Raw genomic sequence first — 144,179 nt, 5'->3', positions numbered from 1 at the left:
TATATATAGAAAAGGGTGGGGAGACCCTTGAAATTCCCCTTTGACTCTTAGACTACCCTCATGAATCTTCAACTCCAATACATATAACTCTTTACATTACATGTGATTATTTGTATTCCACTAATGACACTTGGAATTCAATTTACATTACATTTTAATACAATAGATACAACTCATAGTAATGAATTGGTCGAGACAACTCATCACAAACTCAAGATGACACTGCTGACATGAACTGGTTGACTGTGGTGTCCATGTCAAGTTGCTTCATTGTTGAGTGATACATCTATTCTTAGACGTGTTTTTTCTTCACCTACGCATATCTTGGAGTTGCGGGGTATCCAATGGCCTTGTTCTTTGCAAGATGGTTCCATCCATGTACTCCTTTCACTTACTACTCGATGTGCTTTATGCATCTATCGAGCTACAAGAAAGTCTTATAGCATGCACTCCTTCTTCATCTCGTTCGTCATCTCACCATGTTACATCAATGTACATGTTCCTGCAATTCGCTCATGACAGAATGACATCAAATATGAAAATCTCCTATTCTAGCATGATGCATTGTTTTTCGTGTTCGGGTCCAGGTGACTAGGAGGGAGGATAGGACAATGAAACTGCGCAGAGCACAACTCAAGCCGCGATGAGGAATTCTGGAGTTTGGTCTGCACTGTCAGGAGAAACTACATAGTGATCACTTAGAGGCAAAATAAGGTAGTCAGAGTCACCAGTGTCAGCTGCAAGACGGGACCTTGAAAGGGACAACCTTTACCAATTTCCAAAGGGAGGATAGAGTGGGGATGCAGAGGGACCCTTGGGCAGTTCTGCGCAGTTTCCAAGGAGAGGATAGAGAAAGGTTGTTGGTAATTTCTACACAATTTCTGAAGGGAAAAAAAATAGGCCTGCAGAGGGACTATTGGTCAATTCTGCGCAGTTCCTGGGAGGAAGACATGACAGAGTGCATGGGAACTATTGTGTAGTTTTCAAGAGGAAGATAAGATAGGCAACACAGAGACCAAGTGGGAATTCTATGCAGTTTCCTGAGACAGTGCAGAGAAATCCAGCAGAGGACCTAACGGACAAGACTGCACAATTTTTGGAGATAGTGTAGAGTAAAGAAGTTGAGGCCTTGCTAATCATTTCTGTGTAGTTTCTGAAGGAAGTGTGGGGTGGGCAGCAGGGGAATTAGTTGGGCATGTCTGCGCATTCTTGGAGAGTAGTGCAACCCTAGTGCCAGTGGAGTGCAGGTTTCCAATAGTCTAGAGAGAGGCCTAACAATTGATCTTGCAGGAAGCACAATTTGGATCATGCTTGGAGGCAACTTTTGCGAAGTTCTGGGAGGTAGACATGCTGCTCAATTCCAGGATTGCATAGTAAAGTTGATTGGGAGGAAAACCTCATGCACTACGCAGTTCTAGGTTGCAAAGCAAGATCACTGAGCATTGAGATTACGCATTGCAGCTAAGTCGAGGTCTGGCTAAAGGAGGTTGTCTCATCGAGCAAATTTTCAGGAAAATCGTTAAATGTCGAAAGCAAGTGGATTTTTGTAGAATGAAAATGTGATCATATGCTTAGCATATTTTCATGACAAGACAACACAGACTAATACGAAAAAACAGGTGCTCAGTGAGACTGTCTTAAAGCTAAGAGCTACAAGTGCGACACTTGAGATAGACCTTTAAATGACCACGACGACACTTGCGCGATTGTGATTGCAACTTTGTGTGTGAGTGCAATCGTTGTTTTCATAGTGAAGATAACTGATGGAAATAAACACAAACCTTCAAAATCACCATAATAATATCGCAAGTGTGACAAAATAATCAATATGCTAAAAGATGACTGTTGGACCAACAAGCAACAAGGGGCAAGACACACAGAGGAAACACATGAAATGACTTTGATGCATGCAATTGAAGACATAATGATATAATTACTTCAAACTACACTAAGAGATGTATTTCAAAATATGAGCTTTCCTTACCATACTTACCCTCTAGAGGGTTATGAATTCAGCGGAGTTTTCATTGGGTCCCGATCTTCTATCATAACCTGGGTTTCTTGGTCCCTCTCCTCAACTCCTTCAAAGTCATCTAGCATGTCATCCTTCCCTGTGATCATTAATAGATACATCTGTGCAATTTTAGGGGGCAATGACTGTTGTTGGGATGATATCCTGGTAGGACACCTCTGTACAGTTTCCAGATGCAAGGCAGACTAGGCAGCTGAGGAACAATATTATGTAGTTTCTGGATACAGTGGGTTCTGGCTAAGGGAAGGACACTAGAGGAAACCACTGCGTGGTTTTGGATGCCAAGGGAGGTTGGGGTTTGTGTGCATTGCACAGTTCTAATAGGAGAAGGGAAAATGCTCGAAGGTTGCAGAAGCGAAATGTGCAATTTCGGAAAGCTGGATGAGGCTAGGTTGGCAGGGAAACTCTAGAATTTGGTTATGTGTTACATCAGTGGAACTGATGTGAACAGTGATATAACTCTAGTTATGATCACACAGTTGAGCACTTAGTCATATAACATAGACCATACATAACAAATAAAACATACTTTTCTTGATGCAACAACCTTCGTGACAAGAGTGCGTGAAGTGAGTGTGAAACATGTCTATGTAATGAGAATAAATTATACACACAAAAATTATCCCTTGAAGTAGAACAACTTCCATTTGCATGAAAAATAATAATCCCCATGCCTAAAGATGACACCTACTACATAAGGATCAGAATGTGAACAACTCTTAAGATCAAGGAAGGGGCTTGAGATCATCAGCTTACTAATAAGTGACCAATAAACGATCAATCACAGGATCCATGGTAGGCTTCAAAATTTGCATGCGAGAAAAAATATTGGAGGTTGGTTGTAGCTGCTACAACAAATCTCCACACACTCCTAAATGTAGAATCTATGCACAAAGCACATGGTTTAAATATCATGGTGGTCACCAAGGTGGTCAACCATTTCTTATACTCCCACGTTTCTCAAGGTTCCCACCCCCATCGGAGCTTCTTTTTCTAACAGTAAAATTCCTTCCATATGCTCCTACTAACTAAATATGGATGGTAAGGGTGACATTGAAGAGAAGTCCAACAATGGTTCTCCACTACCACAATTTTGCAAGAGATCTACATCCTTATTACTTGTGTGTGGTGAATGCAAGGTGATAATAACTAGTATTAATAAAATAAACATCTGAATGCGAGACACTAGGAGATATAAGAACCAACTATTGATCACTTTCGTCACGAAGGTTGCATATAGAATTCTTCTTTCCACGACAACTATAATCAAAGAGTCACCATCTATTTGAATTTTTTTCTATAATGTCTAAGTAGCTCTCCTTTGTAGTCCCTAAATATTTCCCCAAATCTTGTTGGACTTGGGTTTCCTTTGGAGGCCCCATCGAAGTTCAATTTGATAAATCCATTAGGTGGAAGGGTAAAGCCATGAGTAGATGATTTGTAGTTTTGTTGTCGAGGAACTTTGGATGTCACAAACATTTCCTCGGATATCTCCAACTCTTTTAAATACAAATATATACTTTATTAGTCTCCCAATCTTCTACACTCAATAGTTCTACAATGATGGTTTCCTTTGTATTCCTCCTCATGAGAGTCTAAACAAAATCCGTAGAAGTCCTCTGGTCCCTAAAGATGCTTCTATTGTGTTCTTTCCATATGTTTCAAAGAAGGAGTCCCAACATTAGATTCCATGCCTTGTTTACCACTAGGTTCTTAAATAGAGTAGTTTGCCAAACCACCAAGATCTCTCCCAAAATGTTTGGCAAACAATCCAATTGGCAAAAAATCGTTAGGACCTTGCCCCACAAGGAAATAGTAAACACATAAAATTTGAGGACATGCTCAATGAATTCTTCTTGATCATTAGAGAGTGGGTATAGGGAGGTTTGGTACAATCCTTTCCTTCTTGTGTGATCCCATGTTAAGATATTTTCATGTCCTATCAACCATAGAAAATGAGCCATGTTTGACCATAACTTACTTGTCCATATTTTCTACCATAGATGATTTAGTTCTATATCTGAATGCCTCACGTAGATATGGTAAGCCTCTTTAAGCATAAAAATTATTCTTAGTCGATAGCCCCACCTTAGTTTATCCTAGTCATGGTCTATTTGGATCCTTCTCTCCCTTAGATCTACCTCGAATATTTCCAAGGATGACAATTATGGATCATTTGAGCAATGATCACTTGATTTCCATCTGCAACATCTAGAACCTATGCTTAGATCTTCCCAAAAGTACGCTACAATGTAAGCCCCTTGCAACAAGCTAAAATATTCGAGGGAAAAGATCATATTTGTTGTCTAATTTGGGAGATTGTTGCCACATTTTCTCCAAAACTATATAGTCCAACCATTTTGGATTTCCTAGAACATGTGATTCTAGACAAGATATTTATTCTCCTATGAAAAAATCCAAATGCATGATCTAGAAGGAAAGGTCTGTCATCTAAGCTTCTTAGGTTGTGAACCTTTGAACCTACCCGGATCCACCTCTACCAAAGATTTTCTCCTAGAGGTATGTTAAGGGTTTTTGGATCTCTCAAACCTAGCCCTCCTCATATCTTTGGAAGAAAAAGGTTTTCCCATGCCACCAATGCCCATTTCTTCTCACTTTTTGTCCCTTGCCAGAAAAAGTGCCTAAAGCTAGCAACAATATCCTTGAACACCACTTATGATGCAAGAATAACCAAAGGTGGAAACATCAAAAGGGTTTGAAGGACAAACTTAAATAGAGTGACTCTACCTATCAGGTTCAATGAGCAGAAAGCCCAATTATTGAGTAATTTATTAATTTGATCCAAAATCTTTATCAAGTTAGTTGATTTGAAAGATCTCAAAATTAGAGGAATGCCTGAGTATCTGGTTGGAAGGTTGCATCTTGAAATCCAAGCAATCAAGCCAGTTGAAGTTGCACATGGTGCCAAGTATTAAAGAAGAAAATATTATATTTGTCCCCATTGATTTAGGTGCATGATGCCTCCTAAAATTCCCAGAAAAATATCAAGGAATCTTATTTCCTGAAGCATCAGTTCACCAAAAACATAATATCATCAATAAATTGTTGATGTGATATTGACCAATCTTACCAAAAATGCTTTGATGCCTTTCAACACCCTTTGATAAAGTACTGATAACATTTTAGTTTTTTGTCATTTTGATGTTGATAACAATATTAGTTTAAATAATATGAAAGTTATAATAAATTTTAGTCGAATTTGAAGGTGTTATTAATTTAATTTTAATTTATTTAGAATTTAGTTATTTAACGAAAAAAACATTTAGAGAAATTATTTTTTTAAATAAGGTTTTTATTAACATAATTTTTATCATAATATAATATTTTATGATTTAAAATATTATTTTATAGATTTATATATATCTTTTTAAATATAGCTATCATATTTATGATAAAATTGAATGAATATAATTTGTTCACACAAATTTTATTGAAATGATAAATTTGATTAATAATATAATTAGTGTATTCGAATTTCGCTTTTTTAAAGTATGTGTAATTAATGGCATTCAATTAATTTTTTTAAATGTTCGTTAATTTAATGAATATATTTAAAGTTGGTGTAGTTTGATTTAAGAAATGGTCTTTTTAGGATTTTTTTGGTTGATTTTAATCAAAATAAGATAAAGATTTTAAAAAACTTGAGTTTAAAAAAATTCAGCGTTCTAGGGTTTTTAGTGTGTTGAATCTATTTAAACATTCAAAAATATATTTTAAACAACAAAATTTCACAATCTTGCTTGAAATTGTATCACCAAAAGCAAGTAGAAAAAAACTATTTCTTCTATATATAAATATAAATAATACTTACTGCACTTTTAATAATTAATAATTAGTTTTTATAATAAGTAATAATAAAATATTTGATTTTTCTATAACTAATTATATATTCAAATTTTATGGAAAATTATAAATCCTATATAACTATTCAATATAAGTGTAATCCATTTCTGTCATGCCCCTACACCTGCGGTAGTCTTCCAACCGCTTATAGCGAGGTGCGGCACTACCGAACACTTTCTTTTCACCAATACTAATGTTCATGAACTACGCCTAATTCACTTTTCCTTACTTAGTTTTTGTTTCGCAACCAAGTAATATTATGATAGCCTTTATACTAATGAACACCCATACTCATTCATTATCCACAAGAATTATAAAAGAAAACAACAATTGCACAGTATAAAGGGAGGGGCAACTCCCTGAACAATGAGTCTGCCCAACAATATATATTAATCAATCTTTCTTCAATAATACAAGTATACTTGGCAAGATCCAAGTCTATACTTAGTCACTTTTACAACATAGGCAACAGCCTTTTACAATATACGTGCACACCTTGCACAATGGGTGGGTGCTCACCCGAGCCACCAAGACACCCTTGTCAAGTCCCGGCACAATGACACAACCAAACATCCAACCCGGGCACGTCTTGCCCAACACCTTCACCTCTCACCGTGAGCGATTCCAACAAGTGCGTATCACCAAGGAGAGCGCATGAGCTATGCGCTCAACTCTCCTCTAAAACTGCGCACTTAAACCTCTCTTCAAGAGCGAAGATCGAATTGTGTTGTTCGAATTGATTTGATGCTCCAACGTATGTCATAATATATACACTTTGTAAGTGTGGGTGGGGCTGCCCAGCCGACCGCCCACACACCCCTCCATCGCATCGTTTGGGCGCTCATTAAGTCGGCCACACCCCCTCGTCGTAGGTCGGCCACCCATCACCGCAAACGCTCCAAGGATGGTATAAACCAATCGCACTTGCTTTTCATCGCAAGTTTCGTCGCATATGTTATGTCGCATTTCTGTTGTGCTGCGTGCCCGCCCATGCACCGTGTGCCCGTCGTTCACCGTGTGCCCGTCGTTCACCGTTCGAATGTAGCCATATAAATTAAATAATGAAGAAATATTTATAAGAATATCTATAATAGACATCAAAACACTTATTTTATAATAAAAAATCCATAAAAATTAAGTAAATTAAAATTTATATATATATAACAAAAATTTTAATTGAAAAGATTCACCGTATTTTATTATAAAGATTTTTAATTTATAAATAAAATTAGTTACAATATTATATGAATGATTAATTTCACATCTAAAAAAATTATTAATCATTTTATATGTTTTCTTTAAATAATTAATTTAGAGAGATCAAATCACAAAGATCTAGTAAGCATTGAGACATCTCAACCCTTTTTACAATGCAAAACTTAAAAAATTGCACCTTTAAAGATTTATGCCCTTTGGAGACGCATAAATCATGGCTAAGATGACACTCTCTCTGTATATAATGTATTCAACTTCTTAAAAATCGCTTGGATATTTAGATTGTGTAGACAACACAATTCCAACAAATATTTGGTAGATTCAAAATCAATGCTTAAAAAAAGGCTAAAATGCAAAATAATGATACTTGAAATACTATAACAATAAAAATTTATGTTTTTAACTGCTTTATATTATTACTATTATTATTTCAAACCATATATTATATGTAAATTGTTGACATTGAAATAACTTAATTAACATGGAATATTTTATTTATGAATTACATTGTAAAGAAATTTTCTTTATTACTATAATATATTTTTAAATGCATCTCAATATTACTTAATTTTACATTAGTTTATTTATGGTGCACATTGAAATTTTCAATTACCACTAATATTTTTTAAATGTTACATGTTAATTATATAGTAAAAATGGAATGAATTACACATCTCCCTCTTATTAATATTATTACAAAGGTGTTTAATCCTTTTATTTTCAATCACTTCTTGACTTTGCACATCAAAACATTTATTGTTGTTAGCATGTACACTCACATACAAATATTTTTTGCAAGAGGGAAAACAAATCATAGTGGGGACAACCATCATTAACTATTTATCTCAAATGCAAGCTTACTCATCCCTATTATTCAAAGAAAACCACTCACCTATAATTAGTTGTACAATTTTATGGCGTACCCAAACCTAATTTTATATATATGCTTTAAAATTTATAATAAAATAAAATACTTATCTTGGATATTCAAATAGTTTAGTTATGTATTTCATTTAAATATAAAAATATAAATAATATCCATATTTTTGTTTTAATTAATTTACTTTTTTTTTAAAAAGTTAAACAAAATTATCTTATTTCATATAAATATAGAAATATTTTATAAATAACAGTAAGAATGAAAAATTTTTGCTATACCTCTTTGTTGTAATGTCAATCATTAGTAACTATATTTTATAATACTTTAAAGTAAATCAATATTTTTCCATCCATATATATATAAACGAAATGAGGACAAAAGTAAAACTAAAATAAATACTTTTAAGATAAAATTTAATTTACATTTGAAATTTTAAAATATTATAAAATTAAATCTATAAATTCTTATTATAAAATATTCAATAAAAGTTAAATCTATATGGCCACTAATCATCATTATTGATCATTAAATTATATTTACAGTTCCTAATAATTGTTATAGAACATTAAATTATAATACGCCTAATAATTAAATAGAACGAACACGAGAAGCAAGTTTATTAAGCTATCACAATCACCGTCGCCACCAGGTATCTACCCTTTACCCACCTTCCGACGAAGAGCTTTACTTCGTTTCACTTCTTTCTGCTTTCCGATTGTGCACCGCGTGCCAGGTTCCAGTTAAATGAATAATTGTTATTGAACATTAAATTATAATACACCTAATAATTAAATAGAACGAACATAGAAGCAAGTTTATTAAGTAATTTCGTATTGAAATCGTTTATTATATAAGTAATTTCATATTGAAATCTTCCCATAGTGTAAAAGTCATGCCCTAGTTAGACGTAAACGTCAAGACTACTTCAAGACTTTGCCTGTTATAATCGATGGCGGCTGTTCAACTCTTGGGCTGCGACAAATTGATGAAGAAAAATGTGCAGAAACGACCGATGACATTTCATTTCACGACGAATAAATTGCCCCCACCTCTCCTTATTGTACAACTGTGGATATAATGTCACGTACCGGAACAAAATATCAGTGCAAACGAGACAGACCTAGTCCGATACGCCACGGTATCGTTCTTGGCCTATCGATTTTGAATTTTCAATCCATGCGCAGGCCAATCGAGCTCTTTATAAATACAACGCCCTCGCATGCTATTTATCAATCCTCTCATTTCCTGTCATAAAAATGGCAGCCTTTAAAGACCAATCTAGGATCTTCCTGATTGGATGTGTGGCCATCTTCTGTTATCCAGTCCTCGTAGGTAAAGTAGCATGATATTGCATTCTTTTCCTCCCTACTTTGATACATGCTTCATACAATAGGATTGTTATTCAAAGATTTAAGTTCAACGTTGTCGCTCTATTAAACTGATTTAATTGAATTCGGTGTGCAGATGGTGATAAAATAGGAGTGGACTATGGCATGGACGCAGACAAACTTCCATCTGCAGACGAGGTGGTAACTTTGATGAAGTCCAACAACATTGGGAAAACGAGAATTTACCAGGAAAACAAAGTTGTACTGCAGGCTTGCGCGAATTCTGGTATCGATGTAATAGTGGGTGTCGCTAACGACGAACTGGAGAACATATCTTCCAGAACAAACGGTTGGGTTAACGAGAACATTGTGCCCTTCTAGCCCGCCACCAATGTCAAATACATTGCAGTGGGAAACGAAGTTTTGATAACCCCGAACAACGCTCAGTACGTACCTATCTTGTTCCGGCCATGAACAACATTCAAACTGCGATCCAGAACGCTAATCTGCAGAATAGCATCAAGGTCTCTACCACCCACAGGATGGATGTTAGCAGCGGCTACCCGCCGTCTAAACAACGCTCAGTACGTACCTATCTTGTTCCGGCCATGAACAACATTCAAACTGCGATCCAGAACGCTAATCTGCAGAATAGCATCAAGGTCTCTACCACCCACAGGATGGATGTTAGCAGCGGCTACCCGCCGTCTAACGGAATCTTCGTAGATGCTGTGAAGGACACGATGAGCCAAATACTCAATTTTCTGTGACAGAACGGCGGTCCCTTCATGGCGGATGTCTATCCATATTTCAGCTACATCTGCGACCCAAGCAACATTCATCTGGACTACGCTCTCTTTCAGCCCACGGCTACGCCGGTGACAGACAAAGATCACAGCTACAGCAACCTGTTCGATGCCATGGTTGATACTCTTTTGTTGGCCATGGAAGCCTCAGGGTATCCCAACATCCCGATCGTAATTGCCGAAAGTGGATGGCCTTCTGCTGGCGCGGATGCGCCCACCATTGAGAATGCTCAGACCTATAACAATAATCTTATTAAACATGTATTATCGAATGCGAGAACACCAAAGAGGCCAGGAATGAGCATCGACACATATATTTTCGCGCTTTTAAACGAGGATTTGAAGCAAGGCGACGCGACGAGACAGAGAAACACTTTGGACGATTCAACCTGATGGAAATTTCTGGTAATTTCAAACAATCACTGAACAGAAAATGCTCTGTTTTTGCCATAGGATCTTTTACACAGAGAAGCTAAATTGTTTCATGATAACAAAGATTTTTCACACCCATAAAAAATTTATATATTCATTAATAAATATTGTCTGTTACATATTTATTTTATTCCTGTCTTTCATAAGGAAGCTAAATTGTTTTATGAGAACAAAGATTTTTCACACCCATAATAACTTTATATATTCATTAATAAATATTGTCTGTTACATATTTATTTTATTCCTCTGTCTCAGAGGGATTCACCAAGAACTTCCACAAAACAAAGAACTGTCTTTCAGCTCCAAAAATTTATTTTTACACTACTGTGTGTAAAAATAAAATTTACATTTAATGCTGTAAAAATCTTTTTCTAAATTTTTTTATTTCAATCTCCAAAATGCATGTTACATTTCATACATTGAAATTACAAAAAAAAACATTACATTTACTGCAGCATTTCCGCACCTCACATTAACACGGCTGTGCATTTCACTTTGCATTACCTATGCAATGAACAACCCTCGCCCTTTTCACTGCTGTGTGAATCCCCTGTATCTCCTTAAACAACAACTACAAAAAAAACACTAGAGCTTTTCTATATTTTTACATATTACATTGCTTATATTTTTTAACAAAAATGACCATACCTTTCTTTTAATTTGCCATACTTCTGCATATAAAAAAAATAATAAAATTAAACTATTATCTATGTTCTACCAACCATCATAAATTTCATTAATTACATTACTACGGGTCAAAAATGAAACTTTTATGTGAAGTCATGTATTAAATTGCTCCTAGTGTATGCTTGTGCGCGACCATCGATTTAATCGAACGGCTGTCATCAATTCCCCGGAGGCCCCATTTGCACGAGCTTTATGTTCCGGGGGATGGGTGGTTTTGGAGTCGTACACTGGACGCATGACAGCAAGTCGGGGTGATCGGAGCCCTCCTGACAAATACCACTCAGTTTAAAAGGTGATGCGGGGAAATCCATCGTGGTTTACGGAATTAAATGCCACGGGACTATTCAGCTGTTACGGCAGTTGAAATTACGATTTCAACACTCCCCTTTAATTTCAACTGCTAAGTTATCAGTGATACCCAAACATTTCCTCAAAAACTCAAAACTTTTCTGGTCCAATGGCTTGGTCAGAATGTCTGCGATCTGTTCCTGAGTCCTGCAATGTTGTAAAACAATTTCTCCATTTCTTACCAATTCCTTGATGTAATGAAACCTTGTGTCAATGTGTTTCGTTCTCTTATGAAACGCGGAATTCTTGGATAATGCAATAGCTGAGCTATTGTCGCAAAAAATCATTGTTCCTTTTTCTGCTCTTGGCCTAAACTCCTTAACATTCTTCTCATCCAAACTGCTTGACATGCTGTTGCTATAGCGGCCACATATTCTGTCTCTGCTGTAGACAATGCTACAATAGGTTGTTTCTTAGAATCCCATGAAATGGCTCCTGAACCCATGTGAAAGACATAACCGGATGTGCTTTTCCGATCATCTACACTTCCATCCCAATCACTATTAGTGTATCCAACTAAATCTGAACATTCTGAGACAGTATATAAAATGCCAAACTTTTTAATACCTTTAACATACCTTAGAATCCTTTTTGCTGCCTGCTAATGTGCTTCTTTTGGCCTCTCCATGAATCTGGAAATTAAACTAACAGCAAACATTATATCTGGCCTAGTTGCAGTTAAATACATGAGGCTGCCAACTATGCTCTTGTACAAACTAGGATCAAAATCCTTGCTGTTATCCTCTTTTCTGAGTTTTAATCCCATTACTGTGGGAGTGATTGCTGCCTTGCACTCTTGCATATTAAATCTGCCCAACACTTCATTTACATATTTTTCTTATGAAATAAAAATTCCATTTTCATTTTGATCTACTTCTATTCCTAATAAGTATCTCAGCAAACCATGTCAGTCATTTCAAATTCTTCTTTCATCACTGTTTTGAAATTTTCAATGAGATAATCATCCTTACCTGTGAAAATAACATCATCAACATATAACACAACAATTAAAATTTTACCATCCTTTTCTTTGATGTAGACGGTGGGTTCTCCCTCACACTTCTCAAATCCATTTTCTAGTAGATAGAAATCAATCCTACTGTACCATGCTATTAGCGCTTGCTTTAGCCCATAAAGAGCTTTCTTCAATCTGCACACTTTGTGCTCTTGGCCTTTCTTCTCATAGCCTAGAGGTTGCTCAATGTAAACCTCTTCCATTAACATTCCATTTAGGAATGCTAACTTCACGTCCATTTGGTAAATTTTCCACTTATTTTGTGTTGCTATGGACAACACTGCTTTCACGGTTTCCATTCTTGCAACTGGTGCGCAAGTTTCCTCATAGTCTCTCCCATACTGCTGCTTATATCCTTTGACAACCAGCCTTGCCTTGTGTCTTTCTATTTTTCCTTCAGCATTACTCTTGGTCTTGTAAACCCATTTAACTCCAATGACTTCTTTACCTTTTGGTAGCTCAACCAAATCCCATGTCTTGTTTCTTTCTATGGCATTAATTTCCTCATCCATAGCTTCTATCCATTTCTTATCCTTAATTGCCTCTTCGAAATGAATAGGGTCATCAACATGACAATATAAAGCAAAAGGGAATTCATACCTTCATCATAAATGTCACTTAAGTTTCTGAATTTCTTACCTCTTTCATTTGGTGTGCAAGTGCTTGAAGAAGCATTTGAATTTCCTGCTTGTGGTGTGCTTCGAGAAGCACTTTCATTTCTCCTCAAGGGTGTTTCTTGTTGTCCTTGTGTTGGCGCTGCTGTTTGGGGATGTATTTCAGCCATCTCCTCATCATCTTCATCATGAGACAAACAATTTTTAACATTCACTGTTTTCTCTATGCTTCCATCCCAAACTTCCTCCTCAATGAATTGAACATCTCTGCTCACAAAAAGCTTCTTGGTAGATGGGATATACAACTTGTAAGCTTTGGATTCCTCATTGTATCCAATGAAAATAAATTTCTCCCCTTTGCTATCCAACTTCCTCCTTAGCTGATCTAGAATGTGTGCATAAGCCACACATCCAAAAAATTTCATGTGGGTGACTCCTTGCTTTCTCCCACTCCATGCTTCTTCCGGCACTTTGTTCATCACTGCTTTTGTAGGGAACCTATTCAAAATATATATTGCATTGTCTACAGCTTCAGCCCAATAATCATTTGGCAAATTCTTTGCCTTCAACATACTCCTCGCCATATCCATGATTGTCCTATTCTTTCTTTCAGCTACTCCATTTTGCTGCGGAGTGTACCTTGTGGTAAGCTATTTGTGTATTCCATTTCTCTACAAAACCGTAGGAATTCCTTGGAGATATAATCACCTCCTCTGTCAGTTCTTAAAACTTTGATATGCATCCCACTTTGATTTTCTATAAGTGCTTTGAAATTTCGAAATTTTTCAAACACTTCACTTTTGTTCTTTAGGAAATAAACCAAAGTTTTTCTGGTAAAATCATCAATGAATGTTAGAAAATATTGGCTGCTTGCTAATGATGGATTTTGCATTGGTCCACATAAGTCTGAGTGGACAATCTTTAAGGGTGTTTTTGCCCTTATGCTTTTCCCTGATGGAAAACTTTCTCTGTGTTGTTTCCCCAAGATACAACCTTCACAAAGGTTGTCCGGTTTCTCTATCAATGGCAATCCTCTTACCATTCCTTTTATACTCAACAAGTTAAGACCTCCAAAGTTGAGATGTTCAAATCTCAAGTGCCACAACCAATTTTCATCCTTTAGTAGGCTTTGGAAAGCCTCTTGTGTAACTACTGCAATTACTTATTTTTTTTTCAAATCTGCCCTTATTCTGAGAGGGAACATCCTGTTCCTCGTCATCTTCACTTCAGAAATACATCGTTTGCTGGGTGCTCTATCCATGATGGTGCATACATCATTCACAAAGAAAACATTGTAACCCTTTTGAACAAGATGTCCAATACTTAAGAGGTTACATTTCATTCCAGGAACATAATAGACATCTGCTATAGTTTTCTTTTCACCTTTCTTTGTAAATATTTTTACTTCTCCTTTTCCCATAACAGAAATTTTACTATCAGTCCCAAGTGTGACTTATGATTTCACATTTTGATCTAAAGCAGAAAACAGGTCTATGTTTCCTGTCATATGGTTGCTGCAATCGGAGTCTAGAAACCATGTATCTTCACTGTTTGTTTCAGCCATATTACAAGCTAACAATACATTATCTTGGCTGATATTTTCTCTAGTGATATTTGCACTAGATCTATTATTCATATCATATTGTTTCTTCCTACATTCATTTGCATAATGCCCATATTTTTTACAATAATAACATTGGACATTGGATTTTTCATACCTTTGTCCTTGAGCATGATGTTGTCCACTTTGTTTGCTGTTGCTTTGGCCTTGGTTCTGATTTGGATTGCTGCCTCTTCCTTGAGAATTCACTGGATTGTTCCTTCCACCTCTGTTTTGGCTTCTGCCTCTTCCTCTCTTGTTTCCTTTGCCTTGACTTCTTCCTCTTCCAAAGGACATCTGGGTCTTGAAGGCTTGCTCTAGAGATGAGTTTTCATTTCTACTCAACCTCTGCTCATGTGTTATCAGTGATGCATGAAATTCATCAACTGAAAAGTTTGAGAGATCCTTTGTCTTTTCTATGGTGGTGACAATCACATCAAACTTTGAAGGTAGGACCCTCGATAGTTTCTCCACAATCCTCCTTTCTTCAAGAACCTCTCCATGAGACCTCATCTCTGTGACCAGACCAATCACATGTGTGAAGAATGAGTCAATATTGTCTAACTCCTTCATGCACAGATTCTCAAAATCTTTCCTCATCAACTGTAGTTTTGTTGTCTTCACTTTCTCCATGCCTTGATAAGCTGTTTTAAGAGTTTTCCATGCTTCTTTGGATGTCTTGGCTGCTGCTATCCTTGGAAACACACTCTCATGCACTGCTTGATACAAAAATACAAGGGCTTTTGAATCCTTCTTCCTATTTCTCTTCAACAGATCTTTCTCTGCCCGTGTCAAACTGTTAAACTCATTTTCATCTCCTGGTTCTTCAAACCCATATTCAACAAGTTCCCATAAATCTTGTGAGGCAAACAGGGCTCTCATGGTTATTGCCCAATAGTCATAGCTTTTCCCATTAAACTGTGGGAGCTGAGAATTAAAAATACCCATGCTAGTGCTGGTACTAGAGCGAGCCATTCCTTGCAATACTTGATTGTGTATTTAAAAAACACTGACTGTCTTCAACAACTACACAAAAAAAAAACTTTGAGAAATACCTGAATCCTTTCTTGATTGTGTCTTCACTCTGATGGAGAAGTTGCTGCAGAAAAAGAACCTTCCTTCAGCTTCTTTGACACCTTCAAAGAGCCTGGACAAGCTCTGATACCATGATGGAAATTTCTGGTAATTTTAAACAATTACTGAACAGAGAAAATGCTCTGTTTTTACCACAGGATCTTTTACACAGGGAAGCTAAATTGTTTTCTGAGAACAGGGATTTTTCACACCCATAAAAACTTTATATTCATTAATAAATACTGCCTGTTACATATTTCTTCCTCTCTCTCAGAGGGATTCACCAAGAACTTCCACAAAACAAAGAACTCTGTTTCAACTCCAAAAATTTATTTTTACACTACTGTGTGTAAAAACAAAATTTACATTTACTACTGTAAAAATGTTTTTCTACTCATTTCCTTCACGGCCAATTTTTTTATTTCAATCTCCAAAAAAAAAACTTCTTCTTGCGCTGTTGCGCATATTACATTTCATACATTGAAATTACAAAAAAAACATTACATTTACTGCAGCATTTCCGCACCTCACATTAGCATTGTTGTGCATTTCACTTTGCATTACCTATGCAATGAACAACCCTCGCCCTTTTCACTGCTATGTGAATCCCCTGTATCTCCTTAAACAACAATTACAAAAAATAACACTAGAACTTTTCTATATTTTTACATATTACATTGCGTATATTTTTTAACAAAAATGACCATACCTTTCTTTTAATTTTCCATACTTCCATGCATATAAAAAAAATAATAAAATTAAACTATTGTTGAATTGAGGCTTCTGTGATCCATATTATTTATAAGTAGAACTTCGGCGTAAATCACATAAAGAGAGATATTTGTCGACGCGTTTCGAACCAACCAGTGTGGCTTATCGTCAGGACAAGTTGAAAAAACAGATCCAGCTATGCATACTAAATAGTCTTAGCAGGGCCTCCAACGGCTATCTTAACCAACGGCTAATTTTGACTTAGGGACAGCAGTCAAAAAGTCAAAATGATAACTAAGGGGAGTTATTTATATTGAATAAAAGAAATAATTATATATATTGATTATGTTCTAGTTTAATAAGAATAATTACTTATATGAGAATTAGTTAGAATTAAGGACCTGACTTTGATATACATATATATATATAGTAGTTAGTTATAATAACTATATATATATATATATATATATATATATATATATATATATAAATAATAAAAGTTAGTTGAAAAGTAAAATTAAGGGGGAAAGGTCAAAATTAAACTATTATCTATGTTCTACCAACCATCGTAAATTTCATTAATTACATTATTGCCGGTTAAAAATGAAACTTTTACGTCAAGTCATGTATTAAATTGCTCCTGGTGTAGGCCTGTACGCGACCATTGATTTAATCGAACGGCTGCCATCAATTCCCCGGAGGCCCCATTTGCACGAACTTTACGTTCTGGGGGATGGGCGGTTTTGGAAAAGTACACTGGACGCGTGGTAGCAAGTCGGGGTGATCGGAGCCCTCCTGACAAATACCACTCAGCTTGAAAGGTGGTGCAGGGAAATCCATCGTGGTTTTCGGAATTAAATGCCGTGGGACTATTCAGCTGTTACGGCAATTGAAATTACGATTTCAACACAACCCTAATACTAAACGACCTATATACTCTGTCAACTTCTCACCATGAGTTGTGTTGGAATCCGCATCACATGTGACCCGAGTCGATGCAGACAAGCCCTTATCTTCATGCAGTGCTATATGTAATCTGCAAGTGTATGGTTATTTCTAAAATAATTTGTGAATAATAAAATGGCAAAGAAGTTGAGCTTAATATCGTTTTGGAAACTGAAAGTCTTTACATTTGTTTTCAAAAGTGACGTTGAGCGTTGAGAAACAACCCGTGTAGTTCGCCAATTATTGTTGCGCTCTCCGTTAATGGCAGTGTTGATCCAACGCTCCCGTGTGTTTCGTGGCATGTGGTTAATGGCAGTGTTGATCGAACGCTCCCATGTGTTTCGTGGCATATGCTTAACACTATCGATGTGTCTGTACACATGCGGATTTTGGTGTAAGGGCAATCGTGACTCTAACAAGTGGTATGAGAGCCAAAGCACACTCTTGGCTGTCGTTGAAGGGGGGATTGTTGCGCTCCTCATTAATGGCGGTGTTGATCCAATGCTCCCGTGTGTTTCGTGGCATGTGCTTAACACTAGCGATGTATCTGTTTACTAACACATGAGGGTTTTGGTGTAATGGCAATCGTGACTCCAACATTCATAACCATGCAAGCAAACTTCCCTGAGCTTTAACCAAAACAAACAACTATATAGAATTTTCTTTGAAGCTACCCTGGCAACCTAAAAATCACAAAATCATTTAAAAAAAGAGTTCATAAAAATTTTTGCATTAAAGGAAAAAAAAATTGTAGTAAAATAAAAATCTGATATAATTTTGATTTCTATAGTTTAAATTTGTTTTTTTAATATTTAAATTTAACATTCTAAAAAATTGTAAACATTTTGATTATCAAAAATTTACTCAAACTTATAATTTCCATTAATGAAAAAAAAAAAAAAAACACAAACATGGTTTCGAAATTTAGACTAACTGCGTTTATTAGTATCCATTCTACGCCTATGTAGGTGTCCAAACCATATGCCTCTGCAAGTTCTTTGAATTTACAAAGTTCTATATTTAAAATGAATGGACGATGCATGCGCTTGCCTGTACAGTTGGATAGTTTTTTCGCATTCAAAGCATTATTGATGACTAAAAAATTGTGCGACTACGGGTTTCTAAGTCTAGTGTAGACATGTGCATTTATTAGTGTAGAAATTGGTGTTCAATAGAGACCCGCTAATGTTGTTGTTTTCATGAATAAAAAATAATATTTGTAAGTAATTTATTTTGATAATATTTGATAAATATTTTTTTGGAATTTAGTAAAAGAAAATTATAACTAATTTTTAATTTGTTTTATTTAAATTAGTTTTTTAATTATATATATAATTTAACACACTCAAAAATTTAAAATATTTTGATATAAAAAAATCATGATTTCAATGAATTTTCTTAAACATGTGCATTTATTCGCGCGATCGCATTTCGCTAATCCTTCAGGTCAGACCCTTTCACTTCAAAGCGTCGATCTTTTCAAAAGGCTTATGCCGCCGCGACTTGATCCTGGCCATTGATCTAAATGATCCAACGGCTGCTAAGTGTCACCACTTCACTTCTTATTCTTTCTGTTACTTGGGTTCTACGCTGTTTTCAACGTTGTTTCTATGGGTTTCGCTTGGTCGCTTGGGTTTTTTTTAACTGCGCACTATCCCTCCTGAGCTTTGGGTTGATCATTCTAATGGATTTAACAATTCATTAGGATCCTCCTCGTCATGTTCTTCTCTGTGTATTTGTCGAATTCTGCTCCTCTGCGTTCACGCACTCTGCCTGCATATATATATATATATATATATATATATATATATATATATGCAATCCTCTGATGCATTCAACAATCATTCGACACTCAATCACACATTATACAGTCCTACTCAATTACTGTATATATAAATACAAATGAATAATTACATAATGGAATCCTTGTTCCTCAGGCCCGATCTTCAATATTTGTGGCCTCAATTCATTATCTGCCCATAGGCTAAAGACACTCCAACCTACTATCTACTTTTCTCTTAACCTCTCCAACCTCTGTTCATGCCTTTTAGGCTTACATTTATACAATGGGCTTCTAAAACCACTTTCTAGTTTAGATCTTTGAATCCCTCAACAAAATCCTAAAATCTCCTTCTTCTTCCTAAAACTCCTCTCTAATCCCTAGATTCATGAACTGACTCCTAAATTAAGATTTACAATCAATTTTCAATCCCTCAATCTCTCAACTATCCTAAATCTCTCATATTCTCCTACATTCGAGAACATTTACAATAAAGCCTCACAATATTCAGTTAATTCCTGTTCTCATTAAAATTACTCAAAACATTAATAATTACATAAATGCAATACTTAGGAAACCAACATCCTTAAAATACAAGACCCCCTATTTCTACTAAAATACAATGATAATATTGAACTGAATGCTCCTGCATTAAATATATAAGAATATAGTTGCTATTACTTGTATAGTTATTAACTATTATAAATAATTGATCTTTCTTGTTATTATTATAATAATATATTATAATAATATTGATTATATTATTATTATAATAATAATTATATTTGTATATTATTATAATAATATAATATTATAATATTATTATTATTATTATACAATATAATTGTTATTATTATTATTTTTATAATTTTATACTATTAGATTATTTCAATAATATAATGATAATCTAATATTATTATGAGCTATTTTTATTATTAATTAATATATATTAGGAGTTTATATAATTATTATAATATTTATACAGTAATATATATAAATAATCTGGTTCTTATTTATATAGTTATTAATAATCCTATATAGTTATTTATATGGTAATTAATAATCCTAAATACGGATAATAATTAACCTTATTTATACTAACCCTAAAATAAATATTAAAAATAGTAAAGCCTAAAAATAATAATAATAATATTAATAATAATAAAGGCTAAAAATAATAATAATAATATAAACTCCTAATAATATTGATTATATTATTATTATTATTATTATTATAATAATTATATTTGATATTATTATAATAATATAATAATAACATAATATTATAATAAAAAATAATAATAATAATAAGAGTTTATATTATAATAATAATAATAATATAATAATTATAAATATATAATTATATAAGAATATAGTTGCTATTATTTGTATAATTATTAATTATAATAAAAAATAAATAATTGATCTTTATTGTTCTTATAATAATAATATATTATAATCAAATACTATTAATACTATACAAATATTAACAACCAAATTATTTCTATATATTATTATATAAATACTATAATAATAATATAAACTCCTAATAATTTTATAATAATATTGATTATATTATTATTATAATAATAATATAATATTATTATGAGCTATTTTTATTATTAATTAATATAGAATAAGAATTTATATAATTATTATAATATTTATACAGTAATATATATAAATAATGTGGTTGTTAATATTTATATAGTTATTAATAATTTTATATAATTATTAATAATTCTAAATAATTATTAATATGATTGATATAAGTCTTATTCGAATATATTAAGCACATTAGAATATATGGTTATATATATACTTCATATACCTCATAAAAATATACGTTTCTTATACCTTATAGAGATATATCAACTATATTAATAAATATAGTTATGCTAGTAATTAAATAAAACAAACATGAGAAGCAAGATTATTAAGCTATCACAATCACCACGGCCACCACCTATCTACCCTTTACCCACCTTCCGCGTCCCAGGTTCCAGTTAAATGAATAATTGTTATTGAACATTAAATTATAATACACCTAATAATTAAATAGAACGAACATAGAAGTAAGTTCATTAAGTAATTTCGTATTGAAATCTTCCCATGGTGTAAAATTCATGCCCTAGTTAGACGTCAACGTCCTGAGTACTTCGAGACTTCGGCTGTTATAATCGATGGCGGCTGTTCAACTCTTGGGCTGCGACAAATTGATGAAGAAAAATGTGCAGAAACGACCGATGACATTTCATTTCAAGAGGAAAAAATGTGCCCCCTGCTCTCCTTATTGTACAACTGTGGATATAACGTGACGTACGGGAACAAAATTATCAGTGCAAACTGTTGAAATATAATTTCAACGCAGACCACCAGAAACCGTGAACCAAGCCAGAAACCGTTCACCGGATTTTCTCGGAGCGATTTGCCGACGAAGGAATAATCCGGGAAGGAGCTCCGATACAATTTGGAGCTGACGCGTGGTTGACCCCTGACGTAACGCAACGTAAGAATCTCGGGGTTAATGTTCAGCACTTGTTGGCCTTCCGATATCATTATCTGTCGTTCGATCTGCTCCACTCCTTTTAGCCGTTGATTGATTAAACCTGCACACGGGCCTGCATCAAATTAAATGTTGCGTGGAGTGAAAGAGTTTTTGGTTGACCGCCGTGGAAGAATAGTCCTGAAATTTAATGCTGCTACATAGTTTTAGGTGGATATCATAAATATGGTTATGGGCACATTTTAACATATATTTTTTATATACTTTTTATACGGCATGTATTAAAACCAAAAAAAATCGTATGTAATAAGTAAGTTTTTTCTGTGTTGACTTTTTTTTATTATGGGGCACACGGGAGGAAAAGAACTTGTGTTCACAGCAGCGTAAAAATATGATGGAGCAGTAAAAGAAAAACACACAGCAGTGTGTAAAAAGATAGAACCAGGTGATGTAATTTTTGGAATAGCAAAAACCATGTGTGGTTTTGCACAGCAGTGCAGAAAGGAAATGGTGGAGCGATTTTTGTAACTCTGTGTAAATTTCTTTTCACAGCAGTAAACTTATGTAAATCTTTTTATTACAGCAGTAAGTTGTTTTTCACACCAGTGAATATAAAAAGGATTTTACAGTGGTAAATCTTTGCATCAGGTTTTAATGAATAGAATGTTCTTATGGTGGTGAAATACTCTGTCTCTCAGTGAATTTTTTTTTAAGTCTTCTTCTGCACAAAAGATCCTGAAAGGGTAGAAACAGAGCTTGCCTCTGTGTGTTTGTTTATTTGGTTTTTGGTATTTTCCCCATGTAAAAATATCCAACAGTGGTATCAGAGCTGGCTTAGGCTCTTTGAAGGAGACAAAGAAGCTGAAGGGAGAAGGTTGTTGCTGCAGCAAAACTTCTCAGGCAGACAGAAGACTCAGACATCAAAGGATTCAGGTATTTCAAAAGTTTTTTTTTGTGTTATTGAAGAGACAGTCAGTGTTTTAAATACACAGTCAAGGAATGGCCAGCACAAGCACTGGTATGGGTTTGTTTAACACCCAGCTCCCACAGTTTAATGGGAAAAACTATGACTACTGGGCAATAACCATGACAGCCCTGTTTGCCTCTCAAGACTTATGGGAAATAGTTGAGGAAGGTTTTGAAGAACCAGCAGATGAAACTGAGTTCAATGCACTAACTCAGGGAGAGAAAGATCAGCTGAAGAGCAATAGGAAGAAGGATTCGAAAGCCCGTATGTTGTATCTAGCAGTAGACCAGAGTGTGTTTCCAAGGTTAGCAACAGCTAAGACAGCAAATGAAGCATGGCAAACCCTCAAGACAGCCTATCAAGGCATGGAGAGAGTGAAGACAGCAAAGCTACAATTGCTGAGAAAGGATTTTGAGAACTTGAACATGAAGGAGTCAGATAACATTGACTCATTCTTCACTCATGTGATTGGTGTAATCACACAAATGAGAACTCATGGAGAAACCATTGAAGACAGAAGGATTGTGGAGAAAATATTGAGGGTCTTACCCTCAAAGTTTGATGCAATAGTCACCACCATTGAAGAGACAAAGGATCTCTCAAACTATTCAGTTGATGAGCTACATGCATCACTGATAACACATGAGCAGAGGTTGAGTAGGAATGAAAACTCATCTCTTGAGCAAGCCTTCAAGACCCAGATGTCCTTTGGAAGAGGCAGAGGTCAAGGCAGAGGAAACAAAAGAGGAAGAGGCAGAAGCCAGAATAGAGGTGGAAGGAACAACTCATCAAATGCACAAGGAAGAGGCAACAATCCAAATCAGAACCAAGGCCAAGGCAGCAGCCAACAAAGAGAACAGTTTCATGCTCAAAGACAAAGGTATGATAAATCTAATGTTCAATGCTATTATTGCAAAAAGTATGGACATTATGCAAGTGATTGTAGAAAGAAACAACATGATATGAACAGCAGACAAAATGCAAATGTTACAAGAGAAAACAGCAGTCAAAATAATGTTCTGCTAGCTTGTAACATGGCTGAAACACATAGTGAAGACATTTGGTTTTTAGACTCAGGTTGCAGCAACCATATGACAGGAAACATTGCCCTCTTCTCAGCCTTAAATCAGAATTTGAAATCAGAGGTCACACTAGGAACTGATTGTAAAGTGTCTGTTATGGGAAAAGGGGAGATAAAAATATTTACAAAGCAAGGAGAAAAGAAAACCATAGCAGATGTATACTATGTCCCCGGAATGAGATGTAACCTATTGAGTGTTGGACAGCTTATCCAAAAGGGTTACAATGTTTACTTTGAAAATGATGTGTGCACCATCATGGACATACCACCCAGCAAAAGATGCATTGCTGAAGTGAAGATGACAAGGAACAGGATGTTCCCTCTCCGGATCAGGGCAGACATGAAGAACAAAAGGGAAATGGCAGCAGTCACCCAAGAGGCCTTCCAAAGCGTGCCAAAGGATGAGAACTGGTTATGGCACTTGAGATTCGGGCATCTAAATTTTGGAGGTCTAAACTTATTGAGCAGAAAAGGAATGGTAAAGGGATTACCATTGATAGAGAAACCGGACAGCCTATGTGAAGGCTGCATTTTGGGAAAACAACATAGAGAGAGTTTTCCATCAGGGAAAAGCATAAGGGCAAAGACACCCTTAGAGATTATCCACTCAGATTTGTGTGGACCAATGCAAGCTCCATCATTAGCTGGCAGCCTATATTTCTTGACATTCATTGATGACTGTACAAGAAAGACTTGGATATATTTCCTTAAAAACAAAAGTGAAGTGTTTGAGAAATTCCAAAATTTCAAAGCACTTGTGGAGAACCAAAGCGGGCTGCACATAAAAGTATTGAGAACTGATAGAGGAGGTGAGTATATCTCCAAGGAATTCCTAAGATTTTGTAGAGAAAATGGAATTCATAAACAGTTTACAACTCGGTACACCCCACAACAAAATGGAGTTGCTGAAAGGAAGAACAGGACCATCATGGATATGGCAAGGAGCATGTTGAAGGCAAAGCATTTGCCAAATGAGTATTGGGCTGAAGCTGTACATTGTGCAGTTTATATATTGAACAGGTGTCCTACAAAAGCAGTCATGAACAAAGTGCCAGAAGAGGCATGGAGTGGGAGAAAGCAAGGAGTCACCCACATGAGAGTTTTTGGATGTGTGGCCTATGCACACATACCAGATCAGCTAAGGAGGAAGTTGGACAGCAAAGGGGAGAAATGCATCTTCATTGGATACAGTGAGGAATCCAAAGCCTACAGGCTGTACATTCCATCTACCAAGAAGTTCTTTGTGAGCAGAGATGTTCAATTCATTGAAGAGGAAGCTTGGGATGGAAGCATAGAGAAGACAGTTAATGTTAAACACTGTTTGTCTCATGATGAAGATGAAGAGGAGGTGGCTGAAATGCATCCCCAAACAGCAGCGCCAACACAAGGACAGCAAGGGACACCATTGAGGATCAATGAGAGTGCTTCTCCAAGCACACCACAAGGAGGAAATTCAAGTGCATCTTCAAGCACTTGCACACCAAGTGAACGAGGTAAGAAGTTTAGAAATCTAAGTGAAATTTATGAAGAAGGAATGAATTCCTTATTTGCCTTGTATTGTCATGTTGATGATCCTATTCATTTTGAAGAAGCTATTAAAGATAAGAAATGGATAGAAGCTATGGATGAGGAGATGAATGCCATAGAGAGAAACAAAACATGGGATTTGGTTGAGTTACCAAAAGGCAAAGAAGTCATTGGTGTAAAATGGGTCTATAAGACCAAGAGCAATGCTGAAGGCAAGATAGAAAGGCACAAGGCAAGGCTGGTTGTCAAAGGGTACAAGCAGCAGTATGGGAGAGATTATGAGGAGACTTTCGCCCCGGTTGCAAGAATGGAAACCGTGAGAGCAGTGCTGTCCATAGCAGCACAAAACAAATGGAAAGTCTACCAAATGGACGTGAAGTCAGCATTCCTAAATGGAGTGTTAATGGAAGAGGTTTATGTGGAACAGCCTCTCGGATATGAGAAGAAAGGTGAAGAGCACAAAGTGTGCAAATTGAAGAAAGCTCTTTATGGGCTGAAGCAAGCGCCAAGAGCATGGTACAGCAGGATAGATTCATATCTATTGGATAATGAATTTGACAAATGTGAAGGAGAACCCACAGTCTACATCAAAGAAAAGGATGGTAAGATTTTAATTGTTGTCTTATATGTTGATGATGTTATTTTCACAGGTAATGATGATCAGCTCATTAAGAATTTTAAATCAGTCATGAAGGATGAATTTGAAATGACTGATATGGGTTTCTTGAGATACTTCTTAGGCATAGAAGTAGATCAAAATGAAAAAGGAATTTTTATATCTCAAGCAAGATATGTAAATCAAATTTTGAGCAGATTTAAGATGGAAGAATGCAAGGCAGCCATCACTCCCACAGTAATGGGATTAAAGCTCAGCAGAGAGGACAACAGCAAGGATTTTGATCCTAGTTTGTACAAGAGTATTGTAGGCAGCCTCATGTACTTAACAGCTACTAGGCCTGATTTAATGTATGCTGTTAGTTTAATTTCCAGGTTCATGGAGAGGCCAAAGGAGGCACATTGGCAGGCAGCAAAGAGAATTTTGAGGTATGTCAAAGGCACCAAAATGGTTGGAATTTTATATCATGCCTTAGAACATTCAGATTTGGTTGGGTACACAGATAGCGATTGGGCTGGAAGTGTAGATGATCGGAAGAGCACTTCCGGTTATGTTTTTAATATGGGTTCAGGAGCCATTTCATGGGCTTCTAAGAAGCAGTCCATTGTAGCATTGTCTACAGCAGAGGCTGAATATGTGGCAGCTACAGCAGCAGCATGTCAGGCAGTGTGGATGAGAAGAATGTTGAGAAGCTTAGGCCAAGAGCAGGCAAAAGCGACAGTGATCTTTTGTGACAATAGCTCAGCTATTGCATTGTCAAAGAATTCAGTGTTTCATAAGAGAACGAAACACATTGATACAAGGTTTCACTACATCAGAGAATTAGTGAACAATGGAGAAATTGTCCTAGAACATTGCAGGACTCAAGAACAGGTAGCAGACATCTTGACAAAGCCACTTGATCAGAAGAGCTTTGAATTTTTGAGAAAGTGTCTGGGTATGACTGAATGCCCAGCTGTTGAAATTAAAGGGGAGTGTTGAAATATAATTTCAACGCAGACCACCAGAAACCGTGAACCAAGCCAGAAACCGTTCACCGGATTTTCTCGGAGCGATTTGCCGACGAAGGAATAATCCGGGAAGGAGCTCCGATACAATTTGGAGCTGACGCGTGGTTGACCCCTGACGTAACGCAACGTAAGAATCTCGGGGGTTAATGTTCAGCACTTGTTGGCCTTCCGATATCATTATCTGCCGTTCGATCTGCTCCACTCCTTTTAGCCGTTGATTGATTAAACCTGCACACGGGCCTGCATCAAATTAAATGTTGCGTGGAGTGAAAGAGTTTTTGGTTGACCGCCGTGGAAGAATAGTCCTGAAATTTAATGCTGCTACATAGTTTTAGGTGGATATCATAAATATGGTTATGGGCACATTTTAACATATATTTTTTATATACTTTTTATACGGCATGTATTAAAACCAAAAATCGTATGTAATAAGTTAGTTTTTTTTGTGTTGACTTTTTTTTATTATGGGGCACACGGGAGGAAAAGAACTTGTGTTCACAGCAGCGTAAAAATATGATGGCGCAGTAAAAGAAAAACACACAGCAGTGTGTAAAAAGATAAAGAACCAGGTGATGTAATTTTTGGAATAGCGAAAAACCATGTGTGGTTTTGCACAGCAGTGCATAAAGGAAATGGTGGAGCGATTTTTGTAACTCTGTGTAAATTTCTTTTCACAGCAGTAAACTTATGTAAATCTTTTTATTACAGCAGCAAGTTGTTTTTCACACCAGTGAATATAAAAAGGATTTTACAGTGGTAAATCTTTGCATCAGGTTTTAATGAATAGAATGTTCTTATGGTGGTGAAATACTCTGTCTCTCAGTGAATTTTTTTTTAAGTCTTCTTCTGCACAAAAGATCCTGAAAGTGTAGAAACAGAGCTTGCCTCTGTGTGTTTGTTTATTTGGTTTTTGGTATTTTCCCCATGTAAAAATATCCAACAGACGACACAGAGCTAGTCCGATACGGCACGGCATCGTTCTTGCCCTATCGATTTTGAATTTTCAATCCATTCGCAGACCAATCGAGCTCCTTATAAATACAACGCCTTCGCATGCTATTTATCAATCCTCTCATTTCCTGTGATAAAAATGGCAGCCTTTAAAGACCAATCTAGGATCTTCCTAATTGGATGTGTGGCCATCTTCTGTTGTTTAATTCTCGCAGGTAAATTAACATGATATTGCATTCTTTTCCTTCCTACTTTGATACATGCTTCATACAATAGGATTGTTATTCAAATATTTAAGTTCAATGTTGTCGCTCTATTAAACTGATTTAATTGAATTCGGTGTGCAGATGGTGATAAAATAGGAGTGGACTATGGCATGGACGCAGACAAACTTCCATCTGCAGACGAGGTGGTAACTTTAATGAAGTCCAACAACATTGGGAAAACGAGAATTTACCAGGAAAACAAAGTTGTACTGCAAGCTTTCGCGAATTCTGGTATCGATGTAATAGTGGGTGTCGCTAACGACGAACTGGAGAACATAGGTTCCAGCCAAGAGTCTGCAAACGGTTGGGTTAACGAGAACATTGTGCCCTTCTATCCCGCCACCAATGTCAAATACATTGCAGTGGGAAACGAAGTTTTGATAACCCCGAACAACGCTCGGTACGTACCCTATCTTGTTCCGGCCATGAACAACATTCAAACTGCGATCCAGAACGCTAATCTGCAGAATAGCATCAAGGTCTCTACCACCCACAGGATGGATGTTAGCAGCGGCTACCCGCCGTCTAACGGAGTCTTCGTAGATGCTGTGAAGGACACGATGAGCCAAATACTGAATTTTCTGTCACAGAACGGCGGTCCCTTCATGGCGGATGTCTATCCATATTTCAGCTACGTCGGCGACCCAAGCAACATCCATCTGGACTACGCTCTCTTTCAGCCCACGGCTACGCCGGTGACAGACAAAGATCACAGCTACAGCAACCTGTTCGATGCCATGGTTGATACTCTTTTGTGGGCCATGGAAGCCTCGGGGTATCCCAACATCCCGATCGTCATTGCCGAAAGTGGATGGCCTTCTGCTGGTGCGGATGTGGCCACCATTGAGAATGCTCAGACCTATAACAATAATCTTATTAAACATGTATTATCGAATGCAGGAACACCAAAGAGGCCAGGAATGAGCATCGACACATATGTTTTCGCGCTTTTCAACGAGGATTTGAAGCAAGGCGACGAGACAGAGAAACACTTTGGACTATTCGACCCTACTACTAAACAGCCTGTATACTCTGTCAACTTCTCACCATGAGTTGTGTTGGAATCCACATCACATGTGACCCGAGTCGATGCACACAAGCCCTTATCTTCATGCAGTGCTATATGTAATCTGCAAGTGTATGGTCATTACTTCTAAAATAATTTGTGAACAATAAAATGTCAAAGAAGTTGAGTTTAATATCGTTTTGGAAACTGAAAGTCTTTACATTTGTTTTCAAAAGTGACGTTGAGAGTTGAGAAACAACCCGTGTAGTTCGCCAATTATAAGCATGCAGTCAGACTTCCCTGAATTTTAACCAAAACAAATAGCTATATCGAATTTTCTTTGAAGCTACCGTGGCAACCTAAAAATCACAAAATCATGTAAAAGAAGAGTTCATGAGAATTTTTGCAGTAAGGGAAAAAAAAATTTGTGGTAAAATAAAATTGTGATAAAATTTTGATTTATATGGTTTAAATGTCTTTTTAATATATAAATTTAGCATTCTAAAAAATTTTAAACATTTAGATTATCAAAAATTTAATCATCAAACTTATAATTTCAATTAATGCAAAACAAAACATGGTTTCGAAATTTAGAGTAACTGCGTTTATTAGTATCCATTCTACGCCTATGTAGGTGTCCAAACCATATGCCTCTGCAAGTTCTTTGAATTTACAGAGTTCTATATTTAAAATGAATGGACACGTTGGATGCGTGCGCTCGTCTGTACAGTTGGGTAGTGTTTTCGCATTCAAAGCATTATTGATGACTAATAAATTGTGTGCCTTCGGATTTTTAGGTCTATTGTAGACCTGTGCATTTATTAGTGTAGAAATTGGTGTTCAATGGAGACCCGCTAATGTTGTTTTCATGAATAAAATAATATTTTTAAGTAAATCATTTTGAGAATATTTGATAAAATAATTATAATTAAATTTTGATTGGTTTTATTTAAATTAATTTTTTAATTGTTTATATAATTTAATATTTAATATTTTTTAAATACTGTCAAATTTATGATTTGAATAAATATCTTTAATTAAGCAAATTATAAAAAATAAAATAAAATAGAAAACCAAAAACAAAAACTTCCCAAATTCCAGTAGGAAAAAGATTGCGCCTAGCTGTATTTGACATAGCTACAATGCGCCAATCAATCTGTTTATGCCTAACGGCTGCTTCTTGCCCCATACGGCAAGGCGTCCTACCCGGCATATCGGTTCTTCATGTGATAGAAATGGGATCCTCTAAACGCCAAAGCCTAGATCATCTTGATCGGGTGTATTGTCATCTTCTGCCGTTGAAATCAAGCCTTTCATTATCCGACCCTTTTCTTCTTAATTGCGATAGAAATTTATTTAAATTGTTTATATTAGGAGGGCTTTGACATCCTCGTATCTTTTTAATACATAGAGTTTTAAAATTATTAATACTTCGAAAAAGCAAATCTAATTATTAACATTTTTCTTTGTTTCTAGAATAATTAGTAATTAGTTTTCCCCGAGAAAAAACAAGGGAATTTTATTTAATCAAAAGCTGTTACATATTTTATCATTCTACAACAATCTAGTTCGAGTGCCACAAACAAAGGAGTCTTGTTAGAAGACTTTTGAACTAATAATATTTTAAAATAGTACCTTTACATTTTATTGGTCTTTACTTTGTAAGAGACTATAGTTTTGGGAAAATGCTTAATATTTCTATTTTTTTATTAATTTAAAAATATTTTCAAATTTTGGGTAAATATTATTTCTAATTTTTTATTGGTTGAGGAAGCTTTGATGATACCTAATTCCACTAATGTATGATGTTTTATTTTTCGTTTTTTATAATGCTTGAAATTCATTTAAACTTAAAATAAAAGTAATTTTGTTGAGAGTTGTTTCCGTAACAATCACATTAGAAACAATTTGTCGTCACGTTTCAAACCATCTAGGGTGGTTCATCTTCATCTTGTACAAGATGAACCACACTAGATCATTTGAAAAAGGTCGTTAAGTTGTTTCTAATGAGATTTTTACCGAAAGAACTCTCAACAAAAGTAATTTTGTGAGTGGCCATTGCGTTGGTGTGTGCCTTGACACTATCACTCTTATGTTAACGCTCTTCTCAATGATGCGAGAATTGATGTGGTTGCAAGTTGTTTTCATAGGCCTCTAAGGGAAGAAGGGGGCCAAGGTGGGCCAAACAAATGTTGAAATAATATTATTATGTTTCCTCGTGCAGAGGATTGACAATCTGTGGGAAAGTTGAGGTCCTTTCCATATTGAGTGCTATGATTTGACAAACGATTTGGTAATTGGTATTGTTTAGTTGTGTGGAAAGTTCACTGTGTAGAGGATAGAGTATGCGTGGGAGATTTAGGGTCTTTTGCGTAAACAGGAGTGGTAAATAAAATATGTTTTCAATTTGTTTGAAGAAAGGGTGATGTGCGGTAAAATGAATATGCAAAAGGCTTTGCCTCTCTTAGTTATGATTTAGGAATTTTTTTTGCTACTACGTAAGTAGTTTTACGAGGGTGGTTGTGCAAATATAGTCGTTGATGTAGTTGCAGGACACTATTATGTTAATGCTCTATTCAGTAAGACGAGAATTCATGTGGTTGCAGGTTGTCTGCATAGTGGTGGAGGGCTACCCCGCATATACCCACAGTATGCAAGAATCTGCATAAATGCAACTGTCCCAGGTAATTGACTCTGCAATGGAGTCAAATCTTCATAAAATCAATGGTTTGGCCCTCTTATACAGTTCCTTTGTATCAGAACCAATCACCCACCTAAGACTCTCTATCCGGTCTTTTAAACAAGACTCAAGCCTTTGTTTATGACTTTGTTAAAGTCTTCCTTTAGAATCCTTCTATCGGAATTAAAAACCCTTCAGCAATGCACCTTTACATATCCCTTAAACCGCATACACATAACCACCTCTTATAACCTTGGTTATATATATTAACACACATTATTACATATCGGTGCTAAATCCCTTTATAACCAATTTACAAAGGAACTTATACACATAACATACCTTTCTCCGCTTTTATATGGATTCTGCACAATCCCCGAGGTTAAACCTCATCGCAATCGGCCATCGCATTCTCACCAACCTTACTATATATGTGGTTCATCACCCCTTTGACTCTGATATGTGACTATCGGAGTCGTTAAATCTATGTTCTAGCCTTAAAAGGCTCGGCACAACAACTTATTCCAAACACACGGAATACGGGAATACAAAGGAAATCCCACACCGGGCCATATATAGCGGAACTCAAATCTATTACAACTGTGACTATAAATATCATCGGGTCTGGTTCATCACTATCTCTCTGCACTGTCGCTCCGAACTCTGCCTTCTCCAATTACCAATACTTGTTAACTCTGATCATCGGCTAATGGCGCTTCTCTTCATCGCATGAAGTTCCGATGCGATTATATTCTCAGACCTGATAGGGATTTAAATCCGCTATTATGGAGCTTCGGGTCTGGTTATATCGTCCTATCAGAGCTTGGCAGTTCCATAGGCTGGTTCCTCTTCCACTGAACTAGTGTGATGCGATATTCTAGTTCTGATTTGATCTCAGCTGTTGATCTTCCCAGGTCTAATAGTTCCTAAGCATCAATCTTCGCCCTTCCACTTGTTCCTTTTACTTAGAATTTTTCCACCATTTTCAATGTTTCCTGTGGTTTTTGGGTTTTCACAAGGTTCCAGCTTTCTGTTCTTCTACTACTCAATTCATTCTCGTTTGAACTTAACTCTGTGTACTCCTTCAATCACTGTCCTTTTGGACTTTAATTGCTCCTTTGAATGGATTCAAAGATCCATTATAACTCTCTATCTTGTTCTTCTGCTCTGTGCAGTTCTTCAGAACGCTGTTGTCTACTTCCGCCACTCAACTTTCTCAAAGCTTGCTTTTATGCAAAATATACCTTCATTATTTCTCTTTAGAGTTTTACTCTGCTTCTTCAAATGGATTCAATGTTCCATTGTGATTCCTATTAATCACTTTGTTCCTATGCGTCCTTCAGAATTCTTCCTGCAAATTATTGCAGAGCCTATGAATTCACAGTAATTCATTCATGAAATAATCCCCATTACACTGACACAATCAAGAACAAACTCTGTATATATTAATGTAAAAGAAAATATTACATTCGAGACTCCTCGGTCTCACACAAGCCTGATTTTCAACTATCAGTGGCCCTCTTTTTCTGACTCTGCCCATAGGCTTACTTATATGCCAGGAGTTCTGTTGGACTATCCTCGTTCCACTCCTATATCCACTGAATTGACTCGTAAATCCTCTGTCCACTATGTTCACTTCAATTAATTCCTAAAAGCTCTCTCCCGTCCTCGAATCATGCAACTGTTTCAGAGTTATAGTTGGCTTTGGATTCTTTTGGCATTACTGCAACTCATCTCCTCATTTACTCTAGAGAACTTACAATTTCCTCTCACATATCTACTTAAATTACTTAAAGGCCTAGATATTACATTAACTTGAGACTTAGGAAAACTATTTCCTAAAAATACATGACCCCCTATGGCTATTATTTACAATGATTTTCCCTTAGGTGAATGCTCCTGCATCAGACTCCCAAAGTAGAAAATATTCATGATCTCCTGATCATGTGTCTTCTGGTCTTCGTCTTCCTGGATCCCACACTTTGTTTTGTAACTGTCCACATGCTTTGTTCCCTTGTTGCTGCTGTACTTTTGCTATCTTTTGCTCCATCTTCTTCTTCTTGTCAATCAGGTTCAATTTTTGATTGATCTTTCTTCCTGTTGCTATCATTTTTCTCCATTTGAATTTCTTCATGATCAGTTGCCACATTTATTCAATCTCTGTTTCTAGTACATCTTTGGATTGGTTCATATTCTGCTTCATATTTCTATCTCCTTCTCTTTGCTTCAGGTTGTTGTTGCTGTCTTCTATGCTGACTCTTGCTTTACTTGCTTTGTTGATTTCTACCTTGCTTGCTCAAACTTTTGCTTTGCTTCCTCCAAATTTTGTTGTGACTCCTATGCTGACTACCTCCCTATCATTCTTACCCTCTTTCATGACTAAATCATGACTATTCAACACTCTTTCCAGTGATTTAACATATTCATTCCATTGATTGGATTCTTGCATATAATCTCCTTCTCTCATCTTTAAGTGGCTTAGTTGTGCCAAATCTCCTTCATCATCTGCAACTAAACCTCCACTCATAAAGAGTTTGTTAAAATTAAAAAACACAAGGCTGTTGTGTCTTATTTTCCTATGGCAACAATTCAGTTTGTTGTTTTGTTCCTTTCTCCTCCGTCAGCACATAAGTATGCTGATTAGAACTCTCAAAAGAATTCGTGAGATTGTCCATTAGCCTCTCTTCCACACCAACTGTCCTAATGATTCCTTCCTTCTCTTGCCCACCATAGTGAACTCCTTCTCTTGGAGTGTCAATCTGCTAAACTCTCATATCCATCTCCTTTTCCTTATGACTATCATTCATGACAATTCTTTGGTCTTCTGTTTTCAACAATCTATCCTGAACATCTATTCCTTGTTTTCCAACTCCCTTCTTTGAAAATCTAATTTTCTATATAACTCAATAACTTCAATTGGAGTAGATTTTGGAAATTTCACACAGTTTTCCATACCTTCCTTTGTTATGGATAGATCATCAGATGTCCTTTCTCCCTTTGCTAAGTTTTTTGCATAGACTTATTCTTCCTTAACAGCTTTCAGTAGATGTCCTTCTTCTTCAGTACATTTTACCTTGTTGTCCCTTTGTAGCTCTTTTCCCATAGTTATCCTGATCTCCTCATATTCATTAACATTCTCCTCCATGAAAGCTTCTATAGACTCATCCATAGACTTTTCCTTCTGTATGCAGTCAAATTCCTCCTCTTCTGAAAAGTTTTCTTTGTCACCTTTTATTTCCGGATCTTCATCTCCTCTGAAGATATCTTCCAAAGGTTGCTTTTCTCCTGCAATACTTGCCATCATATACAAACTATCGCTTTTAAAAACATAAGACCCTATGGTCTCACTTGATGCTTCAGCCATCATATCTCCTTACTGTTCCAAGTTCACTTTATGACTCAGAAATTCTTCAATGGTCCTTTCTTCAATCTCCTCAAGCCCTTCACCTAGTTGCTTGATATCTTTCCCCAATTGTATATGAGATCTATCTATCTCATCTTCTTCCAGAACATAATTTAGATTATGCTTGTCTTCTTCCTTCTTCATGACAATATCAGAAAATTGTCCTTCTTTACGTGGTTCACCTGCAAACATACACAAATTGTCAGATTTAAAATCATCAGACCTTTTGGTCTCACTTGAAGTTTCAGTCTTCAAGTCTTCATCTTCAATCAGCATCTTCTCATACTGTTTTAAACTATCCCAATAGTCCATGAGATCTTCACTTGATCTCCATTCTTTATCTTCACTGTAGTCTTCACTTTCTCCCAGAATTTCTCCCTACTTTGGTTCACAAATGGACTCTTCCATTTCCAACTCAACTTCCTTGAGTTTTTCCCTCAGCCACTTCACTTGAATTTGTTACATAGCCATCTCTGCATCTCGTGCCACTCCACTGGCTTCTTCCTCAAGACCCAACCTAGTCTTTGGCTTTCCTCAAGCATTCTCCTTAATGTGTTGAGTTGTTCTTTTAATTCAATAACCTCTTTGTCCATTTCCTCTTGACTCATCCTCTTGCCATTTGTTTTGGCATCCTTCTTCTCATATCCTCTGCTGTGGCTTCTCTCTAAACATCTGCTATGACTATCCGTAGTCATCTTCTTCTCTTCTTTCTTCATGAACCTCTCACTCATCTACAACAAGCCTCTGCAATAGCTAATCCTCCTCGTTGCAATCTTACCTCACTAAGCTCTCGTTACTCACTCTTTTGGTAAGCACAGATCCTATATCTGGAACCTCCTTTTGAGCAACACTTTTTCTCCCTCTAGGCTTCTGCAATTTGTCACTTCCTCTAGACAACACTTCAGTTGTCCTCTTTGTCCAATCTCTTGTTGGATTCTTCAGGTTCACTGCCACTTCTCCTTCAGAGTGTTTGTTTTTCTTACTCTGCCTTCAAGAACACATATGGTTCTCCTCTCACAGCTTCTCTTGCTGTCACCTGTGCATTAGTATATAAACACACTTTCTCAATTTAAAATAGAACATAACATATTACCTCTCCTTCAAGATCCCAGCATGATCTCGTTTCACCATTCCACCTATGCCTTAGATGGATTGTCCTCTGTTTTGTATCCAAGTTCTCTTCCCTTGAATTTCTCCATGATAAATTGCCACAGTTCTTCAATCTCTGTTTCCATTACATCTTTGGATTGGTTCATATTCTGCTTCATATTTCTATCTCCTTCTCTTTGCTTCAGGTTGTTGTTGCTGTCTTCTATGCTGACTCTTGCTTTACTTGCTTTGTTGATTTCTACCTTGCTTGCTCAAACTTTTGCTTTGCTTCCTCCAAATTTTGTTGTGACTCCTATGCTGACTACCTCCCTATCATTCTTACCCTCTTTCATGACAAAATCATGACCGTTCAGCACTCTTTCCAGCAATTTAACATCTTCATTCCATTGATTGGATTCTTGTATATAATCTCCTTCTCTCATCTTTAAGTGGCTTAGCTGTGCCAAATCTCCTTCATCATCTCCAACTAAACCTCCACTCATAAATAGTTTGTTAAAATTAAAAACACAAGGCTGTTGTGCCTTATTTTCATTTGGCAACAATTCAGTTTGTTGTTTTGTTCCTTTCTCCTCCATCAACACATAAGTATGCTGATTAGAACTCTCAAAAGAATTCGTGAGACTGTCCATTAGCCTCTCTTCCACACTAACTGTCCTAATGATTCCTTCCTTCTCTTGCCCACCATAGTGAACTCCTTCTCTTGCAGTGTCAATCTGCTAAACTCTCATATCCATCTCCTTTTCCTTATGACTATCATTCATGACAATTCTTTGGTGTTCTGTTTTCAACAATCTATCCTGAACATCTATTCTTTGTTTTTCCAACTCCCTTCTTTGAAAATCTAATTTTCTATATAACTCAATAACCTCAATTGGAGTAGATTTTGGAAATTTCACATAGTTTTCCATACCTTCCTTTGTTATGGATAGATCATCAGATGTCCTTTCTCCCTTTGCTAAGTTTTTTGCATAGACTTATTCTTCCTTAACAGCTTTCAGTAGATGTCCTACTTCTTCAGTACATTTTACCTTGTTGTCCCTTTGTAGCTCTTCTCCCAGAGTTATCCTGATCTCCTCATATTCATTAACATTCTCCTCCATGAAAGCTTCTATAGACTCATCCATAGACTTTTCCTTGTGTATGCAATCAAATTCATCCTCTTCTGAAAAGTTTTCTTTGTCACCTTTTATTTCTGGATCTTCATCTCCTCTGAAGATATCTTCCAAAGGTTACTTTTCTCCTGCAATACTTGCCATCATATACAAACTATCACTTTTAAAAACATAAGGCCCTATGGTCTCACTTGATGCTTCAGCCATCATATCTCCTTACTATTCCAAGTTCACTTTATGACTCAGAAATTCTTCAATGGTTTCCTCTTCAATCTACTCAAGCCCTTCACCTGGTTGCTTGATATCTATTAAACACACATGGACAGCAAAGAATAGGAAAGATAAATCAGTGAGTTCATTTTTTTATTAACATCAGATATACATTTATAGTACAACATATGACTCTTGGGTTTCAGATCCCAAGGTCTCTTGGACTGCTTAGTCTTTTCGGCTTCCACACTAACCCATTTAGGATTAGGTGTCCAACATTCCCCCCCTTAATCCGAAGGGTTATGTATGAGTCCAAGAAGAGAGTTGTAATACAAAATGTGCAAGAAATGCATCGCAGCACTAGGCTGAATGTGCTCTATGAAATGTTGGTATAAAGGGCGGTGGTTTAAGGATGACCACCAACACTGGAACGCTTAGTGCAGTTCCCGGAACTCTTCCAAAACTGGCAAGAAACTGAAGTTTTCTGCTAGAGGAAGTGATCCTATTGTTTTAAAGAGGGAAACCTTCAACCATAAAAGGGAGGTCTCACCCCACATAAAAGGTAAAACTTCAACCTGAAAAGGGAAGTCTCAACCTGTGATGGTTTAAGGATAACCAACAACTCTGGAATGCTTAATGCAATTCCTAGAACTCTTCCAAAACTGGCAAGAAGCTGGAGTCTTCTGCTAGAGGAAGTGTCCCAGATTGCCAACTGAAGGCATGTTCAGGCATCTTTGTCTCTGGCTACAACTCTGAAACTGGTGTGGCAGGTTGTGGCTCAGGCTCGCTTGATGTGACTTTGAAGCTTGTAGATGACCATCATTTCCCCCCCTGTCAGATACAAGGTGAGAAGATGGAGAAAACTCAACTGCAAGACTGTTTAATACTCTGGAACAAGTTCTGACATGTGTTTGGAATATCTTCTTGGCTTTTGATGCCCATTGCCAAGAAGCGATCCATCCAAGATGAATCTTTGTTCTTGCAGGGTGTTTGTTTCTGAAGCATCTGTTCGAAGAATGGCTAGTTTTATGACAGTGCTCACATGGATGAAGATCAAAACAGTGATCTTTCAGATGGCCAACTCGGTCACAGTGTTGGCATTTTATGATCTGTTGTTGTTGTTGTTGCTGTGGAAGAGGGGCAGAATCTGGAACAGCTGAAGCTGAACTGTCATGAAGAGTAGATGAACTGTCATGAATGTATCCAGCGCTGTGAAACTGAATGGGCTTTGCATAGTCTGGAATATGAAAGGACAAGTCCTTGTCATATCCAAGACCAGTTCTGTGCTTGTTGTGGACAAGCTGTTCCCAAGGTTTGATGATGGGCTTGGGAAGTGCAGACTAAGTTTCTGCATCTGCATATACAGCTGCTGCTTTATTTGAATGAACTGTACCATTATTAACATGCTGCTGATGGGTGGTTGTCTCAATGTTCTGAACAGAAACAGGTTCAGAATGGTGTCTATTTTGATGTAGCTCTTCTTGCTGTAGCTGTGATTCAAGCTGCAAAAAATCGATCTTTTCCTGTGCATTTTGTAAACATGTCTGAATTTCTGAGAGAGATCCTTTGCTGATTTGTAATGTGTCATCAACAGTAGATAATATCAGAGTTTTAAGGAACTGTAATACTTCACTGGTTCTGGCCATTTTTCTTTTAATGTCAAAATCTTTATGCAGCAGTGGAATCAAGAGTTTTAAATACAATGCCACAATTTGGGCAGCAGCAACTGCAAACTTGTTTGGATCCTTCAAGTACTCCTTCAGAAATGATGGTTATCAAAACTTCAATAATTATAACACCATGTCATGGGCATTCTTTGAACTGTAATTTACAGCGGTCAACCTCAGCAAAGCATTAAACATATGAATGGCACCAGCAATCAAATCGGGTCCAACTATAGGAACAGAAGCACTGAATCTCTGTTGCAAATGGAATTTGAACTATTTAAAGTGTATTTGAAACCAATCACCATACCATTGGATTTTATACCATTCAGGCCTCATACAAACTTATTTAAAACAACATCTTCAACGTATTTCAGGCAACATCATAACGTATTCAGGCAGCTTAAATCATAGTTTTCGTTGCATTCAATACAGCTCCAGGTCAGCACACAAATAAATCAATGAGCGATATACAAAACTGATTTCTTTCTCTGCAATAGAGACTTAGTGCACATATTAAGAGCAATAATCTTCACAAAAAGAAACGACCTTTCCAACGAATGCTCGGGGCATTGAATAAATTTTCAGTAGACAAATATACACCAGCCTCTATATAAATATATAGCCGAGAATACCCATAAAAATGGTATTATTCTTTGTTGAGCAGATTACGGATGAAGCCACATTTCTGGTTGATTTCTTTCATGCATAAACAACACTCCTTTGCAAGAAAAAATGAATGTCTTCCACAATCTGCAGTTGAAGTACAAACAGTTCGAGCACGCTAGAATGAGTTCAGCTCACTTACATAATGCACAAGCAGCGGTCTTAAATGGCTCTGTCAACTTCTCCTGAGAAGAGCTTTATCAAAAGCATCACTCTTTCAAGTCTTCTAGTATGGATCTTATTTCAGGTTCGTAACATCTACAAGTGTCGTTAACTGATGCCAATAATAGATGATGTCAAAGCCCATATGATCAAGATCCAAAGTTTCAGATATGTTGCTTTATTTCTGCAATGGTGTGTTGACAAATTGAGATGTGCCGCAGAGGGTAGACAATACGAATGCCTCAAGTATATGCTGGACTAAATTCTTGGATTGCACAGATCATTTAAGGTCGGCTCTCTTTTCTAGGCCGCAATTACACAAGATCTCCGCCTTATATCAATCCGGAAATAGACTAATGATCTACCCTTACATATATAGTGATAATGCCCTTCATGTAGGTTCTTTCTTATACCTTAAAAATTCGCAGAAATAAAGACCGTGAGGATGTAAGACAAAATTTGGTTCTTTGATGCTTGAGCCCAGACTTTAGGCCACAAAAAGTTTCAACGTGGATTCTGTCACTGAAGTATGATGACACAAGTCTAAAATAGGTTCGAATTATTCACACGACCGCAGAGATTAAAGGGCTGCAAGACTCGGTGATATATGCTTAGAGGGGCCGCAAACAATTTCAAATAGATGCTCCACAGAGATAACCCTTTTTGGTCTTGTTGGCACTACTCCAGCAATTGCAAATAACCAGAGAATAACAACCGACACAATAAATATACTAGAATTTCCAGTATGAGTCGACAAAAAAAAGAAATGCCTAGAATCCTTCAATGAACGTAGCTTTCAAAATACACATGAACCCAGAGGAACCATTCAACACCACTTACGTATCTTGCTTCTGAAATGGACCACTGAAACCGAGAAAATGGATCTTGTGAATAAGACAGAGAGCCATTTCTAGACTCTAAATCATTTAGAGAGACCTTCAATCAACCTTGCAGCAACTGTAAAATATCAATGCGAAAATCCCCAACCCTCGCTTTACGCTCAAGACTCTACTTCCCTCTGCAATCAAATATTTTCCTTCCCGGCGGACAGAAGCGTTCGGAAGAAAGGAGGCGATTGATCCTGCAGTTAACGTTTCCTGCTCTCAGACATGGCAACTGAAAGGTTATTTAAAGACGATGCCAGGGACAAGAAGGGTGAACGGGCCAGGATGGCTTCGTTTGTTGGTGGCATGGCAATAGCTGACCTTGTAAAGACGACTCTAGGACCTAAAGGAATGGACAAAATTTTGCAATCCACAGGCAGGGGACATAGTGTCACCATTACAAATGATGGCGCTACTATATTGAGATCGCTTCACATAGATAATCCCGCTGCCAAAGTAATGGTTGACATCTCGAAAGTCCCAGATGATGAGGTAGGAGATGGAACCGCTTCAGTAGTTGTTTTGGCTGGCGAGCTCTAGCGAGAGGCAGAAAAACTAGTAGCAATGAAGATTCACCATATGACAATTATCTCTGGTTATAGAATGGCTGCTGAGTGTGCTCGCAATGCTTTAGAACAGCGAGTTTAGGACAATAAGGCAAATTCAGAATCCTTCCGGTCCGACCTGATGAATATTGCAATGACAACACTCAGTTTCAAAATCCTTGCACAAGACAAACATCATTGGCTGTTGATGCAGTGATGCGGCAGAGGTAGCGCTGGAAAAAGCAGCACGTTATGGTCAGAGGTGAGCAGCGACTGTGGAGGGTCAGGTCGAATAGCTCAGAGCAGGTAAGGGGCATTACAAATGCTCAATGCACCAGGATTATATAGCAGGCCCACCAAATTCAATTGTCAGGACAGCGCTTTTCAAAAACGTTTATAAACAGTAAAGAGCGCAGGCATAATTTAAAGGACAGAGGGCGCAAGTAACGCAGAAGAGAGAGAGCGCATGTATGATTTCAAGGGTCAGACAGAGAGGCTTAAAATAGCCAGAGTCAGCAGATTTCTGGCAAACAATGAATTAATGGAGCTTTATAGGTAATGGGCAGAACTGGAAGGTCTGCACAAATGACATATACATAGAGACCACAAAACAAGTGGCTCAAATATGAGCAGGGCCAAAATTCGCCTGCTCTGATACCATGTTAAACACACATGGACAACAAAGAATAGGAAAGATAAATCAGTGAGTTCATTTTTTTATTAACATCAGATATACATTTATAGTACAACATATGACTCTTGGGTTTCAGATCCCAAGGTCTCTTGGACTGCTTAGTCTTTTCGGCTTCCACACTAACCCATTTAGGATTAGGTGTCCAATAATATCTTTCTCCAATTGTATATGAGATCTATCTATCTCATCTTCTTCCAGAACATAATTTAGATTCTGCTTGTCTTCTTCCTTCTTCATGACAATATCAGCAAATTGTCCTTCTTTACATGTTTCACCTGCAAACATACACAAATTGTCAGATTTAAAATCATCAGACCTTTTGGTCTCACTTGAAGTTTCAGTCTTCAAGTCTTCATCTTCAATCAGCATCTTCTCATATTATTTAGAACTATCCCAATAGTCCATGAGATCTTCACTTGATCTCCATTCTTTATCTTCAGTGTAGTCTTAACTTTCTCCCAGAATTTCTCCCTGCTTTGGTTCACAAATGGACTCTTCCATTTCCAACTCAACTTCCTTGAGTTTTTCCCTCAGCCACTTCACTTGCATTTGTTACATAGCCATCTCTGCATCTCGTGCCACTCCACTAGTCTCTTCCTCAAGACCCAACCTAGTCTTTGGCTTTCCTCAAGCATTCTCCTTAATGTGTTGAGTTGTTCTTTTAATTTAGTAACCTCTTTGTCCATTTCCTCTTGACTCATCCTCTTGCCATTTGCTTTGGCATCCTTCTTCTCATATCCTCTATTGTGGCTTCTCTCTAAACCTCTGCTATGACATCTTCTTCTCTTATTTCTTCATGAACCTCTCACTCATCTACAACAAGCCTCTGCAACAGCTAATCCTCCTCATTGCAATCTTACCTCACTAAGCTCTCGTCACTCACTCTTTTGGTAAGCACAAGTCCTCTATCTAGAACCTCCTTTTGAGCAACACTTTTGCTCCCTCTAGGCTTCTGCAATTTCTCACTTCCTCTTGAGAACACTTCAGCTCTCCTCTTTGTCCAATATCTTGTTGGATTCTTCAAGTTCACTGCCACTTCTCCTTCAGAGTGTTTGTTTTTCTTACTCTTCCTTCAAGAACACATCTAGTTCTCCTCTCACAGCTTCTCTTGCTATCACCTATGCATTAGTATATAAACACACATTCTCAGTTTAAAATAGAACATAACATATTACCTCTCCTTCAAGATCCCAGCATGATCTCGTTTCACCATTCCACCTGTGCCTTGGATGGATTGTCCTCTGTTTTGTATCCTAGTTCTCTTCCCTTCAAAACTTGCATTAAGAAATCTTTCTTCCTCTTTCCTCCAAGAAATCCTCTATTCCTATTTAGTCCAAGCCTCTGCTATAATTTCTACAGTCTTCCAGAACTTTAAAGTTCTCCTTACAGTCTTCTGTTATAATCTATGCACATTACCTTCTTCTGTGTGCAACCTCCTTTCCATAGGAAATCTTTCTCCACTCCGATTACAAACCTACTATGATACCACTAATGTTGAGGGCTACCACCGCATATCCCCGTAATATGCAAGAATCTTCGTAAATGCAACTGTCCCAGGTAATTGACTTTGCAATGGAGTCAAATCTTCATAAAATCAATGGTTTCACCCTCTTATATGGTTCCTTTGTATCCGAACCAATCACTCGCCTAAGACTGTCTATCTGGTCTTTTAAATAAGACTCAAGCCTTTGTTTATGACTTTGTTAAAGTCTTCCTTTAGAATCCTTCTGTTAGAATTAAAAACCCTTCAGCAATGCACCTTTACATATCCCTTAAACCGCATACACATAAAATCCTCTGATAACCTTGGTTATATATATATATATATATATATATATATATATATATATATATATATATATATATATATATATATATATATATATATATATATATATATATATATATATATATATATATATATATATATATATATATATATATATATATATAGATATATATATATATATATATATATATATATATATATATACATATATATATATATACATATATACATATATATATATATATATATATATATATATATATATATATATATATATATATATATATATATTAACACACATTATTACATATCGGCGCTAAATCCTTTTATAACCAATTTACAAACCTTCAAAATCACCATAATAATATCGCAAGTGTGACAAACTAATCAATATGCTAAAAGATGACTGTTGGACCAACAAGTAATAGGGGGAAAGACACACAGAGGATACACATGGAATGACTTTGATGCATGCAATTGAAGACATAATGATATAATTACTTCAAACTACACTAAGAGATGTATTTCAAAATATGAGCTTTCCTTACCATACTTACCCTCTAGAGGGTTATGAATTGGACGGAGTTTTCATTGGGTCCTGATCTTCTATCATAACCTGGGTTTCTTGGTCCCTCTCCTCAACTCCTTCAGAGTCGTCTAGCATGTCATCCTTCCCTGTGATCACTGATAGATACATCTGTGCAATTTGAGGGGGAAATTACTTCTGTCGAAATGATATCTTGGTAGGATACCTCTGTGCAGTTTCTGGATGCAAGGCAGACTGGGCAGCTGAGGAACAATACTATGTAGTTTCTGGATACAGTGGATTCTAGCTGAGGGAAGGACATTAGAGGAAACCACTGCGTGGTTTTGGATTCCAAGGGAGGTTGGGGTCTGTGTGCATTGCACAGTTCTAACAGGAAGAGGGAAAATGCTCGAGGGTTGCAGAAGCGAAATGTGCAATTTCGGAAAGCTGGATGAGGCTAGGTTGGCAGGGAAACTCTAGAATCTGGTTATGTGTTAGATCAGTGGAACTAATGTGAACAGTGATATAACTTTAGTTATGATCACACACTTGAGCACTTAGTCATATAACATAGACCATACATAACAAATAAAACATACTTTGCTTGATGCAACAACTTTCGTGACAAGAGTGCGTGGAGTGTGAAACATGTCTATGTAATGAGAATAACTTATACGCACAAATATTTTCCCTTGAAGTAGACCAACTTCCATTTGCATGAAAAATAATAATCCCCATGCCTAAAGATGACACCTGCTACATAAGGATCAGAATGTGAACAACTCTTAAGATCAAGGAACGGGCTTGAGATCATTAGCTTACTAATAAGTGACCAATGAACGATCAATCATAGGATCCATGGTAGACTTCAAAATTTGCATGCGAGCAAAAATATTAGAGGTTGGTTGTAGTCGCTACAACAAATCTCCACACACTCCTAAATGTAGAATTTATGCCACAAAGCACATGATTTAAATGTCATGGTGGTCACTAGGGTGGTCAACCATTTCTTATACTCCCACGTTTCTCGAGGTTCCCACCCCCATTGGAGCTTCTTTTTCTGATAGTAAAATTCCTTCCATATGCTCCTACTAACTAAATATGGATGGTAAGGGTGACATTGAAGAGAAGTCCAACAATGGTTCTCCACTACCACAATTTTGCAAGAGATTTACATCCTTATTACTTGTGTGTGGTGAATGCAAGGTGATAATAACTAGTATTAATAAAATAAACATCTGAATGCGAGACACTAGGAGATATAAGCACCAACTATTGATCACTTTCGTCACCAAGGTTGCATATAGAATTCTCCTTTCCACCATAACTATAATCAAAGAGTCACCATCTATTTGAATTTTTTTATACCCTACCTCTTGGGAAATAATCAATCTATGTTCCAAAGTTGTAAATTCCGCTATGTTGTTAGTGTAGGTACCACAAAACCCTCTATAATGTCTAAGTAGCTCTCCTTTGTAGTCCCTAAATATTTCCCCAAATCTTGTTGGACCTGGGTTTCCTTTGGAGGCCCCATCGAAGCTCAATTTGGTAAATCCATTAGGTGGAAGCGTAAAGCCATGAGTAGATGATTTGAAGTTTTGTTGTCGAGGAACTTTGGATGTCACAACCATTTCCTCAGATATCTCCAACTCTTTTAAATACAAATATATACTTGATTAATCTCCCAATCTTCTGCACTCCATAGTTCTACAATGATGGTTTACTTTGTATTCCTCCTCATGAGAGTCTAAACAAAATCCGTAGAAGTCCTATGGTCCCTAAAGATGTTTCTATTGTGTTCTTTCCATATGTTCCAAAGAAGGAGTCCCAACATTAGATTCCATGCTTTTTTTACCACTAGGTTCTTAAATAGAGTAGTTTTCCAAACCACCAAGATCTCTCCCAAAATGTTTGGCAAACAATTCAATTGGCAAAAAATTGTTAGGACCTTGCCCCACAAGGAAATAATAAACACATAAAATTTGAGGACATGCTCAATGAATTCTTCTTGATCCTTAGAGAGTGGTTATAGGTAGGTTTGGTACAATCCTTTCCTTCTTGTGTGATCCCATGTTAGGATATTTTCATGTCCTATCAACCATAGAAAATGAGCCATGTTTGACCATAACTTACTTGTCCATATTTTCTACCATAGATGATTTAGTTATATATCTAAATGCCTCACGTAGATATGGTAAGCCTCTTTAAGCATAAAAATTCTTCTTAGTCGATAGCCCCACCTTAGTTTATCCTAGTCATGGTCTATTTGGATCCTTTTCTCCCTTAGATCTACCTCCAATATTGCCGAGGATGAAAATTATGGATCATTTGACCAATGATCACTTGATTTCCATCTGCAACATCTAGAACCTATGCTTAGATCTTCCCAAAATTACGCTACAGTGTAAGCCCCTTGCAACACGCTAAAATATTCAAGGGCAAAGATCATATTTGTTGTCTAATTAGGGAGATTGTTGCCACTTTTGCTCCAAAACTATATAGTCCAACCATTTTGGATTTCCTAGAACATGTGATTCTAGACAAGATATTTATTCTCCTATGAAAAATTCCAAATGCATGATCTAGAAGGAAAGGTCCGTCGTCTAAGCTTCTTAGGTTTTGAACCTTTGAACCTACCTGGATCCACCTCTACCAAAGATTTTCTCCTAGAGGTATGTTAAGGGTTTTTGGATCTCTCAAACCTAGCCCTCCTCATATCTTTGGAAGAAAAAGGTTTTCCCATGCCACTAATGCCCATTTCTTCTCACTTTTTGTCCCTTGCCAAAAAAAGTGTCTAAAGCTGGTAAAAATATCCTTGAACACCACTTATGATGCAAGAATAACCAAAAGTGGAAACATCAAAAGGGTTTGAAGGACAAACTTAAATAGAGTGACTCTAGCTGTCAGGTTCAATAAGCAGAAAGCCCAATTGTTGAGTCATTTATTAATTTGATCCAAAATCTTTATCAAGTTGGTTGATTTGAAACATCTCAAAATTAGAGGAATGCCTAAGTGTCTGGTCGGAAGGTTGCATCCTGAAATCCAAGCAATCAAGCCAGTTGAAGTTGCACATGGTGCCAAGTATTAAAGAAGAAAATATTACATTTGTCCCCATTGATTTAGGTGCATGATGCCTCCTAAAATTCTCATAAAAATATCAAGGAATCTTATTTATTGAAGCATGAGTTCACCAAAAACATAATATCATCAATAAATTGTTGATGTGATATTGACCAATCTTACCAAAAATGTTTTGATGCCTTTCAACACCCTTTGATAAAGTACTGATAATATTTTAGTTTTTTGTCATTTTGATGTTGATAACAATAATAGTTTAAATAATATGAAAGTTATAATAAATTTTAGTTGAATTTGAAGGTGTTATTAATTTAATTTTAATTTATTTAGAATTTAGTTATTTAACCAGAAAAAACATTTAAAGAAATTATTTTTTTAAATAAGGTCTTTATTAACATAATTTTTGTCGTAATATAATATTTTATGATTTAAAATATTATTTTATAGATTTATATATATCTTTTTATTAAATATAGCTATCATATTTATGATAAAATTGAATGAATATAATTTGTTCACACAAATTTTATTGAAATGATAAATTTGATTAATAATATAATTACTGTATTCGCATTTTAGTTTTTTAAAGTATGTGTAATTAATGACATTCAATTAATTTTTTTAAATGTTCGTTAATTTAATGAATATATTTAAAGTTGGTGTAGTTTGATTTAAGAAATGGTCTTTTTAGGATTTTTTTTTGGTTAATTTTAATCAAAATAAGATAAAGATTTTAAAAAACTTGAGTTTACAAAAATTCAGTGTTTTAGGGTTTTTAGTGTGTTGAATCCATTTAAGCATTCAAAAATATATTTTAAACAACAAAATTTCACAATCTTGCTTGAAACTATTTCTTCTATATATAAATATAAATAATACTTACTCCACTTTTAATAATTAATAATTAGTTTTTATAATAAATAATAATAAAAAGATTAATTTTTCTATAACTAATTATACATTCAAATTTTATGGAAAATTATAAATCCTATATAATTGGGCAATTTAAGTGTAATCCATTTCTATATATTAATATAAACAAGACACATCTGATTAAACTCTTTGCATATACATTTAAAAGCTTCATTATTGTAAATAAATTAAACACAAATCTCATTCATTTTGCAAATTTCTTAACATAACTTTCTTCGTATAATAGAAACAATTTCTTAACATAACTTTCTTCGTATAATAGAAACCCAAGAAAAATGGATGCTTAGCCGTATAAATAGTCTTATATATATGCTATGTTATAACTACGGTTATTTTCTTACTCTCTTTTACCATTTTTATCATTGTAATAATTAATATATCAAAAATTGAATTAAATAGAAATAATGAATATTATATAATTTGAAATTACAATTTATAATAATAAAGTTTAGTCACTTTAATTAATTGTATTTATCCTACTCTTTCGAAAGCGAAGGGCCATTATAAAATTCCTAAATGCTCAAAGTCTATTTAACAAAATTCTTCAATTATAAAAGATCAAATATTAACCAAAAATACAGTTGAAGAAGTGTGTATCTAGTGAAATTTTAAGAATAGCTAGAGAGGTGCGACATAGGAATCGGTAAAAACAAATCTCTGGAAGGCATTCTCTCATTTTTGTGGCTATTGGATATCTACTAATTTACGGTGATTGATTGAACTACATATAGTAAGGTTTGATGTTATTTTTGAATTAATATATTTTCTATGCAATTCATAATCGTTTAATGAAAATTTAGTTGATTTGTAATTAATAGATGTGACAAAAATTGTTTGGTGAGCTTTCTAAAAGACAATGAGAAAAATAAACAGAAGTACCTAATATATTATTGAAATGACGGGAAAAGATAAATATTGAAGGTTACAAAAGATAAATATGGAAAAATATTAAATGCACAAAGAAAAAGTTTAAAGAGAAACTCAACCAAAAAAAATCTACTTGACTGGCAAAAATGTCAATCATATTTATACTTTCGAGTGTAGTCATATAAATTAAATAATGAAGAAATACTTATAAGAATATCTATAATAGACATCAAAACACTTATTTTATAAAAAAAACCATAAAAATTAAGTAAATTAAAATTTATATAAGTAAATTAAAATTTATATATATATATAAAACAAAAATTTTAATTGAAAAGATTCACCGTATTTTATTATAAAGATTTTTAATTTATAAATAAAATTAGTTACAATATTATATGAATGATTAATTTCACATCTAAAAAAATTATAAATCATTTTATATGTTTTTTTTAAATAATTAACTTAGAGAGATCAAATCACAAAGATCTAGTAAGCATTGAGACATCTCAACCTTTTTACAATGCAAAACTTAAAAATTTGCACATTTAAAGATTTATGCCCTCTCCAGACGCATAAATCATGGTTAAGATGACACTCTCTCTATATATAATGTATTCAACTTCTTAAAAAACGCTTGGATATTTAGATTGTGTAGACAACACAATTCCAACAAATATTTGGTAGATTCAAAATCAATGCTTAAAAAAAGGCTAAAATGAAAAATAATGATACTTGAAATACTATAACAATAAAAATTTATGTTTTTAACTGCTTTATATTATTACTATTATTATTTCACACCATATATTATATGTAAATTGTTGACATTGAAATAACTTAATTAACATGGGATATTTTATTTATGAATTACATTGTAAAGAAATTTTCTTTATTACTATAATATATTTTAAATGCATCTCAATATTACTTAATTTTACATTAGTTTATTTATGGTGCACATTGAAATTTTCAATTACTACTAATATTTTTTAAATGTTACATGTTAATTATATAGTAAAAATGGAATGAATTACACATCTCCCTCTTATTAATATTATTACAAAGGTGTTTAATCCTTTTATTTTCAATTACTTCTTGACTTTGCACATCAAAACATTTATTGTTGTTAGCATGTACACTCACATACACATATTTTTTTGCAAGAGGGAAAACAAAGCATAGTGGGGACAACCATCATTAACTATTAATCTCAAATGCAACCTTACTCATCACTATTATTCAAAGAAAACCACTCACCTATAATTAGGTGTACAATTTTATGGCGTACCCAAACCTAATTCTATATATATAAATATATATACTCTAAAATTGATAATAAAATAAAATACTTATCATGGATATTCAAATAGTTTGGTTATGTTTTCCATTTAAATATAAAAATATAAATAATATCCATATTTTTATTTTAATTAATTTAAAAGAATTTTAAAAGGTTAAACAAAATTATCTTATTTCATATGAATATAGAAATATTTTATTAATAAAAATAAGAATGAAATATTTTTACTATACTTCCTTGTTGTAATGTCAATCATTAATAACTATATTTTGTAATACTTTTAAGTAAATCAATATTTTTTCATATATATATTAAAAGAGAAACGAAATGAGGACAAAAATAAAACTAAAATAAGTAATTTTAAAATAAAATTTAATTTACATTTAAATTTTAAAATATTATAAAATAAAATCTATAATTTCTTATTATAAAATATTCAATAAAAGTTAATTCTATACGGCCACTAATCATTATTATTGATCATTAAATTATATTTACATTTCCTAATAATTGTTATCGAACATTAAATTATAATACGCCTAATAATTAAATAGAACGAACACGAGAAGCAAGTTGATTAAGCTATCACAATCACCGTCGCCACCAGGTATCTACCCTTTACCCACCTTCCCACGAACAGCTTTACTTCGTTTCACTTCTGTCTGCTTTCCGATTGTGCACCGCGTGTCAGGTTCCAGTTAAATGAATAATTGTTATTGAACATTAAATTATAATACACCTAATAATTAAATAGAACGAACATAGAAGCAAGTTTATTAAGTAATTTCGTATTGAAATCGTTTATTAAGTAATTTCGTATTGAAATCGTTTATTAAGTCATAGTGTAAAAGTCATGCCCTAGTTAGACGTAAACGTCAAGACTACTTCAAGACTTTGCCTGTTATAATCGATGGCGGCTGTTCAACTCTTGGGCTGCGACAAATTGATGAAGAAAAATGTGCAGAAACGACCCATGACATTTCATTTCACGACGAATAAATTGCCGGCACCTCTCCTTATTGTACAACTGTGGATATAACGTCACGTACCGGAACAAAATATCAGTGCAAACGAGACAGACCTAGTCCGATACGCCACGGTATCGTTCTTGGCCTATCGATTTTGAATTTTCAATCCATGCGCAGGCCAATCGAGCTCCTTATAAATACAACGCCCTCGCATGCTATTTATCAATCCTCTCATTTCCTGTCATAAAAATGGCAGCCTTTAAAGACCAATCTAGGATCTTCCTGATTGGATGTGTGGCCATCTTCTGTTATCCAGTCCTCGCTGGTAAAGTAGCATGATATTGCATTCTTTTCCTCCCTACTTTGATACATGCTTCATACAATAGGATTGTTATTCAAAGATTTAAGTTCAACGTTGTTGCTCTATTAAACTGATTTAATTGAATTCTGTGTGCAGATGGTGATAAAATAGGAGTGGACTGTGGCATGGACGCAGACAAACTTCCATCTGCAGACGAGGTGGTAACTTTGATGAAGTCCAACGACATTGGGAAAATGAGAATTTACCAGGAAAACAAAGTTGTACTGCAGGCTTGCGCGAATTCTGGTATCGATGTAATAGTGGGTGTCGCTAACGACGAACTGGAGAACATATCTTCCAGCCAAGAGTCGGCAAACGGTTGGGTTAACGAGAACATTGTGCCCTTCTATCCCGCCACCAATGTCAAATACATTGCAGTGGGAAACGAAGTTTTGATAACCCCGAACAACGCTCAGTACGTACCCTATCTTGTTCCGGCCATGAACAACATTCAAACTGCGATCCAGAACGCTAATCTGCAGAATAGCACCAAGGTCTCTACCACCCACAGGATGGATGTTAGCAGTGGCTACCCGCCGTCTAACAGAATCTTCGTAGATGCTGTGAAGGACAAGATGAGCCTAATACTCAATTTTCTGTCACAGAACGTGTTGGAAGAATCACCGCACCTCTATACCACACCTCTATAGAATCTGTAATTTCTACCCTGGGGATCCTAGTTACTGGCTTGTAACGTTTACCAAAATCTGTAATTTCTACCCTGGGGATCCTAGTTACTCGCTTGTAACGTTTACCAACACCTGCGGATTTTGGTGTAACGGCAAACCTCCACATGGTATACCCAGGTTTTATTCCCCCAAATTGCGTTTGAGGGGGGTCTTGGAAGAATCACCGCACCTCTATAGAATCCGTAATTTCCACCCTCAGGATCCTAGTTACTGGCTTGTAATGTTTACCAACACCTAGGGGTTTTGGTGTAATGGCAAACCTCCACAAAATGGCGGTCCCTTCATGGCAGAGGTCTATCCATATTTCAGCTACATCTGCGACCCAAGCAACATTCATCTGGACTACGCTCTCTTTCAGCCCACGGCTATGTCGGTGACAGACAAAGATCACAGCTACAACAACCTGTTCGATGCCATGGTTGATACTCTTTTGTTGGCCATGGAAGCCTCGGGGTATCCCAACATCCCGATCGTAATTGTCGAAAGTGGATGGCCTTCTGCTGGCGCGGATGCAGCCACCATTGAGAATGGTCAGACCTATAACAATAATCTTATTAAACATGTATTATCGAATGCAGGAACACCAAAGAGGCTAGGAATGAGCATCGACACATATATTTTCGCGCTTTTCAACGAGGATTTGAAGCAAGGCGATGAGACATAGAAACACTTTGGACTATTCAACCTGATGGAAATTTATGGTAATTTCAAACAATCACTGAACATAGAAAATGCTCTGTTTTTGCCAGAAGCTAAATTGTTTTCTGAAAATAGAGATTTTTCACACCCATAAAAACTTTCATGTTACATATTTATCCATTTCTCTCACAGGGATTCACCAAGAACCTCCACAAAAAAAAGAACTCTGTTTCAGCTCCAAAAATTTATTTTTACACTACGGCCAATTTTTTTATTCCAATCTCTAAAAAAAACCTCTTCTTGCGCTTCTGCGCATATTACATTTCATACATTGAAATTACAAAAAAAAAACATTACATTTATTGCAGCATTTCCGCACCTCACATTAGCACTGCTGTGCATTTCACTTTGCATTACCTATGCAATGAACAACCTTCGCCCTTTTCACTGCTGTGTGAATCCCCTATATCTCCTTAAACAACAACTATAAAAAAAATAACACTAGAGCTTTTCTATATTTTTACATATTACATTGTGTATATTTTTTAACAAAAATGACTATACCTTTCTTTTAATTTTCCATACTTCCATGCATATAAAAAAAATAATAAAATTAAACTATTATCTATGTTCTACCAACCATCGTAAATTTCATTAATTACATTACTGCCGGTCAAAAATGAAACTTTTACGTCAAGTCATGTATTAAATTGCTCCTAGTGTATGCCTGTACGCGACCATCGATTTAATCAAACGGCTGTCATCAATTCCCCGGAGGCCCCATTTGCATGAGCTTTATGTTTCGGGGGATGGGTGGTTTTGGAGTCGTACACTGGACGCGTGGCAGCAAGTCGGGGTGATCGGAGCCCTCCTGACAAATACCACTCAGCTTGAAAGGTGGTTCAGGGAAATCCATCGTGGTTTTCAGAATTAAATGCCGCGGGACTGTTTAGCTGTTATGGCAGTTGAAATTACGATTTCAACACTCCCCTTTAATTTCAACTACTGGGTTATCAGTCATACCCAAACATTTCCTCAAAAACTCAAAACTTTTCGGGTCCAATGGCTTGGTCAGAATGTCTGCAACCTGTTCCTGGGTCCTACAATGTTGTAAAACAATTTCTCCATTGCTTACCAATTCCCTGATGTAGTGAAACCTTGTGTCAATGTGTTTCGTTTTCTTATGAAACACAGAATTTTTGGATAATGCAATAGCTGAGCTATTGTCACAAAAAATCATCGTTCCTTTTTCCTACTCTTGGCCTAAGCTCCTTAACATTCTTCTCATCCAAATTGCTTGAGATGTTGCTGCTATAGCTGCCACATATTCTGCCTCTGCTGTAGACAATGCTACAATAGGTTGTTTCTTAGAATCCCATGAAATGGCTCCTGAACCCATGTGAAAGACATAACCGGGTGTGCTTTTCCGATCATCTACACTTCTAGCCCAATCACTATCAGTGTATCCAACTAAATCTGAACATTCTGAGACAGTATATAAAATGCCAAACCTTTTAGTACCTTTAACATACCTCAGAATCCTTTTTGCTGCCTGCCAATGTGCTTCTTTTGGCCTCTCCATGAATCTGGAAATTAAACTAACAACAAACATTATATCTGGCCTAGTTGCAGTTAAATACATGAGGCTGGCAACTATGCTCTTGTACAAACTAGGATCAAAATCCTTACTGCTGTCCTCTTTTCTGAGTTTTAATCCCATTACTGTGGGAGTGATTGCTGCCTTGCACTCTTGCATATTAAATCTGCCCAACACTTCATTTACATATTTTGCTTTTGAAATAAAAATTCCATTTTCATTTTGATCTACTTCTATTTCTAAGAAGTATCTCAGCAAACCCATGTCAGTCATTTCAAATTCTTCTTTCATTACTGTTTTGAAATTTTCAATGAGATAATCATCATTACCTGTGAAAATAACATCATCAACATATAATACAACAATTAAAATTTTACCATTCTTTTCTTTGATGTAGACGGTGGGTTCTCCCTCACACTTCTCAAATCAATTTTCCAGTAGACAGGAATCAATCCTACTGTACCATGCTCTTGGCGCTTGCTTCAGCCCATAAAGAGCTTTTTTCAATCTGCACACTTTGTGCTCTTGGCCTTTCTTCTCATAGCCTAGAGGTTGCTCAATGTAAACCTCTTCCATTAACATTCCATTTAGGAATGCTAACTTCACGTCCATTTGGTAAACTTTCCACTTGTTTTCTGCTGCTATGGACAGCACTGCTCTCACAGTTTTCATTCTTGCAACCGGTGCGTAAGTTTCATCATAGTCTCTCCCATACTACTGCTTATATCCTTTGACAACCAGCCTTGCCTTGTGTCTTTCTATTTTGCCTTCAACATTACTCTTGGTCTTGTAAACCCATTTAACTCCAATGAATTCTTTACCTTTTGGTAGCTCAACCAAATCCCATGTCTTGTTTCTTTCTATGGCATTAATTTCGTCATCCATAGCTTCTATCCATTTCTTATCCTTAATTGCCTCTTCGAAATGAATAGGGTCATCAACATGACAATATAAAGCAAACAGGGAATTCATACCTTCATCATAAATTTCACTTAAGTTTATGAATTTCTTACCTCTTTCATTTGGTGTGCAAGTGCTTGAAGAAGCACTTGAATTTCCTCCTTGTGGTGTGCTTGGAGAAGCACCTTCATTTCTCCTCAAGGGTGTTTCTTGCTGTCCTTGTGTTGGCGCTGCTGTTTGGGGATATATTTCAGCCATCTCCTCATCATCTTCATCATGAGACAAACAATTTTTAACATTCACTATTTTCTCTATGCTTCCATCCCAAGCTTCCTCTTTAATGAATTGAACATCTCTAATCACAGAAAACTTCTTGGTAAATGGGATATACAACCTATAAGCTTTGGATTCCTCACTGTATCCAATGAAAATACATTTCTCCCTTTTGCTGTCCAACTTCCTCCTTAGCTGATCTAGAATGTGTGCATAAGCCACATATCCAAAAAATTTCATGTGGGTGACTCCTTGCTTTCTCCCACTCCATGCTTCTTCCGACACTTTATTCATCACTGCTTTTGTAGGGCACCTATTCAAAATATATATAGCATAGTGTATAGCTTCAGCCCAATAATCATTTGGCAAATGCTTTGCCTTCAACATACTCCTCGTCATATCCATGATTGTCCTATTCTTTCTTTCAGCTACTCTATTTTGCTGCGGAGTGTACCTTGTGGTAAATTGTTTGTGTATTCCATTTTCTCTACAAAACCGTAGGAATTCCTTGGAGATATACTCACCTCCTCTGTCAGTTCTTAAAATTTTGATATGCATCCCACTTTAATTTTCTACAAGTGCTTTGAAATTTCGAAAATTTTCAAACACTTCACTTTTGTTCTTTAGGAAATAAACCCAAGTTTTTCTGGTAAAATCATCAATGAATATTAGAAAATATTGGCTGCCTGCTAATGATGGATTTTGCATTGGTCCACATAAGTCTGAGTGGACAATTTCTAAGGGTGCTTTTGACCTTATGCTTTTCCCTGATGGAAAACTTTCTTTGTGTTGTTTCCCCAAGATACAACCTTCACAAAGGCTGTCCGGTTTCTCTATCAATGGAAATCCTCTTACCATTCCTTTTCTACTCAACAATTTAAGACCTCCAAAGTTGAGATGTCCAAATCTCAAGTGCCACAACCAATTTTCATCCTTTGGTAGGCTTTGGAAAGCCTCTTGTGTAACTACTGCAATTACTTATTTGTTTTCAAATCTGCCCTTATTCTGAGAGGGAACATCCTGTTCCTCGTCATCTTCACTTCAGCAATACATCGTTTGATGGGTTCTCTATCCATGATGGTGCATACATCATTCACAAAGAAAACATTGTAACCCTTTTGAACAAGATGTCCAATACTCAAGAAGTTACATTTCACTCCAGGAACATAATAGACATCTGCTATAGTTTTCTTTTCACCTTTCTTTGTAAATATTTTTACTTGTCCTTTTCCCATAACATAAATTTTACTATCAGTCCAAAGTGTGACTTGTGATTTCACATTTTGATCTAAAGTAGAAAACATGGCTATGTTTCCTGTCATATGGTTGCTGCAACCGGAGTCTAGAAACCATATATCTTCACTGTTTGTTTCAGCCATATTACAAACTGACAGTACATTATCTTGGTTGATATTTTCTCTAGTGATATTTGCACTAGATCTATTACTCATATCATGTTGTTTATTCCTACATTAATTTTCATAATGCCCATATTTTTTACAATAATAACATTGGACATTGGATTTTTCATACCTTTGTCCTTGAGCATGATGTTGTCCACTTTGTTTGTTGTTGCTTTGGCCTTGGTTCTGATTTGGATTGCTGCCTCTTCCTTGAGCATTTGCTGGACTGTTCCTTCCACCTCTGTTTTGGCTTCTGCCTCTTCCTCTCTTGTTTTCTCTGCCTTGACCTCTCTTCCAAAGGACATCTGGGTCTTGAAGGCTTGCTCTAGAGATGAGTTTTCATTTCTACTCAACCTCTGCTCATGTGTTATCAGTGATGCATGAAGTTCATCAACTGAAAAGTTTGAGAGATCCTTTGTCTCTTCTATGGTGGTGACAATCACTTCAAACTTTGAAGGTAGGACCCTCAATAGTTTCTCCACAATCCTCCTTTCTTCAAGAACCTCTCCATGAGACCTCATCTTTGTGACCAGACCAAGCACATGTGTGAAGAATGAGTCAATATTGTCTGACTCCTTCATACACAGATTCTCAAAATCTCTCCTCAGCAACTGTAGTTTTGCTGTCTTCACTTTCTCCATGCCTTGATAGGCTGTCTTAAGAGTTTGCCATGCTTCTTTGGATGTCTTGGCTACTACTATCCTTAGAAACACACTCTCATGCACTGCTTGATACAAAAATACAAGGGCTTTTGAATCCTTCTTCCTATTGCTCTTCAACAGATCTTTCTCTGCCTGTGTCAAACTGTTAAACTCATCTTCATCTCCTAGTTCTTCAAACCCATATTCAACAAGTTCTCATAAATCTTGTGAGGCAAACAGGGCTCTCATGGTTATTGCCCAATAGTGATAGCTTTTCCCATTAAACTGTGGGAGCTGAGTATTAAAAATACCCATGCTAGTGCTGGTGTTGGAGCCAGCCATTCCTTGCAATACTTGACTGTGTATTTAAAAAACACTGACTGTGTTCAACAACTACACAAAAAAAACTGTGAGAAATACCTGAATCCTTTCTTGACTGTGTCTTCACTCTGCTGGAGAAGTTGCTGCAGAAAAAGAACCTTCCTTCAGCGTCTTTGACACCTTCAAAGAGCCTGGACAAGCTCTGATACCATGATGTAAATTTCTGGTAATTACAAACAATTACTGAACAGAGAAAATGCTTTGTTTTTGCCACATGATCTTTTACACAGGGAAGCTAAATTGTTTTCTGAGAACAGAGATTTTTAACACCCATAAAAACTTTATATTCATTAATAAATACTGCCTGTTACATATTTCTTCCTCTCTCTCTCAGGGATTCACCAAGAACTTCCACAAAACAAAGAACTTTGTTTCAGCTCCAAAAATTTATTTTTACACTACTGTGTGTAAAAACAGAATTTACATTTACTGCTGTAAAAATATTTTTCTACTCATTTCATTCACGGCCAATTTTTTTATTTCAATCTCCAAAAAAAAACTTCTTCTTGCGGTGTTGCGCATATTAAATTTCATACATTGAAATTACAAAAAAAAACATTACATTTACTGCAGCATTTCTGCACCTCACATTAGCACTGTTTTGCATTTCACTTTGCATTACCTATGCAATGAACAACGCTCACCCTTTTCACTGCTATGTGAATTCCCTGTATCTCCTTAAACAATAACTACAAAAAAAATAACACTAGAGCTTCTCTATATTTTTACATATTACATTGCGTATATTTTTTAACAAAAATGACCATACCTTTCTTTTAATTTGCCATACTTCCGTGCATATAAAAAAAATAATAAAATTAAACTATTGTTGAATTGAGGCTTCTGTGATCCATATTATTTCTAAGTAGAACTTCGGCATAAATCACATAAAGAGAGACATTTGTCGACGCGTTTCGAACCAACCAGTGTGGCTCATCGTCAGGACAAGTTGAAGAAACAGATCTAGCTATGCATGCTAAATAGTCTGAGCAGAGCCTCCAACGACTATCTTAACCAACGACTAATTTTGACATAGGGACAACAGTCAAAAAGTCAAAATGATAACTAAGGGGAGTTATTTAGATTAAATAAAAGAAATAATTATATATATTGATTCTGTTATTAGTTTAATAAGAATAGTGACTTATATGGGAATTAGTTAGAATTAAGGACCTGACTTTGATATATATATATATATATATATATATATATATATATGTGGTAGTTAGTTATAATAACTATATATAAATATATATATAAATAAAAATACTAAAAGTTAGTTGAAAAGTAAAATTAAGGGGGAAAGGTCAAAATTAAACTATTATCTATGTTCTACCAACCATCGTAAATTTCATTAATTACATTACTGTCGGTCAAAAATGAAACTTTTACATCAAGTCATGTATTAAATTGCTCCTGGTGTAGGCGTGTACGCGGCCATCGATTTAATCGAACGACTGTCATCAATTCCCCGGAGGCCCATTTGCACGAGCTTTACATTCCGGGAGATGGGTGGTTTTGGAGTCGTACACTGCACGCGTGGTAGCAAGTTGGGGTGATCGAAGCCCTCCTGACAGATACCACTCAGCTTGAAAGGTGGTGCAGGGAAATCCATCGTGGTTTTCGGAATTAAATGTCGCGGGACTATTCAGCTTTTACGGCAGTTGAAATTACGATTCCAACACAACCCTAATACTAAACGGCCTGTATACTCTGTCAACTTCTCACCATGAGTTGTGTTGGAATCCACATCACATGTGACCCGAGTCGATGCAGACAAGCCCTTATCTTCATGCAGTGCTATATGTAATCTGCAGGTGTATGGTTATTTCTAAAATAATTTGTGAACAATAAAATGGCAAAGAAGTTGAGCTTAATACCGTTTTGGAAACTAAAAGTCTTTACATTTGTTTTCAAAAGTGACGTTGAGCGTTGAGAAACAACCCTTGTAGTTCACCAATTATTGTTGCGCTCTCTGTTAATGGCAGTGTTGATCCAACGCTCCCATGTGTTTCGTGGCATGTGGTTAATGGTAGTGTTGATCCAATGCTCCCATGTGTTTCATGGCATGTGCTTAACACTATCGATGTGTCTGTACACATGCGGGTTTTGGTGTAAGGGCAATCGTGACTCCAACAAGTGGTATGAGAGCCAAAGCACACACTTGGCTCCCGTTGAAGGGGAGATTGTTGTGCTCCTCATTAATGGCGATGTTGATCCAATGCTCCCATGTGTTTCGTGGCATGTGCTTAACACTAACGATGTATCTGTTTACTAACACCTGAGGGTTTTGGTGTAATGGAAATCGTGACTCCAACATTTATAACCATGCAAGCAAACTTCCCTGAGTTTCAACCAAAACAAACAGCTATATAGAATTTTCTTTGAAGCTACCCTAGCAACCTAAAAATCACAAAATCATTTAAAAAAAGAGTTCATGAAAAATTTTGCAGTAAGGGAAAATAATTTGTAGTAAAATAAAATTGTGATAAAATTTTGATTTGTATGGTTTAAATTTGTTTTTTTAATGTTTAAATTTAACATTCTAAAAAGTTTTAAACATTTTGATTATCAAAAATTTACTCATCAAACTTATGATTTCCATTAATGCAAAAAAAAAAAAAAAACATGGTTTTGAAATTTAGACTAACTGCGTTTATTAGTATCCATTCTACGCCTATGTAGGTGTCCAAACCATATGCCTCTACAAGTTCTTTGAATTTACAGAGTTCTATATTTAAAATGAATGGACGACGCATGCGCTTGTCTATACAGTTGGATAGTTTTTTCGCATTCAAAGCATTATTGATGACTAAAAAATTGTGCGACTTCAGGTTTCTAGGTCTACTGTAGACATGTGCATTTATTAGTGTAGAAATTGGTGTTCAATAGAGACCCGCTAATGTTGTTGTTTTCATGAATAAAATATAATATTTTTGAGTAATTTATTTTGATAATATTTGATAAATATTTTTTTGGAATTTAGTAAAAGAAAATTATAACTAAATTTTGATTTGTTTTATTTAAATTAGTTTTTTAATTATATATATAATTTAATACACTCAAAAATTTAAAATATTTTGATATAAAAAAAATTTAAAATTTTTTGATATAAAAAAATCATGATTTCAATGAATTTTCTTAAACATGTGCATTTATTCGCGCGATCGCATTTCACTAATCCTTCAAGTTAGATCCTTTCACTTTAAAGTGTCGTTATTTTCAAAAGGCTTATGCCGCTGCGACTTGATCTTGGCCATTGATCTAAATGATCCAACGGCTGCTGAGTGTCACCACTTCACTTTTCGTTCTTTCTGTTACTTGGGTTCTATGTTGTTTTCAGCGTTGTTTCTATGGGTTTCGCTTGGTCGCTTGGGTTTTTTTTTAATTGCGCACTATCCCTCCTGAGCTTTGGGTTGATCATTCTAATGGATTTAACAATTCATTAGGATCCTCCTTGTCATGTTCTTCTCTGTGTATTTGTCGAATTCCGCTCCTCTGCGTTCACGCACTCCGCCTATATATATATATATATAATCCTATAATACATTCAAGAATCGTTTGACACTCAATCACACATTATATAGTCCTACTCAATTACTGTATATATAAATACAAATGAATAATTACAGAATGGAATCCCTATTCCTCAGGCCCGATCTTCAATATCTGTGGCCTCAATTCATTATCTGCCCATAGGCTAAAGACACTCCAACCTACTATCTACTTTTCTCTTAACCTCTCCAACCTCTGTTCATGCCTTTTAGGCTTACATTTATACAATGGGGTTCTAAAACCACTTTTTAGTTTAGATCTTTGAATCCCTCAACAAAATCCTAAAATCTCCTTCTTGTTCCTAAAACTCCTCTCTAATCCCTAGATTCATGAACTGACTCCTAAACTAAGATTTACAATCAATTCTCAATCCCTCAATCTCTCAACTATCCTAAATCTCTCATGTTCTCCTACATTCGAGAACATTTACAATAAAGCCTCACAATATTCAATTAATTCCTACTCTCATTAAAATCACTCAAAACATTAAATAATTACATAAATGCAATACTTAGGAAACCAACATCCTTAAAATACAAGACCCCCTATTTCTACTAAAATACAATGATAATATTGAGCTGAATGCTCCTGCATTAAATATATAAGAATATAGTTGCTATTACTTGTATAGTTATTAACTATTATAAATAAATGATCTTTCTTGTTATTATTATAATAATATTGATTATACTATTATTATAATAATAATTATATTTGTATATTATTATAATAATATAATATTATTATATTATTATTATTATTATTATACAATATAATTGTTATTATTATTATTTTTATAATTTTATACTATTATATTATTTCTTTTTTTTTTTAACAGTAACGGATATCTTTTATTAGAAAAATCTGGTTTGACCAAGGTCTAAACGCCCCAGTTTTACATAGCATTCCTTTCTGTTTTCCCGCCTTAGGGGGTTCTGCAAGCTTGTAGACTGACACCTCTCCTCTGCGCATTTTCCGGCTTGGGGACAAGGATTTTCGTGGCTTTGTCTGGAACCGCAAGCCTGAGAAACGACACCTCTCAGGACTCTGCACATTTCCGTCATAGGAACAAGGATTGCCGAGGATTTATTCTTGGCACGTATTGGTTTGCTGTCCACTGTAGGCTGGAACCCTCCAAACGAGCCCAATGGCGTCGGCAGAGCCCTGTCCAGCAATATTCGTTTGTATAGTCCTCCAACCGTTCCTTTTCTGAGTGCAGTAACATGACAAAGACCAACTGATTATTTAGGTGAGATGCATATGCCTTGGAATTTTCTACGACCGGTAACTGCAATTTGACAAAGACTTCACATCTTTGTGCAGCCTGCAGATATTTATCTCATTGATGAACCAATTGCGTACTTAGATTCTGTACAACGTATTGTGGCAGCGAAGGTCATACAGCAATTTATTCTTCATGCCGAGAAGACAGCTTTTGTTGTTGAGCATGATTATATAATGGCAACATACTTGGCAGACAGGGTTATAGTATATGATGGGAAACCCTCTCGGGGGTGTACTGCCCATGCTCCGCAGAGTCTACAAACAGGAATGAACCTCTTTCTATCAGTAAAGTTCTATCATTTGCATTAACCATGATCCGGCTATTGATAGATCTGATTTTATGTAGAAAATTCCAAGCCTCCATCTTTTTCCAGCTGCTACTTCCCTGTGAGAATATATTTGCTAAGGAGTAAGTTCCCCAAATTTTACCTGTACACCTCTTGCTAAGCCCTGTATCAGATGATGTGCCGAAGATATCAGTCTTGTTCCTCTCATGCTTGTTCAGTGTGGTATGATCCTTGCTTTCTGCTTCTTATTCTGAACTGCCCTTTAGCTAAGTTATGCTATGTGACTTAGCGTTGTTACCATTGTAGTTTAGAGTTCCCGGTTCTAATAGGCAACCTTTGTTTGCCATTTCATCTGCCTCCTTATTCAGACTTCTGAGGATGTGATAAATTTTGTAGGAGGTGAAGTCTTGCAGGATTAGCTTCAGCCTATTCAGAGACTTATTGAGGATTGCATTGCTGAACTGGTCATCTGAATTGATCTTCCTAATGAGGATTTCAGAGTCTCCGAATGCTTGCCAGTCTTTGATGCCTTTATCCCGCACTATTTGGCAGGCTTTTGTGAGGGCGAGAAGCTTTGCCTGATTGTTTGTGGAAATGCCAAGCCCCCAGCAGAAATGGACCTTACTGAGATTGTCTGCAAAGTATATGACTCCACCAGCTCCCGCAGCCCCCGGATTTCCTTTGGAGGCTCCGTCAAAGAATATTGAAGTTGTGTTTTGCTTCTTCCACCAGTTCTGGAAAGCTGCTTCAGATTCTCTGATTTTCCATGAAGGAGAGGGGAGGGGAGGGGGAAGGGAGAGGGCTTTGCAAGAGGGGTGAGGGCTGTGGAGGTTCAGCCAAAGCCTTTTCAGAGGGGAGAAGGGAGGAGTCAGAGAAATGGGAGTGCTGGAGGACTGATTCTATGAGGAGGGCTTTAGCAATTGAGGCGGATTTAGCAGGAGAGCGAGGGGAATTATTGAAAATTAAATCATTCCGGGCCAGCCAAATTTCCCAGCTTACAAATTTAGGAATGGAAAGCCATATGTGAATCCACAAGGATTTATTTGGAATGGGATGAGGATAGTGATGAATCCATTCAGAAAAGAGAACAGCAATGGAGCTGTGATGGGGCGGGGGGACGGGCAGACCAAGAAGGGTTAATGTCCATACTTCTTTGGCAAAAACACAGTCAATGAACAGGTGGGAGGTTGTTTCTCCTGAGTTCCTGCACAATGCACATCTATGTGGCCCAACAAAGTTTCGTTTTGCCAAGTTGTCCCCAGTGAGCTGTTTATTCTGAATGAGGGTCCAAAAGAAGAAATTGACTTTGGGAAGTCCCTTGGCACTCCATACCTGTTTCTAGAACGATGGCGTTCTCAGCCTGTCTTTTTTGATCTGCAGGGCAGAGTAACCCAAGGATGGCGTATAAAACCCAGTTTCACCCCACCCCCATCTGTCAGCGATATTGCGGTGTATCGGCGCTGCATTTAAGAGCAGTGATTTGAGAATTTCAGTTTGGTGTTGAAACTGCGCTGGCACTGGAGGGATCGCCCATTCGATCCAATTTCCTTTGCTGTCCCACTCAGAGATATCATTCAACTTTCTTATTCCTGCATCGTGAAGCCAGTTTCTGATGTCCCGGATTTCTGCATGGGAGTTGAGAGGAGGGCTGTTCATGATGCGGTCTTTCCAGAGAAGGGTCTTCTCCCCATTGCCCGGGATGCGGTATAGATGTTTACTGAAACTGCTTATGCTTTTCCTGCAGAGATTCCAGGTGAGAGTGCCTGCTGAAGTATTATTTGCTGACAGATGCCTGAGGGAGATCCCCTGCGCATATTTTGAGATGAACATTTCACTGACCTGATGTGAAGGATCTGAGTATATTTTCCACAGAAGCTTGCATCCAAGTAGCAGATTAGAGAGAGCAGGATCTCTGATCTGGAGCCCACCATCGAGAGTTGGCCGCTTGACTAGTTCCCAGTTTGCCAGATGAATTTTATTGTGATTGCCTCTGCCTCCTTTCCAGAGAAAGTCTCGTAGAAGACAGGAGATCTGATCCGTAATGTGTTTCGGGGCCAGAAGAAAGGAGGCTTGATAAATGGGAAGAGCAGATAAGACGGATTTAAGAAGGATAATTTTTCCTCCCTTGGTTAGCCAATAACCTCCCAGGACGTGATCTTGTCTTTAATTTTGCTTATGATGCCATGCCACAAAGATCTGTTATTGACTCCGGTTGTAAGGGGTAAGCCGAGATATTTGATGCTGTCCCATTGTGCGAAGCACTCAAATCCAAGGATCTGGGCTATATTATTGAGATTATGTTGGCTCACATTCCATTCGAAGATCGAGCTCTTTCTGTTATTTATAACGGCTCCTGAAGCTCTACAGTAACATTTTAAAACAGCATTAAAATTGGCTGCGATTCTAGTGGAGGCTCCTCCTAGAAGAATGGAGTCATCTGCAAATAAGGCATGATTTATTGGGTTTAGATCATTTGCGATTCGGATTCCTGGGAGTTCTCCTGTGTTCATTTCCGCAGCCAGCTTCCTGCTAAGAGTATCTGCCATGAGAATGTACAAGAAAGGTGAGAGTGGACAGCCTTGCCTTAATCCGCGCTGAGCTTGAAAGAAGGATGTTGGGCGTCCATTAACCATGGGGGCGATCCAGGGGCATGAGATGCAAGCTTTGATAAGATTGATGAACTGAGGAGGAAAGCCAAAGGATTGTAGGACTTTGAGAAGAAAGGAATGGTTGACTCTATCGAATGCGTTAGCCATATCAAGCTTGATCAACATCCCCTTCTCTTTCCTCTGTTTGCTGGAATGGATGGCTTCCTGCACTTGGATGATATTGTCCAAGATATGTCTGCCTTTGACAAACCCCCCTTGGGCATTGGATATCAGCTTGTCCAGAAGGGGTTTAATTCTGTTTGCCAGAATCTTGGACAGTATTTTATAGGAGGCATTGCATAGGGAGATGGGCCTAAACCTACTGAATGTTTCCGGGTTGGCCTCTTTTGGAATCAGAGCGAGAAAGGTGGAGTTGGTGCCTCCCCCAATCTTGGCTTTCCCAAAGAAACCTTGTATCATTTTCAGCAAGTCTATTTTGATGATGTCCCAGCAGACTTTGAAGAAATGTATTGTGAAACCATCTGGCCCAGGGGCCTTATCTGGTTCCATTGCCCAAATAACCTTGATGATTTCTTCTTCAGAAACTGGTTTCAGTAAAGCCTGATTGTCTTCATGGGTGATGAGGTGGGGAATATGAGAGAGAAGATCCTCAATGTCTTCTTTGCTTCCTTCATGCCTTGTGCCATATAGATTTTTGAAATGGTTTTCAGCTGCAATTTTTATTTGGTCGAATTTATTATAGATCTGCCCTTCGTCATTTTTAATCTCAGTGATATGATTCCGAGATAGGCGGGCTTTGTATTGTCGGTGGAAAAAGGCAGTATTTCGGTCTCCTTCCTTTAGCCAGAGGCTGCGAGATTTAAGTCTCCAGTGCTCTTCTTCCCTTCTGCAGGATTGGTGGATGTTTCTTTGGAAGGCCGCTTCTTTATTTAAAATTTCCGGGGTAATGTTGAGCCCTTCCATATCAATTTGCAAGGTTTCTAGCTGCTGAACATCGAGTTTTCTCTGCTGGCTGGTGGGGTTATGGATTTTCCTTAGCCACTCTTTTAGAGCTTTTTTGGTGGCTTTTAATTTTTGCTCCCAAACAAAACTTGGGGATCCGTTGATGGGGATATCCCAAGTTGATTGGATCGTGTCCTTGAACCCTGCTTTTTCAATCCAAAGAGGACTGAATTTGAAGGGAATGGGGCCAAGATCTTCTTCAGGAGCCAAAAGGAGTTGGATTGGCTTGTGGTCCGAGGAGAGCTTGGGGAGAATTTTTGTTGATATGAGAATCTTTTCCATCAGCAGGGAACTTTGAATTAGAAATCTGTCCAGCCGGGCAGCGATGTGGTCAGACCCAGATCTGTTGTTGGTCCAAGTATATTTGCCTCTCACTGGGGCAAAATCAAGTAGATCCCTCTACTGGATTATTTCCTCTACCAATGGGAGCAACTGATCTCTGCTGCTGTTTCCCCCCTTTTTTCTTTTGGCTTCATGACTAAGTTGAGATCTCCTCCCAGGACAATGTTGTTTAGGGAGTGTTGGTCTAAGAAGGCCGAAAGAGTATTCCAACAGTCTCTTTTTTCTACATAATTTACTGGAACATATAAATTGAATAAAGCTATAGTTAACTTACTTTCTAAATGCTTGAGCTCCGTGAAGATCCAGTGCTGGGTCTCATGGGAGTTTGACAGGTGAAACTGATCTTCCGACCAGAGAGTTGCAATGCCCCCCGAGGTTCCCCTTGAGCTGACTGCTATGCCGTCGTTCTTCTTCCATTTAGATTTGCCGATATCCTTGAGAGCTTGCCCATCGATTTTGGTCTCTTGGAGCAAGAGGATGTCTAAGGGTTCTATTTTCATCAGATCTTTGACGACTTCAATTTTTGGTTGGGTCCCCAGGCCTCTACAGTTCCAAGAGACTATACGCATTATTTACCTGGCGAGGGATTTGGGATTCCTCCCTTGGTGGATCTTCCTCTAGTATTTCGTCCTATAGTCATCTCTATTGTGGACTGGCTTCCTTGCATTTTGAGTCGCTCTGCCTCCTCCTCCCTGGCTGCTTTGTGGGTCTTCCTGCCTGCTTTCTTTGAGGGTCTCTCATAGGTCTCTTCATCTGAGGAGTCTGGAGGATCTGGCAATTTTTTCTTCTTTATTATATCTGCATACGAAAGCCTGGAGGGGTTGTCCTGAGGAGAGTCGGGCGATGCATCTCCGCCTCGCTCTTTATTTGTCTGTGGATCTTCGACTTGTGCTGGATTGTTCATATCCGTTTCTGGGGGTTCTGATGGAGAGGCTTCTTCAGTGCTTGGGATCTCATTCGGTTGCTGTTGTGTTTCAATTTCTTTGCTGGCTTTTCCTTGATCATTCCCTTTTGTGGCTACTTTCCCTGTTGCTTTTGCATGACCCGTTTTCTGAATTGTAGTCCATTGATCTCCTTTGTGGGGGTGGCTCTGATCTTCCGTTTTTTTCTTGCAATTTTTTGCAAAGTGGCCATAGTCGTGGCAGTGTCTGCATTTGAAGGGGATCTACTCGTAATCCAACTCTTGGATATGTGACCATCCTGCCACAGTAAGTTTTATTGCTTCGGGTAGGCCTTCTTCCAGATCTACTTCCACACATATTCGAGCACAGGAATATTGATCTTTCCTTGCGGCCTGATCAATGTATTTGCCAAGGGAGTTGCCGATGATTTGGAGAGATTTCTGACTCCAGCAGTGCAGGGGAAGATGGGGAAGCCGCACCCAAACTGGAACCGCAGAAGGAACATCTTGGGTCGGGTCGAAATCTGGAGACCATTTGTTTAAATATAGTCCCTGTGGCCCCATGAAGTATGGCCCGTTCCTGAAAATGAGACTTCGATCTTCTGCTGATTCAAAGACAAATACAAAGAAACCTTTGCCTACAAAATAAGATTTAATTCCCTCCTTGATCAGAGGGGTCCAGTTTCTCTTGATCCAGTTTTCTACAGATTTGAGCGAAGGCCAGAGATCGGTAAACTGCCCTATGAGCCCTCTATCAACTAGCTTCAGAGCTGAGCGGCAGGTTTCTTCCTCAGGGAGGGCCACCGAGGGAATGCATTCTTTTCTCTTAACGAATTTCTGTTGTTGAGCAGATGGTGGGCATTTGTTGCATGCATCAATAATTTTTTGAAATTCTATAACTTCTGGAGGGAGGGGGGGAGGATCCGCCTCCCCTTCACTGGGCATGGCTGCCAAGAGCCGCAGCTGCCGATCGCAGTGCCAGCACGGGGCGGCGCAGGGGCTAGGTCAATCGCAGTCACGGGAGGTCTTCCCTGAAAGGGAAAAAAGTGGTGTGAGTGAGGTTAAACTAAAGGTGTCCGCGGAGTTCTGATGGGATGTGGTGTATTAACGCTCGTATGATCGCACCCACCTACTATTATATTATTTCAATAATATAATGATAATCTAATATTATTATGAGCTATTCTTATTATTAATTAATATATATTAGGAGTTTATATAATTATTATAATATTTATACAGTAATATGTATAAATAATCTAATTCTTATTTATATAGTTATTAATAATCCTATATAGTTATTTATATGGTTATTAATAATCCTAAATACTGATAATAATTAACCTTATTTATACTAACCCTAAAATAAATATTAAAAATAGTAAAGCCTAAGAATAATAATAATATAAACTCCTAATAATATTATAATAATATTGATTATATTATTATTATTATTATGATAATAATTATATTTTATATAATAATAATAATAATATGAGTTTATATTATTAAAATAATAATAATATAATAATCATAAATATATAATTATATAAGAATATAGTTGCTATTATTTGCAAAATTATTAATTATAATAAAAAATAAATAATTGATTTTTATTGTTCTTATTATAATATTATAATCAAATATTATTAATAACTATACAAATATTAACAACCAAATTATTTCTATATATTATTATATAAATATTATAATAATAATATAAACTCCTAATAATATTATAATAATATTGATTATATTATTAATATATAATAATATAATATTATTATGAGCTATTTTTATTATTAATTAATATAGAATATAAGTCTATATAATTATTATAATATTTTTACGAGAGATTTTCTTTCATGTGATTTTCGCCGAAAAATCTCTCGTAAATTTGTTATGGATCACAGAAGCCTCAACTCTACTATTATAATATTTATACAGTGATATATAAATAATGTGGTTGTTAATATTTATATAATTATTAATAATTCTATATAGTTATTTATATAATTATTAATAATTTTAAATAATTATTAATATGGTTGATATATGTCTTATTCAAATATATTAAATACATTGGAATATGTAATTACATATATACTTCTATAAGGTATCATATACCTTATAGAGATATATAAACCATATTAATAAATATGGTTGTGCTAATAATTAAATAAAACGAATCTGACAAGGGAGATTATTAAACTATCACAATCACCATGGCCACCACCTATCTACTCTTTACCCACCTTCCGCGTCCCAGGTTCCAGTTAAATGAATAATTGTTATTGAACATTAAATTATAATACACCTAATAATTAAATAGAACGAACATAGAAGCAAGTTCATTATGTAATTTCGTATTGAAATCTTCCCATGGTGTAAAAGTCATGCCCTAGTTAGACGTCAACGTCCTGTATTTCGAGACTTTGGCTGTTATAATCGATGGCGGCTGTTCAACTCTTGGGCTGCGACAAATTGATGAAGAAAAATGTGCAGAAACGACCGATGACATTTCATTTCAAGAGGAAAAAATGTGCCCCCTGCTCTCCTTATTGTACAACTGTGGATATAACGTACGTCAGGAAAAAATGTGCCCCCTGCTCTCCTTATTGTACAACTGTGGATATAACGTGACGTACGGGAACAATATTATCAGTGCAAACGACACAGAGCTAGTCCGATGCGGCACGGCATCGTTCTTGCCCTATCGATTTTGAATTTTCAATCCATGCGCAGACCAATCGAGCTCCTTATAAATACAACGCCCTCGCATGCTATTTATCAATCCTCTCATTTCCTGTGATAAAAATGGCAGCCTTTAAAGACCAATCTAGGATCTTCCTCATTGGATGTGTGGCCATCTTCTGTTGTTTAATTCTCGCAGGTAAATTAACATGATATTGCATTCTTTTCCTTCCTACTTTGATACATGCTTCATACAATAGGATTGTTATTCAAAGATTTAAGTTCAATGTTGTCGCTCTATTAAACTGATTTAATTGAATTCGGTGTGCAGATGGTGATAAAATAGGAGTGGACTATGGTATGGACGCAGACAAACTTCCATCTGCAGACGAGGTGGTAACTTTAATGAAGTCCAACAACATTGGGAAAACGAGAATTTACCAGGAAAGCAAAGTTGTACTGCAAGCTTTCGCGAATTCTGGTATCGATGTAATAGTGGGTGTCGCTAACGACGAACTGGAGAACATATCTTCCAGCCAAGAGTCCGCAAACGGTTGGGTTAACGAGAACATTGTGCCCTTCTATCCCGCCACCAATGTCAAATACATTGCAGTGGGAAACGAAGTTTTGATAACCCCGAACAACGCTCGGTACGTACCCTATCTTGTTCCGGCCATGAACAACATTCAAACTGCGATCCAGAACGCTAATCTGCAGAATAGCATCAAGGTCTCTACCACCCACAGGATGGATGTTAGCAGCGGCAACCTGCCGTCTAACGGAGTCTTCGTAGATGCTGTGAAGGACACGATGAGCCAAATACTCAATTTTCTGTCACAGAACGGCGGTCCCTTCATGGCGGATGTCTATCCATATTTCAGCTACATCGGCGACCCAAGCAACATTCATCTGGACTACGCTCTCTTTCAGCCCACGGCTACGCCGGTGACAGACAAAGATCACAGCTACAGCAACCTGTTCGATGCCATGGTTGATACTCTTTTGTGGGCCATGGAAGCCTCGGGGTATCCCAACATCCCGATCGTCATTGCCGAAAGTGGATGGCCTTCTGCTGGCGCGGATGTGGCCACCATTGAGAATGCTCAGACCTATAACAATAATCTTATTAAACATGTATTATCGAATGCAGGAACACCAAAGAGGCCAGGAATGAGCATCGACACATATGTTTTCGCGCTTTTCAACGAGAATTTGAAGCAAGGCGACGAGACAGAGAAACACTTTGGACTATTCAACCCTAATACTAAACAGCCTGTATACCCTGTCAACTTCTCACCATGAGTTGTGTTGGAATCCACATCACATGTGACCCGAGTCGATGCAGACAAGCCCTTATCTTCATGCAGTGCTATATGTAATCTGCAAGTGTATGGTTATTTCTAAAATAATTTGTGAACAATAAAATGTCAAGGAAGTTGAGTTTAATATCGTTTTGGAAACTGAAAGTCTTTACATTTGTTTTCAAAAGTGGCGTTGAGCGTTGAGAAATAACGCGTGTAGTTCGCCAATTATAACCATGCAGGCAGACTTCCGTGAGTCTTAACCAAAACAAATAGCTATTTCGAATTTTCTTTGAAGCTACCGTGGCAACCTAAAAATCACACAGTATTATTTTGATTTATAGTGTTTAAATTGGTTTTTTTAACCTATAAATTTAGCATTCTAAAAAAATTTTAAACATTAATTATCAAAAATTTCAAAATGCAAAAAAAAACATGGTTTCGAAATTTAGACTAACTGCGTTTATTAGTATCCATTCTACGCCTATGTAGGTGTCCAAACCATATGCCTCTGCAAGTTCTTTGAATTTACAGAGTTCTATATTTAAAATGAATGGACACGTTGGATGCGTGCGCTCGTCCGTACAGTTGGGTAGTGTTTTCGCATTCAAAGCATTATTGATGACTAATAAATTGTGTGCCTTCGGGTTTCTAAGTCTATTGTAGACCTGTGCATTTATTAGTGTAGAAATTGGTGTTCAATGGAGACCCGCTAATGTTGTTGTTTTCATGAATAAAATAATATTTTTTAAGTAAATTATTTTGAGAATATTTGATAAAATAATTATAATTAAATTTTGATTGGTTTTATTTAAATTAATTTTTTAATTGTTTATATAATTTAATATTTAATATTTTTTAAATATTTTAATTGTGAAAATTTCACTGTCAAATTTATGATTTGAATAAATATCTTTAATTAAGCAAATTATAAAAAATAAAATAAAATAGAAAACCAAAAACAAAAACTTCCCAAATTCCAGTAGGAAAAAGATTGCGCCTAGCTGTATTTGACATAGCTACAATGCGCCAATCAATCTGTTTATGCCTAACGGCTGCTTCTTGCCCCATACGGCAAGGCGTCCTACCCGGCATATCGGTTCTTCATGTGATAGAAATGGGATCCTCTAAACGCCAAAGCCTAGATCATCTTGATCGGGTGTATTGTCATCTTCTGCCGTTGAAATCAAGCCTTTCATTATCCGACCCTTTTCTTCTTAATTGCGATAGAAATTTATTTAAATTGTTTATATTAGGAGGGCTTTGACATCCTCGTATCTTTTTAATACATAGAGTTTTAAAATTATTAATACTTCGAAAAAGCAAATCTAATTATTAACATTTTTCTTTGTTTCTAGAATAATTAGTAATTAGTTTTCCCCGAGAAAAAACAAGGGAATTTTATTTAATCAAAAGCTGTTACATATTTTATCATTCTACAACAATCTAGTTCGAGTGCCACAAACAAAGGAGTCTTGTTAGAAGACTTTTGAACTAATAATATTTTAAAATAGTACCTTTACATTTTATTGGTCTTTACTTTGTAAGAGACTATAGTTTTGGGAAAATGCTTAATATTTCTATTTTTTTATTAATTTAAAAATATTTTCAAATTTTGGGTAAATATTATTTCTAATTTTTTATTGGTTGAGGAAGCTTTGATGATACCTAATTCCACTAATGTATGATGTTTTATTTTTCGTTTTTTATAATGCTTGAAATTCATTTAAACTTAAAATAAAAGTAATTTTGTTGAGAGTTGTTTCCGTAACAATCACATTAGAAACAATTTGTCGTCACGTTTCAAACCATCTAGGGTGGTTCATCTTCATCTTGTACAAGATGAACCACACTAGATCATTTGAAAAAGGTCGTTAAGTTGTTTCTAATGAGATTTTTACCGAAAGAACTCTCAACAAAAGTAATTTTGTGAGTGGCCATTGCGTTGGTGTGTGCCTTGACACTATCACTCTTATGTTAACGCTCTTCTCAATGATGCGAGAATTGATGTGGTTGCAAGTTGTTTTCATAGGCCTCTAAGGGAAGAAGGGGGCCAAGGTGGGCCAAACAAATGTTGAAATAATATTATTATGTTTCCTCGTGCAGAGGATTGACAATCTGTGGGAAAGTTGAGGTCCTTTCCATATTGAGTGCTATGATTTGACAAACGATTTGGTAATTGGTATTGTTTAGTTGTGTGGAAAGTTCACTGTGTAGAGGATAGAGTATGCGTGGGAGATTTAGGGTCTTTTGCGTAAACAGGAGTGGTAAATAAAATATGTTTTCAATTTGTTTGAAGAAAGGGTGATGTGCGGTAAAATGAATATGCAAAAGGCTTTGCCTCTCTTAGTTATGATTTAGGAATTTTTTTTGCTACTACGTAAGTAGTTTTACGAGGGTGGTTGTGCAAATATAGTCGTTGATGTAGTTGCAGGACACTATTATGTTAATGCTCTATTCAGTAAGACGAGAATTCATGTGGTTGCAGGTTGTCTGCATAGTGGTGGAGGGCTACCCCGCATATCCCCACAGTATGTAAGAATTTGCATAAATGCAACTGTCCCAAGTAATTGACTCTGCAATGGAGTCAAATCTTCATAAAATCAATGGTTTGGCCCTCTTATACAATTCCTTTGTATCAGAACCAATCACCCACCTAGGACTCTCTATCCGGTCTTTTAAACAAGACTCAAGCCTTTGTTTATGACTTTGTTAAAGTCTTCCTTTAGAATCCTTCTGTCGGAATTAAAAACCCTTCAGCAATGCACCTTTACATATCCCTTCAACTGCATACACATAACCACCTCTTATAACCTTGGTTATATATATATATATATATATATATATATATATATATATATATATATATATATATATATATATATATTAACACACATTATTACATATCGGTGCTAAATCCCTTTATAACCAATTTACAAAGGAACTTATACACATAACATACCTTTCTCCGCGTTTATATCAATTCTGCACAATCCCGGAGGTTAAACCTCATCGCAATCGGCCATCGCATTCTCACCAACCTTACTATATATGTGGTTCATCACCCCTTTGACTCTGATATGTGACTATCGGAGTCGTTAAATCTATGTTCTAGCCTTAAAAGGCTCGGCACAACAACTTATTCCAAACACACGGAATACGGGAATACAAAGGAAATCCCACTTCGGGCCATATATAGCAGAACTCAAATCTATTACAATCGTGACTATAAATATCGTCAGGTCTGGTTCATCACCGGCTCTCTGCACTATCGCTCTGACCTCTGCCTTCTCCAATTACCAATACCTTTTACCTCTGATCATCGGCTAATGGCACTTCTCTTCATCGCATGAAGTTCCGATGCGATTATATTCTCGGACCCGATAGGGATTTAAATCCGCTATTATGGAGCTTCGGGTCTGGTTATATCGCCCTATCAGAGCTCGGCAGTTCCATAGGCTGGTTCCTCTTCCACTGAACTGATGCGATGCGATATTCTAGTTCTGATTCGATCTCAGCTGTTGATCTTCCCAGATCTAATGGTTCCTAAGCATCAATCTTCGCCCTTCCACTTGTTCCTTTTACTTAGAATTTTTCCACCATTTTCAATGTTTCCTGTGGTTTTTGGGTTTTCACAAGGTTCCAGCTTTCTGTTCTTCTGCTGCTCAATTCATTCTCGTTTGAGCTTAACTCTGTGTACTCCTTCAATCACTGTCCTTTTGGACTTTAATTGCTCCTTTGAATGGATTCAAAGATCCATTATAACTCTCTATCTCGTTCTTCTGCTCTGTGCAGTTCTTCAGAACGCTGTTGTCTACTTCCGCCACTCAACTTTCTCAAAGCTTGCTTTTATGCAAAATATACCTTCATTATTTCTCTTTAGAGTTTTACTCTGCTTCTTCAAATGGATTCAATGTTCCATTGTGATTCCTATTAATCACTTTGTTCCTATGCGTCCTTCAGAATTCTTCCTGCAACCTATTGCAGAGCCTACGAATTCACAGTAATTCATTCATGAAATAATCCCCATTACACTGACACAATCAAGAACAAACTCTGTATATATTAATGTAAAAGAAAATATTACATTCGAGACTCCTCGGTCTCACACAAGCCTGATTTTCAACTATCAGTGGCCCTCTTTTTCTGACTCTGCCCATAGGCTTACTTATATGCCAGGAGTTCTGTTGGACTATCCTCGTTCCACTCCTATATCCACTGAATTGACTCGTAAATCCTCTGTCCACTATGTTCACTTCAATTAATTCCTAAAAGCTCTCTCCCGTCCTCGAATCATGCAACTGTTTCAGAGTTATAGTTGGCTTTGGATTCTTTTGGCATTACTGCAACTCATCTCCTCATTTACTCTAGAGAACTTACAATTTCCTCTCACATATCTACTTAAATTACTTAAAGGCCTAGATATTACATTAACTTGAGACTTAGGAAAACTATTTCCTAAAAATACATGACCCCCTATGGCTATTATTTACAATGATTTTCCCTTAGGTGAATGCTCCTGCATCAGACTCCCAAAGTAGAAAATATTCATGATCTCCTGATCATGTGTCTTCTGGTCTTCGTCTTCCTGGATCCCACACTTTGTTTTGTAACTGTCCACATGCTTTGTTCCCTTGTTGCTGCTGTACTTTTGCTATCTTTTGCTCCATCTTCTTCTTCTTGTCAATCAGGTTCAATTTTTGATTGATCTTTCTTCCTGTTGCTATCATTTTTCTCCATTTGAATTTCTTCATGATCAGTTGCCACATTTATTCAATCTCTGTTTCTAGTACATCTTTGGATTGGTTCATATTCTGCTTCATATTTCTATCTCCTTCTCTTTGCTTCAGGTTGTTGTTGCTGTCTTCTATGCTGACTCTTGCTTTACTTGCTTTGTTGATTTCTACCTTGCTTGCTCAAACTTTTGCTTTGCTTCCTCCAAATTTTGTTGTGACTCCTATGCTGACTACCTCCCTATCATTCTTACCCTCTTTCATGACTAAATCATGACTATTCAACACTCTTTCCAGTGATTTAACATATTCATTCCATTGATTGGATTCTTGCATATAATCTCCTTCTCTCATCTTTAAGTGGCTTAGTTGTGCCAAATCTCCTTCATCATCTGCAACTAAACCTCCACTCATAAAGAGTTTGTTAAAATTAAAAAACACAAGGCTGTTGTGTCTTATTTTCCTATGGCAACAATTCAGTTTGTTGTTTTGTTCCTTTCTCCTCCGTCAGCACATAAGTATGCTGATTAGAACTCTCAAAAGAATTCGTGAGATTGTCCATTAGCCTCTCTTCCACACCAACTGTCCTAATGATTCCTTCCTTCTCTTGCCCACCATAGTGAACTCCTTCTCTTGGAGTGTCAATCTGCTAAACTCTCATATCCATCTCCTTTTCCTTATGACTATCATTCATGACAATTCTTTGGTCTTCTGTTTTCAACAATCTATCCTGAACATCTATTCCTTGTTTTCCAACTCCCTTCTTTGAAAATCTAATTTTCTATATAACTCAATAACTTCAATTGGAGTAGATTTTGGAAATTTCACACAGTTTTCCATACCTTCCTTTGTTATGGATAGATCATCAGATGTGTAAAAACAGAATTTACGGCAGTTGAAATTACGATTCCAACACAACCCTAATACTAAACGGCCTGTATACTCTGTCAACTTCTCACCATGAGTTGTGTTGGAATCCACATCACATGTGACCCGAGTCGATGCAGACAAGCCCTTATCTTCATGCAGTGCTATATGTAATCTGCAGGTGTATGGTTATTTCTAAAATAATTTGTGAACAATAAAATGGCAAAGAAGTTGAGCTTAATACCGTTTTGGAAACTAAAAGTCTTTACATTTGTTTTCAAAAGTGACGTTGAGCGTTGAGAAACAACCCTTGTAGTTCACCAATTATTGTTGCGCTCTCTGTTAATGGCAGTGTTGATCCAACGCTCCCATGTGTTTCGTGGCATGTGGTTAATGGTAGTGTTGATCCAATGCTCCCATGTGTTTCATGGCATGTGCTTAACACTATCGATGTGTCTGTACACATGCGGGTTTTGGTGTAAGGGCAATCGTGACTCCAACAAGTGGTATGAGAGCCAAAGCACACACTTGGCTCCCGTTGAAGGGGAGATTGTTGTGCTCCTCATTAATGGCGATGTTGATCCAATGCTCCCATGTGTTTCGTGGCATGTGCTTAACACTAACGATGTATCTGTTTACTAACACCTGAGGGTTTTGGTGTAATGGAAATCGTGACTCCAACATTTATAACCATGCAAGCAAACTTCCCTGAGTTTCAACCAAAACAAACAGCTATATAGAATTTTCTTTGAAGCTACCCTAGCAACCTAAAAATCACAAAATCATTTAAAAAAAGAGTTCATGAAAAATTTTGCAGTAAGGGAAAATAATTTGTAGTAAAATAAAATTGTGATAAAATTTTGATTTGTATGGTTTAAATTTGTTTTTTTAATGTTTAAATTTAACATTCTAAAAAGTTTTAAACATTTTGATTATCAAAAATTTACTCATCAAACTTATGATTTCCATTAATGCAAAAAAAAAAAAAAAACATGGTTTTGAAATTTAGACTAACTGCGTTTATTAGTATCCATTCTACGCCTATGTAGGTGTCCAAACCATATGCCTCTACAAGTTCTTTGAATTTACAGAGTTCTATATTTAAAATGAATGGACGACGCATGCGCTTGTCTATACAGTTGGATAGTTTTTTCGCATTCAAAGCATTATTGATGACTAAAAAATTGTGCGACTTCAGGTTTCTAGGTCTACTGTAGACATGTGCATTTATTAGTGTAGAAATTGGTGTTCAATAGAGACCCGCTAATGTTGTTGTTTTCATGAATAAAATATAATATTTTTGAGTAATTTATTTTGATAATATTTGATAAATATTTTTTTGGAATTTAGTAAAAGAAAATTATAACTAAATTTTGATTTGTTTTATTTAAATTAGTTTTTTAATTATATATATAATTTAATACACTCAAAAATTTAAAATATTTTGATATAAAAAAAATTTAAAATTTTTTGATATAAAAAAATCATGATTTCAATGAATTTTCTTAAACATGTGCATTTATTCGCGCGATCGCATTTCACTAATCCTTCAAGTTAGATCCTTTCACTTTAAAGTGTCGTTATTTTCAAATGCCTTATGCCGCTGCGACTTGATCTGGGCCATTGATCTAAATGATCCAACGGCTGCTAAGTGTCACCACTTCACTTCTCGTTCTTTCTGTTACTTGGGTTTTAAGCTGTTTTCAGCGTTGTTTCTATGGGTTTCGCTTGGTCGCTTGGGTTTTTTTTTAATTGCGCACTATCCCTCCTGAGCTTTGGGTTGATCATTCTAATGGATTTAACAATTCATTAGGATCCTCCTTGTCATGTTCTTCTTTGTGTATTTGTCGAATTCCGCTCCTCTGCGTTCACGCACTCCGTCTATATATATATATATATAATCCTCTAATGCATTCAAGAATCATTTAACACTCAATCACACATTATATAGTCCTACTCAATTACTGTATATATAAATACAAATGAATAATTACAGAATGGAATCCTTCTTCCTCAGGCCCTATGTTCAATATCTGTGGCCTCAATTCATTATCTACTCTTAGGCTAAAGACACTCCAACCTACTATCTACTTTTCTCTTAACCTCTCCAACCTCTATTCATGCTTTTTAGTCTTATACTTATACAATGGGGTTCTAAAACCACTTTTTAGTTTAGATCTTTGAATCCCTCAACAAAATCCTAAAATCTCCTTCTTCTTCCTAAAACTCCTCTCTAATCCCTAGATTCATGAACTGACTCCTAAACTAAGATTTACAGTCAATTCTCAATCCCTCAATCTCTCAACTATCCTAAATCTCTCATATTCTCCTACATTCGAGAACATTTACAATAAAGCCTCACAATATTCAGTTAATTCCTATTCTCATTAAAATCACTCAAAACATTAAATAATTACATAAATGCAATACTTAGGAAACCAACATCCTTAAAATACAAGACCCCCTATTTCTACTAAAATACAATGATAATATTGAGCTGAATGCTCCTGCATTAAATATATAAGAATATAGTTGCTATTACTTGTATAGTTATTAACTATTATAAATAAATGATCTTTCTTGTTATTATTATAATAATATTGATTATACTATTATTATAATAATAATTATATTTGTATATTATTATAATAATATAATATTATTATATTATTATTATTATTATTATACAATATAATTGTTATTATTATTATTTTTATAATTTTATACTATTATATTATTTCTTTTTTTTTTTAACAGTAACGGATATCTTTTATTAGAAAAATCTGGTTTGACCAAGGTCTAAACGCCCCAGTTTTACATAGCATTCCTTTCTGTTTTCCCGCCTTAGGGGGTTCTGCAAGCTTGTAGACTGACACCTCTCCTCTGCGCATTTTCCGGCTTGGGGACAAGGATTTTCGTGGCTTTGTCTGGAACCGCAAGCCTGAGAAACGACACCTCTCAGGACTCTGCACATTTCCGTCATAGGAACAAGGATTGCCGAGGATTTATTCTTGGCACGTATTGGTTTGCTGTCCACTGTAGGCTGGAACCCTCCAAACGAGCCCAATGGCGTCGGCAGAGCCCTGTCCAGCAATATTCGTTTGTATAGTCCTCCAACCGTTCCTTTTCTGAGTGCAGTAACATGACAAAGACCAACTGATTATTTAGGTGAGATGCATATGCCTTGGAATTTTCTACGACCGGTAACTGCAATTTGACAAAGACTTCACATCTTTGTGCAGCCTGCAGATATTTATCTCATTGATGAACCAATTGCGTACTTAGATTCTGTACAACGTATTGTGGCAGCGAAGGTCATACAGCAATTTATTCTTCATGCCGAGAAGACAGCTTTTGTTGTTGAGCATGATTATATAATGGCAACATACTTGGCAGACAGGGTTATAGTATATGATGGGAAACCCTCTCGGGGGTGTACTGCCCATGCTCCGCAGAGTCTACAAACAGGAATGAACCTCTTTCTATCAGTAAAGTTCTATCATTTGCATTAACCATGATCCGGCTATTGATAGATCTGATTTTATGTAGAAAATTCCAAGCCTCCATCTTTTTCCAGCTGCTACTTCCCTGTGAGAATATATTTGCTAAGGAGTAAGTTCCCCAAATTTTACCTGTACACCTCTTGCTAAGCCCTGTATCAGATGATGTGCCGAAGATATCAGTCTTGTTCCTCTCATGCTTGTTCAGTGTGGTATGATCCTTGCTTTCTGCTTCTTATTCTGAACTGCCCTTTAGCTAAGTTATGCTATGTGACTTAGCGTTGTTACCATTGTAGTTTAGAGTTCCCGGTTCTAATAGGCAACCTTTGTTTGCCATTTCATCTGCCTCCTTATTCAGACTTCTGAGGATGTGATAAATTTTGTAGGAGGTGAAGTCTTGCAGGATTAGCTTCAGCCTATTCAGAGACTTATTGAGGATTGCATTGCTGAACTGGTCATCTGAATTGATCTTCCTAATGAGGATTTCAGAGTCTCCGAATGCTTGCCAGTCTTTGATGCCTTTATCCCGCACTATTTGGCAGGCTTTTGTGAGGGCGAGAAGCTTTGCCTGATTGTTTGTGGAAATGCCAAGCCCCCAGCAGAAATGGACCTTACTGAGATTGTCTGCAAAGTATATGACTCCACCAGCTCCCGCAGCCCCCGGATTTCCTTTGGAGGCTCCGTCAAAGAATATTGAAGTTGTGTTTTGCTTCTTCCACCAGTTCTGGAAAGCTGCTTCAGATTCTCTGATTTTCCATGAAGGAGAGGGGAGGGGAGGGGGAAGGGAGAGGGCTTTGCAAGAGGGGTGAGGGCTGTGGAGGTTCAGCCAAAGCCTTTTCAGAGGGGAGAAGGGAGGAGTCAGAGAAATGGGAGTGCTGGAGGACTGATTCTATGAGGAGGGCTTTAGCAATTGAGGCGGATTTAGCAGGAGAGCGAGGGGAATTATTGAAAATTAAATCATTCCGGGCCAGCCAAATTTCCCAGCTTACAAATTTAGGAATGGAAAGCCATATGTGAATCCACAAGGATTTATTTGGAATGGGATGAGGATAGTGATGAATCCATTCAGAAAAGAGAACAGCAATGGAGCTGTGATGGGGCGGGGGGACGGGCAGACCAAGAAGGGTTAATGTCCATACTTCTTTGGCAAAAACACAGTCAATGAACAGGTGGGAGGTTGTTTCTCCTGAGTTCCTGCACAATGCACATCTATGTGGCCCAACAAAGTTTCGTTTTGCCAAGTTGTCCCCAGTGAGCTGTTTATTCTGAATGAGGGTCCAAAAGAAGAAATTGACTTTGGGAAGTCCCTTGGCACTCCATACCTGTTTCTAGAACGATGGCGTTCTCAGCCTGTCTTTTTTGATCTGCAGGGCAGAGTAACCCAAGGATGGCGTATAAAACCCAGTTTCACCCCACCCCCATCTGTCAGCGATATTGCGGTGTATCGGCGCTGCATTTAAGAGCAGTGATTTGAGAATTTCAGTTTGGTGTTGAAACTGCGCTGGCACTGGAGGGATCGCCCATTCGATCCAATTTCCTTTGCTGTCCCACTCAGAGATATCATTCAACTTTCTTATTCCTGCATCGTGAAGCCAGTTTCTGATGTCCCGGATTTCTGCATGGGAGTTGAGAGGAGGGCTGTTCATGATGCGGTCTTTCCAGAGAAGGGTCTTCTCCCCATTGCCCGGGATGCGGTATAGATGTTTACTGAAACTGCTTATGCTTTTCCTGCAGAGATTCCAGGTGAGAGTGCCTGCTGAAGTATTATTTGCTGACAGATGCCTGAGGGAGATCCCCTGCGCATATTTTGAGATGAACATTTCACTGACCTGATGTGAAGGATCTGAGTATATTTTCCACAGAAGCTTGCATCCAAGTAGCAGATTAGAGAGAGCAGGATCTCTGATCTGGAGCCCACCATCGAGAGTTGGCCGCTTGACTAGTTCCCAGTTTGCCAGATGAATTTTATTGTGATTGCCTCTGCCTCCTTTCCAGAGAAAGTCTCGTAGAAGACAGGAGATCTGATCCGTAATGTGTTTCGGGGCCAGAAGAAAGGAGGCTTGATAAATGGGAAGAGCAGATAAGACGGATTTAAGAAGGATAATTTTTCCTCCCTTGGTTAGCCAATAACCTCCCAGGACGTGATCTTGTCTTTAATTTTGCTTATGATGCCATGCCACAAAGATCTGTTATTGACTCCGGTTGTAAGGGGTAAGCCGAGATATTTGATGCTGTCCCATTGTGCGAAGCACTCAAATCCAAGGATCTGGGCTATATTATTGAGATTATGTTGGCTCACATTCCATTCGAAGATCGAGCTCTTTCTGTTATTTATAACGGCTCCTGAAGCTCTACAGTAACATTTTAAAACAGCATTAAAATTGGCTGCGATTCTAGTGGAGGCTCCTCCTAGAAGAATGGAGTCATCTGCAAATAAGGCATGATTTATTGGGTTTAGATCATTTGCGATTCGGATTCCTGGGAGTTCTCCTGTGTTCATTTCCGCAGCCAGCTTCCTGCTAAGAGTATCTGCCATGAGAATGTACAAGAAAGGTGAGAGTGGACAGCCTTGCCTTAATCCGCGCTGAGCTTGAAAGAAGGATGTTGGGCGTCCATTAACCATGGGGGCGATCCAGGGGCATGAGATGCAAGCTTTGATAAGATTGATGAACTGAGGAGGAAAGCCAAAGGATTGTAGGACTTTGAGAAGAAAGGAATGGTTGACTCTATCGAATGCGTTAGCCATATCAAGCTTGATCAACATCCCCTTCTCTTTCCTCTGTTTGCTGGAATGGATGGCTTCCTGCACTTGGATGATATTGTCCAAGATATGTCTGCCTTTGACAAACCCCCCTTGGGCATTGGATATCAGCTTGTCCAGAAGGGGTTTAATTCTGTTTGCCAGAATCTTGGACAGTATTTTATAGGAGGCATTGCATAGGGAGATGGGCCTAAACCTACTGAATGTTTCCGGGTTGGCCTCTTTTGGAATCAGAGCGAGAAAGGTGGAGTTGGTGCCTCCCCCAATCTTGGCTTTCCCAAAGAAACCTTGTATCATTTTCAGCAAGTCTATTTTGATGATGTCCCAGCAGACTTTGAAGAAATGTATTGTGAAACCATCTGGCCCAGGGGCCTTATCTGGTTCCATTGCCCAAATAACCTTGATGATTTCTTCTTCAGAAACTGGTTTCAGTAAAGCCTGATTGTCTTCATGGGTGATGAGGTGGGGAATATGAGAGAGAAGATCCTCAATGTCTTCTTTGCTTCCTTCATGCCTTGTGCCATATAGATTTTTGAAATGGTTTTCAGCTGCAATTTTTATTTGGTCGAATTTATTATAGATCTGCCCTTCGTCATTTTTAATCTCAGTGATATGATTCCGAGATAGGCGGGCTTTGTATTGTCGGTGGAAAAAGGCAGTATTTCGGTCTCCTTCCTTTAGCCAGAGGCTGCGAGATTTAAGTCTCCAGTGCTCTTCTTCCCTTCTGCAGGATTGGTGGATGTTTCTTTGGAAGGCCGCTTCTTTATTTAAAATTTCCGGGGTAATGTTGAGCCCTTCCATATCAATTTGCAAGGTTTCTAGCTGCTGAACATCGAGTTTTCTCTGCTGGCTGGTGGGGTTATGGATTTTCCTTAGCCATTCTTTTAGAGCTTTTTTGGTGGCTTTTAATTTTTGCTCCCAAACAAAACTTGGGGATCCGTTGATGGGGATATCCCAAGTTGATTGGATCGTGTCCTTGAACCCTGCTTTTTCAATCCAAAGAGGACTGAATTTGAAGGGAATGGGGCCAAGATCTTCTTCAGGAGCCAAAAGGAGTTGGATTGGCTTGTGGTCCGAGGAGAGCTTGGGGAGAATTTTTGTTGATATGAGAATCTTTTCCATCAGCAGGGAACTTTGAATTAGAAATCTGTCCAGCCGGGCAGCGATGTGGTCAGACCCAGATCTGTTGTTGGTCCAAGTATATTTGCCTCTCACTGGGGCAAAATCAAGTAGATCCCTCTACTGGATTATTTCCTCTACCAATGGGAGCAACTGATCTCTGCTGCTGTTTCCCCCCCTTTTTTCTTTTGGCTTCATGACTAAGTTGAGATCTCCTCCCAGGACAATGTTGTTTAGGGAGTGTTGGTCTAAGAAGGCCGAAAGAGTATTCCAACAGTCTCTTTTTTCTACATAATTTACTGGAACATATAAATTGAATAAAGCTATAGTTAACTTACTTTCTAAATGCTTGAGCTCCGTGAAGATCCAGTGCTGGGTCTCATGGGAGTTTGACAGGTGAAACTGATCTTCCGACCAGAGAGTTGCAATGCCCCCCGAGGTTCCCCTTGAGCTGACTGCTATGCCGTCGTTCTTCTTCCATTTAGATTTGCCGATATCCTTGAGAGCTTGCCCATCGATTTTGGTCTCTTGGAGCAAGAGGATGTCTAAGGGTTCTATTTTCATCAGATCTTTGACGACTTCAATTTTTGGTTGGGTCCCCAGGCCTCTACAGTTCCAAGAGACTATACGCATTATTTACCTGGCGAGGGATTTGGGATTCCTCCCTTGGTGGATCTTCCTCTAGTATTTCGTCCTATAGTCATCTCTATTGTGGACTGGCTTCCTTGCATTTTGAGTCGCTCTGCCTCCTCCTCCCTGGCTGCTTTGTGGGTCTTCCTGCCTGCTTTCTTTGAGGGTCTCTCATAGGTCTCTTCATCTGAGGAGTCTGGAGGATCTGGCAATTTTTTCTTCTTTATTATATCTGCATACGAAAGCCTGGAGGGGTTGTCCTGAGGAGAGTCGGGCGATGCATCTCCGCCTCGCTCTTTATTTGTCTGTGGATCTTCGACTTGTGCTGGATTGTTCATATCCGTTTCTGGGGGTTCTGATGGAGAGGCTTCTTCAGTGCTTGGGATCTCATTCGGTTGCTGTTGTGTTTCAATTTCTTTGCTGGCTTTTCCTTGATCATTCCCTTTTGTGGCTACTTTCCCTGTTGCTTTTGCATGACCCGTTTTCTGAATTGTAGTCCATTGATCTCCTTTGTGGGGGTGGCTCTGATCTTCCGTTTTTTTCTTGCAATTTTTTGCAAAGTGGCCATAGTCGTGGCAGTGTCTGCATTTGAAGGGGATCTACTCGTAATCCAACTCTTGGATATGTGACCATCCTGCCACAGTAAGTTTTATTGCTTCGGGTAGGCCTTCTTCCAGATCTACTTCCACACATATTCGAGCACAGGAATATTGATCTTTCCTTGCGGCCTGATCAATGTATTTGCCAAGGGAGTTGCCGATGATTTGGAGAGATTTCTGACTCCAGCAGTGCAGGGGAAGATGGGGAAGCCGCACCCAAACTGGAACCGCAGAAGGAACATCTTGGGTCGGGTCGAAATCTGGAGACCATTTGTTTAAATATAGTCCCTGTGGCCCCATGAAGTATGGCCCGTTCCTGAAAATGAGACTTCGATCTTCTGCTGATTCAAAGACAAATACAAAGAAACCTTTGCCTACAAAATAAGATTTAATTCCCTCCTTGATCAGAGGGGTCCAGTTTCTCTTGATCCAGTTTTCTACAGATTTGAGCGAAGGCCAGAGATCGGTAAACTGCCCTATGAGCCCTCTATCAACTAGCTTCAGAGCTGAGCGGCAGGTTTCTTCCTCAGGGAGGGCCACCGAGGGAATGCATTCTTTTCTCTTAACGAATTTCTGTTGTTGAGCAGATGGTGGGCATTTGTTGCATGCATCAATAATTTTTTGAAATTCTATAACTTCTGGAGGGAGGGGGGGAGGATCCGCCTCCCCTTCACTGGGCATGGCTGCCAAGAGCCGCAGCTGCCGATCGCAGTGCCAGCACGGGGCGGCGCAGGGGCTAGGTCAATCGCAGTCACGGGAGGTCTTCCCTGAAAGGGAAAAAAGTGGTGTGAGTGAGGTTAAACTAAAGGTGTCCGCGGAGTTCTGATGGGATGTGGTGTATTAACGCTCGTATGATCGCACCCACCTACTATTATATTATTTCAATAATATAATGATAATCTAATATTATTATGAGCTATTCTTATTATTAATTAATATATATTAGGAGTTTATATAATTATTATAATATTTATACAGTAATATGTATAAATAATCTAATTCTTATTTATATAGTTATTAATAATCCTATATAGTTATTTATATGGTTATTAATAATCCTAAATACTGATAATAATTAACCTTATTTATACTAACCCTAAAATAAATATTAAAAATAGTAAAGCCTAAGAATAATAATAATATAAACTCCTAATAATATTATAATAATATTGATTATATTATTATTATTATTATGATAATAATTATATTTTATATAATAATAATAATAATAATATGAGTTTATATTATTAAAATAATAATAATATAATAATCATAAATATATAATTATATAAGAATATAGTTGCTATTATTTGCAAAATTATTAATTATAATAAAAAATAAATAATTGATTTTTATTGTTCTTATTATAATATTATAATCAAATATTATTAATAACTATACAAATATTAACAACCAAATTATTTCTATATATTATTATATAAATATTATAATAATAATATAAACTCCTAATAATATTATAATAATATTGATTATATTATTAATATATAATAATATAATATTATTATGAGCTATTTTTATTATTAATTAATATAGAATATAAGTCTATATAATTATTATAATATTTTTACGAGAGATTTTCTTTCATGTGATTTTCGCCGAAAAATCTCTCGTAAATTTGTTATGGATCACAGAAGCCTCAACTCTACTATTATAATATTTATACAGTGATATATAAATAATGTGGTTGTTAATATTTATATAATTATTAATAATTCTATATAGTTATTTATATAATTATTAATAATTTTAAATAATTATTAATATGGTTGATATATGTCTTATTCAAATATATTAAATACATTGGAATATGTAATTACATATATACTTCTATAAGGTATCATATACCTTATAGAGATATATAAACCATATTAATAAATATGGTTGTGCTAATAATTAAATAAAACGAATCTGACAAGGGAGATTATTAAACTATCACAATCACCATGGCCACCACCTATCTACTCTTTACCCACCTTCCGCGTCCCAGGTTCCAGTTAAATGAATAATTGTTATTGAACATTAAATTATAATACACCTAATAATTAAATAGAACGAACATAGAAGCAAGTTCATTATGTAATTTCGTATTGAAATCTTCCCATGGTGTAAAAGTCATGCCCTAGTTAGACGTCAACGTCCTGTATTTCGAGACTTTGGCTGTTATAATCGATGGCGGCTGTTCAACTCTTGGGCTGCGACAAATTGATGAAGAAAAATGTGCAGAAACGACCGATGACATTTCATTTCAAGAGGAAAAAATGTGCCCCCTGCTCTCCTTATTGTACAACTGTGGATATAACGTACGTCAGGAAAAAATGTGCCCCCTGCTCTCCTTATTGTACAACTGTGGATATAACGTGACGTACGGGAACAATATTATCAGTGCAAACGACACAGAGCTAGTCCGATGCGGCACGGCATCGTTCTTGCCCTATCGATTTTGAATTTTCAATCCATGCGCAGACCAATCGAGCTCCTTATAAATACAACGCCCTCGCATGCTATTTATCAATCCTCTCATTTCCTGTGATAAAAATGGCAGCCTTTAAAGACCAATCTAGGATCTTCCTCATTGGATGTGTGGCCATCTTCTGTTGTTTAATTCTCGCAGGTAAATTAACATGATATTGCATTCTTTTCCTTCCTACTTTGATACATGCTTCATACAATAGGATTGTTATTCAAAGATTTAAGTTCAATGTTGTCGCTCTATTAAACTGATTTAATTGAATTCGGTGTGCAGATGGTGATAAAATAGGAGTGGACTATGGTATGGACGCAGACAAACTTCCATCTGCAGACGAGGTGGTAACTTTAATGAAGTCCAACAACATTGGGAAAACGAGAATTTACCAGGAAAGCAAAGTTGTACTGCAAGCTTTCGCGAATTCTGGTATCGATGTAATAGTGGGTGTCGCTAACGACGAACTGGAGAACATATCTTCCAGCCAAGAGTCCGCAAACGGTTGGGTTAACGAGAACATTGTGCCCTTCTATCCCGCCACCAATGTCAAATACATTGCAGTGGGAAACGAAGTTTTGATAACCCCGAACAACGCTCGGTACGTACCCTATCTTGTTCCGGCCATGAACAACATTCAAACTGCGATCCAGAACGCTAATCTGCAGAATAGCATCAAGGTCTCTACCACCCACAGGATGGATGTTAGCAGCGGCAACCTGCCGTCTAACGGAGTCTTCGTAGATGCTGTGAAGGACACGATGAGCCAAATACTCAATTTTCTGTCACAGAACGGCGGTCCCTTCATGGCGGATGTCTATCCATATTTCAGCTACATCGGCGACCCAAGCAACATTCATCTGGACTACGCTCTCTTTCAGCCCACGGCTACGCCGGTGACAGACAAAGATCACAGCTACAGCAACCTGTTCGATGCCATGGTTGATACTCTTTTGTGGGCCATGGAAGCCTCGGGGTATCCCAACATCCCGATCGTCATTGCCGAAAGTGGATGGCCTTCTGCTGGCGCGGATGTGGCCACCATTGAGAATGCTCAGACCTATAACAATAATCTTATTAAACATGTATTATCGAATGCAGGAACACCAAAGAGGCCAGGAATGAGCATCGACACATATGTTTTCGCGCTTTTCAACGAGAATTTGAAGCAAGGCGACGAGACAGAGAAACACTTTGGACTATTCAACCCTAATACTAAACAGCCTGTATACCCTGTCAACTTCTCACCATGAGTTGTGTTGGAATCCACATCACATGTGACCCGAGTCGATGCAGACAAGCCCTTATCTTCATGCAGTGCTATATGTAATCTGCAAGTGTATGGTTATTTCTAAAATAATTTGTGAACAATAAAATGTCAAGGAAGTTGAGTTTAATATCGTTTTGGAAACTGAAAGTCTTTACATTTGTTTTCAAAAGTGGCGTTGAGCGTTGAGAAATAACGCGTGTAGTTCGCCAATTATAACCATGCAGGCAGACTTCCGTGAGTCTTAACCAAAACAAATAGCTATTTCGAATTTTCTTTGAAGCTACCGTGGCAACCTAAAAATCACACAGTATTATTTTGATTTATAGTGTTTAAATTGGTTTTTTTAACCTATAAATTTAGCATTCTAAAAAAATTTTAAACATTAATTATCAAAAATTTCAAAATGCAAAAAAAAACATGGTTTCGAAATTTAGACTAACTGCGTTTATTAGTATCCATTCTACGCCTATGTAGGTGTCCAAACCATATGCCTCTGCAAGTTCTTTGAATTTACAGAGTTCTATATTTAAAATGAATGGACACGTTGGATGCGTGCGCTCGTCCGTACAGTTGGGTAGTGTTTTCGCATTCAAAGCATTATTGATGACTAATAAATTGTGTGCCTTCGGGTTTCTAAGTCTATTGTAGACCTGTGCATTTATTAGTGTAGAAATTGGTGTTCAATGGAGACCCGCTAATGTTGTTGTTTTCATGAATAAAATAATATTTTTTAAGTAAATTATTTTGAGAATATTTGATAAAATAATTATAATTAAATTTTGATTGGTTTTATTTAAATTAATTTTTTAATTGTTTATATAATTTAATATTTAATATTTTTTAAATATTTTAATTGTGAAAATTTCACTGTCAAATTTATGATTTGAATAAATATCTTTAATTAAGCAAATTATAAAAAATAAAATAAAATAGAAAACCAAAAACAAAAACTTCCCAAATTCCAGTAGGAAAAAGATTGCGCCTAGCTGTATTTGACATAGCTACAATGCGCCAATCAATCTGTTTATGCCTAACGGCTGCTTCTTGCCCCATACGGCAAGGCGTCCTACCCGGCATATCGGTTCTTCATGTGATAGAAATGGGATCCTCTAAACGCCAAAGCCTAGATCATCTTGATCGGGTGTATTGTCATCTTCTGCCGTTGAAATCAAGCCTTTCATTATCCGACCCTTTTCTTCTTAATTGCGATAGAAATTTATTTAAATTGTTTATATTAGGAGGGCTTTGACATCCTCGTATCTTTTTAATACATAGAGTTTTAAAATTATTAATACTTCGAAAAAGCAAATCTAATTATTAACATTTTTCTTTGTTTCTAGAATAATTAGTAATTAGTTTTCCCCGAGAAAAAACAAGGGAATTTTATTTAATCAAAAGCTGTTACATATTTTATCATTCTACAACAATCTAGTTCGAGTGCCACAAACAAAGGAGTCTTGTTAGAAGACTTTTGAACTAATAATATTTTAAAATAGTACCTTTACATTTTATTGGTCTTTACTTTGTAAGAGACTATAGTTTTGGGAAAATGCTTAATATTTCTATTTTTTTATTAATTTAAAAATATTTTCAAATTTTGGGTAAATATTATTTCTAATTTTTTATTGGTTGAGGAAGCTTTGATGATACCTAATTCCACTAATGTATGATGTTTTATTTTTCGTTTTTTATAATGCTTGAAATTCATTTAAACTTAAAATAAAAGTAATTTTGTTGAGAGTTGTTTCCGTAACAATCACATTAGAAACAATTTGTCGTCACGTTTCAAACCATCTAGGGTGGTTCATCTTCATCTTGTACAAGATGAACCACACTAGATCATTTGAAAAAGGTCGTTAAGTTGTTTCTAATGAGATTTTTACCGAAAGAACTCTCAACAAAAGTAATTTTGTGAGTGGCCATTGCGTTGGTGTGTGCCTTGACACTATCACTCTTATGTTAACGCTCTTCTCAATGATGCGAGAATTGATGTGGTTGCAAGTTGTTTTCATAGGCCTCTAAGGGAAGAAGGGGGCCAAGGTGGGCCAAACAAATGTTGAAATAATATTATTATGTTTCCTCGTGCAGAGGATTGACAATCTGTGGGAAAGTTGAGGTCCTTTCCATATTGAGTGCTATGATTTGACAAACGATTTGGTAATTGGTATTGTTTAGTTGTGTGGAAAGTTCACTGTGTAGAGGATAGAGTATGCGTGGGAGATTTAGGGTCTTTTGCGTAAACAGGAGTGGTAAATAAAATATGTTTTCAATTTGTTTGAAGAAAGGGTGATGTGCGGTAAAATGAATATGCAAAAGGCTTTGCCTCTCTTAGTTATGATTTAGGAATTTTTTTTGCTACTACGTAAGTAGTTTTACGAGGGTGGTTGTGCAAATATAGTCGTTGATGTAGTTGCAGGACACTATTATGTTAATGCTCTATTCAGTAAGACGAGAATTCATGTGGTTGCAGGTTGTCTGCATAGTGGTGGAGGGCTACCCCGCATATCCCCACAGTATGTAAGAATTTGCATAAATGCAACTGTCCCAAGTAATTGACTCTGCAATGGAGTCAAATCTTCATAAAATCAATGGTTTGGCCCTCTTATACAATTCCTTTGTATCAGAACCAATCACCCACCTAGGACTCTCTATCCGGTCTTTTAAACAAGACTCAAGCCTTTGTTTATGACTTTGTTAAAGTCTTCCTTTAGAATCCTTCTATCGGAATTAAAAACCCTTCAGCAATGCACCTTTACATATCCCTTCAACTGCATACACATAACCACCTCTTATAACCTTGGTATATATATATATATATATATATATATATATATATATATATATATTAACACACATTATTACATATCGGCGCTAAATCCCTTTATAACCAATTTACAAAGGAACTTATACACATAACATACCTTTCTCCGCTTTTATATCGATTCTGCACAATCCCCGAGGTTAAACCTCATCGCAATCGGCCATCGCATTCTCCCCAGCCTTACCATATATGTGGTTCATCACCCCTCTGACTCTGATATGTGACTATCGGAGTCGTTAAATCTATGTTCTAGCCTTAAAAGGCTCGGCACAACAACTTATTCCAAACACACGGAATACGGGAATACAAAGGAAATCCCACTCCGGGCCATATATAGCGGAACTCAAATCTATTACAACCGTGACTATAAATATCGTCGGGTCTGGTTCATCACTAGCTCTCTGCACTATCGCTCCGAACTCTGCCTTCTCCGATTACCAATACTTGTTAACTCTGATCATCGGCTAATGGCGCTTCTCTTCATCGCATGAAGTTCCGATGCGATTATATTCTCAGACCTGATAGGGATTTAAATCCGCTATTATGGAGCTTCGGGTCTGGTTATATCGTCCTATCAGAGCTTGGCAGTTCCATAGGCTGGTTCCTCTTCCACTGAACTAGTGTGATGCGATATTCTAGTTCTGATTTGATCTCAGCTGTTGATCTTCCCAGGTCTAATAGTTCCTAAGCATCAATCTTCGCCCTTCCACTTGTTCCTTTTACTTAGAATTTTTCCACCATTTTCAATGTTTCCTGTGGTTTTTGGGTTTTCACAAGGTTCCAGCTTTCTGTTCTTCTACTACTCAATTCATTCTCGTTTGAACTTAACTCTGTGTACTCCTTCAATCACTGTCCTTTTGGACTTTAATTGCTCCTTTGAATGGATTCAAAGATCCATTATAACTCTCTATCTTGTTCTTCTGCTCTGTGCAGTTCTTCAGAACGCTGTTGTCTACTTCCGCCACTCAACTTTCTCAAAGCTTGCTTTTATGCAAAATATACCTTCATTATTTCTCTTTAGAGTTTTACTCTGCTTCTTCAAATGGATTCAATGTTCCATTGTGATTCCTATTAATCACTTTGTTCCTATGCGTCCTTCAGAATTCTTCCTGCAAATTATTGCAGAGCCTATGAATTCACAGTAATTCATTCATGAAATAATCCCCATTACACTGACACAATCAAGAACAAACTCTGTATATATTAATGTAAAAGAAAATATTACATTCGAGACTCCTCGGTCTCACACAAGCCTGATTTTCAACTATCAGTGGCCCTCTTTTTCTGACTCTGCCCATAGGCTTACTTATATGCCAGGAGTTCTGTTGGACTATCCTCGTTCCACTCCTATATCCACTGAATTGACTCGTAAATCCTCTGTCCACTATGTTCACTTCAATTAATTCCTAAAAGCTCTCTCCCGTCCTCGAATCATGCAACTGTTTCAGAGTTATAGTTGGCTTTGGATTCTTTTGGCATTACTGCAACTCATCTCCTCATTTACTCTAGAGAACTTACAATTTCCTCTCACATATCTACTTAAATTACTTAAAGGCCTAGATATTACATTAACTTGAGACTTAGGAAAACTATTTCCTAAAAATACATGACCCCCTATGGCTATTATTTACAATGATTTTCCCTTAGGTGAATGCTCCTGCATCAGACTCCCAAAGTAGAAAATATTCATGATCTCCTGATCATGTGTCTTCTGGTCTTCGTCTTCCTGGATCCCACACTTTGTTTTGTAACTGTCCACATGCTTTGTTCCCTTGTTGCTGCTGTACTTTTGCTATCTTTTGCTCCATCTTCTTCTTCTTGTCAATCAGGTTCAATTTTTGATTGATCTTTCTTCCTGTTGCTATCATTTTTCTCCATTTGAATTTCTTCATGATCAGTTGCCACATTTATTCAATCTCTGTTTCTAGTACATCTTTGGATTGGTTCATATTCTGCTTCATATTTCTATCTCCTTCTCTTTGCTTCAGGTTGTTGTTGCTGTCTTCTATGCTGACTCTTGCTTTACTTGCTTTGTTGATTTCTACCTTGCTTGCTCAAACTTTTGCTTTGCTTCCTCCAAATTTTGTTGTGACTCCTATGCTGACTACCTCCCTATCATTCTTACCCTCTTTCATGACTAAATCATGACTATTCAACACTCTTTCCAGTGATTTAACATATTCATTCCATTGATTGGATTCTTGCATATAATCTCCTTCTCTCATCTTTAAGTGGCTTAGTTGTGCCAAATCTCCTTCATCATCTGCAACTAAACCTCCACTCATAAAGAGTTTGTTAAAATTAAAAAACACAAGGCTGTTGTGTCTTATTTTCCTATGGCAACAATTCAGTTTGTTGTTTTGTTCCTTTCTCCTCCGTCAGCACATAAGTATGCTGATTAGAACTCTCAAAAGAATTCGTGAGATTGTCCATTAGCCTCTCTTCCACACCAACTGTCCTAATGATTCCTTCCTTCTCTTGCCCACCATAGTGAACTCCTTCTCTTGGAGTGTCAATCTGCTAAACTCTCATATCCATCTCCTTTTCCTTATGACTATCATTCATGACAATTCTTTGGTCTTCTGTTTTCAACAATCTATCCTGAACATCTATTCCTTGTTTTCCAACTCCCTTCTTTGAAAATCTAATTTTCTATATAACTCAATAACTTCAATTGGAGTAGATTTTGGAAATTTCACACAGTTTTCCATACCTTCCTTTGTTATGGATAGATCATCAGATGTCCTTTCTCCCTTTGCTAAGTTTTTTGCATAGACTTATTCTTCCTTAACAGCTTTCAGTAGATGTCCTTCTTCTTCAGTACATTTTACCTTGTTGTCCCTTTGTAGCTCTTTTCCCATAGTTATCCTGATCTCCTCATATTCATTAACATTCTCCTCCATGAAAGCTTCTATAGACTCATCCATAGACTTTTCCTTCTGTATGCAGTCAAATTCCTCCTCTTCTGAAAAGTTTTCTTTGTCACCTTTTATTTCCGGATCTTCATCTCCTCTGAAGATATCTTCCAAAGGTTGCTTTTCTCCTGCAATACTTGCCATCATATACAAACTATCGCTTTTAAAAACATAAGACCCTATGGTCTCACTTGATGCTTCAGCCATCATATCTCCTTACTGTTCCAAGTTCACTTTATGACTCAGAAATTCTTCAATGGTCCTTTCTTCAATCTCCTCAAGCCCTTCACCTAGTTGCTTGATATCTTTCCCCAATTGTATATGAGATCTATCTATCTCATCTTCTTCCAGAACATAATTTAGATTATGCTTGTCTTCTTCCTTCTTCATGACAATATCAGAAAATTGTCCTTCTTTACGTGGTTCACCTGCAAACATACACAAATTGTCAGATTTAAAATCATCAGACCTTTTGGTCTCACTTGAAGTTTCAGTCTTCAAGTCTTCATCTTCAATCAGCATCTTCTCATACTGTTTTAAACTATCCCAATAGTCCATGAGATCTTCACTTGATCTCCATTCTTTATCTTCACTGTAGTCTTCACTTTCTCCCAGAATTTCTCCCTACTTTGGTTCACAAATGGACTCTTCCATTTCCAACTCAACTTCCTTGAGTTTTTCCCTCAGCCACTTCACTTGAATTTGTTACATAGCCATCTCTGCATCTCGTGCCACTCCACTGGCTTCTTCCTCAAGACCCAACCTAGTCTTTGGCTTTCCTCAAGCATTCTCCTTAATGTGTTGAGTTGTTCTTTTAATTCAATAACCTCTTTGTCCATTTCCTCTTGACTCATCCTCTTGCCATTTGTTTTGGCATCCTTCTTCTCATATCCTCTGCTGTGGCTTCTCTCTAAACATCTGCTATGACTATCCGTAGTCATCTTCTTCTCTTCTTTCTTCATGAACCTCTCACTCATCTACAACAAGCCTCTGCAATAGCTAATCCTCCTCGTTGCAATCTTACCTCACTAAGCTCTCGTTACTCACTCTTTTGGTAAGCACAGATCCTATATCTGGAACCTCCTTTTGAGCAACACTTTTTCTCCCTCTAGGCTTCTGCAATTTGTCACTTCCTCTAGACAACACTTCAGTTGTCCTCTTTGTCCAATCTCTTGTTGGATTCTTCAGGTTCACTGCCACTTCTCCTTCAGAGTGTTTGTTTTTCTTACTCTGCCTTCAAGAACACATATGGTTCTCCTCTCACAGCTTCTCTTGCTGTCACCTGTGCATTAGTATATAAACACACTTTCTCAATTTAAAATAGAACATAACATATTACCTCTCCTTCAAGATCCCAGCATGATCTCGTTTCACCATTCCACCTATGCCTTAGATGGATTGTCCTCTGTTTTGTATCCAAGTTCTCTTCCCTTGAATTTCTCCATGATAAATTGCCACAGTTCTTCAATCTCTGTTTCCATTACATCTTTGGATTGGTTCATATTCTGCTTCATATTTCTATCTCCTTCTCTTTGCTTCAGGTTGTTGTTGCTGTCTTCTATGCTGACTCTTGCTTTACTTGCTTTGTTGATTTCTACCTTGCTTGCTCAAACTTTTGCTTTGCTTCCTCCAAATTTTGTTGTGACTCCTATGCTGACTACCTCCCTATCATTCTTACCCTCTTTCATGACAAAATCATGACCGTTCAGCACTCTTTCCAGCAATTTAACATCTTCATTCCATTGATTGGATTCTTGTATATAATCTCCTTCTCTCATCTTTAAGTGGCTTAGCTGTGCCAAATCTCCTTCATCATCTCCAACTAAACCTCCACTCATAAATAGTTTGTTAAAATTAAAAACACAAGGCTGTTGTGCCTTATTTTCATTTGGCAACAATTCAGTTTGTTGTTTTGTTCCTTTCTCCTCCATCAACACATAAGTATGCTGATTAGAACTCTCAAAAGAATTCGTGAGACTGTCCATTAGCCTCTCTTCCACACTAACTGTCCTAATGATTCCTTCCTTCTCTTGCCCACCATAGTGAACTCCTTCTCTTGCAGTGTCAATCTGCTAAACTCTCATATCCATCTCCTTTTCCTTATGACTATCATTCATGACAATTCTTTGGTGTTCTGTTTTCAACAATCTATCCTGAACATCTATTCTTTGTTTTTCCAACTCCCTTCTTTGAAAATCTAATTTTCTATATAACTCAATAACCTCAATTGGAGTAGATTTTGGAAATTTCACATAGTTTTCCATACCTTCCTTTGTTATGGATAGATCATCAGATGTCCTTTCTCCCTTTGCTAAGTTTTTTGCATAGACTTATTCTTCCTTAACAGCTTTCAGTAGATGTCCTACTTCTTCAGTACATTTTACCTTGTTGTCCCTTTGTAGCTCTTCTCCCAGAGTTATCCTGATCTCCTCATATTCATTAACATTCTCCTCCATGAAAGCTTCTATAGACTCATCCATAGACTTTTCCTTGTGTATGCAATCAAATTCATCCTCTTCTGAAAAGTTTTCTTTGTCACCTTTTATTTCTGGATCTTCATCTCCTCTGAAGATATCTTCCAAAGGTTACTTTTCTCCTGCAATACTTGCCATCATATACAAACTATCACTTTTAAAAACATAAGGCCCTATGGTCTCACTTGATGCTTCAGCCATCATATCTCCTTACTATTCCAAGTTCACTTTATGACTCAGAAATTCTTCAATGGTTTCCTCTTCAATCTACTCAAGCCCTTCACCTGGTTGCTTGATATCTATTAAACACACATGGACAGCAAAGAATAGGAAAGATAAATCAGTGAGTTCATTTTTTTATTAACATCAGATATACATTTATAGTACAACATATGACTCTTGGGTTTCAGATCCCAAGGTCTCTTGGACTGCTTAGTCTTTTCGGCTTCCACACTAACCCATTTAGGATTAGGTGTCCAACATTCCCCCCCTTAATCCGAAGGGTTATGTATGAGTCCAAGAAGAGAGTTGTAATACAAAATGTGCAAGAAATGCATCGCAGCACTAGGCTGAATGTGCTCTATGAAATGTTGGTATAAAGGGCGGTGGTTTAAGGATGACCACCAACACTGGAACGCTTAGTGCAGTTCCCGGAACTCTTCCAAAACTGGCAAGAAACTGAAGTTTTCTGCTAGAGGAAGTGATCCTATTGTTTTAAAGAGGGAAACCTTCAACCATAAAAGGGAGGTCTCACCCCACATAAAAGGTAAAACTTCAACCTGAAAAGGGAAGTCTCAACCTGTGATGGTTTAAGGATAACCAACAACTCTGGAATGCTTAATGCAATTCCTAGAACTCTTCCAAAACTGGCAAGAAGCTGGAGTCTTCTGCTAGAGGAAGTGTCCCAGATTGCCAACTGAAGGCATGTTCAGGCATCTTTGTCTCTGGCTACAACTCTGAAACTGGTGTGGCAGGTTGTGGCTCAGGCTCGCTTGATGTGACTTTGAAGCTTGTAGATGACCATCATTTCCCCCCCTGTCAGATACAAGGTGAGAAGATGGAGAAAACTCAACTGCAAGACTGTTTAATACTCTGGAACAAGTTCTGACATGTGTTTGGAATATCTTCTTGGCTTTTGATGCCCATTGCCAAGAAGCGATCCATCCAAGATGAATCTTTGTTCTTGCAGGGTGTTTGTTTCTGAAGCATCTGTTCGAAGAATGGCTAGTTTTATGACAGTGCTCACATGGATGAAGATCAAAACAGTGATCTTTCAGATGGCCAACTCGGTCACAGTGTTGGCATTTTATGATCTGTTGTTGTTGTTGTTGCTGTGGAAGAGGGGCAGAATCTGGAACAGCTGAAGCTGAACTGTCATGAAGAGTAGATGAACTGTCATGAATGTATCCAGCGCTGTGAAACTGAATGGGCTTTGCATAGTCTGGAATATGAAAGGACAAGTCCTTGTCATATCCAAGACCAGTTCTGTGCTTGTTGTGGACAAGCTGTTCCCAAGGTTTGATGATGGGCTTGGGAAGTGCAGACTAAGTTTCTGCATCTGCATATACAGCTGCTGCTTTATTTGAATGAACTGTACCATTATTAACATGCTGCTGATGGGTGGTTGTCTCAATGTTCTGAACAGAAACAGGTTCAGAATGGTGTCTATTTTGATGTAGCTCTTCTTGCTGTAGCTGTGATTCAAGCTGCAAAAAATCGATCTTTTCCTGTGCATTTTGTAAACATGTCTGAATTTCTGAGAGAGATCCTTTGCTGATTTGTAATGTGTCATCAACAGTAGATAATATCAGAGTTTTAAGGAACTGTAATACTTCACTGGTTCTGGCCATTTTTCTTTTAATGTCAAAATCTTTATGCAGCAGTGGAATCAAGAGTTTTAAATACAATGCCACAATTTGGGCAGCAGCAACTGCAAACTTGTTTGGATCCTTCAAGTACTCCTTCAGAAATGATGGTTATCAAAACTTCAATAATTATAACACCATGTCATGGGCATTCTTTGAACTGTAATTTACAGCGGTCAACCTCAGCAAAGCATTAAACATATGAATGGCACCAGCAATCAAATCGGGTCCAACTATAGGAACAGAAGCACTGAATCTCTGTTGCAAATGGAATTTGAACTATTTAAAGTGTATTTGAAACCAATCACCATACCATTGGATTTTATACCATTCAGGCCTCATACAAACTTATTTAAAACAACATCTTCAACGTATTTCAGGCAACATCATAACGTATTCAGGCAGCTTAAATCATAGTTTTCGTTGCATTCAATACAGCTCCAGGTCAGCACACAAATAAATCAATGAGCGATATACAAAACTGATTTCTTTCTCTGCAATAGAGACTTAGTGCACATATTAAGAGCAATAATCTTCACAAAAAGAAACGACCTTTCCAACGAATGCTCGGGGCATTGAATAAATTTTCAGTAGACAAATATACACCAGCCTCTATATAAATATATAGCCGAGAATACCCATAAAAATGGTATTATTCTTTGTTGAGCAGATTACGGATGAAGCCACATTTCTGGTTGATTTCTTTCATGCATAAACAACACTCCTTTGCAAGAAAAAATGAATGTCTTCCACAATCTGCAGTTGAAGTACAAACAGTTCGAGCACGCTAGAATGAGTTCAGCTCACTTACATAATGCACAAGCAGCGGTCTTAAATGGCTCTGTCAACTTCTCCTGAGAAGAGCTTTATCAAAAGCATCACTCTTTCAAGTCTTCTAGTATGGATCTTATTTCAGGTTCGTAACATCTACAAGTGTCGTTAACTGATGCCAATAATAGATGATGTCAAAGCCCATATGATCAAGATCCAAAGTTTCAGATATGTTGCTTTATTTCTGCAATGGTGTGTTGACAAATTGAGATGTGCCGCAGAGGGTAGACAATACGAATGCCTCAAGTATATGCTGGACTAAATTCTTGGATTGCACAGATCATTTAAGGTCGGCTCTCTTTTCTAGGCCGCAATTACACAAGATCTCCGCCTTATATCAATCCGGAAATAGACTAATGATCTACCCTTACATATATAGTGATAATGCCCTTCATGTAGGTTCTTTCTTATACCTTAAAAATTCGCAGAAATAAAGACCGTGAGGATGTAAGACAAAATTTGGTTCTTTGATGCTTGAGCCCAGACTTTAGGCCACAAAAAGTTTCAACGTGGATTCTGTCACTGAAGTATGATGACACAAGTCTAAAATAGGTTCGAATTATTCACACGACCGCAGAGATTAAAGGGCTGCAAGACTCGGTGATATATGCTTAGAGGGGCCGCAAACAATTTCAAATAGATGCTCCACAGAGATAACCCTTTTTGGTCTTGTTGGCACTACTCCAGCAATTGCAAATAACCAGAGAATAACAACCGACACAATAAATATACTAGAATTTCCAGTATGAGTCGACAAAAAAAAGAAATGCCTAGAATCCTTCAATGAACGTAGCTTTCAAAATACACATGAACCCAGAGGAACCATTCAACACCACTTACGTATCTTGCTTCTGAAATGGACCACTGAAACCGAGAAAATGGATCTTGTGAATAAGACAGAGAGCCATTTCTAGACTCTAAATCATTTAGAGAGACCTTCAATCAACCTTGCAGCAACTGTAAAATATCAATGCGAAAATCCCCAACCCTCGCTTTACGCTCAAGACTCTACTTCCCTCTGCAATCAAATATTTTCCTTCCCGGCGGACAGAAGCGTTCGGAAGAAAGGAGGCGATTGATCCTGCAGTTAACGTTTCCTGCTCTCAGACATGGCAACTGAAAGGTTATTTAAAGACGATGCCAGGGACAAGAAGGGTGAACGGGCCAGGATGGCTTCGTTTGTTGGTGGCATGGCAATAGCTGACCTTGTAAAGACGACTCTAGGACCTAAAGGAATGGACAAAATTTTGCAATCCACAGGCAGGGGACATAGTGTCACCATTACAAATGATGGCGCTACTATATTGAGATCGCTTCACATAGATAATCCCGCTGCCAAAGTAATGGTTGACATCTCGAAAGTCCCAGATGATGAGGTAGGAGATGGAACCGCTTCAGTAGTTGTTTTGGCTGGCGAGCTCTAGCGAGAGGCAGAAAAACTAGTAGCAATGAAGATTCACCATATGACAATTATCTCTGGTTATAGAATGGCTGCTGAGTGTGCTCGCAATGCTTTAGAACAGCGAGTTTAGGACAATAAGGCAAATTCAGAATCCTTCCGGTCCGACCTGATGAATATTGCAATGACAACACTCAGTTTCAAAATCCTTGCACAAGACAAACATCATTGGCTGTTGATGCAGTGATGCGGCAGAGGTAGCGCTGGAAAAAGCAGCACGTTATGGTCAGAGGTGAGCAGCGACTGTGGAGGGTCAGGTCGAATAGCTCAGAGCAGGTAAGGGGCATTACAAATGCTCAATGCACCAGGATTATATAGCAGGCCCACCAAATTCAATTGTCAGGACAGCGCTTTTCAAAAACGTTTATAAACAGTAAAGAGCGCAGGCATAATTTAAAGGACAGAGGGCGCAAGTAACGCAGAAGAGAGAGAGCGCATGTATGATTTCAAGGGTCAGACAGAGAGGCTTAAAATAGCCAGAGTCAGCAGATTTCTGGCAAACAATGAATTAATGGAGCTTTATAGGTAATGGGCAGAACTGGAAGGTCTGCACAAATGACATATACATAGAGACCACAAAACAAGTGGCTCAAATATGAGCAGGGCCAAAATTCGCCTGCTCTGATACCATGTTAAACACACATGGACAACAAAGAATAGGAAAGATAAATCAGTGAGTTCATTTTTTTATTAACATCAGATATACATTTATAGTACAACATATGACTCTTGGGTTTCAGATCCCAAGGTCTCTTGGACTGCTTAGTCTTTTCGGCTTCCACACTAACCCATTTAGGATTAGGTGTCCAATAATATCTTTCTCCAATTGTATATGAGATCTATCTATCTCATCTTCTTCCAGAACATAATTTAGATTCTGCTTGTCTTCTTCCTTCTTCATGACAATATCAGCAAATTGTCCTTCTTTACATGTTTCACCTGCAAACATACACAAATTGTCAGATTTAAAATCATCAGACCTTTTGGTCTCACTTGAAGTTTCAGTCTTCAAGTCTTCATCTTCAATCAGCATCTTCTCATATTATTTAGAACTATCCCAATAGTCCATGAGATCTTCACTTGATCTCCATTCTTTATCTTCAGTGTAGTCTTAACTTTCTCCCAGAATTTCTCCCTGCTTTGGTTCACAAATGGACTCTTCCATTTCCAACTCAACTTCCTTGAGTTTTTCCCTCAGCCACTTCACTTGCATTTGTTACATAGCCATCTCTGCATCTCGTGCCACTCCACTAGTCTCTTCCTCAAGACCCAACCTAGTCTTTGGCTTTCCTCAAGCATTCTCCTTAATGTGTTGAGTTGTTCTTTTAATTTAGTAACCTCTTTGTCCATTTCCTCTTGACTCATCCTCTTGCCATTTGCTTTGGCATCCTTCTTCTCATATCCTCTATTGTGGCTTCTCTCTAAACCTCTGCTATGACATCTTCTTCTCTTATTTCTTCATGAACCTCTCACTCATCTACAACAAGCCTCTGCAACAGCTAATCCTCCTCATTGCAATCTTACCTCACTAAGCTCTCGTCACTCACTCTTTTGGTAAGCACAAGTCCTCTATCTAGAACCTCCTTTTGAGCAACACTTTTGCTCCCTCTAGGCTTCTGCAATTTCTCACTTCCTCTTGAGAACACTTCAGCTCTCCTCTTTGTCCAATATCTTGTTGGATTCTTCAAGTTCACTGCCACTTCTCCTTCAGAGTGTTTGTTTTTCTTACTCTTCCTTCAAGAACACATCTAGTTCTCCTCTCACAGCTTCTCTTGCTATCACCTATGCATTAGTATATAAACACACATTCTCAGTTTAAAATAGAACATAACATATTACCTCTCCTTCAAGATCCCAGCATGATCTCGTTTCACCATTCCACCTGTGCCTTGGATGGATTGTCCTCTGTTTTGTATCCTAGTTCTCTTCCCTTCAAAACTTGCATTAAGAAATCTTTCTTCCTCTTTCCTCCAAGAAATCCTCTATTCCTATTTAGTCCAAGCCTCTGCTATAATTTCTACAGTCTTCCAGAACTTTAAAGTTCTCCTTACAGTCTTCTGTTATAATCTATGCACATTACCTTCTTCTGTGTGCAACCTCCTTTCCATAGGAAATCTTTCTCCACTCCGATTACAAACCTACTATGATACCACTAATGGTGAGGGCTACCACCGCATATCCCCGTAATATGCAAGAATCTGCATAAATGCAACTGTCCCAGGTAATTGACTTTGCAATGGAGTCAAATCTTCATAAAATCAATGGTTTCACCCTCTTATATGGTTCCTTTGTATCCGAACCAATCACTCGCCTAAGACTGTCTATCTGGTCTTTTAAATAAGACTCAAGCCTTTGTTTATGACTTTGTTAAAGTCTTCCTTTAGAATCCTTCTGTCGGAATTAAAAACCCTTCAGCAATGCACCTTTACATATCCCTTAAACCGCATACACATAAAATCCTCTTATAACCTTGGTTATATATATATATATATATATATATATATATATATATATATATATATATATATATATATATATATATATATATATATATATATATATATATATATATATATATATATAGATAGATATATATATATGTATACATATATATATAGATATATATATATACATATATACATATATACATATATACATATATACATACATATATATATATATATATATATATATATATATATATATATATATATATATATATATATATATATATATATATATATATATATATATATTAACACACATTATTACATATCGGCGCTAAATCCTTTTATAACCAATTTACAAACCTTCAAAATCACCATAATAATATCGCAAGTGTGACAAACTAATCAATATGCTAAAAGATGACTGTTGGACCAACAAGTAATAGGGGGAAAGACACACAGAGGATACACATGGAATGACTTTGATGCATGCAATTGAAGACATAATGATATAATTACTTCAAACTACACTAAGAGATGTATTTCAAAATATGAGCTTTCCTTACCATACTTACCCTCTAGAGGGTTATGAATTGGACGAAGTTTTCATTGGGTCCTGATCTTCTATCATAACCTGGGTTTCTTGGTCCCTCTCCTCAACTCCTTCAGAGTCGTCTAGCATGTCATCCTTCCCTGTGATCACTGATAGATACATCTGTGCAATTTGAGGGGGAAATTACTTCTGTCGAAATGATATCTTGGTAGGATACCTCTGTGCAGTTTCTGGATGCAAGGCAGACTGGGCAGCTGAGGAACAATACTATGTAGTTTCTGGATACAGTGGATTCTAGCTGAGGGAAGGACATTAGAGGAAACCACTGCGTGGTTTTGGATTCCAAGGGAGGTTGGGGTCTGTGTGCATTGCACAGTTCTAACAGGAAGAGGGAAAATGCTCGAGGGTTGCAGAAGCGAAATGTGCAATTTCGGAAAGCTGGATGAGGCTAGGTTGGCAGGGAAACTCTAGAATCTGGTTATGTGTTAGATCAGTGGAACTAATGTGAACAGTGATATAACTTTAGTTATGATCACACACTTGAGCACTTAGTCATATAACATAGACCATACATAACAAATAAAACATACTTTGCTTGATGCAACAACTTTCGTGACAAGAGTGCGTGGAGTGTGAAACATGTCTATGTAATGAGAATAACTTATACGCACAAATATTTTCCCTTGAAGTAGACCAACTTCCATTTGCATGAAAAATAATAATCCCCATGCCTAAAGATGACACCTGCTACATAAGGATCAGAATGTGAACAACTCTTAAGATCAAGGAACGGGCTTGAGATCATTAGCTTACTAATAAGTGACCAATGAACGATCAATCATAGGATCCATGGTAGACTTCAAAATTTGCATGCGAGCAAAAATATTAGAGGTTGGTTGTAGTCGCTACAACAAATCTCCACACACTCCTAAATGTAGAATTTATGCCACAAAGCACATGATTTAAATGTCATGGTGGTCACTAGGGTGGTCAACCATTTCTTATACTCCCACGTTTCTCGAGGTTCCCACCCCCATTGGAGCTTCTTTTTCTGATAGTAAAATTCCTTCCATATGCTCCTACTAACTAAATATGGATGGTAAGGGTGACATTGAAGAGAAGTCCAACAATGGTTCTCCACTACCACAATTTTGCAAGAGATTTACATCCTTATTACTTGTGTGTGGTGAATGCAAGGTGATAATAACTAGTATTAATAAAATAAACATCTGAATGCGAGACACTAGGAGATATAAGCACCAACTATTGATCACTTTCGTCACCAAGGTTGCATATAGAATTCTCCTTTCCACCATAACTATAATCAAAGAGTCACCATCTATTTGAATTTTTTTATACCCTACCTCTTGGGAAATAATCAATCTATGTTCCAAAGTTGTAAATTCCGCTATGTTGTTAGTGTAGGTACCACAAAACCCTCTATAATGTCTAAGTAGCTCTCCTTTGTAGTCCCTAAATATTTCCCCAAATCTTGTTGGACCTGGGTTTCCTTTGGAGGCCCCATCGAAGCTCAATTTGGTAAATCCATTAGGTGGAAGCGTAAAGCCATGAGTAGATGATTTGAAGTTTTGTTGTCGAGGAACTTTGGATGTCACAACCATTTCCTCAGATATCTCCAACTCTTTTAAATACAAATATATACTTGATTAATCTCCCAATCTTCTGCACTCCATAGTTCTACAATGATGGTTTACTTTGTATTCCTCCTCATGAGAGTCTAAACAAAATCCGTAGAAGTCCTATGGTCCCTAAAGATGTTTCTATTGTGTTCTTTCCATATGTTCCAAAGAAGGAGTCCCAACATTAGATTCCATGCTTTTTTTACCACTAGGTTCTTAAATAGAGTAGTTTTCCAAACCACCAAGATCTCTCCCAAAATGTTTGGCAAACAATTCAATTGGCAAAAAATTGTTAGGACCTTGCCCCACAAGGAAATAATAAACACATAAAATTTGAGGACATGCTCAATGAATTCTTCTTGATCCTTAGAGAGTGGTTATAGGTAGGTTTGGTACAATCCTTTCCTTCTTGTGTGATCCCATGTTAGGATATTTTCATGTCCTATCAACCATAGAAAATGAGCCATGTTTGACCATAACTTACTTGTCCATATTTTCTACCATAGATGATTTAGTTATATATCTAAATGCCTCACGTAGATATGGTAAGCCTCTTTAAGCATAAAAATTCTTCTTAGTCGATAGCCCCACCTTAGTTTATCCTAGTCATGGTCTATTTGGATCCTTTTCTCCCTTAGATCTACCTCCAATATTGCCGAGGATGAAAATTATGGATCATTTGACCAATGATCACTTGATTTCCATCTGCAACATCTAGAACCTATGCTTAGATCTTCCCAAAATTACGCTACAGTGTAAGCCCCTTGCAACACGCTAAAATATTCAAGGGCAAAGATCATATTTGTTGTCTAATTAGGGAGATTGTTGCCACTTTTGCTCCAAAACTATATAGTCCAACCATTTTGGATTTCCTAGAACATGTGATTCTAGACAAGATATTTATTCTCCTATGAAAAATTCCAAATGCATGATCTAGAAGGAAAGGTCCGTCGTCTAAGCTTCTTAGGTTTTGAACCTTTGAACCTACCTGGATCCACCTCTACCAAAGATTTTCTCCTAGAGGTATGTTAAGGGTTTTTGGATCTCTCAAACCTAGCCCTCCTCATATCTTTGGAAGAAAAAGGTTTTCCCATGCCACTAATGCCCATTTCTTCTCACTTTTTGTCCCTTGCCAAAAAAAGTGTCTAAAGCTGGTAAAAATATCCTTGAACACCACTTATGATGCAAGAATAACCAAAAGTGGAAACATCAAAAGGGTTTGAAGGACAAACTTAAATAGAGTGACTCTAGCTGTCAGGTTCAATAAGCAGAAAGCCCAATTGTTGAGTCATTTATTAATTTGATCCAAAATCTTTATCAAGTTGGTTGATTTGAAACATCTCAAAATTAGAGGAATGCCTAAGTGTCTGGTCGGAAGGTTGCATCCTGAAATCCAAGCAATCAAGCCAGTTGAAGTTGCACATGGTGCCAAGTATTAAAGAAGAAAATATTACATTTGTCCCCATTGATTTAGGTGCATGATGCCTCCTAAAATTCTCATAAAAATATCAAGGAATCTTATTTATTGAAGCATGAGTTCACCAAAAACATAATATCATCAATAAATTGTTGATGTGATATTGACCAATCTTACCAAAAATGTTTTGATGCCTTTCAACACCCTTTGATAAAGTACTGATAATATTTTAGTTTTTTGTCATTTTGATGTTGATAACAATAATAGTTTAAATAATATGAAAGTTATAATAAATTTTAGTTGAATTTGAAGGTGTTATTAATTTAATTTTAATTTATTTAGAATTTAGTTATTTAACCAGAAAAAACATTTAAAGAAATTATTTTTTTAAATAAGGTCTTTATTAACATAATTTTTGTCGTAATATAATATTTTATGATTTAAAATATTATTTTATAGATTTATATATATCTTTTTATTAAATATAGCTATCATATTTATGATAAAATTGAATGAATATAATTTGTTCACACAAATTTTATTGAAATGATAAATTTGATTAATAATATAATTACTGTATTCGCATTTTAGTTTTTTAAAGTATGTGTAATTAATGACATTCAATTAATTTTTTTAAATGTTCGTTAATTTAATGAATATATTTAAAGTTGGTGTAGTTTGATTTAAGAAATGGTCTTTTTAGGATTTTTTTTTGGTTAATTTTAATCAAAATAAGATAAAGATTTTAAAAAACTTGAGTTTACAAAAATTCAGTGTTTTAGGGTTTTTAGTGTGTTGAATCCATTTAAGCATTCAAAAATATATTTTAAACAACAAAATTTCACAATCTTGCTTGAAACTATTTCTTCTATATATAAATATAAATAATACTTACTCCACTTTTAATAATTAATAATTAGTTTTTATAATAAATAATAATAAAAAGATTAATTTTTCTATAACTAATTATACATTCAAATTTTATGGAAAATTATAAATCCTATATAATTGGGCAATTTAAGTGTAATCCATTTCTATATATTAATATAAACAAGACACATCTGATTAAACTCTTTGCATATACATTTAAAAGCTTCATTATTGTAAATAAATTAAACACAAATCTCATTCATTTTGCAAATTTCTTAACATAACTTTCTTCGTATAATAGAAACAATTTCTTAACATAACTTTCTTCGTATAATAGAAACCCAAGAAAAATGGATGCTTAGCCGTATAAATAGTCTTATATATATGCTATGTTATAACTACGGTTATTTTCTTACTCTCTTTTACCATTTTTATCATTGTAATAATTAATATATCAAAAATTGAATTAAATAGAAATAATGAATATTATATAATTTGAAATTACAATTTATAATAATAAAGTTTAGTCACTTTAATTAATTGTATTTATCCTACTCTTTCGAAAGCGAAGGGCCATTATAAAATTCCTAAATGCTCAAAGTCTATTTAACAAAATTCTTCAATTATAAAAGATCAAATATTAACCAAAAATACAGTTGAAGAAGTGTGTATCTAGTGAAATTTTAAGAATAGCTAGAGAGGTGCGACATAGGAATCGGTAAAAACAAATCTCTGGAAGGCATTCTCTCATTTTTGTGGCTATTGGATATCTACTAATTTACGGTGATTGATTGAACTACATATAGTAAGGTTTGATGTTATTTTTGAATTAATATATTTTCTATGCAATTCATAATCGTTTAATGAAAATTTAGTTGATTTGTAATTAATAGATGTGACAAAAATTGTTTGGTGAGCTTTCTAAAAGACAATGAGAAAAATAAACAGAAGTACCTAATATATTATTGAAATGACGGGAAAAGATAAATATTGAAGGTTACAAAAGATAAATATGGAAAAATATTAAATGCACAAAGAAAAAGTTTAAAGAGAAACTCAACCAAAAAAAATCTACTTGACTGGCAAAAATGTCAATCATATTTATACTTTCGAGTGTAGTCATATAAATTAAATAATGAAGAAATACTTATAAGAATATCTATAATAGACATCAAAACACTTATTTTATAAAAAAAACCATAAAAATTAAGTAAATTAAAATTTATATAAGTAAATTAAAATTTATATATATATATAAAACAAAAATTTTAATTGAAAAGATTCACCGTATTTTATTATAAAGATTTTTAATTTATAAATAAAATTAGTTACAATATTATATGAATGATTAATTTCACATCTAAAAAAATTATAAATCATTTTATATGTTTTTTTTAAATAATTAACTTAGAGAGATCAAATCACAAAGATCTAGTAAGCATTGAGACATCTCAACCTTTTTACAATGCAAAACTTAAAAATTTGCACATTTAAAGATTTATGCCCTCTCCAGACGCATAAATCATGGTTAAGATGACACTCTCTCTATATATAATGTATTCAACTTCTTAAAAAACGCTTGGATATTTAGATTGTGTAGACAACACAATTCCAACAAATATTTGGTAGATTCAAAATCAATGCTTAAAAAAAGGCTAAAATGAAAAATAATGATACTTGAAATACTATAACAATAAAAATTTATGTTTTTAACTGCTTTATATTATTACTATTATTATTTCACACCATATATTATATGTAAATTGTTGACATTGAAATAACTTAATTAACATGGGATATTTTATTTATGAATTACATTGTAAAGAAATTTTCTTTATTACTATAATATATTTTAAATGCATCTCAATATTACTTAATTTTACATTAGTTTATTTATGGTGCACATTGAAATTTTCAATTACTACTAATATTTTTTAAATGTTACATGTTAATTATATAGTAAAAATGGAATGAATTACACATCTCCCTCTTATTAATATTATTACAAAGGTGTTTAATCCTTTTATTTTCAATTACTTCTTGACTTTGCACATCAAAACATTTATTGTTGTTAGCATGTACACTCACATACACATATTTTTTTGCAAGAGGGAAAACAAAGCATAGTGGGGACAACCATCATTAACTATTAATCTCAAATGCAACCTTACTCATCACTATTATTCAAAGAAAACCACTCACCTATAATTAGGTGTACAATTTTATGGCGTACCCAAACCTAATTCTATATATATAAATATATATACTCTAAAATTGATAATAAAATAAAATACTTATCATGGATATTCAAATAGTTTGGTTATGTTTTCCATTTAAATATAAAAATATAAATAATATCCATATTTTTATTTTAATTAATTTAAAAGAATTTTAAAAGGTTAAACAAAATTATCTTATTTCATATGAATATAGAAATATTTTATTAATAAAAATAAGAATGAAATATTTTTACTATACTTCCTTGTTGTAATGTCAATCATTAATAACTATATTTTGTAATACTTTTAAGTAAATCAATATTTTTTCATATATATATTAAAAGAGAAACGAAATGAGGACAAAAATAAAACTAAAATAAGTAATTTTAAAATAAAATTTAATTTACATTTAAATTTTAAAATATTATAAAATAAAATCTATAATTTCTTATTATAAAATATTCAATAAAAGTTAATTCTATACGGCCACTAATCATTATTATTGATCATTAAATTATATTTACATTTCCTAATAATTGTTATCGAACATTAAATTATAATACGCCTAATAATTAAATAGAACGAACACGAGAAGCAAGTTGATTAAGCTATCACAATCACCGTCGCCACCAGGTATCTACCCTTTACCCACCTTCCCACGAACAGCTTTACTTCGTTTCACTTCTGTCTGCTTTCCGATTGTGCACCGCGTGTCAGGTTCCAGTTAAATGAATAATTGTTATTGAACATTAAATTATAATACACCTAATAATTAAATAGAACGAACATAGAAGCAAGTTTATTAAGTAATTTCGTATTGAAATCGTTTATTAAGTAATTTCGTATTGAAATCGTTTATTAAGTCATAGTGTAAAAGTCATGCCCTAGTTAGACGTAAACGTCAAGACTACTTCAAGACTTTGCCTGTTATAATCGATGGCGGCTGTTCAACTCTTGGGCTGCGACAAATTGATGAAGAAAAATGTGCAGAAACGACCCATGACATTTCATTTCACGACGAATAAATTGCCGGCACCTCTCCTTATTGTACAACTGTGGATATAACGTCACGTACCGGAACAAAATATCAGTGCAAACGAGACAGACCTAGTCCGATACGCCACGGTATCGTTCTTGGCCTATCGATTTTGAATTTTCAATCCATGCGCAGGCCAATCGAGCTCCTTATAAATACAACGCCCTCGCATGCTATTTATCAATCCTCTCATTTCCTGTCATAAAAATGGCAGCCTTTAAAGACCAATCTAGGATCTTCCTGATTGGATGTGTGGCCATCTTCTGTTATCCAGTCCTCGCTGGTAAAGTAGCATGATATTGCATTCTTTTCCTCCCTACTTTGATACATGCTTCATACAATAGGATTGTTATTCAAAGATTTAAGTTCAACGTTGTTGCTCTATTAAACTGATTTAATTGAATTCTGTGTGCAGATGGTGATAAAATAGGAGTGGACTGTGGCATGGACGCAGACAAACTTCCATCTGCAGACGAGGTGGTAACTTTGATGAAGTCCAACGACATTGGGAAAATGAGAATTTACCAGGAAAACAAAGTTGTACTGCAGGCTTGCGCGAATTCTGGTATCGATGTAATAGTGGGTGTCGCTAACGACGAACTGGAGAACATATCTTCCAGCCAAGAGTCGGCAAACGGTTGGGTTAACGAGAACATTGTGCCCTTCTATCCCGCCACCAATGTCAAATACATTGCAGTGGGAAACGAAGTTTTGATAACCCCGAACAACGCTCAGTACGTACCCTATCTTGTTCCGGCCATGAACAACATTCAAACTGCGATCCAGAACGCTAATCTGCAGAATAGCACCAAGGTCTCTACCACCCACAGGATGGATGTTAGCAGTGGCTACCCGCCGTCTAACAGAATCTTCGTAGATGCTGTGAAGGACAAGATGAGCCTAATACTCAATTTTCTGTCACAGAACGTGTTGGAAGAATCACCGCACCTCTATACCACACCTCTATAGAATCTGTAATTTCTACCCTGGGGATCCTAGTTACTGGCTTGTAACGTTTACCAAAATCTGTAATTTCTACCCTGGGGATCCTAGTTACTCGCTTGTAACGTTTACCAACACCTGCGGATTTTGGTGTAACGGCAAACCTCCACATGGTATACCCAGGTTTTATTCCCCCAAATTGCGTTTGAGGGGGGTCTTGGAAGAATCACCGCACCTCTATAGAATCCGTAATTTCCACCCTCAGGATCCTAGTTACTGGCTTGTAATGTTTACCAACACCTAGGGGTTTTGGTGTAATGGCAAACCTCCACAAAATGGCGGTCCCTTCATGGCAGAGGTCTATCCATATTTCAGCTACATCTGCGACCCAAGCAACATTCATCTGGACTACGCTCTCTTTCAGCCCACGGCTATGTCGGTGACAGACAAAGATCACAGCTACAACAACCTGTTCGATGCCATGGTTGATACTCTTTTGTTGGCCATGGAAGCCTCGGGGTATCCCAACATCCCGATCGTAATTGTCGAAAGTGGATGGCCTTCTGCTGGCGCGGATGCAGCCACCATTGAGAATGGTCAGACCTATAACAATAATCTTATTAAACATGTATTATCGAATGCAGGAACACCAAAGAGGCTAGGAATGAGCATCGACACATATATTTTCGCGCTTTTCAACGAGGATTTGAAGCAAGGCGATGAGACATAGAAACACTTTGGACTATTCAACCTGATGGAAATTTATGGTAATTTCAAACAATCACTGAACATAGAAAATGCTCTGTTTTTGCCAGAAGCTAAATTGTTTTCTGAAAATAGAGATTTTTCACACCCATAAAAACTTTCATGTTACATATTTATCCATTTCTCTCACAGGGATTCACCAAGAACCTCCACAAAAAAAAGAACTCTGTTTCAGCTCCAAAAATTTATTTTTACACTACGGCCAATTTTTTTATTCCAATCTCTAAAAAAAACCTCTTCTTGCGCTTCTGCGCATATTACATTTCATACATTGAAATTACAAAAAAAAAACATTACATTTATTGCAGCATTTCCGCACCTCACATTAGCACTGCTGTGCATTTCACTTTGCATTACCTATGCAATGAACAACCTTCGCCCTTTTCACTGCTGTGTGAATCCCCTATATCTCCTTAAACAACAACTATAAAAAAAATAACACTAGAGCTTTTCTATATTTTTACATATTACATTGTGTATATTTTTTAACAAAAATGACTATACCTTTCTTTTAATTTTCCATACTTCCATGCATATAAAAAAAATAATAAAATTAAACTATTATCTATGTTCTACCAACCATCGTAAATTTCATTAATTACATTACTGCCGGTCAAAAATGAAACTTTTACGTCAAGTCATGTATTAAATTGCTCCTAGTGTATGCCTGTACGCGACCATCGATTTAATCAAACGGCTGTCATCAATTCCCCGGAGGCCCCATTTGCATGAGCTTTATGTTTCGGGGGATGGGTGGTTTTGGAGTCGTACACTGGACGCGTGGCAGCAAGTCGGGGTGATCGGAGCCCTCCTGACAAATACCACTCAGCTTGAAAGGTGGTTCAGGGAAATCCATCGTGGTTTTCAGAATTAAATGCCGCGGGACTGTTTAGCTGTTATGGCAGTTGAAATTACGATTTCAACACTCCCCTTTAATTTCAACTACTGGGTTATCAGTCATACCCAAACATTTCCTCAAAAACTCAAAACTTTTCGGGTCCAATGGCTTGGTCAGAATGTCTGCAACCTGTTCCTGGGTCCTACAATGTTGTAAAACAATTTCTCCATTGCTTACCAATTCCCTGATGTAGTGAAACCTTGTGTCAATGTGTTTCGTTTTCTTATGAAACACAGAATTTTTGGATAATGCAATAGCTGAGCTATTGTCACAAAAAATCATCGTTCCTTTTTCCTACTCTTGGCCTAAGCTCCTTAACATTCTTCTCATCCAAATTGCTTGAGATGTTGCTGCTATAGCTGCCACATATTCTGCCTCTGCTGTAGACAATGCTACAATAGGTTGTTTCTTAGAATCCCATGAAATGGCTCCTGAACCCATGTGAAAGACATAACCGGGTGTGCTTTTCCGATCATCTACACTTCTAGCCCAATCACTATCAGTGTATCCAACTAAATCTGAACATTCTGAGACAGTATATAAAATGCCAAACCTTTTAGTACCTTTAACATACCTCAGAATCCTTTTTGCTGCCTGCCAATGTGCTTCTTTTGGCCTCTCCATGAATCTGGAAATTAAACTAACAACAAACATTATATCTGGCCTAGTTGCAGTTAAATACATGAGGCTGGCAACTATGCTCTTGTACAAACTAGGATCAAAATCCTTACTGCTGTCCTCTTTTCTGAGTTTTAATCCCATTACTGTGGGAGTGATTGCTGCCTTGCACTCTTGCATATTAAATCTGCCCAACACTTCATTTACATATTTTGCTTTTGAAATAAAAATTCCATTTTCATTTTGATCTACTTCTATTTCTAAGAAGTATCTCAGCAAACCCATGTCAGTCATTTCAAATTCTTCTTTCATTACTGTTTTGAAATTTTCAATGAGATAATCATCATTACCTGTGAAAATAACATCATCAACATATAATACAACAATTAAAATTTTACCATTCTTTTCTTTGATGTAGACGGTGGGTTCTCCCTCACACTTCTCAAATCAATTTTCCAGTAGACAGGAATCAATCCTACTGTACCATGCTCTTGGCGCTTGCTTCAGCCCATAAAGAGCTTTTTTCAATCTGCACACTTTGTGCTCTTGGCCTTTCTTCTCATAGCCTAGAGGTTGCTCAATGTAAACCTCTTCCATTAACATTCCATTTAGGAATGCTAACTTCACGTCCATTTGGTAAACTTTCCACTTGTTTTCTGCTGCTATGGACAGCACTGCTCTCACAGTTTTCATTCTTGCAACCGGTGCGTAAGTTTCATCATAGTCTCTCCCATACTACTGCTTATATCCTTTGACAACCAGCCTTGCCTTGTGTCTTTCTATTTTGCCTTCAACATTACTCTTGGTCTTGTAAACCCATTTAACTCCAATGAATTCTTTACCTTTTGGTAGCTCAACCAAATCCCATGTCTTGTTTCTTTCTATGGCATTAATTTCGTCATCCATAGCTTCTATCCATTTCTTATCCTTAATTGCCTCTTCGAAATGAATAGGGTCATCAACATGACAATATAAAGCAAACAGGGAATTCATACCTTCATCATAAATTTCACTTAAGTTTATGAATTTCTTACCTCTTTCATTTGGTGTGCAAGTGCTTGAAGAAGCACTTGAATTTCCTCCTTGTGGTGTGCTTGGAGAAGCACCTTCATTTCTCCTCAAGGGTGTTTCTTGCTGTCCTTGTGTTGGCGCTGCTGTTTGGGGATATATTTCAGCCATCTCCTCATCATCTTCATCATGAGACAAACAATTTTTAACATTCACTATTTTCTCTATGCTTCCATCCCAAGCTTCCTCTTTAATGAATTGAACATCTCTAATCACAGAAAACTTCTTGGTAAATGGGATATACAACCTATAAGCTTTGGATTCCTCACTGTATCCAATGAAAATACATTTCTCCCTTTTGCTGTCCAACTTCCTCCTTAGCTGATCTAGAATGTGTGCATAAGCCACATATCCAAAAAATTTCATGTGGGTGACTCCTTGCTTTCTCCCACTCCATGCTTCTTCCGACACTTTATTCATCACTGCTTTTGTAGGGCACCTATTCAAAATATATATAGCATAGTGTATAGCTTCAGCCCAATAATCATTTGGCAAATGCTTTGCCTTCAACATACTCCTCGTCATATCCATGATTGTCCTATTCTTTCTTTCAGCTACTCTATTTTGCTGCGGAGTGTACCTTGTGGTAAATTGTTTGTGTATTCCATTTTCTCTACAAAACCGTAGGAATTCCTTGGAGATATACTCACCTCCTCTGTCAGTTCTTAAAATTTTGATATGCATCCCACTTTAATTTTCTACAAGTGCTTTGAAATTTCGAAAATTTTCAAACACTTCACTTTTGTTCTTTAGGAAATAAACCCAAGTTTTTCTGGTAAAATCATCAATGAATATTAGAAAATATTGGCTGCCTGCTAATGATGGATTTTGCATTGGTCCACATAAGTCTGAGTGGACAATTTCTAAGGGTGCTTTTGACCTTATGCTTTTCCCTGATGGAAAACTTTCTTTGTGTTGTTTCCCCAAGATACAACCTTCACAAAGGCTGTCCGGTTTCTCTATCAATGGAAATCCTCTTACCATTCCTTTTCTACTCAACAATTTAAGACCTCCAAAGTTGAGATGTCCAAATCTCAAGTGCCACAACCAATTTTCATCCTTTGGTAGGCTTTGGAAAGCCTCTTGTGTAACTACTGCAATTACTTATTTGTTTTCAAATCTGCCCTTATTCTGAGAGGGAACATCCTGTTCCTCGTCATCTTCACTTCAGCAATACATCGTTTGATGGGTTCTCTATCCATGATGGTGCATACATCATTCACAAAGAAAACATTGTAACCCTTTTGAACAAGATGTCCAATACTCAAGAAGTTACATTTCACTCCAGGAACATAATAGACATCTGCTATAGTTTTCTTTTCACCTTTCTTTGTAAATATTTTTACTTGTCCTTTTCCCATAACATAAATTTTACTATCAGTCCAAAGTGTGACTTGTGATTTCACATTTTGATCTAAAGTAGAAAACATGGCTATGTTTCCTGTCATATGGTTGCTGCAACCGGAGTCTAGAAACCATATATCTTCACTGTTTGTTTCAGCCATATTACAAACTGACAGTACATTATCTTGGTTGATATTTTCTCTAGTGATATTTGCACTAGATCTATTACTCATATCATGTTGTTTATTCCTACATTAATTTTCATAATGCCCATATTTTTTACAATAATAACATTGGACATTGGATTTTTCATACCTTTGTCCTTGAGCATGATGTTGTCCACTTTGTTTGTTGTTGCTTTGGCCTTGGTTCTGATTTGGATTGCTGCCTCTTCCTTGAGCATTTGCTGGACTGTTCCTTCCACCTCTGTTTTGGCTTCTGCCTCTTCCTCTCTTGTTTTCTCTGCCTTGACCTCTCTTCCAAAGGACATCTGGGTCTTGAAGGCTTGCTCTAGAGATGAGTTTTCATTTCTACTCAACCTCTGCTCATGTGTTATCAGTGATGCATGAAGTTCATCAACTGAAAAGTTTGAGAGATCCTTTGTCTCTTCTATGGTGGTGACAATCACTTCAAACTTTGAAGGTAGGACCCTCAATAGTTTCTCCACAATCCTCCTTTCTTCAAGAACCTCTCCATGAGACCTCATCTTTGTGACCAGACCAAGCACATGTGTGAAGAATGAGTCAATATTGTCTGACTCCTTCATACACAGATTCTCAAAATCTCTCCTCAGCAACTGTAGTTTTGCTGTCTTCACTTTCTCCATGCCTTGATAGGCTGTCTTAAGAGTTTGCCATGCTTCTTTGGATGTCTTGGCTACTACTATCCTTAGAAACACACTCTCATGCACTGCTTGATACAAAAATACAAGGGCTTTTGAATCCTTCTTCCTATTGCTCTTCAACAGATCTTTCTCTGCCTGTGTCAAACTGTTAAACTCATCTTCATCTCCTAGTTCTTCAAACCCATATTCAACAAGTTCTCATAAATCTTGTGAGGCAAACAGGGCTCTCATGGTTATTGCCCAATAGTGATAGCTTTTCCCATTAAACTGTGGGAGCTGAGTATTAAAAATACCCATGCTAGTGCTGGTGTTGGAGCCAGCCATTCCTTGCAATACTTGACTGTGTATTTAAAAAACACTGACTGTGTTCAACAACTACACAAAAAAAACTGTGAGAAATACCTGAATCCTTTCTTGACTGTGTCTTCACTCTGCTGGAGAAGTTGCTGCAGAAAAAGAACCTTCCTTCAGCGTCTTTGACACCTTCAAAGAGCCTGGACAAGCTCTGATACCATGATGTAAATTTCTGGTAATTACAAACAATTACTGAACAGAGAAAATGCTTTGTTTTTGCCACATGATCTTTTACACAGGGAAGCTAAATTGTTTTCTGAGAACAGAGATTTTTAACACCCATAAAAACTTTATATTCATTAATAAATACTGCCTGTTACATATTTCTTCCTCTCTCTCTCAGGGATTCACCAAGAACTTCCACAAAACAAAGAACTTTGTTTCAGCTCCAAAAATTTATTTTTACACTACTGTGTGTAAAAACAGAATTTACATTTACTGCTGTAAAAATATTTTTCTACTCATTTCATTCACGGCCAATTTTTTTATTTCAATCTCCAAAAAAAAACTTCTTCTTGCGGTGTTGCGCATATTAAATTTCATACATTGAAATTACAAAAAAAAACATTACATTTACTGCAGCATTTCTGCACCTCACATTAGCACTGTTTTGCATTTCACTTTGCATTACCTATGCAATGAACAACGCTCACCCTTTTCACTGCTATGTGAATTCCCTGTATCTCCTTAAACAATAACTACAAAAAAAATAACACTAGAGCTTCTCTATATTTTTACATATTACATTGCGTATATTTTTTAACAAAAATGACCATACCTTTCTTTTAATTTGCCATACTTCCGTGCATATAAAAAAAATAATAAAATTAAACTATTGTTGAATTGAGGCTTCTGTGATCCATATTATTTCTAAGTAGAACTTCGGCATAAATCACATAAAGAGAGACATTTGTCGACGCGTTTCGAACCAACCAGTGTGGCTCATCGTCAGGACAAGTTGAAGAAACAGATCTAGCTATGCATGCTAAATAGTCTGAGCAGAGCCTCCAACGACTATCTTAACCAACGACTAATTTTGACATAGGGACAACAGTCAAAAAGTCAAAATGATAACTAAGGGGAGTTATTTAGATTAAATAAAAGAAATAATTATATATATTGATTCTGTTATTAGTTTAATAAGAATAGTGACTTATATGGGAATTAGTTAGAATTAAGGACCTGACTTTGATATATATATATATATATATATATATATATATATATGTGGTAGTTAGTTATAATAACTATATATAAATATATATATAAATAAAAATACTAAAAGTTAGTTGAAAAGTAAAATTAAGGGGGAAAGGTCAAAATTAAACTATTATCTATGTTCTACCAACCATCGTAAATTTCATTAATTACATTACTGTCGGTCAAAAATGAAACTTTTACATCAAGTCATGTATTAAATTGCTCCTGGTGTAGGCGTGTACGCGGCCATCGATTTAATCGAACGACTGTCATCAATTCCCCGGAGGCCCATTTGCACGAGCTTTACATTCCGGGAGATGGGTGGTTTTGGAGTCGTACACTGCACGCGTGGTAGCAAGTTGGGGTGATCGAAGCCCTCCTGACAGATACCACTCAGCTTGAAAGGTGGTGCAGGGAAATCCATCGTGGTTTTCGGAATTAAATGTCGCGGGACTATTCAGCTTTTACGGCAGTTGAAATTACGATTCCAACACAACCCTAATACTAAACGGCCTGTATACTCTGTCAACTTCTCACCATGAGTTGTGTTGGAATCCACATCACATGTGACCCGAGTCGATGCAGACAAGCCCTTATCTTCATGCAGTGCTATATGTAATCTGCAGGTGTATGGTTATTTCTAAAATAATTTGTGAACAATAAAATGGCAAAGAAGTTGAGCTTAATACCGTTTTGGAAACTAAAAGTCTTTACATTTGTTTTCAAAAGTGACGTTGAGCGTTGAGAAACAACCCTTGTAGTTCACCAATTATTGTTGCGCTCTCTGTTAATGGCAGTGTTGATCCAACGCTCCCATGTGTTTCGTGGCATGTGGTTAATGGTAGTGTTGATCCAATGCTCCCATGTGTTTCATGGCATGTGCTTAACACTATCGATGTGTCTGTACACATGCGGGTTTTGGTGTAAGGGCAATCGTGACTCCAACAAGTGGTATGAGAGCCAAAGCACACACTTGGCTCCCGTTGAAGGGGAGATTGTTGTGCTCCTCATTAATGGCGATGTTGATCCAATGCTCCCATGTGTTTCGTGGCATGTGCTTAACACTAACGATGTATCTGTTTACTAACACCTGAGGGTTTTGGTGTAATGGAAATCGTGACTCCAACATTTATAACCATGCAAGCAAACTTCCCTGAGTTTCAACCAAAACAAACAGCTATATAGAATTTTCTTTGAAGCTACCCTAGCAACCTAAAAATCACAAAATCATTTAAAAAAAGAGTTCATGAAAAATTTTGCAGTAAGGGAAAATAATTTGTAGTAAAATAAAATTGTGATAAAATTTTGATTTGTATGGTTTAAATTTGTTTTTTTAATGTTTAAATTTAACATTCTAAAAAGTTTTAAACATTTTGATTATCAAAAATTTACTCATCAAACTTATGATTTCCATTAATGCAAAAAAAAAAAAAAAACATGGTTTTGAAATTTAGACTAACTGCGTTTATTAGTATCCATTCTACGCCTATGTAGGTGTCCAAACCATATGCCTCTACAAGTTCTTTGAATTTACAGAGTTCTATATTTAAAATGAATGGACGACGCATGCGCTTGTCTATACAGTTGGATAGTTTTTTCGCATTCAAAGCATTATTGATGACTAAAAAATTGTGCGACTTCAGGTTTCTAGGTCTACTGTAGACATGTGCATTTATTAGTGTAGAAATTGGTGTTCAATAGAGACCCGCTAATGTTGTTGTTTTCATGAATAAAATATAATATTTTTGAGTAATTTATTTTGATAATATTTGATAAATATTTTTTTGGAATTTAGTAAAAGAAAATTATAACTAAATTTTGATTTGTTTTATTTAAATTAGTTTTTTAATTATATATATAATTTAATACACTCAAAAATTTAAAATATTTTGATATAAAAAAAATTTAAAATTTTTTGATATAAAAAAATCATGATTTCAATGAATTTTCTTAAACATGTGCATTTATTCGCGCGATCGCATTTCACTAATCCTTCAAGTTAGATCCTTTCACTTTAAAGTGTCGTTATTTTCAAATGCCTTATGCCGCTGCGACTTGATCTGGGCCATTGATCTAAATGATCCAACAGCTGCTAAGTGTCACCACTTCACTTTTCGTTCTTTCTATTACTTGGGTTTTATGATGTTTTCAGTGTTGTTTCTATGGGTTTCGCTCGGTCGCTTGGGTTTTTTTTTAATTGCGCACTATCCCTCCTGAGCTTTGGGTTGATCATTCTAATGGATTTAACAATTCATTAGGATCCTCCTTGTCATGTTCTTCTTTGTGTATTTGTCGAATTTCGCTCCTCTGCGTTCACGCACTCCGTCTATATATATATATATATAATCCTCTAATGCATTCAAGAATCATTTAACACTCAATCACACATTATATAGTCCTACTCAATTACTGTATATATAAATACAAATGAATAATTACAGAATGGAATCCTTCTTCCTCAGGCCCTATGTTCAATATCTGTGGCCTCAATTCATTATCTACTCTTAGGCTAAAGACACTCCAACCTACTATCTACTTTTCTCTTAACCTCTCCAACCTCTATTCATGCTTTTTAGTCTTATACTTATACAATGGGGTTCTAAAACCACTTTTTAGTTTAGATCTTTGAATCCCTCAACAAAATCCTAAAATCTCCTTCTTCTTCCTAAAACTCCTCTCTAATCCCTAGATTCATGAACTGACTCCTAAACTAAGATTTACAGTCAATTCTCAATCCCTCAATCTCTCAACTATCCTAAATCTCTCATATTCTCCTACATTCGAGAACATTTACAATAAAGCCTCACAATATTCAGTTAATTCCTATTCTCATTAAAATCACTCAAAACATTAAATAATTACATAAATGCAATACTTAGGAAACCAACATCCTTAAAATACAAGACCCCCTATTTCTACTAAAATACAATGATAATATTGAGCTGAATGCTCCTGCATTAAATATATAAGAATATAGTTGCTATTACTTGTATAGTTATTAACTATTATAAATAAATGATCTTTCTTGTTATTATTATAATAATATTGATTATACTATTATTATAATAATAATTATATTTGTATATTATTATAATAATATAATATTATTATATTATTATTATTATTATTATACAATATAATTGTTATTATTATTATTTTTATAATTTTATACTATTATATTATTTCTTTTTTTTTTTAACAGTAACGGATATCTTTTATTAGAAAAATCTGGTTTGACCAAGGTCTAAACGCCCCAGTTTTACATAGCATTCCTTTCTGTTTTCCCGCCTTAGGGGGTTCTGCAAGCTTGTAGACTGACACCTCTCCTCTGCGCATTTTCCGGCTTGGGGACAAGGATTTTCGTGGCTTTGTCTGGAACCGCAAGCCTGAGAAACGACACCTCTCAGGACTCTGCACATTTCCGTCATAGGAACAAGGATTGCCGAGGATTTATTCTTGGCACGTATTGGTTTGCTGTCCACTGTAGGCTGGAACCCTCCAAACGAGCCCAATGGCGTCGGCAGAGCCCTGTCCAGCAATATTCGTTTGTATAGTCCTCCAACCGTTCCTTTTCTGAGTGCAGTAACATGACAAAGACCAACTGATTATTTAGGTGAGATGCATATGCCTTGGAATTTTCTACGACCGGTAACTGCAATTTGACAAAGACTTCACATCTTTGTGCAGCCTGCAGATATTTATCTCATTGATGAACCAATTGCGTACTTAGATTCTGTACAACGTATTGTGGCAGCGAAGGTCATACAGCAATTTATTCTTCATGCCGAGAAGACAGCTTTTGTTGTTGAGCATGATTATATAATGGCAACATACTTGGCAGACAGGGTTATAGTATATGATGGGAAACCCTCTCGGGGGTGTACTGCCCATGCTCCGCAGAGTCTACAAACAGGAATGAACCTCTTTCTATCAGTAAAGTTCTATCATTTGCATTAACCATGATCCGGCTATTGATAGATCTGATTTTATGTAGAAAATTCCAAGCCTCCATCTTTTTCCAGCTGCTACTTCCCTGTGAGAATATATTTGCTAAGGAGTAAGTTCCCCAAATTTTACCTGTACACCTCTTGCTAAGCCCTGTATCAGATGATGTGCCGAAGATATCAGTCTTGTTCCTCTCATGCTTGTTCAGTGTGGTATGATCCTTGCTTTCTGCTTCTTATTCTGAACTGCCCTTTAGCTAAGTTATGCTATGTGACTTAGCGTTGTTACCATTGTAGTTTAGAGTTCCCGGTTCTAATAGGCAACCTTTGTTTGCCATTTCATCTGCCTCCTTATTCAGACTTCTGAGGATGTGATAAATTTTGTAGGAGGTGAAGTCTTGCAGGATTAGCTTCAGCCTATTCAGAGACTTATTGAGGATTGCATTGCTGAACTGGTCATCTGAATTGATCTTCCTAATGAGGATTTCAGAGTCTCCGAATGCTTGCCAGTCTTTGATGCCTTTATCCCGCACTATTTGGCAGGCTTTTGTGAGGGCGAGAAGCTTTGCCTGATTGTTTGTGGAAATGCCAAGCCCCCAGCAGAAATGGACCTTACTGAGATTGTCTGCAAAGTATATGACTCCACCAGCTCCCGCAGCCCCCGGATTTCCTTTGGAGGCTCCGTCAAAGAATATTGAAGTTGTGTTTTGCTTCTTCCACCAGTTCTGGAAAGCTGCTTCAGATTCTCTGATTTTCCATGAAGGAGAGGGGAGGGGAGGGGGAAGGGAGAGGGCTTTGCAAGAGGGGTGAGGGCTGTGGAGGTTCAGCCAAAGCCTTTTCAGAGGGGAGAAGGGAGGAGTCAGAGAAATGGGAGTGCTGGAGGACTGATTCTATGAGGAGGGCTTTAGCAATTGAGGCGGATTTAGCAGGAGAGCGAGGGGAATTATTGAAAATTAAATCATTCCGGGCCAGCCAAATTTCCCAGCTTACAAATTTAGGAATGGAAAGCCATATGTGAATCCACAAGGATTTATTTGGAATGGGATGAGGATAGTGATGAATCCATTCAGAAAAGAGAACAGCAATGGAGCTGTGATGGGGCGGGGGGACGGGCAGACCAAGAAGGGTTAATGTCCATACTTCTTTGGCAAAAACACAGTCAATGAACAGGTGGGAGGTTGTTTCTCCTGAGTTCCTGCACAATGCACATCTATGTGGCCCAACAAAGTTTCGTTTTGCCAAGTTGTCCCCAGTGAGCTGTTTATTCTGAATGAGGGTCCAAAAGAAGAAATTGACTTTGGGAAGTCCCTTGGCACTCCATACCTGTTTCTAGAACGATGGCGTTCTCAGCCTGTCTTTTTTGATCTGCAGGGCAGAGTAACCCAAGGATGGCGTATAAAACCCAGTTTCACCCCACCCCCATCTGTCAGCGATATTGCGGTGTATCGGCGCTGCATTTAAGAGCAGTGATTTGAGAATTTCAGTTTGGTGTTGAAACTGCGCTGGCACTGGAGGGATCGCCCATTCGATCCAATTTCCTTTGCTGTCCCACTCAGAGATATCATTCAACTTTCTTATTCCTGCATCGTGAAGCCAGTTTCTGATGTCCCGGATTTCTGCATGGGAGTTGAGAGGAGGGCTGTTCATGATGCGGTCTTTCCAGAGAAGGGTCTTCTCCCCATTGCCCGGGATGCGGTATAGATGTTTACTGAAACTGCTTATGCTTTTCCTGCAGAGATTCCAGGTGAGAGTGCCTGCTGAAGTATTATTTGCTGACAGATGCCTGAGGGAGATCCCCTGCGCATATTTTGAGATGAACATTTCACTGACCTGATGTGAAGGATCTGAGTATATTTTCCACAGAAGCTTGCATCCAAGTAGCAGATTAGAGAGAGCAGGATCTCTGATCTGGAGCCCACCATCGAGAGTTGGCCGCTTGACTAGTTCCCAGTTTGCCAGATGAATTTTATTGTGATTGCCTCTGCCTCCTTTCCAGAGAAAGTCTCGTAGAAGACAGGAGATCTGATCCGTAATGTGTTTCGGGGCCAGAAGAAAGGAGGCTTGATAAATGGGAAGAGCAGATAAGACGGATTTAAGAAGGATAATTTTTCCTCCCTTGGTTAGCCAATAACCTCCCAGGACGTGATCTTGTCTTTAATTTTGCTTATGATGCCATGCCACAAAGATCTGTTATTGACTCCGGTTGTAAGGGGTAAGCCGAGATATTTGATGCTGTCCCATTGTGCGAAGCACTCAAATCCAAGGATCTGGGCTATATTATTGAGATTATGTTGGCTCACATTCCATTCGAAGATCGAGCTCTTTCTGTTATTTATAACGGCTCCTGAAGCTCTACAGTAACATTTTAAAACAGCATTAAAATTGGCTGCGATTCTAGTGGAGGCTCCTCCTAGAAGAATGGAGTCATCTGCAAATAAGGCATGATTTATTGGGTTTAGATCATTTGCGATTCGGATTCCTGGGAGTTCTCCTGTGTTCATTTCCGCAGCCAGCTTCCTGCTAAGAGTATCTGCCATGAGAATGTACAAGAAAGGTGAGAGTGGACAGCCTTGCCTTAATCCGCGCTGAGCTTGAAAGAAGGATGTTGGGCGTCCATTAACCATGGGGGCGATCCAGGGGCATGAGATGCAAGCTTTGATAAGATTGATGAACTGAGGAGGAAAGCCAAAGGATTGTAGGACTTTGAGAAGAAAGGAATGGTTGACTCTATCGAATGCGTTAGCCATATCAAGCTTGATCAACATCCCCTTCTCTTTCCTCTGTTTGCTGGAATGGATGGCTTCCTGCACTTGGATGATATTGTCCAAGATATGTCTGCCTTTGACAAACCCCCCTTGGGCATTGGATATCAGCTTGTCCAGAAGGGGTTTAATTCTGTTTGCCAGAATCTTGGACAGTATTTTATAGGAGGCATTGCATAGGGAGATGGGCCTAAACCTACTGAATGTTTCCGGGTTGGCCTCTTTTGGAATCAGAGCGAGAAAGGTGGAGTTGGTGCCTCCCCCAATCTTGGCTTTCCCAAAGAAACCTTGTATCATTTTCAGCAAGTCTATTTTGATGATGTCCCAGCAGACTTTGAAGAAATGTATTGTGAAACCATCTGGCCCAGGGGCCTTATCTGGTTCCATTGCCCAAATAACCTTGATGATTTCTTCTTCAGAAACTGGTTTCAGTAAAGCCTGATTGTCTTCATGGGTGATGAGGTGGGGAATATGAGAGAGAAGATCCTCAATGTCTTCTTTGCTTCCTTCATGCCTTGTGCCATATAGATTTTTGAAATGGTTTTCAGCTGCAATTTTTATTTGGTCGAATTTATTATAGATCTGCCCTTCGTCATTTTTAATCTCAGTGATATGATTCCGAGATAGGCGGGCTTTGTATTGTCGGTGGAAAAAGGCAGTATTTCGGTCTCCTTCCTTTAGCCAGAGGCTGCGAGATTTAAGTCTCCAGTGCTCTTCTTCCCTTCTGCAGGATTGGTGGATGTTTCTTTGGAAGGCCGCTTCTTTATTTAAAATTTCCGGGGTAATGTTGAGCCCTTCCATATCAATTTGCAAGGTTTCTAGCTGCTGAACATCGAGTTTTCTCTGCTGGCTGGTGGGGTTATGGATTTTCCTTAGCCACTCTTTTAGAGCTTTTTTGGTGGCTTTTAATTTTTGCTCCCAAACAAAACTTGGGGATCCGTTGATGGGGATATCCCAAGTTGATTGGATCGTGTCCTTGAACCCTGCTTTTTCAATCCAAAGAGGACTGAATTTGAAGGGAATGGGGCCAAGATCTTCTTCAGGAGCCAAAAGGAGTTGGATTGGCTTGTGGTCCGAGGAGAGCTTGGGGAGAATTTTTGTTGATATGAGAATCTTTTCCATCAGCAGGGAACTTTGAATTAGAAATCTGTCCAGCCGGGCAGCGATGTGGTCAGACCCAGATCTGTTGTTGGTCCAAGTATATTTGCCTCTCACTGGGGCAAAATCAAGTAGATCCCTCTACTGGATTATTTCCTCTACCAATGGGAGCAACTGATCTCTGCTGCTGTTTCCCCCCCTTTTTTCTTTTGGCTTCATGACTAAGTTGAGATCTCCTCCCAGGACAATGTTGTTTAGGGAGTGTTGGTCTAAGAAGGCCGAAAGAGTATTCCAACAGTCTCTTTTTTCTACATAATTTACTGGAACATATAAATTGAATAAAGCTATAGTTAACTTACTTTCTAAATGCTTGAGCTCCGTGAAGATCCAGTGCTGGGTCTCATGGGAGTTTGACAGGTGAAACTGATCTTCCGACCAGAGAGTTGCAATGCCCCCCGAGGTTCCCCTTGAGCTGACTGCTATGCCGTCGTTCTTCTTCCATTTAGATTTGCCGATATCCTTGAGAGCTTGCCCATCGATTTTGGTCTCTTGGAGCAAGAGGATGTCTAAGGGTTCTATTTTCATCAGATCTTTGACGACTTCAATTTTTGGTTGGGTCCCCAGGCCTCTACAGTTCCAAGAGACTATACGCATTATTTACCTGGCGAGGGATTTGGGATTCCTCCCTTGGTGGATCTTCCTCTAGTATTTCGTCCTATAGTCATCTCTATTGTGGACTGGCTTCCTTGCATTTTGAGTCGCTCTGCCTCCTCCTCCCTGGCTGCTTTGTGGGTCTTCCTGCCTGCTTTCTTTGAGGGTCTCTCATAGGTCTCTTCATCTGAGGAGTCTGGAGGATCTGGCAATTTTTTCTTCTTTATTATATCTGCATACGAAAGCCTGGAGGGGTTGTCCTGAGGAGAGTCGGGCGATGCATCTCCGCCTCGCTCTTTATTTGTCTGTGGATCTTCGACTTGTGCTGGATTGTTCATATCCGTTTCTGGGGTTCTGATGGAGAGGCTTCTTCAGTGCTTGGGATCTCATTCGGTTGCTGTTGTGTTTCAATTTCTTTGCTGGCTTTTCCTTGATCATTCCCTTTTGTGGCTAATTTCCCTGTTGCTTTTGCATGACCCGTTTTCTGAATTGTAGTCCATTGATCTCCTTTGTGGGGGTGGCTCTGATCTTCCGTTTTTTTCTTGCAATTTTTTGCAAAGTGGCCATAGTCGTGGCAGTGTCTGCATTTGAAGGGGATCTGCTCGTAATCCAGCTCTTGGATATGTGACCATCCTGCCACAGTAAGTTTTATTGCTTCGGGTAGGCCTTCTTCCAGATCTACTTCCACACATATTCGAGCACAGGAATATTGATCTTTCCTTGCGGCCTGATCAATGTATTTGCCAAGGGAGTTGCCGATGATTTGGAGAGATTTCTGACTCCAGCAGTGCAGGGGAAGATGGGGAAGCCGCACCCAAACTGGAACCGCAGAAGGAACATCTTGGGTCGGGTCGAAATCTGGAGACCATTTGTTTAAATATAGTCCCTGTGGCCCCATGAAGTATGGCCCGTTCCTGAAAATGAGACTTCGATCTTCTGCTGATTCAAAGACAAATACAAAGAAACCTTTGCCTACAAAATAAGATTTAATTCCCTCCTTGATCAGAGGGGTCCAGTTTCTCTTGATCCAGTTTTCTACAGATTTGAGCGAAGGCCAGAGATCGGTAAACTGCCCTATGAGCCCTCTATCAACTAGCTTCAGAGCTGAGCGGCAGGTTTCTTCCTCAGGGAGGGCCACCGAGGGAATGCATTCTTTTCTCTTAACGAATTTCTGTTGTTGAGCAGATGGTGGGCATTTGTTGCATGCATCAATAATTTTTTGAAATTCTATAACTTCTGGAGGGAGGGGGGGAGGATCCGCCTCCCCTTCACTGGGCATGGCTGCCAAGAGCCGCAGCTGCCGATCGCAGTGCCAGCACGGGGCGGCGCAGGGGCTAGGTCAATCGCAGTCACGGGAGGTCTTCCCTGAAAGGGAAAAAAGTGGTGTGAGTGAGGTTAAACTAAAGGTGTCCGCGGAGTTCTGATGGGATGTGGTGTATTAACGCTCGTATGATCGCACCCACCTACTATTATATTATTTCAATAATATAATGATAATCTAATATTATTATGAGCTATTCTTATTATTAATTAATATATATTAGGAGTTTATATAATTATTATAATATTTATACAGTAATATGTATAAATAATCTAATTCTTATTTATATAGTTATTAATAATCCTATATAGTTATTTATATGGTTATTAATAATCCTAAATACTGATAATAATTAACCTTATTTATACTAACCCTAAAATAAATATTAAAAATAGTAAAGCCTAAGAATAATAATAATATAAACTCCTAATAATATTATAATAATATTGATTATATTATTATTATTATTATGATAATAATTATATTTTATATAATAATAATAATAATAATATGAGTTTATATTATTAAAATAATAATAATATAATAATCATAAATATATAATTATATAAGAATATAGTTGCTATTATTTGCAAAATTATTAATTATAATAAAAAATAAATAATTGATTTTTATTGTTCTTATTATAATATTATAATCAAATATTATTAATAACTATACAAATATTAACAACCAAATTATTTCTATATATTATTATATAAATATTATAATAATAATATAAACTCCTAATAATATTATAATAATATTGATTATATTATTAATATATAATAATATAATATTATTATGAGCTATTTTTATTATTAATTAATATAGAATATAAGTCTATATAATTATTATAATATTTTTACGAGAGATTTTCTTTCATGTGATTTTCGCCGAAAAATCTCTCGTAAATTTGTTATGGATCACAGAAGCCTCAACTCTACTATTATAATATTTATACAGTGATATATAAATAATGTGGTTGTTAATATTTATATAATTATTAATAATTCTATATAGTTATTTATATAATTATTAATAATTTTAAATAATTATTAATATGGTTGATATATGTCTTATTCAAATATATTAAATACATTGGAATATGTAATTACATATATACTTCTATAAGGTATCATATACCTTATAGAGATATATAAACCATATTAATAAATATGGTTGTGCTAATAATTAAATAAAACGAATCTGACAAGGGAGATTATTAAACTATCACAATCACCATGGCCACCACCTATCTACTCTTTACCCACCTTCCGCGTCCCAGGTTCCAGTTAAATGAATAATTGTTATTGAACATTAAATTATAATACACCTAATAATTAAATAGAACGAACATAGAAGCAAGTTCATTATGTAATTTCGTATTGAAATCTTCCCATGGTGTAAAAGTCATGCCCTAGTTAGACGTCAACGTCCTGTATTTCGAGACTTTGGCTGTTATAATCGATGGCGGCTGTTCAACTCTTGGGCTGCGACAAATTGATGAAGAAAAATGTGCAGAAACGACCGATGACATTTCATTTCAAGAGGAAAAAATGTGCCCCCTGCTCTCCTTATTGTACAACTGTGGATATAACGTACGTCAGGAAAAAATGTGCCCCCTGCTCTCCTTATTGTACAACTGTGGATATAACGTGACGTACGGGAACAATATTATCAGTGCAAACGACACAGAGCTAGTCCGATGCGGCACGGCATCGTTCTTGCCCTATCGATTTTGAATTTTCAATCCATGCGCAGACCAATCGAGCTCCTTATAAATACAACGCCCTCGCATGCTATTTATCAATCCTCTCATTTCCTGTGATAAAAATGGCAGCCTTTAAAGACCAATCTAGGATCTTCCTCATTGGATGTGTGGCCATCTTCTGTTGTTTAATTCTCGCAGGTAAATTAACATGATATTGCATTCTTTTCCTTCCTACTTTGATACATGCTTCATACAATAGGATTGTTATTCAAAGATTTAAGTTCAATGTTGTCGCTCTATTAAACTGATTTAATTGAATTCGGTGTGCAGATGGTGATAAAATAGGAGTGGACTATGGTATGGACGCAGACAAACTTCCATCTGCAGACGAGGTGGTAACTTTAATGAAGTCCAACAACATTGGGAAAACGAGAATTTACCAGGAAAGCAAAGTTGTACTGCAAGCTTTCGCGAATTCTGGTATCGATGTAATAGTGGGTGTCGCTAACGACGAACTGGAGAACATATCTTCCAGCCAAGAGTCCGCAAACGGTTGGGTTAACGAGAACATTGTGCCCTTCTATCCCGCCACCAATGTCAAATACATTGCAGTGGGAAACGAAGTTTTGATAACCCCGAACAACGCTCGGTACGTACCCTATCTTGTTCCGGCCATGAACAACATTCAAACTGCGATCCAGAACGCTAATCTGCAGAATAGCATCAAGGTCTCTACCACCCACAGGATGGATGTTAGCAGCGGCAACCTGCCGTCTAACGGAGTCTTCGTAGATGCTGTGAAGGACACGATGAGCCAAATACTCAATTTTCTGTCACAGAACGGCGGTCCCTTCATGGCGGATGTCTATCCATATTTCAGCTACATCGGCGACCCAAGCAACATTCATCTGGACTACGCTCTCTTTCAGCCCACGGCTACGCCGGTGACAGACAAAGATCACAGCTACAGCAACCTGTTCGATGCCATGGTTGATACTCTTTTGTGGGCCATGGAAGCCTCGGGGTATCCCAACATCCCGATCGTCATTGCCGAAAGTGGATGGCCTTCTGCTGGCGCGGATGTGGCCACCATTGAGAATGCTCAGACCTATAACAATAATCTTATTAAACATGTATTATCGAATGCAGGAACACCAAAGAGGCCAGGAATGAGCATCGACACATATGTTTTCGCGCTTTTCAACGAGAATTTGAAGCAAGGCGACGAGACAGAGAAACACTTTGGACTATTCAACCCTAATACTAAACAGCCTGTATACCCTGTCAACTTCTCACCATGAGTTGTGTTGGAATCCACATCACATGTGACCCGAGTCGATGCAGACAAGCCCTTATCTTCATGCAGTGCTATATGTAATCTGCAAGTGTATGGTTATTTCTAAAATAATTTGTGAACAATAAAATGTCAAGGAAGTTGAGTTTAATATCGTTTTGGAAACTGAAAGTCTTTACATTTGTTTTCAAAAGTGGCGTTGAGCGTTGAGAAATAACGCGTGTAGTTCGCCAATTATAACCATGCAGGCAGACTTCCGTGAGTCTTAACCAAAACAAATAGCTATTTCGAATTTTCTTTGAAGCTACCGTGGCAACCTAAAAATCACACAGTATTATTTTGATTTATAGTGTTTAAATTGGTTTTTTTAACCTATAAATTTAGCATTCTAAAAAAATTTTAAACATTAATTATCAAAAATTTCAAAATGCAAAAAAAAACATGGTTTCGAAATTTAGACTAACTGCGTTTATTAGTATCCATTCTACGCCTATGTAGGTGTCCAAACCATATGCCTCTGCAAGTTCTTTGAATTTACAGAGTTCTATATTTAAAATGAATGGACACGTTGGATGCGTGCGCTCGTCCGTACAGTTGGGTAGTGTTTTCGCATTCAAAGCATTATTGATGACTAATAAATTGTGTGCCTTCGGGTTTCTAAGTCTATTGTAGACCTGTGCATTTATTAGTGTAGAAATTGGTGTTCAATGGAGACCCGCTAATGTTGTTGTTTTCATGAATAAAATAATATTTTTTAAGTAAATTATTTTGAGAATATTTGATAAAATAATTATAATTAAATTTTGATTGGTTTTATTTAAATTAATTTTTTAATTGTTTATATAATTTAATATTTAATATTTTTTAAATATTTTAATTGTGAAAATTTCACTGTCAAATTTATGATTTGAATAAATATCTTTAATTAAGCAAATTATAAAAAATAAAATAAAATAGAAAACCAAAAACAAAAACTTCCCAAATTCCAGTAGGAAAAAGATTGCGCCTAGCTGTATTTGACATAGCTACAATGCGCCAATCAATCTGTTTATGCCTAACGGCTGCTTCTTGCCCCATACGGCAAGGCGTCCTACCCGCATATCGGTTCTTCATGTGATAGAAATGGGATCCTCTAAACGCCAAAGCCTAGATCATCTTGATCGGGTGTATTGTCATCTTCTGCCGTTGAAATCAAGCCTTTCATTATCCGACCCTTTTCTTCTTAATTGCGATAGAAATTTATTTAAATTGTTTATATTAGGAGGGCTTTGACATCCTCGTATCTTTTTAATACATAGAGTTTTAAAATTATTAATACTTCGAAAAAGCAAATCTAATTATTAACATTTTTCTTTGTTTCTAGAATAATTAGTAATTAGTTTTCCCCGAGAAAAAACAAGGGAATTTTATTTAATCAAAAGCTGTTACATATTTTATCATTCTACAACAATCTAGTTCGAGTGCCACAAACAAAGGAGTCTTGTTAGAAGACTTTTGAACTAATAATATTTTAAAATAGTACCTTTACATTTTATTGGTCTTTACTTTGTAAGAGACTATAGTTTTGGGAAAATGCTTAATATTTCTATTTTTTTATTAATTTAAAAATATTTTCAAATTTTGGGTAAATATTATTTCTAATTTTTTATTGGTTGAGGAAGCTTTGATGATACCTAATTCCACTAATGTATGATGTTTTATTTTTCGTTTTTTATAATGCTTGAAATTCATTTAAACTTAAAATAAAAGTAATTTTGTTGAGAGTTGTTTCCGTAACAATCACATTAGAAACAATTTGTCGTCACGTTTCAAACCATCTAGGGTGGTTCATCTTCATCTTGTACAAGATGAACCACACTAGATCATTTGAAAAAGGTCGTTAAGTTGTTTCTAATGAGATTTTTACCGAAAGAACTCTCAACAAAAGTAATTTTGTGAGTGGCCATTGCGTTGGTGTGTGCCTTGACACTATCACTCTTATGTTAACGCTCTTCTCAATGATGCGAGAATTGATGTGGTTGCAAGTTGTTTTCATAGGCCTCTAAGGGAAGAAGGGGCCAAGGTGGGCCAAACAAATGTTGAAATTAATATTATTATGTTTCCTTGTGTAGAGGACAACATATGTGTAGGAAATTTTGGGTCCTTTGCATAGTAAGTGTTGGGGTCATTGTATGGAATGTTTATTGTGCAGAGGCTGGAGTACATGCAAGAGAAACAAGGTCTTTTGCAGAAATGGGGGTGCTAAATAAACTGTTTTTTCAATCCACGTGAAGAAAAATTGTTGTGCATTAAAAAGAAAGCGTGGAAGGCTTTATCTTTTTTAATTATTATTTAGGAATGTTTTTTCATCTAACGAAGTAGTTGTGCAAAGGTGGTTGTGTGAAGATAGCTACTTGGAGGTATCATGTGCAGGGTTTCAAATGTCAATGACTGATCAAAGGGTGTTATTGAGTGTGGAAGTAGTTGTGCAGATGAGGTTGCGTTAAGGTGGTTGTGCATGTGTGGATGTTAAGCGAGATTTTGTGCAAAGTTTACTATGATAAAAAACATACAAATCCCCTTTTTAATTCTTATTTATGGACGTATTTTGTAATGTATAATCATTAAATAATATTAGTTTCCTTGTGCGAAGGAAAAAGTATGTTCAGTAGAGTTGGGGTCCTTTGCAAAGTGAGTGTTGTGATACTAATGAATGATGCGCTAATTGGTATGGTTCATTGTGCAGAAAATTTACTCTGTGGAGAACGGAGTATGTGTTGGAGAACCAGGGTCTTTTGTGTAGAAGTGGGTGCTAAATAACTATTTTTTCAATCTGTGTGAAGGAAAAGGGTTGTGCGGTAAAATGAATATGTGGAAAGCTTTGTCTTTTTTAGTTATTATTTAGGAAAGCTCTTCACTACTATGAAAGTAGTTGTACGAAGGTGGTTGTGTGAAGCTAGTTGTTGATGCGGTTGTAGGACACTATTATGTTAATTCTCTATTCAATTATGTGAGAATTCATACAGTTGCAGGTTAGGCTTTATCATTTTTTATTATTTAGGAGTGTTTTTTGTAACTACAGAAGTAGATCTGCGAAGCTAGTTGCTTAGAGGTATTGTGTGCAAAGTTTCGAATGTCAAGAACTGATAAAAACACATTATTGAGTGTGGAAGTATATGCATGGATGAAGTTGTGTGGAGGTGGTTGTGCATGTGAAGATGTTTTGTGAATGTTTTGTTCAAAGTTTGCTACGATAATAAATATGCAAATCTCTTTTTTAATTATTATTTAGGAACATATTTTATATTGTATAATCATGAATTAATATCAATTTCAAATGTCAAGGACTGAGGGCATTATTGAGTGTGAAATTTGTTGTGCGGAGATGGTTATGCATGTGTGAAGGTTATGTGGAGAAAAAATGCATGTGTAGAATTTGTGCAGAATTAGGAAAGTGAAGAGGGGTCTTTTAATTGTTATGCATTTTAATATTAGTTTTATTATTAATAGATTTTGCGGGATGCAAAAATGCATATAATGAAAGCTTGAAAGCCTTTTGCACATAATGGTCTGTGTTGTTTAGATGTAGTTGTGCAGAGAACAAATGCTTGCTACCGAAAAATTTGGGACCCACATTTATTAATATTAGTTTGAAATGTCAATGACTGACAAAACGACGTTGTTGAATCTGTATGTGGTTATTCGTAAGAGGTTTTTTGCCATAGATTCATTTGCTTTGTGGTTTCAAATATACACATTTCTATTATGTTGAAAGTGTATGAAAATAATCTTTCTAGATTTGTCGTTTTCGTGCTTATGTAGTTTTCTGAATGCTTCAGCACGTGTTAGTTAGTGAATTCAATTTTGATATGACTTGTATTTATATACAACTCTAATTTCTATTAAACAGAGGACAGACATCGAGACGATCAAATATTTGGATGGCAGTTTTATCTTTGTAGCGTGTTTGAAATGAAAAATAGTGGTAGGGAGTGATTTCTAGAGAGAAGATATTGCAAATATTTGAAATAGCGATTATCTTGAGGGAAAAAATTGTTATTTGTAGTGAGAGAATAAAAAGTGGGTTGTGTAGCATTTTCTCTTTTCAAATTACATTTAAGATCTTGGAGTGTTGTTTGAGATTTTTTTGCCTTACATAAACTATTATCTACAAAAGTGAGCTTAGACGAATGCAGTATTATAGAGATGCAAATGTTGTACAATATTGCAGGCTTATCAATTGATTTTCTTGTTCACTTTTGGCAATAATACAAGTTTTTAGTTCATCAATATTTTCTCTATAATACTCTACAATATTTTGTAAGCTTTGGTTTACTCTACAATACTCTGTAAGTTTTTCTCTACAATACTGTGACAAATGAGTGTGTCAAGTCATTGTAAATCAAATTTGTTTCAGTTTTACAAGAGTGGGGAGAAATTGTCAAGTCGATTCATCATATAAAGTAACTTTTCTATTTTGTGGCTATTATTGATAGTTTTATGAGTTTTAACTTTCAATAATTAAATTATTTTCGCATTTGAAAAAATCAAAGAGTTTAAAATTAAATGCATATGTGTGGAATAAGGTTTGCACTGTGTTGTAAATGTGTGCCAACTTTTGAGGAATAGTTTTGTTAGGTTATTCACAAATCAAATATAGTTTGGTTTTACAAAGCAATGAGACCTATTTTCAAGTCCATTTGTTGTAGACACTAGTTGAATATGTGTTGGCATGGGTGTTGTCTACCAAGGCCACAAATTCAATTGAAAAATATTTTTTGTAGGAATCTAACGATTTTCTTTTCAAAAAATCTGATCATAGGAGTGTTTGGATCATTTTTTTATGGTGGAAATGCATTCAGCACCGTAAAATCCCCCTTGGATACCCAAAATATTGAACCTTAATAGCTATAACTCAAATTTCCCAAAAAGTTTTACCAGATTTAGTAAAAATCAAGCTAAAATTTCCACTGTTTTCTCGGCAATTTGGAGAGTCTTTAGACTAATCTATATGTCCTTATGAATTGTAGAGGATACTATTCGATGTGGATAAAATAATCCTCTATAATTTGACGTGAATTAATATCATTATGTTTCCTCATGCAGAGGATAGAGTATGTGTGGGAGAGATGGGGTCCTTTTCGTACTGAGTGCTATGATACTGATGAATGATGTGGTAATTAGTATTATTTTGTTGTGTGGAAAGTTTACTATGTAGAGAATAGAGTATGTGTAGGAGATTCAAGGTCTTTTACATAAATGAGAGTGCTCAATAAACTATGTTTTCAATCCATGTGAAGAAAAGATGCTGTGTGCTAAACGAATATGCAGAAGACTTTGTCTTTCTTTGTTATTATTTAGGAATGTATTTTTCTACTACTTAAGTAGTTGTACGAGAAGCTAGTTGTTCATGCGGTTGCAGGACACTGTTATGTTAACGCTCTATTCAATGATGCAACAATTCATGCAATTGCGGGTTGTTTGCATAGGGTGTGGGTAGGGGGGTTGAATAAATGTGAAATCAATACTATTATGTTTCCTTGTGTGGAGTACAATGTATGTGTGATAAAGTTCAGGTCCTTTGCATAATGAGTGTTGGGTTCATTGTGAAAAATGTTTACTATGTGGAGGGCGGAGTATGTGGGGGAGAATCGGGTTCTTTTGTGTAAATGGGGCTGCTAAATAAATTGTGATTTCAATCGGTGTGAAGAAAAAGCATTGTGCATTAAAAAGAAAGTGTGGAAGGCTTTATCTTTTTTAATTATTATTTTAGGAATGTTTTTTTGCAACTAAGAAAGTAGCTGTGTGAAGCTTGCTCCTCAGATGTATCGTATGTGGCATTTTGAATGTCAATGACGTATCGAAGGGTGTTATTTAGTGTGGAAGTAGTTGTGCAGATGAATTTGTGCATAGGTGGTTGTGCTTGTGCAAATGTTAGGAGAGGATTTTGTGCAAAGTTTGTGAGGATAATAAATATACAAATCCCCCTTTTTAATTCTTATTTAAGGATGTATTTCACAACATATAACAATTAATTAATATAATTTTCCTTGTATGGAGGAAAAAGTATGTATGATAGAGCTAGGGTCCTTTGCATAGTGAGTGTTGTGATATTGATGAACGATGCGGTAATTGGTTTGGTTTCGTTATGAAGAACATTTACTATGTGGAGAATGAAGTATTTGTTGGAGAACCAGGGCCTTTTCTATAGGCGGGCGTACTAAATAACTATTTTTTCAATCTATGCGAATAAAAATTGTTGTGGGGTAAAAAAAATGTGTGGAAGGCTTTGTCTTTTTTACTTATTACTTAGGAATGTTTTTTGCTACTACAAAAGTAGTTTTACAAAGGCGGTTGTGCAAAGCTAGCTATTAATGTTGTTGCAGGACAATATAATGTTAATGCTTTATTCAATGATGCGAGAATTGATACAGTTTCAGGTTAGGCTTTTCCTTTGTTAATTATTATTTAGGATCTTTTTTTGTAACTAGAGAAGGAGTTCTGTGAAGCTAGTTGCTCGAAGGTATTGCATCTAGAGTTTTGAATGTCAATGACTAATCCAAAGGCATTATTTAGTATGGAAGTAACTGTGTGGATGAAGATGTTTGGAGGTGGTTGTGCATGTACATATGTTATGTGAAAATTTTGTGCAAAGCTTTCTAGGATAATAAATATGCAAATCTATTTTTAAATTGTTATTTAGGAATGTATTTTATAATGTATCATCATGAATTAATATTAGTTTCAAATGTCAAGGATTGAGGGAATTATTGAGTACGGAAGTTATTGTGCGGAGATGGTTGTGCATGTGTTAATGTTATGCAAAGAAAAAATGCATGTGTAGAATTTGTTCAGAATGAGTAAAGTGCAGAGGGGTATTTTAATTGTGATGCATTTTAATATTAGTTCATTATTGATATATTTTGCAGGATGCGAAAGTGCATAAAATGAAAGCTTGAAAGTCGTTTGCACATAATGGACTATGTTGTTAAGATGTAGCATGTGAGGAGAACAAATGCTTTCTACCCACGATATTTGGGACTAATCTAGACTTATGCAGGAACACAAAAAAATATAGATATACACATATACACATAAAGAGCTGAAATATGCTTAGATATATAAATGAAAATAAAATAGCTCATACAATGGTAGCTTATCTCTGAGAAGAGATGTGGCAGCTACATGCCTCTGAACTTTGTTATAATGAGGCTCAAAGTCTTATTTATAATTGAGAAATAATGGAAAACCCTAAACATCAAAAAACCTAACCATAGGAGATAAAGCGCCAAAATCGTGGGCTCTGTTTGGGTAAATTGGTACATAAACTTCCTAGGGTCACAACTTTAGCATATGATCTCTGTTTGGTTATCGTAATACCTTGTTTCAAACATCACAAAGAGGAGGCCTACAAAAAGCCATTACATTGGATTGGGACTTTTCTAGTATGTCCGTTTTTCCTAAAAATGTCTTTTAGTGCCTCAAAATGGCTAAAAAAAATGAGAGTTTGAACAACACATGCTTCATGTGTTCAATTCATCTCTCTACACTTCATGTGCTCCTTTATGGGTTTCATTGGTGATGATAACATTAGAGGTCAAGGTAGAATTTGATAGTCATTGAAACAAAAAATGTCTCTTGCTTGAGGGTTAATTTCAACTAACCTCTGAAAAACTCATCATCAATGGAAAAATATTCAATATCATCGGAATTGATCAGGTTTGTTGATTTCGATCCCTTGACCTAAATTTTTATAGTGGGATTTAGCAGTGGGGATCTGATGATCTTTCATAAGGGGGCTTTGCCTTAGTATCTTGCGTCTTGGAAGAGACTCTTCATTATAGCATTATGGATCTTTGTCATCTTCATCTAGAAAAAATATGAGTTTCTCGACCCGATCGTCGTCGTTCGAAGCCCCAAGGATCGAGGATTTATTATGATATGTCGATGATATCTGGCTGGCATTTGATTTCATGATTGTGGTTATAAGTGGTTGGTTTTCATATTCTCCTTCATCATCATCAAAACCAAGGGTGAATGAATGGCATTTCCATTCAAAACAAAGGTCGAGGGAGAATGTAGGACCTTGAATGATTAATTGGAAAAAAATGAAAATGCACAAATTCAACTTTGTATTGAAATGTACTTTGAATTTAACGAGATTGACGCCAAATACTTGAGCTCTGTCTCCCTATAAATGAACATTTTGGAGGTTCTCCATTGGTGGGATGATGTTGTAATGCTCCTAATTGCACTCTATAAGTGGTTGGATCTTGCTTATTTTGTGATTTTTTGTTGTTGATGTTGAAATCATCACCATTGTGGTTCACAATTGGATGGATCTCACTTGGTATTTATAAATATTATTATTTTCATTGTTCAAATTTTCTCTTACTTGTTAGCATTGTAGATGCTTTGGAACAATTTTCATGGTTGGTGCTAAGTGGGAGGGTGAGAGTGAAGTTGGAGTCCATGATTTGCTAATATTTTTTCCCTTCTCATGCATATTACCAAATTAACAATCCATAACCTATATTTTACTTGGTTGGTTTGAGGATGTTTCATGGTTTCTTAATGTTTAGAACTAAGGATTGAGGATTCTACATGTTTTTATTAGTGTTTCCTCTTCATTATGTGGGTTTTTGTTAGTTGTTGGCATTGTTGTATTTGTCCATCAATATTGCTATATGATTTTTGAAAGTGTGAGGTTGTTGTTAAAGTTGAGGGTTCACAAGGATGTTATGTTCATGCACACTTGACAAACGTTGTGAATTTAATTCCCTATTAATGTGATCAAAGAATATAGCCCTAAAGATTCTAATCAACTCCATAGCTCTAATCATTTGTTGATCCAATAAAGAATTGTTTAAATAAGTACAACCTTTCAACCTATCCATAACAACGTTTAAATCCCTTATCACTTGTAAGTTTAGATTGTTAAAGTGACACAATTAAAATGACTACCACACACTAGTAGAAAATGATGCAATTAATGACTAGGTGACTAAAAAATTTCACCACAATTATTTCAAGTGAATTACTACTAAATTTGAGCAATTTTAAGTGACTGAACTAAAAATTAATAATTGAAATGACTAATCATTCTAGGGATAAAATATATGACTAGATAACAAGTTACTAAAATAAAAGTGACTAACTTAGATCACTAATTTAGTCTAGGATTAAAAAATATGACTAGATAATAACTGACAAAATTATTTCATGACAAGACTACCCTACAAGCCACTAAATTTCTATCATATCCATGAGGTCAACAACAATTTTTGGTTCAAGATATAGCTAATTTGGAGCAAGCTTAGCTCTAGAGCCTAAGATTTTTTTCCACCTCTAATGTTTATGGACAAAGAGATCAATTTCTAAAGCATGTGGGAGCCAAACTATCACCTTTCCCATGTTGACTCCCTCTATTGAACATCATGGAAAATCTCCATAGATTAGTTATCCTTACTAAAACAAACATTTCACTAGAAATGATCATTAATCCTATGAAATTACTACTTCACTATACTTTTTGACCACAAAACTTATTTTGATGTCTACCATTCTGATTTCATGACAAGACTACCCAACAAGCCACCAAATTTCTATTATATCCTTGAGGTCAACACCAATTTGTGGTTCAAGATATAACTAAGTTGGAAAAAACATAACTCTAGAACCTATGTTATTTTTCCACCCCTAATGTTTTTGGACAAAGAGATATCAATTTTCTAAAACATGTGAGAGCCAAAGTATTACCTTTCACGTGTTGACTCCCTCTATTGAACACCATAAAAAATCTCCATAAATTAGTTATCCTTATTAAACCAAACAATTAATTGGAAATGATGATTGATCATTACCATAACATTACTACTTCTCTACACTTTTTAACCACACAAAACTTGTTTTGATATCACCCTAATTCACTTTTGATAAATCCACCAAAATCCCCTAAAATAATATTTGGTGACACAAAAACCTAACAATTTTCATACAATTAACAATTATTTATAATGAGAAATACCTCCCATTAAACAAAATAAATGACTCAAATATTTTATTTAATTGAATTTAATTCCCCTTCATATTCTCCATGGTCACATATTTTTCCATCATGTGGTCCCTTCCTTCATTTCCATATAATTTGCGCAGAGAGAGATT

At 36.5% G+C, this 144,179-nt stretch overlaps 9 protein-coding genes and 3 pseudogenes across 9 annotated transcripts; 9 read left to right on the top strand and 3 right to left on the bottom strand.

Moving 5' to 3' along the window:
• The first annotated feature begins 10,107 nt into the window (after positions 1 to 10,107).
• On the top strand, positions 10,108 to 10,518 carry LOC149184276 (glucan endo-1,3-beta-glucosidase, acidic isoform pseudogene; annotated as a pseudogene).
• A 17,582-nt stretch (positions 10,519 to 28,100) lies between these two features.
• On the top strand, positions 28,101 to 29,468 carry LOC149184275 (glucan endo-1,3-beta-glucosidase-like). Its single transcript, XM_089418878.1, has 2 exons — positions 28,101 to 28,204; positions 28,337 to 29,468. Exons 1-2 carry the CDS (start codon positions 28,129 to 28,131, stop codon positions 29,305 to 29,307), a joined length of 1,047 nt encoding a protein of 348 aa, XP_089275004.1. The 5' UTR covers positions 28,101 to 28,128; the 3' UTR covers positions 29,308 to 29,468.
• Positions 29,469 to 41,377: 11,909 nt separating this feature from the next.
• Positions 41,378 to 41,692, top strand: LOC149184274 (T-complex protein 1 subunit beta pseudogene; annotated as a pseudogene).
• A 10,105-nt stretch (positions 41,693 to 51,797) lies between these two features.
• Positions 51,798 to 53,569, top strand: LOC149184273 (glucan endo-1,3-beta-glucosidase-like). The gene is made up of 4 exons (XM_089415294.1): positions 51,798 to 51,908; positions 52,033 to 52,180; positions 52,313 to 52,824; positions 53,144 to 53,569. The coding sequence occupies exons 1-4, from the start codon at positions 51,798 to 51,800 to the stop codon at positions 53,567 to 53,569; spliced, it is 1,197 nt and encodes a 398-aa protein (XP_089271420.1).
• A 9,579-nt stretch (positions 53,570 to 63,148) lies between these two features.
• Positions 63,149 to 68,722, bottom strand: LOC149184272 (uncharacterized). The gene is made up of 6 exons (XM_089415293.1): positions 68,395 to 68,722; positions 68,093 to 68,281; positions 66,007 to 67,850; positions 65,211 to 65,896; positions 64,151 to 64,687; positions 63,149 to 63,503 (listed from the first exon to the last, which is right to left on the bottom strand). Exons 1-6 carry the CDS (start codon positions 68,720 to 68,722, stop codon positions 63,149 to 63,151), a joined length of 3,939 nt encoding a protein of 1,312 aa, XP_089271419.1.
• Positions 68,723 to 71,468: 2,746 nt separating this feature from the next.
• LOC149184271 (glucan endo-1,3-beta-glucosidase-like) lies at positions 71,469 to 72,859 on the top strand. Its single transcript, XM_089418877.1, has 2 exons — positions 71,469 to 71,612; positions 71,745 to 72,859. The coding sequence occupies exons 1-2, from the start codon at positions 71,537 to 71,539 to the stop codon at positions 72,713 to 72,715; spliced, it is 1,047 nt and encodes a 348-aa protein (XP_089275003.1). The 5' UTR covers positions 71,469 to 71,536; the 3' UTR covers positions 72,716 to 72,859.
• Positions 72,860 to 81,087: 8,228 nt separating this feature from the next.
• On the bottom strand, positions 81,088 to 86,662 carry LOC149184270 (uncharacterized). The gene is made up of 6 exons (XM_089415292.1): positions 86,335 to 86,662; positions 86,033 to 86,221; positions 83,946 to 85,789; positions 83,150 to 83,835; positions 82,090 to 82,626; positions 81,088 to 81,442 (listed from the first exon to the last, which is right to left on the bottom strand). Exons 1-6 carry the CDS (start codon positions 86,660 to 86,662, stop codon positions 81,088 to 81,090), a joined length of 3,939 nt encoding a protein of 1,312 aa, XP_089271418.1.
• Positions 86,663 to 89,411: 2,749 nt separating this feature from the next.
• On the top strand, positions 89,412 to 90,802 carry LOC149184269 (glucan endo-1,3-beta-glucosidase-like). The gene is made up of 2 exons (XM_089418876.1): positions 89,412 to 89,555; positions 89,688 to 90,802. The coding sequence occupies exons 1-2, from the start codon at positions 89,480 to 89,482 to the stop codon at positions 90,656 to 90,658; spliced, it is 1,047 nt and encodes a 348-aa protein (XP_089275002.1). The 5' UTR covers positions 89,412 to 89,479; the 3' UTR covers positions 90,659 to 90,802.
• Positions 90,803 to 102,690: 11,888 nt separating this feature from the next.
• Positions 102,691 to 103,005, top strand: LOC149184268 (T-complex protein 1 subunit beta pseudogene; annotated as a pseudogene).
• A 10,117-nt stretch (positions 103,006 to 113,122) lies between these two features.
• Positions 113,123 to 114,894, top strand: LOC149184267 (glucan endo-1,3-beta-glucosidase-like). The gene is made up of 4 exons (XM_089415290.1): positions 113,123 to 113,233; positions 113,358 to 113,505; positions 113,638 to 114,149; positions 114,469 to 114,894. Exons 1-4 carry the CDS (start codon positions 113,123 to 113,125, stop codon positions 114,892 to 114,894), a joined length of 1,197 nt encoding a protein of 398 aa, XP_089271416.1.
• A 9,579-nt stretch (positions 114,895 to 124,473) lies between these two features.
• On the bottom strand, positions 124,474 to 130,048 carry LOC149184266 (uncharacterized). Its single transcript, XM_089415289.1, has 6 exons — positions 129,721 to 130,048; positions 129,419 to 129,607; positions 127,332 to 129,175; positions 126,536 to 127,221; positions 125,476 to 126,012; positions 124,474 to 124,828 (listed from the first exon to the last, which is right to left on the bottom strand). The coding sequence occupies exons 1-6, from the start codon at positions 130,046 to 130,048 to the stop codon at positions 124,474 to 124,476; spliced, it is 3,939 nt and encodes a 1,312-aa protein (XP_089271415.1).
• A 2,748-nt stretch (positions 130,049 to 132,796) lies between these two features.
• LOC149184265 (glucan endo-1,3-beta-glucosidase-like) lies at positions 132,797 to 134,187 on the top strand. Its single transcript, XM_089418874.1, has 2 exons — positions 132,797 to 132,940; positions 133,073 to 134,187. The coding sequence occupies exons 1-2, from the start codon at positions 132,865 to 132,867 to the stop codon at positions 134,041 to 134,043; spliced, it is 1,047 nt and encodes a 348-aa protein (XP_089275000.1). The 5' UTR covers positions 132,797 to 132,864; the 3' UTR covers positions 134,044 to 134,187.
• The last annotated feature ends 9,992 nt before the right edge of the window (positions 134,188 to 144,179 follow it).

The sequence above is a fragment of the Pinus tabuliformis genome, chromosome 3_2, assembly GCF_031772625.1.
Source record: "Pinus tabuliformis cultivar Carrire ecotype Pingquan chromosome 3_2, CPIR1, whole genome shotgun sequence".
NCBI lineage: Eukaryota > Viridiplantae > Streptophyta > Pinopsida > Pinales > Pinaceae > Pinus > Pinus tabuliformis.
This window is presented reverse-complemented; position numbering and strand designations above follow the sequence as displayed.

Excerpts from the sequence above, each read along its gene's own strand:
- LOC149184267 (XM_089415290.1), top strand. The coding sequence starts at position 113,123 with ATGGCGGCTGTTCAACTCTTGGGCTGCGACAAATTGATGAAGAAAAAT. Across the intron at positions 113,234-113,357 it reads TGCCGGCACCTCTCCTTATT|GCCAATCGAGCTCCTTATAA; the intron begins GTACAACTGTGG and ends ATCCATGCGCAG. Across the intron at positions 113,506-113,637 it reads CTGTTATCCAGTCCTCGCTG|ATGGTGATAAAATAGGAGTG; the intron begins GTAAAGTAGCAT and ends TTCTGTGTGCAG.
- LOC149184265 (XM_089418874.1), top strand. The coding sequence starts at position 132,865 with ATGGCAGCCTTTAAAGACCAATCTAGGATCTTCCTCATTGGATGTGTG. Across the intron at positions 132,941-133,072 it reads CTGTTGTTTAATTCTCGCAG|ATGGTGATAAAATAGGAGTG; the intron begins GTAAATTAACAT and ends TTCGGTGTGCAG.
- LOC149184270 (XM_089415292.1), bottom strand. The coding sequence starts at position 86,662 with ATGAACAATCCAGCACAAGTCGAAGATCCACAGACAAATAAAGAGCGA. Across the intron at positions 83,836-83,945 it reads ACAAGATCACGTCCTGGGAG|ATCTCCTGTCTTCTACGAGA; the intron begins GTTATTGGCTAA and ends ATTACGGATCAG. Across the intron at positions 82,627-83,149 it reads GACAGGCTGAGAACGCCATC|CCCTCACCCCTCTTGCAAAG; the intron begins GTTCTAGAAACA and ends GAACCTCCACAG.
- LOC149184269 (XM_089418876.1), top strand. The coding sequence starts at position 89,480 with ATGGCAGCCTTTAAAGACCAATCTAGGATCTTCCTCATTGGATGTGTG. Across the intron at positions 89,556-89,687 it reads CTGTTGTTTAATTCTCGCAG|ATGGTGATAAAATAGGAGTG; the intron begins GTAAATTAACAT and ends TTCGGTGTGCAG.
- LOC149184271 (XM_089418877.1), top strand. The coding sequence starts at position 71,537 with ATGGCAGCCTTTAAAGACCAATCTAGGATCTTCCTCATTGGATGTGTG. Across the intron at positions 71,613-71,744 it reads CTGTTGTTTAATTCTCGCAG|ATGGTGATAAAATAGGAGTG; the intron begins GTAAATTAACAT and ends TTCGGTGTGCAG.
- LOC149184273 (XM_089415294.1), top strand. The coding sequence starts at position 51,798 with ATGGCGGCTGTTCAACTCTTGGGCTGCGACAAATTGATGAAGAAAAAT. Across the intron at positions 51,909-52,032 it reads TGCCGGCACCTCTCCTTATT|GCCAATCGAGCTCCTTATAA; the intron begins GTACAACTGTGG and ends ATCCATGCGCAG. Across the intron at positions 52,825-53,143 it reads TCAATTTTCTGTCACAGAAC|GGGTTTTGGTGTAATGGCAA; the intron begins GTGTTGGAAGAA and ends ACCAACACCTAG.
- LOC149184275 (XM_089418878.1), top strand. The coding sequence starts at position 28,129 with ATGGCAGCCTTTAAAGACCAATCTAGGATCTTCCTAATTGGATGTGTG. Across the intron at positions 28,205-28,336 it reads CTGTTGTTTAATTCTCGCAG|ATGGTGATAAAATAGGAGTG; the intron begins GTAAATTAACAT and ends TTCGGTGTGCAG.
- LOC149184272 (XM_089415293.1), bottom strand. The coding sequence starts at position 68,722 with ATGAACAATCCAGCACAAGTCGAAGATCCACAGACAAATAAAGAGCGA. Across the intron at positions 67,851-68,092 it reads GGAGCTCAAGCATTTAGAAA|TGAGAGGCAAATATACTTGG; the intron begins GTAAGTTAACTA and ends ATTTTGCCCCAG. Across the intron at positions 65,897-66,006 it reads ACAAGATCACGTCCTGGGAG|ATCTCCTGTCTTCTACGAGA; the intron begins GTTATTGGCTAA and ends ATTACGGATCAG.
- LOC149184266 (XM_089415289.1), bottom strand. The coding sequence starts at position 130,048 with ATGAACAATCCAGCACAAGTCGAAGATCCACAGACAAATAAAGAGCGA. Across the intron at positions 129,176-129,418 it reads GGAGCTCAAGCATTTAGAAA|TGAGAGGCAAATATACTTGG; the intron begins GTAAGTTAACTA and ends ATTTTGCCCCAG. Across the intron at positions 126,013-126,535 it reads GACAGGCTGAGAACGCCATC|CCCTCACCCCTCTTGCAAAG; the intron begins GTTCTAGAAACA and ends GAACCTCCACAG.